This window comes from Thunnus albacares, chromosome 5, assembly GCF_914725855.1.
Source record: "Thunnus albacares chromosome 5, fThuAlb1.1, whole genome shotgun sequence".
In the NCBI taxonomy this organism is placed as follows: Eukaryota; Metazoa; Chordata; class Actinopteri; order Scombriformes; family Scombridae; genus Thunnus; species Thunnus albacares.
This window is the reverse complement of record NC_058110.1, coordinates 27,537,406-27,681,584: the sequence shown is the minus strand read 5'-3', so window position 1 is coordinate 27,681,584 and position 144,179 is coordinate 27,537,406. Positions and strand designations below refer to the sequence as shown.

General features: G+C 40.5%; 5 protein-coding genes across 9 annotated transcripts; 2 read left to right on the top strand and 3 right to left on the bottom strand.

The window, feature by feature from the left end:
• The first annotated feature begins 34,407 nt into the window (after positions 1–34,407).
• Positions 34,408–37,426, top strand: LOC122981869 (transmembrane and death domain protein 1-like). Of its 2 annotated transcripts, XM_044350649.1 has the most exons (5): positions 34,410–34,563; positions 34,973–35,164; positions 35,445–35,564; positions 36,443–36,595; positions 37,064–37,426. In XM_044350649.1, exons 1-5 carry the CDS (start codon positions 34,461–34,463, stop codon positions 37,351–37,353), a joined length of 858 nt encoding a protein of 285 aa, XP_044206584.1. In that variant the 5' UTR covers positions 34,410–34,460; the 3' UTR covers positions 37,354–37,426. The 2 variants fall into 2 exon arrangements, with proteins under 2 accessions (XP_044206585.1, XP_044206584.1); XM_044350650.1 differs by lacking the exon at positions 35,445–35,564 and having other exon boundaries at positions 34,408–34,563.
• A 6,848-nt stretch (positions 37,427–44,274) lies between these two features.
• On the bottom strand, positions 44,275–56,221 carry LOC122982714 (solute carrier family 26 member 9-like). 2 transcript variants are annotated; one of them, XR_006403518.1, is made up of 23 exons: positions 56,073–56,221; positions 55,472–55,584; positions 54,928–55,054; positions 54,590–54,729; positions 54,318–54,428; positions 53,988–54,163; positions 53,712–53,876; positions 53,455–53,607; positions 53,249–53,331; positions 52,999–53,146; positions 52,802–52,915; positions 52,591–52,668; positions 52,378–52,473; positions 52,174–52,280; positions 51,983–52,052; positions 51,801–51,893; positions 51,552–51,692; positions 48,854–49,105; positions 47,850–47,904; positions 47,374–47,510; positions 45,464–45,523; positions 45,270–45,353; positions 44,275–45,140 (listed from the first exon to the last, which is right to left on the bottom strand). XR_006403518.1 is itself a non-coding variant. In XM_044352224.1 (22 exons), the coding sequence occupies exons 3-22, from the start codon at positions 55,050–55,052 to the stop codon at positions 45,342–45,344; spliced, it is 2,316 nt and encodes a 771-aa protein (XP_044208159.1). In that variant the 5' UTR covers positions 55,053–55,054; positions 55,472–55,584; positions 56,073–56,221; the 3' UTR covers positions 44,275–45,341. The 2 variants fall into 2 exon arrangements, 1 of the variants encoding a protein (XP_044208159.1); XM_044352224.1 differs by having other exon boundaries at positions 44,275–45,353.
• A 100-nt stretch (positions 56,222–56,321) lies between these two features.
• Positions 56,322–59,329, bottom strand: slc48a1a (solute carrier family 48 member 1a). Its single transcript, XM_044352225.1, has 3 exons — positions 58,654–59,329; positions 57,892–58,059; positions 56,322–57,776 (listed from the first exon to the last, which is right to left on the bottom strand). Exons 1-3 carry the CDS (start codon positions 58,781–58,783, stop codon positions 57,640–57,642), a joined length of 435 nt encoding a protein of 144 aa, XP_044208160.1. The 5' UTR covers positions 58,784–59,329; the 3' UTR covers positions 56,322–57,639.
• Positions 59,330–60,033: 704 nt separating this feature from the next.
• On the top strand, positions 60,034–82,868 carry rapgef3 (Rap guanine nucleotide exchange factor (GEF) 3). Of its 3 annotated transcripts, none has more exons than XM_044352223.1 (28): positions 60,034–60,261; positions 62,756–62,841; positions 67,282–67,326; positions 71,523–71,629; positions 71,729–71,850; positions 72,618–72,795; positions 73,086–73,170; positions 73,510–73,570; positions 74,019–74,095; positions 74,202–74,348; positions 74,481–74,587; positions 75,623–75,711; positions 75,830–75,908; positions 76,839–76,989; positions 77,117–77,199; positions 77,312–77,342; positions 77,485–77,560; positions 77,731–77,868; positions 78,067–78,164; positions 78,406–78,531; positions 79,312–79,493; positions 80,441–80,531; positions 80,655–80,705; positions 80,861–80,948; positions 81,094–81,158; positions 81,249–81,303; positions 81,487–81,558; positions 82,046–82,868. In XM_044352223.1, exons 2-28 carry the CDS (start codon positions 62,779–62,781, stop codon positions 82,162–82,164), a joined length of 2,586 nt encoding a protein of 861 aa, XP_044208158.1. In that variant the 5' UTR covers positions 60,034–60,261; positions 62,756–62,778; the 3' UTR covers positions 82,165–82,868. The 3 variants fall into 3 exon arrangements, with proteins under 3 accessions (XP_044208158.1, XP_044208156.1, XP_044208157.1); XM_044352221.1 differs by lacking the exon at positions 60,034–60,261 and adding an exon at positions 61,720–62,014; XM_044352222.1 differs by lacking the exons at positions 60,034–60,261; positions 62,756–62,841 and adding an exon at positions 63,759–64,223.
• Positions 82,869–85,457: 2,589 nt separating this feature from the next.
• On the bottom strand, positions 85,458–118,142 carry itga5 (integrin, alpha 5 (fibronectin receptor, alpha polypeptide)). The gene is made up of 30 exons (XM_044352220.1): positions 117,705–118,142; positions 108,725–108,855; positions 104,737–104,837; positions 104,059–104,182; positions 103,783–103,844; positions 103,644–103,689; positions 103,410–103,535; positions 103,279–103,323; positions 102,994–103,037; positions 102,709–102,765; positions 102,041–102,093; positions 99,536–99,744; positions 98,956–99,147; positions 98,826–98,871; positions 98,400–98,513; positions 97,013–97,068; positions 96,434–96,591; positions 96,114–96,251; positions 93,522–93,589; positions 91,882–92,032; positions 91,668–91,760; positions 91,131–91,210; positions 90,905–90,985; positions 90,699–90,804; positions 90,165–90,323; positions 89,426–89,533; positions 87,167–87,280; positions 86,375–86,476; positions 85,960–86,082; positions 85,458–85,833 (listed from the first exon to the last, which is right to left on the bottom strand). The coding sequence occupies exons 1-30, from the start codon at positions 117,911–117,913 to the stop codon at positions 85,750–85,752; spliced, it is 3,180 nt and encodes a 1,059-aa protein (XP_044208155.1). The 5' UTR covers positions 117,914–118,142; the 3' UTR covers positions 85,458–85,749.
• Positions 118,143–144,179: the final 26,037 nt, after the last annotated feature.

Genomic DNA, 144,179 nt, shown 5'->3' with positions numbered 1-144,179 from the left:
ATAATATTTCTTCTGATGGGGTCTTGCTGTCTCTTTGTGGCAAACCACCCACAGTGAGTAATACATGCTTAACAACCCCCCACATCGCTGATCTGGTGGTAGCGCTGAAGAAGGGCCCTCATTTGAATCGAGCTGAAGAATAATTTTAATTGGATTACTGAACAGTGGAATGATTTCACTTCTGTTGACAGAAAATTACCGACTTTGCAGATTCCTTGTGCTACATTCAAGGACATACAAATGGATTATGATCTCACCGTGGACAAAAACTATGCTAATACGGGGGCAGAAGTGGAGCTGGGATGTATGAGTTAAAAGGAAGGGAAGTAGATAAATCCCTCATTAGTCTGTTTGCATTTGGCTGGCCTGTGTTTGGAGAAGGCTTCCGCCCACAGGGGGATTGAGGCAATGAGGAGCAGACACAGGTGGTGTGATCTCCTCAGGGAGTAGCAAGTTCTAAAATAACACAATTTAAATATTTTGGCTGGAATAAGAGTACAAATAATTATCCCAAAGTCACCATTAGGCCGGTCTAACCAATCCCCAAGGACGTTGGGCCTATGCTCACAATAGAAGTTAAAGGCAGCTCTCTCTATTTTCACAGATAATACTAAGACTTCCACATCATATTGAGATGACAATATAAGTTACCTTCATGTATTAAGCTAATAAATAGGAGGTATGGAACAAAGGCTATTTGATGTAAGACTTTTGCTAACTGTTTTTTTGGTTTCTGTCAGCCGTTAGTGCATTTTATTTCTTCTTTGTCCTCCGTTCTCCACTTGACCAGGAGATCAATCTGATGCAGCATCATTAAGGACATCTCAATTCTCTTAATGCCATTCAGAGGAGCGAGAAAGAGATTCAAGCAAGGGTACAGAGGAGACAAATAAAATGAAATAAGATGCACCAGCTATTCCCGAGAGTAATAGGTATGTATGAGTTGAATGAAAATTTCTGACTGGTGAATTTCGATATTAAAAGATTAGCCTAATTGATGAATTTTAATCTGATTCCAGTGGTTTATGTTAATCACAGTCAACTGTAAAATACAGTGGAGTGAGTTTAGTTGTTGTCAAGAAGCATATACACAGAGAAACTGAATTTCCAAGTAGAAATAATAGAAAACTTAGACCAGTTCATCAAATACTTTCTCAATTTGAACAACTTAGATTTCCTTCCGGGGCCAATTTAGGGCCTGCTTCGTTTAGAGAGAGATATTGCACAGCATTATTCATATACAGTAATTATATTGGAGCACCTTAACATGACAGTAATATGGGGAGGAGTGATGGTGATGTGTCCCAGTCATATCATTCTCAACAAACATATTCCCAGTTGGTCTAGTTAGATGCAGGAAAATTGCCTTGAAATTGTTACCACATTGCAAATAACAGTAATAAGGTGGTGGAGATGAATAACTGTAGTGGCACTAAGGGTTCTAACTGTAAACAAAGCCATATATTACAGTAATGTTACTATGTGGGATTGCCACACAGGAGCACTGAGAATGCCCAGACTGAGGTTATTATAGGGTGAACACTGTGCCTCTGCAACTTGGTCATAAGTGGGGAAACAATTATTTGCAGCATGTGGTCTACATGTTGTACATTACATTTAAGTCTTTGTTTGTTATTGGTAACATCTCCTTTTAAGTGGATAAATGGCTGAGAAAACATAAATCAAATTGACTTTATTCACATTGTTTCATTTCAGCTTGAGTGTAAGTGTTTTTATTTGTTGAACAGTGTTTTTAACATTCACTGTAAAGAAAAGTGGCAAAAACAAACCACTGACTATTGAATTTCAAAGTAACAGTATGCAACCTTTCTCTTCATTCCTGTCAAACAGTTAACTCTGCTATCAAGGAGGCTATAATCTTGACACAGAGAGCTCCATGGTCATTTTGCTTGAATTCAGGCTTTCAGTGACTTTTACAATCACTTTTACTTCAACTGCCACATAGATCTCAAGTGCCAGCGGGAGCCGAGGAAGTGCAATTAACATACAGTAACTACCTCCACGATGTCAGACTATGCTATAGCTTCTTTCATGTGCTGCGTAACTCTTTCGGTTGCCTAGGAACTGCTGATATAGTGAGGCAAATTGCAGAAAGTAAAATGACCAAGCAATGCTATTAAACAGACAACATTAGCTATAAAATGAACATCCCCTCACATCCAGGGCACATATAATGTTACAACAATAGAAAACCTAGGCCATTTACATAGGGTATTATTGGAGATTGTGGAGTTACCAGAAAAGGAGAATATACCTTTCATTCATATTCAGGGAAGAATAATATAAGTTTAAGAATTAGATTTGATTTGTAACAAGGACATTTACTGATGGGTTCCCTTGCAGAAAGTCTATATATGACAGAATAATAAAGTAATCATGGAATCAAGGTTGACAGGAATGTAGACTTCAAGTCCAATACCCATACTTCTCATTCTCAAAAGCTTTTTTTTAAATCTCTTTTGCTGAAAAGAGAAAGTCAGGAGGGAAAGGCAGTGCTGCAGGTTTCTCCAGGAAACACAAGTATGGGTTTGAAAAAGTTGATTTCAAAGCTGGGGGGGGGGAGGAGGAATGCAAAGTACTATCTTTGTTCAGGCAAAATGATGCTGTGGGCTTTGAATAAACCCAAGAAAGAAGAAAATGAATTTCCTCATGTAGAAATGCATAAAAATGTCCATGTTTTTGTATATAATACTAAATTAAAAGATATATCTTATTTTACATGTGATCAGTTCTAGCCTATTTGAAGCCCAAATCATAAGCCTGACTCACTTTGTGCTTGAAATGCAATGCAAGATCATCTACTGTATGCATCTCTGTAATTGCTAATAGTGAAGAACATGAGCTATAAGCTAAAACTTTCACACACCGTTGATGCTCAGCCGGTTTTATCCCATTTGACACGATTGACGTGATAGTGTTACCATGTTTACTACTCCAACACTCGAGGTCAACATTTCTCTACAGACCGTGACAACCACAGGTCACGACAAACCTAACAAGGATCTGAGCAGCAAAAGGTTACTGAGGGATGCTACACTTCCTGCCTACATCTTTGAATAGATCACACCTCGCTCTCAGCCACATGACCTTTAAATATACGGGGAAGTTTCAGGCACACGACGGAGGTGCCTAAATCTCTTTTATGATCTTCAGAAATGTTTCACTTTTTTTCCAGCGGGTGTGCTGTTGAGGCTCTTGTGGGGGTGTTTCTCTAATTTGAATGCTGAACAGGAAACATCTGCCTGGAGTCAGGAAGATTCATCTCTCTGTCATTTTCAATCCCGCACAGCATCCAATCCAGCCCTCCTCCTCGCAAAGTGGGAGGGAGGTGGAGAGGAAAAAATTAAAAAACAACAAATATTAATGAGGTGTTACACTGAGAAATAACGATGTGTGCACTCCCTGATAGCATCTGTACTTCCTTAATGGCATGCGCAATTATGTGGGCTTCCATTAATATCAAGGCAGGAACTGTCACCGCTAAGGGCTTCACTTCAATCACTGTGCCTCTACTGTGTGCCTCTATAAGTACACAGAAAAGAAATAAATGAAAAAGAAATGTGAAATATAGTTACAGCGCCTGGCCATTAAGCCACATAAATAGCTGCTAGGGGGACCGTAGCCAACAGTGGCCCCGACAGATATTTGTAATGGTAAAAAATAAAAATTATTTAAATATACTGTAATGTTCTGGAATATCTTGGGGCATATCTTGTATTGGTAATTTCTGCAAAGCCAAAAACAAGGCATCTACAAAATACTAGCAGTAATGAGGACCAATGGGACCAGGCAGCTTTTAGGTTTTAAATATTATAATTGCATTTTTTTGGAGGAATTTAAAAAAAAAAAAGAAAATTGGAAAAGACAGAAGCAGAGATCTTTTACACTGAGAGTTATCAATTTCAAGGTAGGCTATACAGTTCATATAAACAATCTCATAGCACTAGAGGTCACATGTGACAGTAATCACATCTCAGTAGGTGGAAAATATATACATTGTTTTCTGAAATATGTTAATTCAAACGATATATTGGAATTAATTTCAACACATATACTGTTGCCTTGTATGCTTAAAGGAAAAAATGACAGCTCGTGCAGTAATCAAGCTAACAATATGCATTAATTTCAGTCAGGGTTATCAGATAATGGTGTCACATTGAATATATACGCTATATCCAGCATTAACATATCCATCCACATTGTTGAGACGGCTGCATGATTACACCTCTAATGGTGAATTTGTTGCATGTCAGTCATACAGTGAACTTTATTTTGTTGTAAAACCTCAGATTAATATTTGGCTCCATTTGTTGTCCATAAACCACATTTATACAGCATAAATGTCCAGTCTGTAAATCTTCAAAATAGAAGATTAAACTTTTATCTGTCACTTGTGCAGTAAGGAGTACTCCATGTTAATCAATATCTATTACTGTCTTTTACTTTTACTCATACTAAATGGCACATATGAGAAGGGACAGGCAGATAATAATTAAAATAATAATAATAATTTAAAAAAAAACATACTGATGGCTTTGTATGTCCGTCCATTTACTGCAAATGATGTGTTTATTACTACCTGCCATTTTTCATAGCAGAATGAGGTCTTAGACAGCATATATAGTTTTTTCCTGCTTGCCAGGCAGCCATTGGTTTGTACAATGTGAAAATCATTTTTCAGATACTCACTCACTGGGGTAATCACAGTGAACATCATGTTGCCTTTATGAGTTGTCATATTTACTATAAATATCATTGCATGGTAATGGAGTAGACAGCAGGACTGCTTTGAAAGATTTTTACTCGCTGTTGCATTCAAATGCTTGTGGGAAACCTTCGATATTTGACAGTCTGCTTAAAGTGTTGCATTCACACTCTGTCATAGAAACTCGGCACACAAACTGGAAAAAAGAAAAACAAAACATGAATAATGTAAAAAGTGTAACATGAGTTAAAGATTTAAAAGGTTGCTGTTGACTCACTGACTGCCTGGAAGAGACAGTAATATGTATACGTTAGTCATTTGTCAGCAGTGATGTAACGTGTGCACAATCTTTAATGGGGAAAAACGTGCAGAAATGGTATGGTTGCGTTTTGAAAAAGTGATGCTTGTATGTGCATTTTTACAGTGAAAATCTTACTACTTAATCTCTCTAATATAACTACCTGTACCGAAATAGCAGTGTATTTTCTGTTCTATGCAATAAAAGTTAGGTAATAAATAGTTCTATAATGTTTGAAATTGGGAAATTTCTGTCTGAAACTGTCGAAGTCCTCTTATCAAATAGAACAAATATTGCAGAATTCAATGTAAATATTAGCAGGAGGTATTTTTCTTCAGTTCCCCCCAAATGTTTTGGTATTATCTTTTCAAATAACTCCTTTAATTTACCAAAGGCATTGGTAAATGAATCATCAGATGCAATTAACTTGTGTAGGGGGATGAATAATTTGAAAATCCTGAATACAGCACATTTCCAACAGTTTCATTCTCAGTAAAAAAAAAACTGGTTTGAGATGATAAGTGATAATTGAAAAATTGTTTGTCCACTGACAGATCAGATATAACCCAAAGATATGAAACTAGAAAATTAACTCCGATATGGTGAAGGCTTATAAACACTGGTATGCGTTGATTTTCATAGTCTTACATTAACTCAGACTATTTTGCTGTGATATGCATTTGGCGATGATGAATTCAATTATTTCAATCAGATTACAATTATCTTCAAAAAGGGAGAAAATTCTTCTGATTAAAAAAAAAAGTGTATTGTGTACACTGCAGTCAGCCCAAGGACTGCTACTCCACTCAAGCACAATATCTTTATGAGTAGCTAGAACCACATCCCTCACGATGATCTTAATTAACTTCTACTCTCCTGTGAGGACACCAGCTGAATAAATCTCAAGGACAATAGACGGGATTAATTCATTTATTTACCGAGCAAGTGCCGCTCATCAAATTCTGATATGGGCACGTCTCCTTCATGCAAATGGCTCTTTACTGGAAGAGTACCTCACTTCACCCCCGACACCATGATCCCTCTTTGGTTCTATGTTTATTTAAAAGAACTAATCAATCTGGGTGAGTATGGAGGAGATTTACTATTGTTTTCAACCTTATATCCCAAAACTACATTGGCGGAGCAGATATGAAGAAAAGTTGGTGAAGAAAACAGAAACAGGTCTCATAAAATCCATTCTTTATTGAAGTAGATGCCCAGGATACATATTGCACTTTAACTCAATAAAAAGCATAAATCTTTTTCTTAATATGTAAGCATTATCTGTGCTGTGTGGGTACATTTTTATATAAATGTTGCTTGCTTCTTTTTTTTATTTCGAAGAGACCAGAATCTTAAACCTGCCTGAGAAAAATAAGATATTAATGTCTTCAATACTTCTTCTGCTTCCACAGTGCTGCTTATCCGTGTGTACAGTATATGCCACTCTGTTGTAATCAAACAACCAGTTAAAAATGCTTATCAAGGACAACCACAAAGTTTTATGTGAACAAATAACTCAGGATATATGAATATGCTAATAAGCCAATCCAAGGATTTGCTGTGGCTATGATTACATACCCCAGGGGTGTAAACCAAATAAAGAGTTTTAAAAAATGTCAGCCTCCTGAGTAATTTAATACTCCCCCAATCTGTTCTACCCTCTCTGTAAGCTTCAGCAGAAGTAGAGTCACTGCTGCTCTGTGTGCAGGAACATCAGAGAAATGTGTTATTTTCCTCTACATAGGAAATAGACATGGGCATGATGGAAATTGCCTCCTTCACAGACCCCTGTGAAGAGCATTTTCATATTTTCATGCCTTCATCATTTCCTTTGAAAACCGTGAAAAGAGGGGGGTATGGATCCTGCATGGCACGCGGCGTTTGATGCGTTCACCACCGCGTGTTAAAATGGATCAATGGAACAAGACAAGAAAGCTGTTGGCAGTGGCTGTGCTGTACCCCCAGAGTGAGATGACAGTTGGGTAGGCCAATGGGACAGGAGGTAGGTGGGGGTTAACAGCAAGAAAGAGTCTGTGGTGGTCCCCTTTATCTCCTCCCTTCTCTTCTTCCTCTTTCTCTTTGATTTCTGTTGACCAAAATCGACTTGGGGACATTTGCTCATTGATGGATCTTTTTATTCCCACTTTGCTCTAAAGTAAGATATGAGAAGTTGCCTCACAGCTATGGATTAGCTTTGATTATGTGACAGAAGTTATCAGTACACACAGCTGTCTCGGGGGCCAACCTTTAGGGTCCAGACTATATATAATTACAGTTATTGTTATTATATAGGGGAACTGGATGAAATACTAATGTTATCAGCACTGTAGTCACTGGTGATGCAAAAGAAAAAAAAAAACATACAATTAAAAGATCAAGTCATGAGTTGAAATTTGTCAAGTCGCTGAACCCAAACAATTGCGTTCGCACAACTACTATGAAACTGCACCAAAAGCAAAGAATAAAACAATAAACAAAGTAGGTGACAAAATCTTTGAATGGAGAAAAAAAACAACACTTGTTACTGGCATCGCCAAAAGGAGCCAACTGACCATGCTGCCTCAGCCCTCAGTCAGAGGGAGTGAGGTAAGCAGAGGGACACCGAGCCTAGAAAGTCTCTGAGGGTGTGAATGTGATTTAGAGATGGTGTGCGCTGTTTACACGGCCTGCCTAGAGGGATGCGCTTCTGTTGGCAGGAGAACATTGTTAGTATGGACGGCACGTCGCTCCGACCCCACTTCCCTCTCTGTGTCTCACTCACCCTCTTTCTCCAGCTGCTCAGGGGCATGCGATGGTCTGGGAAAGATTAATGCATCTTCAACGGCATGCCGTGAAATCAAATTAGTGTACTCTGATCCAGAGACGTGGAGGGCTTAGGCCAGGGCTGCAGCAGGGACAATTCCTCAATAACCTACAGCTTTTCATCACCCCATGAAAGCTACAGTCCGTTGATTATTCAAATAGACAAACATGCATTTGTTTTTTACTTTGTGTTTTTAACGTTACACAGTGTGTAACTGATTTACACGTTTATTATTATGACCTGTTAGGGTGTTTTTTTCTTAATCACATTGATTTCTAACCCAGCTATGGGTCATTAAATTATATCAGGAGAGAAATGTGGAAAACAAAGCTACTCGTGGCAATGTCACTTTGCATTATCTAAGGCATGCCCACATGTTGTTATTGCAGGTTTCCATCAAATTCAGTCAAGGATGAACACCTATCTTTCCACAATATGCTGTTAAAATTGGATTTGCTGGGGGAAATAAGTGGATTATTACTACTTCAGTGTTGTGTTTCTGTATACTGCTTTTTGTCACTCTTGTATTTGAACATGTAATCAGGCAAGGAAAGATGGAGTCATTCACAGAGCTTACAGAGTAATAACCTGAAGAGCTTTCCATTGCTGTGGTGTATGAGTGGAGAAAGTCTGTCCTTGAATATGGAAATTCACAATTATCCCATGTGAGCCGCTAAACACAGCTAGGTCACGTCGTCCACCTTTCCACCTGTACGCTCTGCACTGAATACTTTGCATAGCTCCACTCTTACTGGCTCATCTGTATTGATCATTGCCATTCTGTGTAGCTCCTGCTTACAACTGTATCCAACATTATTAGCCTTGTGATTAGTGTTACGTGACCTGTAGGCTCCCACTAAGAAACAGGTGAAGCGATGCCATTATTTAGTAAATTAGATTTATTCCCAAGGTACTCAGAAAATGTAATAATATCTGCCTCTCTTAGGAAGGGAAGGCATATATAAGAGAGTTGAATTTATAAGAAGGTTGAGATTGTACAGTGAATCATCATAAAGGATGAACTTTTGACCTACAGAATGGGATTGGATTATGCCTAATTGATTTTACAGCTCAGAGGATAATCAAGACAAGATAAGCAATAATGACTATTGACATCCTGATAAAGTTAACAACCAGTCAATATAGAGGCGCTTTATGTTTAAACAATGAGGGGCAACTGGCGAATAATTTATCCAGATCTAATTGTTTCATTCAGTCTTTCAGAACTATAAATAACAGAGCCTCATATAGCTATTGCTATGTGAAAGCTTTCAACTCCAGTTCTCATGTGTTTTAATTCAAAATTGCGTTTTAAATCATTTTGGTTTAAACAGAAACATCTGTCTTAATGCATGAACTAAAAATAAAGTTGTCCTTGGGTCCTCAAAGTTGGTATTTTGAAAGGCCAACAGTAAAACAGTAGGGATTACACACAAAGACTATGATTTTAAAAACGTCTCACTATTTGATTAGTGTTGTAAAAAATACTCAGAAAATCCTTCTTCAGTACAACAATGGAAAGTTACTCTATTACAAATGAAGGTGTTACAAATAGTAAGCCAATAAAAATCTACATTCAGATTATACTTCATTCAAATTAACTTTATTCATGTATTTAGGTAAACAAATGCAAGTACCACAAGTGTTAAAATAGTAACATAACATGTAAATAGTATGTGGTTCTGCACTGTAAGTGGTTGAGGTGGCACAACATGTACTGTTCTTTATGTACTTTTGTGCCACACTGTCTGAGCTTATCCATTATTTTGTTATTATTACATTATAAAATGTTATTCTGCAAAGTAGCAGTACACCTACAGCTAAATAATGCTCTGTTAAATAAAGTGGGTGGAAATAGACATTTCCCACAGAAGATATTTTGGAAAAGCACAGATGTAAATACTAAAATTTATGATGGCTGAATGTTATTTATCTCCAGTTTCAGGATGTTGGTATTGTTCATGCTGGCTTACTGTCATGGCTTACTGGGGCACGTCAATAGAATCTGAAGCCATTGTTACTGTGTCTACTGTGAAAGAGGCCTATCTAATGTAGTAAAATATAAAGTCTAACAAAGCTGAAATAGTCGATACCAGTTGTATAGTTGCACTTATGTACAGTACCTGAGTAAATGAACATCATAAATCTACCTACAAATATGAATTGCAGTGTATTTTGTGAAGGTGGAGGTTGCCACTATACACAAGAGACAGAGTTAAAGTGCCACTTGTGACGATTACAAAGTGCATGCGAATTGTTATATTAGCTGCAGCTGCACAGGCTGGTGAAGATGGTGGTAATCAGTCTTAGGCAAGGCAGGTGCGATAGGCCACGCAGCAGGCCTAACAAAGACAGATTGGGACCTGCAGGGCACATGGCTATAACCAGCAGATCCTCTCACACACTCAGCTTAAAGCTCTGAAATGTGACTGTGCATGGATCACCGCTGACAGGATAGAGATACCACACACATAAAAACACAGGGGACATGCACAAGGGAGTATATATATTTCTAAAAGTTCAGAAAGCCTGGCAAGGCATGGCAAGGAGTTGGTTGCAGTGGACAAAGATGAAGTTATTGTTAGATTGTTCGAGTGAATGTTAATTTAAAAGCATCTTTTTAAAGCTTCCTCCAGGCGGCCTCTTTCAAAGTCTGAGATTCGAGGAGATGAAATTCTATAGAATTGAAAAAAAAAAAAAATCAAAGTAGGTCCTTACTTACAAAACATATGTCAATCCCTCCTTCAATACCCTTCATTTGAGGTGAGCTCCAGTTTAAGATTCGGAGCATGTGCACTCGAACCAGCCTTTGGACACACATCCCTAGCACAAGCTTCTCTTTACCCTATTGACTGAGGATGAGTCTGTCACTGGATCCGGATTAAAGTCTTAAGACTATCTATAAAAAGGGGCCGGGCAATGAGGGGGACTTGTCAGAGATTTGTTTGCTGTCAGGGGCTTGTTAGTGCCAGGAGAAGGTATGGCTGCAGAATAGCAAAAGGCTCAGTTTCTTTTCCTGCTCCAAAGTCACTTCAAGATCAAACCTTTCTCTTGCCACAGTAATAATGAAAATCAAGTTCATAATTAATCATTAGCATCCTGTCATTATATTAACAAGCCAGGAACCTGGTGCCACCAGAGGCTTTATCAAATCTATAAAACCCATGAGTTCTAATTTAGCTGTCCCCCAGATGCTCCGTGTGCTGTTCTGCTCCTATGCAATTCGCCACTTTTCAACACTGAGGCCAGACAACGTTTGAAAATTATAAGCAAATGGGACAGGTATATTGTCTGGTAAACAGAGGGTTACCATACAAACTCTGCTGCATAAACCTACTGTGTATATACATCCCGCTGATAAGACAGACTCACTGTTTGTCTCCTATTTAAACTCAAATAGGTCTAAAACTTATGTGGGTGCAGTTTTGCTGAGAGATGACAAACTATAATAAATGTATAACAAAGTCTAGTCAAAAATCAAAGAAGCTGAGAAGTCATAGAATGTATTTGCCAGCCAAAGGTCTAATCTCCTTTAAAAGCAATTAGAAATTACATCTATTCTGTTTACCTTGATAAGAGATCAAACGTTACCTGCGTCTCTGTGCAAACAAAATGCTAATGGAAGGCCACCCAAATGGCTGCACACTGGGCAAGTATGCCTCTGGAACCCACATGCAGATTACCTGCCCGTCGACCTGTTCCTAATTATTATTCATGTTTACAAACTTTCATCTCTTGGGACGGGCCGCACAACCGGCTGCATACAAGATGAGCAAACAGAGGCTGCACCAGCGCACAGGAGTGGACATGAATTTATTCATGGTTAAAAGAGCCCATCCGAGCAAGGGCCCCCTCTCCTTCCCCAGAGAGCAGACATTTATGAAGACATTCCCTCAAAATCATTATAATAGCATTACTATTCCAAGCAGTCGCTACCTGCGTCATGATTGCATTTGTTGCTCTGCCAACCCTCCACCCAACCACCCACTCCACCACCACCACTCCAGCACCACCCCCCATCTCCTATATCCTATGTATGTAACCAAGCAAGGTAAGGAAGAGTGCAGTGTCTGCTTTTCCCTTGGGATGTGTGGAGAGGCGCTTAGCAGCAGCACGTTTTACACCCCTTCTCCACAGTCAGAGTGCCTCCATCCGCCACCCACGAAGGTGGGGAGCAGCCAGCTGACTTGCAGCAATGGCACAGCAATCTGTACGGGGAAAAGGATGAATTGTTAAAAAGAAGGGAAGAAAAACGTCTAGTCTAGGTGGACCTCTCTCTTATTCACACATACACACATGAAGTACATACTCAAAGGTACAAAGACGCATGGACACATATTCACAAAGACGCATAAATGTGGAGTACACATACAAAAGGCCAATGGTACTCACACACAGTAGTGCTCTTTGTGTGAACCTGAGCTTTGAAATGACAATAAATTAAAAAATCTATATTCAAGCTACTGTATGTGTATTTACTGTATGTAGTTTCCGGTTTTCATATACCTTTCTATGTGGTGTGACATCTTCTAAGCAACTATGGTAAAGGATGGCTTGTTTTATGTGATTTTGTTTGATACACTTCAGGTGTCTTTGAATCTGTTCAGCCCGATGAACATGTAGACAATGTCGGTGGCTTCATAACTGACGGCAGCTGTATGTGCTGTCAGCTTTGCGTCAGTCAGCTCTATCAAAACATGAAGCTCGGTCCAAAATTACAGCGTGCTGTCACTGCTTGATGAGGCATTAAGACAACAGAACAAGATGTCAGATTGAAGCTTACGCTGCTCTGATATTGTCTACATGACATGAAATATATAACGCCTGCCTTTGCTTCCCTCATAAAGTACCGCACAGACCGCACATCTTGATGTGGAAAAAATAAGAAAAGAAGTGAACATTTTGTGTGACAAATTGATCAACAATTATGTCGCTCCATATTAAATAGAAGCTGTTGTTATACTAAAGTTGTGAGGTGGTCTCATTGCTGAATTGTCCAACACAGACTGGAAAAGCCTTACACACCAGGGGAAAATGATTTTGTTTGCAGCTTCTATTAAAACAGAGAGGGTTATTCCCATTAGCTAAATGGGTGATTAATGCACTAATGAATCATTAGAGGAGATCACTCTGGGTTAGAGTATGCCATCTCATCGAAGTAATTGAGCTCAATTAAGCCAATCTTTGTGGGGCTTGCCTTGTTCTTCCAATGTCTGGCCACTGTCTGTCTGACCTCCAGCAAGCAGCTGAAATCATTGAGATGGGGCAACACCAGAGGGCCTGTAAGAGCAGATGAAAACCCCAAGAGAGAGAGGAGGGAAATGAAGGGATGAAGGGGAGTGTACGTCTCCAAAATAATCCTATGCTCCCAAAACAAATTGGCACTCGTCTCCAGTCTAAGTGCTACAAGGATGTACCACGGGGGAAAAGAATCAATTCCACCTGACCTTCCAACTTAATCACCACTCGCTCCACTGCCGCTCTGTTGAGACCTCCAGCGCTGTGAGATGATGCGGAGGGCAACGCCTGCGGTGGGCCAAAAGTCACTGGAGAAAGCTACAGTAAGCATTTTTGATTCATGTAAGAGTAACGTTCCCTAACAGATTTCCAGTCACTTTTATAGTGTTTAAAACACCAACTTTTAGGCAAAGTAACTAATAAACTATCAAAAACACATATTGATGAATAAATATTAATAAAGGATAGATATAGAAATGTCACAACATGGCCAGATTATGGTGTTTACTCAGGATCCTCATACAGTAGGTTTGAGGCAGCTGATGTAATAAGAAACACAACAGAGTGAGAAGTCTTTGTGGGCTGCATCGGACTAGAACAGTAGACTGGTTTGACACTGTAACTGTAGTGTGCTGATATTTTTACACATACAAATGCTCCTGTTTGCACCTGAACAGCTGAGTGCAGGAGAACGCCAGCCCTCGAGGATGGGGAGGAGAAAATTGGAGACAACAACGTGAGAGCTGGCACTTCATCTGGCTCTGTATAACACGCGTGTTCGGCTGATGATTAAAGCAAATTAATCCTTAAACATACCTTGGAACATGTTTCAGTGTTGAGTTTGTTAAAAACAGCATTTTGTTTTGGCAGACTAATTTCATTATTAGGTGTGAAAAAAAAATGTGATAAATGATTCTGTTTTGTTTCTCGATCCTTTTGCATATTAATTTAATTTCTTCTCTCTGCCTGTAAAGCTACATGTACTTAAGAGTTAAAGTCCTACCTGTGCTGAAGGCTCTCCAGGTGCCCTTCATTGAAGGATAGGGGAAAATAGCTTCTCTCTTCTGCTTGCTGATAAGCACACCCAGGCGCAGGCAGGCCTCCTGAGACCACACAGCTTTTCTCCACAACACAGAGCAGCAGTCTGCCCTGCAGAAGGTCAGAGAGAGAGAGAAATCTGCCTCTGCCTGCCTGGGGACCAGGATGTAGGGAAGAGTCAATGACCTGACACCACAGACCACTAGGCTGCACTGGTCCAATGAGTTAAGGAAGTAAATTATGTATGATCTAGTTTGCAGACAGCAAATTCATCCTTGTTTGGCTTCATACAGGTGTATAATGAAAGGACAGTGGACTTGTTAAGTCAAACATATGGCAAAAGAAATTGAAGAAATGCTGCGGATTGCCTCAGGAGCTTGCAGGCACTATGGCTTCCCAGAACATTTCACATGTCAATATTTGCTGGATGTATTGGCTTCAGTAAATACTGCAGTCCACACATACACACACACACACACACACACACACACACACACACACACAGTACTCATTCCAGCAGATTCTGGGAATAGAGTTCTCAACCAGCTGTACAGTATGAAATTTGTTGTGTCCCAGTAATGACACAACACAAAGCCAGGCAGGTGGTTATAAAGATTCTCTTTCTGCAGTAGATGCCTCATACTCTCCCTCACCCTTAATTTATTCCCTGAGGTGCTATGAGTGATTTTGTCTGTTCTTTCCCTTATATTAAACATCGCACACTATTAGCTCTCAATAATCATTTGCTGCAGCCCAGGACACAATGATTTCCCATGACACATAAAACTGCAATAACGTCAACTCGGTTTCAGAAATAATATTGCCAACATTCTTTTTTTTATGTGTCTCCCCCGGCTGGAGAAAATGCCTCCGCATGACTCGCCCACTCTCATATGGAGAAAAGAGATTGCACAAACCATTTGTTACTTTCAGAAGTTACAAAAATCTAGTTTCTGCTCATTTCTCCAAAAATCCATATCTGAGTTTCAAAAGAAAAAAAAAAAGAAGAAATATTTCAGGAGTGAAAAAAGGCTACATGCTGAAAAAGACATTCAGTATACTGAAATAATTTCATCCATCAAAAAATGTGTGAATGTATCTACAGTATTCTAACGGTTCGCTGGCCCAAAATAATTACTACAAACATACTTAAATAAAGGATCTTTTATGACTTATTGTGCAGCATTGTGGTGTCTCTATGTATTAAAGTTTACATTGAAAATATAGCAGATGATATTTCAAGTCTTTATTGTTTATTCATCTCACTTTCTCTGAATGAAGACTTGAAAGCTGTAATCTTTTCTGTTTGATGACAATAATAAGGAACCTCTGTCTGCCGCTGGTGGGAAATCACAGGGCTGGTTCACACTGTGTTCACACTCTGTGTCAAGTGTGTATTAGGATGAGTTAAAGAGCAAAATTAAATTAGATGTCAAAAAAAGGAAGAAATACTTGGAACCTATTAAACTGGGGCAGGGTAGGCTGCTCATTTCACATTTCTCCAGGCACGTATGACTGTGGACACACTATGAATTTCTATGGTAATCAAATAAGAGTTCTAGTGAGGCCACAGACAGTCTGGGTATGAAAGGTCCAGGAGAGTTTCTCACATTAAATCAGACAGAGTAGAAAGACAAATTTCAGAGAATGTCAGGTTTCAAAAAAAAAAGCTGTTGGCCCATCACAGTTTGATATCAACCGACTGTCTAGATTGAAAAAAGAAGGGAGAGTTATGGTTATACTCTCTTGTATAAGATACTTTATCAAACATATGAGCAGCTCTGTAGGGAAGATGGAAGACACACAATGAGTTTCTGGTGGTCGGTTATTCCAGAATTGGTATAAAATTTCATCTTGAGAACACAATATTTGTTTTAAAAAAAAAAAAAAAGCTTAAAATGGGGATGTTGTATATCTTTTTCACAAGAGATCTGCAAACAACATTAACTAGGGATGATTATGCAAGGCTTGTCCATGTTCCCCTTTTAATTTTTTCCACCATATTTTTCCATTTTCACAACATGAAATGAAGTAGGAGAATACAAGATGGCACAAGATTGCAAATAAAAACTGAAGACTCACTACTGATATTGTCATATTAGATATATTAGACTAAACATCATTAGAAACTGTGGCATAGATTGTAATAATAACAACACCAAGAGCAACATCATGTTAACAGTAAAGTAGTTTCTTTTTTCAACTTGATTTTGTTTGAATTGCTTGTAGCAGTTTGCAAAAAATATATCTTACAAATGTTGTTACAGGATTAAAAACAAAAACAAGAAAAAACAGAAAAAAGGAAAAGGAAACAATGGAAAATATAATAATTTAAATAATCATAATAATAGTAATAATAATAATAATTAATTAATTAATTAATACATTGGGAAATAAAAGGTGATTAAAATAATATAAATTAGATGGATTCATAATAGAAACAGAAATTACTTGTAATAAATGTAATAAGTAATAAGTGTGATTTTTTTAGTGTAAGAAATCTACATGCATCTACATCTACATCATGCAGTCTTGCCATTAATTGGCAAGAAAATCTCCCAAACATAATTTATAAAAGAAAAACAACAACAAACGTTTATCCCCCTGGGACATGACCAAAATACATATAAAAAGTTTGATGTTTGTTCTCCACATTTCCTTCAGCGTGCTCCTGTTTGAGGTTAGAAAATATCTGTTGATAATTTTTCCTTTGTGTTCTTTCGAGGTATTTGTATTTGAGTAACGGTGTTGACATTCTTATGTGCCGTTCTCCGAGCTCAGACTCTTGATTTATTTTTAATTTTTCATAAAGCAGCTTTAAAAAAAAGTTACAGTATTCTTGCATTTCACCTCTATTGGAGTTCTGTCAATTGTGTGAAAACACTGTGACCTCTGGTGAATCTTATACTTCCCCCTCTGCTTCAGTAGATGGCGCACAAGTGTATTTTCAGTCTCCCAGTTTTCCAGGAAATACAAATACCTGATGATCTTCCTGCAGGTCATCAGTGTAGCTCTGCTGCTGGAGGGTGTTGTTGTCCATTTGCAACTCGCCTAGTTTCTTTTTTGCGGTTGATAAATTACATAACTTCAAGACCAAGTATTTTTCTCATTAAAGGACATTGCGGTCATGTTTGGCTAATTCAAGGATCTCTCCTTATCTTCAGCATCAAGGCAGATAATGGTCAAGTGTTGCTGGTGTTAAAGCTTATCTATCCCGCCAAAATGAGGTTTCAAACTGTACACCATTATCAGGGACACCAATCCCACTAAGATGTATTGCACTGATGCATTTTGATGGAACTCACCACATAAAAGAGAGAGTCAAGAACCGCCTAACTGTTATCTACGCTCGAGGCAGGCGAACTGTATTACCTTTCCATTTCAAAGAAAATCTCACAACTGGATCACGTTTCACAGGCAGACAGGTCCAGTGACTTAACCAGAGCTGATCACAGAGGACGTGAAGCTTTACAAAGCTGCAGCTCATGTTGCCCTGTGTCAGCATCGTTCAGGAGAAAATAAAGGCATCCTCCACTCAGTCAAATCCCTGCAGTAACCTCAGTAGGATATTTCAGCGTTTGAGGAATGAGGGTAGAGGAGTGGCAGAAGTTTCATTTGTGAGTCAGCCTATAGTACATGTAGGGCTTTGTCTCAAGTCTTTGGTAAAACCTAAGTCTGCAAATTCTTTCTCCTCTCATCACAGCGGCATGCCATGAGTAATGTCTGTCATTTGTACTCAGAGATATGATATGAAACACTTGAGGAAACCAATCAGCACAGCAGCATGATGGTGTTGCATGTGAAGTTTCAGTAGAAAATGTTGAAATTCCTAGCACTCTTCCTCCCTTTCTCTAGATTTATGCATCTGCCTTGCTTATATAGTTATTACAACATGTCCCAATGTGTGATTTACTATGACTTGTCATAACCAGGGGCTATATTCAAATAATGCACTTATGAATGACACTTAAAAATTTCAAAAGCATTGACTTCAGCCTACAATCCCTGACACTTCAATGTTTAATAATATGGAACTAATATACAACGTGTTCACTCGGTGGAAAGTGAACTTTAGTCAAGTTGTCTTTCCCTGAGCTAGTTCGCACAGGACATATTCTGCAGAGAGCGTGAGAACCACCGACATGCTCTGTCCTGTCAGCATTCCACAGATCTGCAGAAACACTTCTGGAAAATTCCTACCTGAGATATGGCAGAAGAAGAGAGGGGGGGGGGGGAGGGATGGAGAATTTAAAAGAACAGTAAGAAAGACAAAATGCATCTTTCAAATGCTTTGACTCACTGTGAAATACAACTTTTATTGATGGCTAATTATTTAGAAGCAAGCTTTACAAAATCTTCGTAGGTTTGACTTGCTGCGGGTCACAATAGAATGCAAAACCTTCACTGACTGCAAAAGCTTCCCCACACAAGAGAAATCCAAATCTCATGAATCTACAGCGCGTCTTGGGGCTGACCAGATAAATTCCCATTAATTCTGGGCTCCACAACAATTGAATAAAAAAGGCCACGGGATGAATATTTATCACAGATTAGATTGCCCCGCTTTCAATCAAATTCCAAACCCAGTACACTATTCTTATCCACATGTAAAATAGGAAGTATTTATTCTAGCTCTGCATACTTCAGCAGGATAAATAGGCACTTGCAGAGCTATACATCTGCCATCCTTGTTGCCCTCTCCTCATCTAGAGAGCTTGGCCTATGAAGAGGAATCAGCATTAGATGTTGATACATAATTTAGTTTCCCAGCTGCGTTATCCAACCTTTGCTACCAAATAAATATGTAAAGCCGGCGGCTGTGGCTCTTATTTTCAAAAGTCAGAAACTCATTCTGCTCCTCATGTTCTATTCAGATAAGCAGAGGCTGGAAAATAACCAATGCCAGATTACAAACTCTCAATTTAGTGCCAATGACTTCTAGAAATAGAACGATGTAGGAATCATCTCTGGGCTAAATATCAACCACCTTCTGTCCATGTTTGACATTCAGAACAGTGTTGATGTCACTAGCAACCTTTTTTTTTCTTTAGTTTTTGGGATAATTCAATATCCTTACAGTAGTCTGAAAACTCTTTATTATCGTTAAAACATTTCAAACTTATCTTTCCTGCTGTGTACTTGTCAAACTTGATGGATTTACAACTGTACTGTGTAAAATATATAGATATTTATATTCGGTTATATGATAGCCATGAGGCATCCACTGCAGATATCCAAACCCCTGAAATGATTACCAAGTTAAACAAAAGAAGGGAAACACATACCAGCATGCACACACACACAGAAATACACACCACACATGCACGTCCCCCTCTCCCACACATCTCCTCCTTTTACAATACTTTTCCCTCCAACAGGAACCAAATATTCCCAGCATAATATTCTGAATGAAAGCACTTCTGTCACACCATCACGACAATTCACTCCTGTCCCCCCTGGGAACTGTTAGTTATGGGGACAAACACATTATTATCACCTGATCAGTTCTGGTAGCTTTGGTGTATAAATAAGTCTGCTTAAGCCTTTATGTCATTCTGTGGTAGCGCAACAATGAGCAAAGTGAGAGGATGTGAAAGAGGCATTTGATCTCATTTTGGATCATGGCCCTGATGAGGACGAGAATATCAAACCTGAAAAAGTGCTGTAAGAGGAAGCATCTGAAATGGGAGCCAAGTAATTCAGACGAACAGCGATGAAGGAAACCTTGCTGATAGCCCACTGATCTTAAACTTGCATTAATAGGCCTTTTTCACAGCAGACGTTTTGACTTGTTATAGCAGGAAAAGCACAGGTGTTACTAATAACATTAATGATGACTCCATTCTTTTCAAGGGTGCAAATGGAATTCAGTCACACATGTGAAAAGGGTCTGTTGCTTTCTTGACTTGGGTGCATCGCAGAAATCTGTAATCACAACATTGACTTGTTATCACCATATAAACTAACATTGATATGGCGAATGTGTCAGCAAACAGTGCTTTATTTGGACATCAAGCATTCATTGGCTCTTTCTCTCAAATGAGAGTCGATATTTACTTTCCTTTTAGCTCTGTCTTGGTCTTCATCAACTCCAGAGGGGAACGTCTGGCTCTTTAGCTGCTAAATGTTCCACTATCTTCACCAGGTAGTGAACTAACTTTGTCTGTCTGCTGTTTGGTGCTGGGCAGTAGTGCACAATGGGTCCCTGATGAGAGTAGTGATAGTGAACAAAAACAGTAAAGTTGGCTGTAAAAACAAAACATTGAGCTGAAAGAGGCTAAAATGCTCTGCAGAGCTGAGGGGAACTGCAGAGTTGGGTGATAATTCTCTGTGGGTTTGTCACTACATGTGACCCCTTTTACATTGCATTACATTCAGTCAATCCATTGTTAATATAAAAATATTGATTAAAGCAGCCTTAAAGTAATAATCTCAAAGATTTTCATTTAAATAACTGTCTGTTAAGTCACTATCTATCTATTGTTATCACTATCTATTGTTGAATGAAGTAAAACAATGGTGATTAAGCCTACGGCCCACTGTTGAAAGCCCTTGCATTTGCAGTATTACGAAGGGGGTGTAGGCGGCGACGTTCCCGGGAAAAATCTCAAGCGGTGCACAGTTAGTGACACATTTTCGGCACCCAGCAGTGGTTGGTCCGCCAGGGAGGGTAGGTGGAGTTAACGCAACAGACTTGCTCTTCAACTCGCATACTGTTTATTCCCCATCTCTGCTAGCGTTGCCAACCGCTAGGCGACAATGTGGATCCCTGAGAAGTGAGGTCCAAAAACACACTTGCAATTACCGCTTATTGCCTTCGATGCCAGCAAAGACAACGAAACAGAGATCTTCAAGATTGTTATGTTAAAATTGTAGTTTGTTACAGGCACAAATGAATAAAAGCCCATGGCCTGTGGTGTTAGTCTGTGACAAAGATGTGTTGGCCCAGAAACCCTTTGCAGTGTGAAGAGAAATGAGCCTGGCTTTAACTATGCTCAACATGAAGATATTTCTACTGACTCCTTGTCTTCAGTGATGACAGCACCTTCCCACTCACACCAGCCTGGTGAGCGAAGCACACACCCTGGGATAAGGCTCTGCAGCTGCAACAGCCCTACCCGTCAAAAGAAAAGAAAAAACATAAAAAGGTTACAATAAGAAAAACAACATCATGTGCCACAAAAATAACAAGTTCATTTTCAAGGTGCATGCCGACATCACATTCAGCAACTCCTAATCCACACACACAAATTTGCAGTGATAGCTGTTGGGGCACAACATGAACTTGAAACACACGCCGCTGTTTAGTTGTTACTGTGCAGATGATTAAATTAAACTAAAAACAAAATGATCACAATAAAGAAATGTTCCCATTTCTCTGAGTTATTAAGAATAGCAGTCCACCTCCACATGTTATTTCTGACTGATGTGGGATCATCTCGTCCTCACTGGCTTGACACTAAAAATTTGGTGTCAGTGTGTCACCACTAATGTGCTTTTGCTGACTTAGCCTGGATAATCCTGTAACTCTATATAGAGCTGAAATTTGGAGACTTTGAGGATAACAGCTCCATAAGGGCTGTTTTCAGCTCCGACATCCTAAAAGGTGTCCAGGTCCACCAATCCTTTAGAGATTATGAACAACAGAGTGACAGCAGGGATATTTTTTGTGTTCCAAGTTTACAGCTACTGCTGACCTTGGCCAAAAAATCTTTCTCAGGTTGTCAACATTTTTTCGTAACTAAAGTATTTGAAGTCAGTTTTACTGTAATTGAACGTTCTCTAAATGTGGCCCCTGAACAGCAATTGTCCAATCATAGCTTAGCAACCACCACTAAGCACAGCAAGCCTGTCAAAGCTTTGGATTTGTCCACATGCCTAAACTATGTGTGTAGGGCTTTAATAAGAGAGTAAGAGATTTGGAGGGTGGTGTACTTTTTTTTAGCCTTTAAAAAGCCAAAAACACAGGAGTGTTTAGGAAGTGTAAGGAATGGATTAAATCATGTGTTTTAATACTCTAAGAAAGCTGTCAACTGCAAACGTTAACATGCCCAGGTAACTGCTTACTACCTACATTAAGGCAAAGGGCTAGCCGTTAGGCCGTTAGCTAACTTGTTACAATCAAAATAAATAAAAATGTCTGTGTAGCCATCATGTGCTTATTTAAGACCCTTTTACCAGTCTTGTTTAAAACAATAAAAGGTCCGCTGTTGAGAGTTTTAGGAATAACATTCGCTTTCGCTAGCTAGCTACAGCTGATTAAACCTGCTAGCGACAGTCATCATTTCAGCCAAAAAAATCCATAGTCTCTGGCTAGAGATGAGAGGCCTGCTTTTGTTTAGTTCTGTGTTAAATGGAAGATCAGTTGTTTCAAAAATTACTGTGAATTTTGAGGGGTAAATCTGTCACCATTATCATTGTGAACTGTAGAATGGAAATCAGAAGTAACAAGGAGGGTGGTGCTTAGCGAAGGTCAGTTGTGCTAACTGCACTGTAGAACATACATACTCAATAGGCGGACTCCGGTCCAGATCCGGACAGAATAACTATCAAATCCAGATCGGAAACAAAATTTCACCACAACTGACTCTAAGCCGTCACCTCAGCTGTTATCATTCAGCTACCTGTTAGTCAGTAACCGCAGTTAGCAAGGTTGATGCTCCGGTTGATTAAGTAAAAGGGCTTTATAAAATAAAACTTACAAAAAACCAAACATTTAAGGATGAGTGGACTGGTATATGTATTCATTTGAAGAGTAATGTAAAATGCCACTATGACTCCAAAAATGCCTGTTTTGAACAAAACTATCCCAAAACTACAGAGGTAAAAACCACGAAACTGAACCAGCTGGAACTGACATATTAAACTTCCAGCAGAATCAAACATTTTCAGTGATACAGTGAAGAACTCATACCCCATAACACACCAGTGTCTCCGCCTGGCCATCACACCTTTTGACACTTAAGATTAAGGACTTGAGCAATTCCTGTACAGAGTTCTGGAGTTTGTGCACTTAAATATCATTATTTATTGTACTCTTAGGCTACTGGACCTTTGATCTGGTGGAAATTTAGTAACTTGACCTCTAAGATTTCAGTATCCCTTCTGTAGAACATTCAATTATCTGAGAAGGCAACTGACCTCTGTCTCTTGACAATTAAACCATCAACTTTCTCTTGCAAGAAGTACGATACTTTGATTTATTAGTACATTAAGGGTATACAGAAACCAGTTGTTGGCAAGGAGGATTACATATCAAGCATATTAGAGTGCTACAAGAGTTTTGTGTGATTTTTTCATTTTTAAACATAGGTCTGTAAAATCAGCCGACAACAGGTTAACAGTTTCTCACACTATATTTTCCTGCTGTTATATGAGAAAGCTTCAAGTATTTTGAGGTGAGATTGTGCTACAGTGTTTGAGAATAATCTGTTACTGTGTACTGTCTCTGCTTCTGTTCTGTGATGCCAGTTATGAAAAAAAATATCTCGCTGACGAGTTGTTTTGTGTGGTTTCACAATCACACCTCCCACACATTTCACAGAAACAGTCATGATTCAATTAAGAAAAATAATAGCCACCACAACTGTACAGTATCTATTGCTCATAATTAGCTCTCTTCTTTTCAACACAAATGAGTGTTTAAGTCTGTATAACTACAATTCTGCACATCAATATCTGGCAAGATGATAGAGTTAATGAGTGAAAATTTGATCAACATTGCACAGTTTTTTGTCAGCAGGGCGATTGCCATTTTCTGTCAAATAGGATTGTCCTTATTGGCTGGCCATCCATGACAAACTTTGGCAAAAAGTTGAGTGATAAGGATTGTTTTTATTTTTATTATTATTATTACCAGCCAGAAATGGTGTTTGACAGTTCTGATAGTTTGACAGCTTGTGAAATATCTTATTCACTTTGGGGAGTTAAATGCAAACATTGATACGTCTCTCATATCTGTGGGATAAATATGAAGCTACAACCAGTTTAGCTTAGTATGAAGACTGGAAACATGGGGAAACAGCTAGCCCAGCTCCCTCTGATGGTGAAAGTTAGCCCAAAGTTTCCCATTTCTAACCGCAAGAGTCATATTTCCAACCGCGAGTCAGGACAGCGTTTTAAAAATCTTTGTATCCTTGCTAAAACCTAGCCCAACTATGGTTATTCTTTACGTCATCAGCAAAATTCGTAGCTTAGCAGTTTGACATAAACTTAAACATATATCAGCTTTCCAATCCAGTATTTTAAAAAGCTTAACTACAGTCGTCCCCAAACCATAACCCTGTGGTTATTATTGTAGCCATGACAACAATGGACAAAGTGGTCATTTTAACCCACACCAAATGTTTCTCTAACCATAACAAATAAATCATTTTAACTCAAACCATGATCTTTCCATAAATCTAACATAGTGGTTTTTGTGCCTAACCAGACCTGAACCATAGCGTTGTCACATCAGAAAACAATTACTGTTTAACAGTGATTTGGAAAGCACAGACAAATTATGTTGTCCTGCCAATTACTTGATAGGGGTGCCAGATTAGAAAACGCTCTTATAAGTGTTGTTCTGGAGTGCACATGGTCAAACAATGTATTTGGTTGTTTAATTTGGATGACTTGTTTATACAGTGTGTTAATTAATGAGCTGTAGAGGTACTGGTTGAAAGATTTGCTGCCTTCAAATAGAGCCAGGCTATAGAGCATATATTTAACAGACAGATATGAAAGTGGTATCAGTTTTTTCATTTAACTCTCGGCAAGAAAGTAAATAAGCCCTAAATTTTAAGCACGTTTCAATTAACCACCTGCCAATCGCCATTATTTTAAATCTCACACTTTTATGCCTTACAACAAATTTAGAACCAGGGCTTTGTTGAAAGAGCAGTTTGCTTTTAGATGCAGTTCAGACACATTGTTCATCAAGAACACCTCTATTCTTGGTGTAGTTTGTTGTCTGCTGCCTTCAGAATTTGACCAAATAACCTTTATAAAGAGACAACCAGTGCAGTGTGTACCCAATCACACCTTGCTCACTTTTTCTGATGGTTGTTTTGTCTCTGGATTAACTTTTGACTGTAGAGGCTGAAGAATCTAAATTGGCTCTCAGTGACCCCTTTCAGTCCCATAAGACAATGTATTGACTTTCTGCGTCAAGGTACCCAAACCCTGCGCTCTAAGGTTAGAAGGAAAAGAAAAAATCAATACATCTGTGAATCTGTGTATTTGAAAACAAGAATACAGGAAATACACCTTGAATAAACTTTGTTTTATTATATGAGTTGGGAATTCATGTCTTGAGTTACAGCTCAATTGAAGAGTGAAGCTGCAGATTAATATTAGACATAAATTATTTCCATATTAGTCAGACAACACATTTAAGTTCTATAGAAAACAGTGCACAACACACACACACTGGTGTGCACACTCACAAATTCACAGAAGCCTGAATACTCGCAATTATCACTATCAGACCTTTTTAGAAGACGTAATTCCAGCAGTGTGATATTTGACCCAGGTGCTCCATGTCTGTCCTGTTATTTGACCAGGTTAACTAATGGACTAGCTAATCAAAGGGTGTTGGTCGTGTCTGTCTCACCTTTGTCAATAGATGAGTGTTGACCTCTCAACTACGCCTGCCCTCCGTCCCCTCCCACAACACAGACACAGAAGCCCATACACTCTCATTCAAAACAAACCAGGACTAATCAGCACTTCCAGCCAGCTGGAATGTCCCCAGTTTCTATAGAAGAAGAGGCTTAGTGAAAAACCAGACAGGTATTCTGAACAAAAACAAGCCCAGACTCATTCACTGAGGCTGCTGTACACCATTATAAAATGTGGGAGTGTTGGGAGCTTTTGTATTTGTGGTCTCACTTAGAGAAAACACATTTGGCATAGAAAATCCTGCAAAATGTGACTACGAATGCAGTCAAACATAATGAAACAATGGCTCCTATTGCGACTTAATGTGTTAAATCCCCTTGGCAACAGGAGTGATGGGTTTTCTTGATGGTTCGGACACAAGCAAAGAACTGATCCAGTGTCTGTGGGGCCACGCACTGCAATAATGGCACTGACTAGCCATTCACGCTCCACTAATATTCAGATAATGCACAATGTTGCAGCAAAAGGGAGCATTTTCAATGATTCCCGCTGTGTTCCATCCCTCCACTGTTATTACTGCACGTTCCATTACACCATGTCAGTGAGAGAAGTACATAAACACAGGGTACTGACAGACCCCCTGTTTCTCACATGAATGGGAGAATTATCCAGCACCCTCCTGCCCCAACGCATTCATTTTAGGAAGCTACATTTGACATGTTGCACACAATGCTCCGTTTAAGAACTGTTTTAAAGCATTTAAGAGGTCTATGATGTGCAGTCACTCAGTAGTGGCGACTAATGTCACCAGAGAGCCCTGCAGCCTACACCCTAAATTTATGTTTAAGGACCCTAACCCTAACCCTTTTACTTAAAGTGACTATAATCAATATTTTTATAACAATGGATCAATGTGTAATGTGAAAGGGGTCACTGATAGTGATAAATCCACAGTTACTGCTCTACAGAGATTCACTTCCTTCAGCTCATTGTTTTGGTTTTGTAGCTAACACCATTAATGTTTTAATTCACTTTCCCTGCTCTCATATGTTGTGTTTTCAGCCCCTCTAAAAGCCCACTGTATGCCTGCCCAGCACCAAACAGCAGACAAAATTAGCTAATGTTTTCTGTCTGCCATTTGTCTGCAAGCTATTAGTTAACCCCTACTAGCTACTCACTACCAGCTGGTAAACATAGTGGAGTATTTATCAGCTATAGGAGCCAGATATTTCCAGAAGTAGAGGAGACTAAAAACAGAGCTAAAAGGAGAGTGTAACAGGACTTAAAATGATTGCCAGTGTCGCTCCGTATTTCCTGAATGTGTAAATAAGTAACCGTGCTAAGTTCACCATAACAACTTAAAGCATGATGTTAGTGTTCTGTTTACAAATCTTGTGTAGTGGCCAAAAAAATCAGTTATTGCAGGTTGACCTAAAGTAGCAAAACCATATTATAAAATACTCCAGTTAAAGTAAAAGTCATAACTCTACTTAACTAATTAGCAAAATGTACATAAAGTATCAAAAGTAATTAAGTACTCATTAGGACTGATTTGTTATTATTGATTCATTATTGTGTAAGCAGCATTTTTAATGTTTTATTTGGTTGAAATGAAGCTAATTTTAACTAATTTGTGTACTGTTGGGAGTCCCAGTCTATGACAATGCATATTTTTTAAGTTAATCATGGGATTTGTGTAAGATCTTAGTCTTCAAAATAACTAGTAACTATAGCTGTCAAATAAATATAGTAGAGTACAAAGTATATTATGTCCCTCTGGAATCTAGTGAAGTATAAGTATAAAGTAGCATAAAACATAAAAGTACTCCAGTAAAGTACAAATACCTCAAAATAGTTACTTAGCTTTAGTACGGTATTTTAGCGAATTTACTTTCCACTTCTGTTCAACAGAATGTGTCTCATTGTAATCTGCAACAGTCAGTCAGTGCAATCTGATAGACTGCATATTGAAATTACCCATTCATTCACAATAAGGGTATTTGTTAGACACACCATGACCAAGTGTCACTGAATACTGCACGACAGTCCAAATGTTGACAAAAGACTTGCTGAAGAATTCTCTGAGTTTATCTTTGCAGATGTAAAAAGTTTACTGAAACAGCCTCAAGTGTTTGCTTTCAAGTTCTCTTCTCACTTGGCCTTGTTTTATCAATTTTAATGAAGGCTAAAGTGAAAAGAATTACATTTAAAATGTGATTTCTGAAAAATTGCAAAAATGTTGGGCATTCAGGTAATTGCATCTCCTGGCTGCTGCCAATAGGTGAAATCCTGGAATTTGATTATGATTCAGACTTAATTATTTATTTTTTTTTACAGTGACAGTGATTTTCAATAAGACCTAATCATATTGCACTATATCTGTCTAGAGTTCACACAAATCATATTCACACAGGGTCTCCGTTATTTTTCCACGGGAGAGACATCCCATTTGTATTCTTGATGTGACATCTCGAATCTGCATCCAAATGGGGAATGAAATATTTATGCTGCAAAATGATGGCACTCTTCATTGTCAATTTGCTTGAACATAAAAGCGCATTAGAAGGTAGGTGCATTCCTGCCCAGGCAAGTCAGAACAGAATCAGCCAATGAGGCGTCATAGAAGGAGAGAAAGAGATGAGGGGAGTATCAAGGTAGAGAGACAACCTCTGGGCGGCCTCGGGCTATAGAGCCTGCAGACAAGGCCGACACCCAGGAATCTCACACAAAAACATTCAAATCACCATAAATGTCAAAAGCCTGTGAAGCAAATACCATCATTTAAAAATGAAAAGCGCCTTTGTTTCATTATTCAAAGGCAGGTTTACTGTGTACATCGGTCTGAGGTACATTTAGTTTTGAAGGACGTAGAAGATTCAGAACATAAATATGAAGCCTGGACGATATAGGTTCATAATGCAGTATGTTCCATGAGACATATGTGAATAAACAATTGGCATCTGTGATATGTTTATGTAACATTTACGTTTGTCATTTGTGAACAAATTACGGAATTAAGTGTTTTAGTCCGACATAATTTGCATTTTAATGTTAATGCTGATGTACATTTCTCTAGTGATGTTACACTCCTACATCATACAGCAGTTTGTCTATAACATTTTTTCATATCTTTTTTTATCAATAAGGCTGAATGGCTCAAGTACAAAGTAGTGGAGACTATTAGGGTTATGACATAACACCCTAATCCTTACCCCATATTAGTCATTTTGTTTGAAATTCAGTTTGGGACCTCGTTAACCACATAATTGAGAAATGAATCTGTTTTACTGATTATTGTTTAGGTATGAATTTGAAAGAAAAGATGTCATATAATAATACAGTGTTTCAGCCGTCGGTGGAAGAGCACAAGACACTTTCTACTCTGAATGTTGTGTTGAAGCTCGCATTCCTCACAGTGACGTGTCCCAACGAAGCCTTCACTCCGCGTGCTGCCTTCAGGGAGTGTAGTGCTGAAATACAGCACCTCTTCATTCAACAAATCTCTCTGTCTAAGGTTCAGCGCTTACCCCAAAACATCTCTCAATGACTGTGTTTCTTACTAGTTACGTTGCCTGTTCAGTCCAGCAAAACATGGAGGTGCAGCTTTTTAGAGACCTCAGGACTGAACACTCTGTTGACCAACCTGTTGACTTTTGAGTTATGTCACCCACTGGGACAAAAATACAAGTTTAAGCCCATAACAACAAAATTCTTAGTTATATTATTCTGAACAATGGAACCCTTTGGGTGAACCTTGCTTTGAAAAATTAAGCAATTAAGAAACACTGATGGCCATCAAGTGTATAAAATAAGAAATTAAGTGTATGAACCTGATCTGATCTAAAGCATAAACCTGCAGAAATCAAATTGATACATTTTGTTGTTGTTCTGTATTTGATGTTTGTATTTTTGCAATTTTGTTGTAGTAATATCAATAAAAATGTTGTAAACACAATGTTTTTTTGTCGATCAAAGCTGCTGTGTAATACCAGGGCTTCTGATCTAATCTTAGGCAGCTCCCCAAAAACAGCACACACATTTCTCAGGGACTTAGAGGTGACATAAACTAATGCGTTTGATACTCACTGATACATGCTGCCACTATTAAGTCAAGCTGTGAGAAGAAAAACAGGTTTTATTATGTATTTATTTGCATAAATTTTTTAAAGTATACAAGACTATTAGTTCAGACGGTCTACAGTGTGAGGCAACACAGCCAGTAGAGCTAACAAATTCTCCTGCAAAGTCTTTCTCAGTGTGGTTAGTAAGCCAGACGCAGTGCTGCCTTCGAGCGGAGTGTTTTTAGAGGCTCGTTTTTCAGCCTGTCACCTTCCAGTGGTCCAAAAGATTACCCTGAACAAGTCACACTGTCCAGAGCTATCTGGCCCACACAGAACACAGAAGTAAAGCACAGTCTGTCTCTAGAAATCAACAGCTCATAACTCAAAGATATTGGTGTCCTTGTCAATAAAATCACATATAAAGAAGATTGGGCTCAAATGAATGTGCTCTCCAGAGAAATATCTTGTCAGGTGAGGCTTGGTGCAGGTCTCTTCCTCAGGAATGCGTCCGCGCTTTTCCTCCTCACCCATCCCCCCCCCCCAACCCTGCCATTGTGAGGGGGAAGGAATGCTTTTCAAAAAGTTGGTCCTTTCACAGTGAGTGATGTCGGGTGTCGCCCTGTTTTTCATTTAAGGCTGAGAGGGGGATACGTACTTGTAGATAGAGAGCAGAGCTGCAAAGTTTCTGGCTAAGAAATATATGGGTGTATGTATGTGTTGTGTGCTTTTTCTGACAGAAAACAAAGTGCACTTGCTGTAATATGGCCTACATGAAAAATCAGTTAATTGCATGTTGAATTTGATAATATTTTACCATGTGGATTAAAGTGGTTTTAGGGATGAATGATACTCAGGAGGTGGAATATGCAGCAAGATATTTAAATGCAAAGGCTAATTTTTTTTTTTCTTGTCACAGTTGCAAATTATCTTTCAAATATTTTTTTATGGAAATGGGTTTGAAGGGTCTCTGAAACGCTTCAGAGATGCTCTAGTCTAATGAAGAATGTGGTTTACTCTAGAGAGTGAGACAAAGATGAGCAAATTACAGCAGAGACTCATCAAATAATGAACACCAGGCCCTTATTAGATGAGTATTACATGAAACTCCCTTTATTTCATTTGTACATTTCTGCCTTCCTTGGAGTCTTCTTTCAAACCCTTTGAAGTGGATGAGATGTTGTGTCTGTTATGTTAATAAGAGATGTAACATTTGATGATTTTACTAATATTTATGTATGGTCACAGTAGTTTAGGGAATATTACCTTTGCTTTGATTCTCATATCCGTGTTTATTAGTTCTTTTTCTTCTTGGCAATAAACCCACGCCACATGGCAGGGTGTGGCAGCATTTTATGAAGTGGGTGGTCCTTCTCAGGTGCTTGTATCTTATTGGTCGGTGCAGTCCTCTAAAACACCAATACCTGAATCAGGTAGAGAAAAAAGTCAGAGACAAGACAGATCACACCTTGTCAGTTGTACCGTCAGTCCCTCGTGAAGACCGCTTTGAGCATTTCTGTTGTTTGATTTACATCACATTCGTAGAGTCACTGGGGAACTAAAGGAGCAAATAAGGTGAGTAATGCATTTTAAGAAAGGTAAGTCATTCATTTATTCACAGAAACATCCAAAAATTTAAATGCAAATACTTTAGACAGTAGATTTTTCTAGAGCTACAGCTATCATAACCAACAGTCTGCACTAAAAGTACTTGTAGTGAACTTATTAAAATGATAAGATCACCTGGAGAAATCATGTGCTTGGAAGCAGCATTTGCTTTTAAGATTCAGCAGAGATATTTCGTGTGTAGCAGTTGTGTGAAAGTGCATAAAAGATGGGTTAGTATGGCTATCAGAAAGCTTCAGGTGTGGGGGAATAAGCAAAGTGTTGAGCTGGTGTTGTGTTTCCCCAGGAGCGGGACTCTGAGGAGGGCAGATAGCAAGGCTGGCCGTGGTGTCTGGTGGCAGTGGTGGGTTCAGGGAGGGCTGTGGTGGGGTTGCATCACTGATGACTAAACAGTCTTTTAGCTCAGGCCTGTGATAACGTGCCAGAGCCCAGGATTTCAACAGCAGCCTGAAACCCTGGAGCCACAGAGCAGGGCAGGCCTGGTCTCGCTCAGGCTCAGGCTCAAGCTCAAACTTAAACTCAAGAAAAGGGAGAGGCCAACATCCAGTTCCCGCTGCACTCACTGCCACCCCCTCAACCTCGGAGGCTTCTACATAAATCATACAGTCCCAATCCCTGGCTCTGCACCATCTTGAAAGTTATATTGAAAGTAAAGCTTGAGGCTTTGCTTAATGTAACTTAGTACACTCAGTCGTCCTGAAAAAAAAAAAAAAATACACACTTATTGTGGTGTATCACTTTGGGAAAACTGTGATGAATCAGAATGAAATTCAGAGATTGGAGATGAACAAGACTGTGTTATTTTTGACATTCACATTTGATGTTCGTTTGTTTTTCTATTTCAGACACTTTCTGCAAGAATATTCCATGTGTTCTATCCTTCATTCCACCGGAGTCTGTATCTGTATTTAACCAGATTTCAGTGGTGTGAAGTGTAAGAGACATGGGGATACGGCTTCACAAGCTAACAGTCACAATACAAGGACTCATCCAAGTCACAAGTCGAAGAAGTAACTCGATTTGTTCCGACTATTCTATAGTTTTGAATACATTTTCAACGTCTGCAGCCATATGAAGTAATTGTTGACCTAATTTTGAACACTGTTTCTCAAAAGATCCTGTTGTTTTGTATTGTATGTATTTTTCTTCTTATGTGTAGCACATTATATGTTATGCATGTTTTTTCATCAATAATATACTGTACTGAGCAACGCAGTAATATGGATACATTTCCTGACCTTGTGCCCGGTATTGTTTTTTTTTTTCAACAAGTTCAACATCTCAAATCATTACAGAGCCATTATACCACCCACTCCCAAGTTTCTGTGGTTCTCAGCCCCAAAGCATGATTTTTTTCATTAGCCAACACCGAGACTTTGAGACTCAGCCCACACAAACAACCTTTACTGTTTGGCAAATGAAACTTATTAACAATTTAAAACATGCCCTCACTGTAGCCCACACAATAATGTCATTAAACATGTTTCTCCCTGCAAGAGAGATGCATCTCAGCTATTCCCAGCACACTTCTCTCCAGTAGTGCACATCAAAGGGAAAGACAAACATAATAGTCTTGGCTGTTTTACCTTAACATACCTCGATGTTGCTACAATTTCATTTTCAACCCCACAATATATGCATTACCCACTCTGCAATTCAAGTGATACAGATTCCATATGCAGGATAGCTTTGTAGTTTTTTATGAAGCTCAAAGTCTGCAAAGTCTGCAGGGTTTTTCAACCAGACCTGGTCTGGATAAAGCTTTTAAGTTCAATAGAATTTTGAATAAAACAGCATTGCATCTGGAGGTTTGTGAGCATGCCCCTTTACCGTCTGTGTCTGTTTTGTTTTTGGTTCCCTCACCATATTTGAAGACTGTTTTAAATGTGAAATAATAAAACTACAGAGCAAACCAACATATTTTTGGCCCATGGTTATGTATGTGGATACTCTCATGCACCTTCTTAGTCTCGTTGGTTAGAATGGATTTATTCCCCAAATGGTCTCTAACTATATTTCTATCTTAACAACGTTAGGCTTTTAAGTGCATTAATGCATTGCTACAAGCAATGTTAGTCTCTCAGACAAAACAAAAACACAGTTGGGAGGTAGACACCGTGTGAAAACTGAGATACAAAGAAGCTATCCCTATCTGTTTGGTCTAGTTAACCTGCAACCGGCATGCACATCACAGCATGAGCTCGGCTGTATTACCCAAAGCTGCCGTCGCACACACACTGATATAATAATTCTGTTCAATAAATAACACTTGATATTTTGCAGTCTATTTCATAAATATTCACATTACCACATTAATGAAAGTTTTATGATGCCTCGGCTCTTCTAACTTCTGGTTTCAAGAAGCAAATAAAACGACTGCTGGAAATCAATGAAAATTTTGATAATCAGTGTTTAATTCATTTAACAAATAAAATTCCAAACAGCCAATTGATTGCAAATAAAAATCACTCATAAGCCTTTTTTCCTAAATGGAATTCAGGGAAAGTATACCTGTTTCTGTAACTTGTGAGCCAATATCCTGGATACAAAGAACTTTAACACCTTCAACCTCCATCTCAACACCAGGGCACCTCCCAACAGTGTCTGGTCTTTGAACATTTTCAGCACAGACTTCCTTAAATTCCAAACATAATCTCGCTACAGGTTCTTCAATTTGAGCGTTTGTTGTTTTTAACCCTTTCATATTATAAATTCAACAGTATTCAGGTTTTTAGACTAAATGAGTTGTTTGTGATGAGAATTGGTTATGATTTTGGACATTTTGTTAATTAATTATTTCATTAATTAAACAATCAATTGACTAGTTAGTAAGGAGAATAATTGTTGCAGTAAATTCCATTCCAATGCTTCTCCTATCAGTCACAAATTGGAAAAAGTTGCTTGCATAAAACATATTTCTTGAATTTCATGAATGTTTTTTGCATGGTGACCCCACTATTCCAAAAGAAAACAAACAAAACAAGCTGTTTCAAAATTCAATAAATTCTAGATCATTTGTCAGTTTTGAAAATAAGCTTAATTTAAGCTTAATTGATTGCTAGCGGCATGTATTCAGTCTACACCACTTCCACTAACATGAAAGTCTGGAAATTCTCTCCCTTCCTGCTCTTTCTTCTTCTTCTGAGTTCAACACTTGGAGAGGACACAGGTGAGAGCACATGTTCCCGTAGCAGGTGCAGTTACATCAGCAGTGAGCGTGCTAATAAGAATTAACCTGAAAAAAACATACTGTATGTATGAATTTGCTGGTTGCTCTGTTGATGATAGAAGTGTTGATTATGCAGTTTCTATTCTCTGCGGCTGAGGAGGGTAATATGACAGTTTCATGTCATCCAAGCTTGCACTTGCTAATTGAAAGAGCACAACCATGCTGCAGACATGTTGCGTAGTGTCAGCACCTTGCTTCATTAACTGGAATTGACATTGTACAGTCATGCCTTCATGATGTGACGGTTGTATACAAGCTATGGTCTTACTATCGGATCCTCTGGATAAATTGTTGCTCTTCCTGTAGTTTTGTACATCACCTTTAATTTGGATGTGATCTGACTGTTCAGTGGCAGAAGACATCGGCGTCCATCAGTTGGAGCGTTTGGTGGAGCTGCTGACATCTAAGGAGTGCGAGGACCTTCTGTTTGCCCTCTCTCACCCAGAGGAGAACATCTTCCAGCATCTTGAACGCCTCTCACCAGAAAGAAATCAACTTGATCTCAAGCCTCGAGCCAAGAGAGACACCACTTCTGCTGCTGGTTAGCGCTCACCGTCATCTGGCACACATCCTACCTGAGACCTTTTGCACTTTAGAGCACAAAAATAATAGATGTCTAATGTATGCATTAAGGTTAAAAGCTAAATTTTGATGACTATACGACGACAAGCCTGTTATGAGCTGTAATAAGGAAATGAACTCAAGCCCACCCTGAGACCTGTCTGTTTCTCACACGTCCAGCTCAGCTTGGGGAGTTTCTGGCAGCAAGCTGACTGTCAGAGACCTGTCTGTCTGAGGACCATATGTTTTATGTTTACTAGATAGCGAGGCTCAGTGCCGGACGGCCCTGACAGACTGGCTGCTGAGGTACGGCGAGGAGACCTACTACGACAGGCTCTCTCGCGCCTTGCAGCACATCGGCAGAACAGACATTGCTATTGGTGAGAAAAAAAACGCAGGCAGAGAGAATACATGACGTGATCCTGCCTGCAGTATCATTAAATTGTTTCTTTTTAAATAGAATACGTGTGGTGCGACTAATGTAATGGGTTTCAAATTAAAACGGTTAACTTTTTATGTACAGTACAGCGTGTTGTTCTCACGAGCAGACATCACAGCATGTCCCTTGACAAAAGGAAATTGGAACAAAGCCTCATTTGGGTACATGGCAGTGTATTTTCAAAATTGGTTTATTTCGGTCAAGAAGTCCTCCACAAGACTTTAACAACAGTGCCTAATTGCTTCATTACTTTGAGATACGTTTTAATTGGAACTTCAAAAGTGGCATATTTTGCACACTGCCAGTCTCTGGCATGTGTTGCAGTCCAGTGTGCACACAACTCCACAGCCGAGTGGCGTTGGATAGAAGGAGGTGTAAATGATCTGACAGAGGACTCAGTGGAGCTGACACCAGCCACAGAACAAACCATCTGCTCCTTTCATCAGCAGCTTTGGAGTAAAGAAAAAAAAAAAAAAAGACAAGGAGAGGATGGGAAGAGATGAGTTATAAGACATGAAGGGGGGGGCAGTGTTGGCTTTGATGAAAAAGACTGTGTGGATGCAGAATGCAGCAATTATCGTACACTTGATTGCAGTTCTGAAGAGATCTACTCGTGTAGAAACTTGAGTGTTTCATTTTGTTTTATTCTGAACTGAAGGACAGCAGTTGCTCTCCTGCCAGAACTCATTATGTTCAGGGCAAGAAAACAACAATTAAATTCATATTTACAGCCTTTTGTTGGATGCCATACACACACTTTTGGTACTTGAGTTGACAGAGAAATACTTTTGATTGGCCTCATGCTCGTTTTTTCCACAGAAGTGGGGAAGAACATCAACCAGGATAAAGTCTTGAGCCTGAAACGCTACGTTGAAGACTATCACAAATATGTCAGCTCTTTAAACTTCCCACCGGTCCAACCAGATGCAAAAGACCACCAGCATTCAGAACACAGGGTCAGAAAAAGAAAAGGTATGATCACTTGTCCTAAAGCAGAGAGTCACTTTGTTTTGGTACATTAAACAGAACAGAATTAATGATGGAGAACTTCATGTGTGTTGTCATATCGAAGCCCAAATATGTTGGGATATTGATGTTAAGAGGAGATTTTTGGGTTATCCCTGTGGAGACTGTCTGAATGACAAACGATATAATGTTTCACTGAACCCCAAATCTATTAAGTGTTTAGATGAGATGCCGGATTAGATTTGGTGGCCGTGGGCATGCTTCCAACTCATTACTTTTCAACATCAACACTCTCACTATACGAGCAGTATTTCCCAGGACACCTAGAAATTCAAAAATGTAATTATCACCTGTCCATTTTTGTAATTCTCCCAAGAGCTTCATTCAAGTTAAAACTTGACTAAAATGGTCCCACAGTCCTTTGAGATGGTAAATGTTTCTGTCCTGTTCTGTGTGTGTGTGTGTGTGTGTTAGTGAGGGACCTGACATGGCGTGACCTGGATCTTATTGTGGAGCGGGCTCCTGTTCCACTGTACCAGAAGGGGCCTTTAGATGTAGCTCTGCCCCTGTTGTATGGCATCCTGCTGGGCTTCGGAGGTTCCTTGCTTGCAGGCGTCTCTATACTCCTCTTCATCATTCACATCTCCCGTAGAAACCAGAAGAGCAGTCACCCCACGGTCACCAGCAGTTCTAGCCATAAGCTCACGGTTGGAAATGTGATGTTGGAAGATGCGGTTCCTGGGGGGTCGGAGGCTGATAAATAGGCAGTTTATGGGTTTATACTGTCTAGGAAGGCATAAAAATAAAGTACATACATACATAGATAAAGGCAAAATAGATCATTTTGTCCTATTTCTGTTTGTTTTTTTTGGATAAGTATTTTTTAGAAGATTTATGATGCCACAATTTTTTGCCCACGTTGATTGGCAGAACAAATAATGCAGCTCAATATCGATTCCACTGCACCACAACTAATTATGACAAATATGACAAGAATAATGCCATTTCAGATAAAGTAATTATCCATGCTGTGTATTGCTAGACTGGTAAGCATTATTGTCTTGCCAGTGGGTAGATGACTAGTGGTGTGACAGATGCGCTGGAACCCAGCCCTCACACCAAAGGTTGTTCCGGTGTTACTGTGATAGTGATGCCACTTTCCATTTCCCTTCCAAGTGACGGCAATGTGCCCGTCTGGCATCGAAGAACAACTAATTATCCAGCCTGGCGCCTGCTTCCCCGGAGCCTGCCGATACCTCCACAGGCAATCCAAAAGACTAATAACAATGACAATGCTAGCAGACAATGGAGCACTCTTGGTTGTGATGGCGGCTTCTGGCATATGACAGAAGCCAAATAGAAAACACAGCGCTATTTTTTTTTTTTTTTTTGAAGGTGTGAGGATTGTTAGCAAGCTGAAATAACTTGATATATGAGATGCTGCGGCAAGGTAAGTCCAGAAACTGGCCTTCCGAAACCACACGGAATAAAAATGTCCACATTAAAAGATTTGAAAAAGAATTTGCTCACAACAAGGCAATTTTCACATATTCTGCTGAAACAAACAGTTTCGTGATAACAAGACAGAAAACTCGCTTGTGGCACTCGAGTGCTTTCTAGCTTCATGTTCACAGTTTCTTATGCCATCCCTACTTTCTTCTTCGTAATTGAACTAATTACTTCATTATACAAATCTGGCCTAATGTGCTTCAGGAGGCAGACAGCTTGGATTAACAGTGGCACTAAGCAGCAATTACAGACAATTAGTTCATAAATCAACATTTAAACAAATTATAGTGCCAAGCAGAACTGTATGAGCAATGCACTAAAAGGCCAAGAGGGCAAGGATTTGAGTTTTGACTTACACCTAAATAATGACCTAAATAATCTGACACACACTGCATATTCTTCTTCAATATTACATTGAATGCATTTTTGTCCTCTCTTCTCTCTGAATCTTTTAAAATAAAGTTTAAAAAAAGTGAAGTGTCGAAAAACTAAAATCCTTAGTTATGATGGATTGTGTTTCTCACTATGTGTCTTATCGAGAACATTATGTTTCACCTTCATGACTAAGCTTCCCAGGCGGCACAGCAGCACTCTTCACGACAAAACTTCCTCTGTCCTTCAGTTTTCCCCTGCTAGCTGTTCAGATCCTGCAGGTGCTGACTATGACAGGTTCACCTGCTGTGGGCTCACCTGTATTTCTGTAACCAGTGGAGAGGAAAGCCAGAGTAGCTTATGCCTGAATGACTCCCAGAAACAACATGCCACATGGGGCCTGCATCATGGTTGTGACACTCCTTAGTATAGCCAACCGCCAGGAAGGTGCTCTTAGTGGATCAAGAAAACTATAGAAACACCTTGAGCCTGTTGAGGCATGCTGCATAACTTTAGAAATATACAGCGCGGTGCACAGTTTCATATTCTATAAAGCCGAGACTCATCATGTGATTGTCTGCGACCCGCTCCTTCAAGATGCATTTCATTCACAGAAGTCTGAGCTGCAGAATAGGCCAACGTTCATTTCAAGCCATTCTCATGCAAAGGGATGAAGCAATCACCAACGTCATGGATGAATAGAGAAAGAATCTGACATGAAATTGACATTTACAGGCAAGGCGCAGCCAACGTGTGTGGGTACGGTTTTCAGGCATATCCATTCTCATGTAAAATAGGGCTTTTTCTTTTTTTTTTTTTTTCTTCATTCCTGTGATTTCTTTGGGTTATTTAATAGTTTGTGGAGCAGCAGCTTATCAAACTGGATTCTCTGAGGAGGGCACATCTGTCTCTTGTCATTGGCTCAGCTCGACACAAGTAGTCAAGTGTTTGTCTGGATGAAAATGTAGATGGACGGGATGTGATGCATGTCAAGGGGACGTTCAGAAAGGCTGTGTCCTTGATGCGCTGAGGCTGAGCGTTCTGCACCACGGCCTCTGGGGTGTGCTTAGTGTCACTAAAGGCTTTAACTTCCTCCTCCCTCCATTTGCATCTTCATTCATCTGCTGGGCCGCTGAGGTGCTGCAGTCCCCACTCTACCATCACTCTCCATTTGCTCAATATATATGGATCACAGAAAACAAGATCACAACACCAGCTCTTTTAAAGTCATACTTTCTTTTTAATCGCCTCAGCTCCAGCTTTCACAACTTCGTCTTTCATGGTTTCCTCGGGGGAATCTGAGACTTCTTCAAAGTTTTCAGTGCTGATCAGACAAATGCGGCTCTGTGGGTTTACAGATGAAGCCACAGTGCCACCTTGTGGTTATGACAGTTCATTACAGCAAACAATCAACATAATAGTGAGCAGTTTAGAAAATTTGATGTTTAATACAAAATATACTTGGTGAGTAACATTTTTACTTTTGCAAATAACTTCAAAATCTCCATTATCCAGTATTGATATACAATACTGTATGTTTTGTTTATTGCTTTACTGCAAAAAGCAGCTGTGGAGAAGTAGTTACACCATGAAGATTTGCAGTTGAAGTCAATTAAAATGCAAGAGAGAGGTGAGTAGATGGTCATAATGTGGTGCAGTTAGACAGCTGTTTTTAGAGAGCAGACACACTAAATCACTGAGCAGTGCTGTTGTCACAATAATGGGAAATGCTTCATATGCTTAAACATGCTAAACGGCCAAAGCTGTATGTGTAATGTCCTGGGTACTTGCATGCATGTGAATGTGTGACAAAAAGAAACTTCCAGGGCAAATCACCGTCTTATTGTTGATGATTTTGTTACAGTTCACTTATGAAAAGTGACATACGTCTGACAGGGTTGTTCTACTGTATGGTTATATAGCACATTGTATTGAAATGTGTGTTTATGACTTCAAAATAGAAACAAGTAATCAAAGACTGATCAATATCATGTTTTATAATAACTGCGGATCTAAGTCCAATATCATGACACACAGTTTAAAGTTAAGCCTCTCGTTGATCTGCATGCATCTAATGGATGAATTTAATGTACTTCTCATCTAAAAGAGTTAATAAATCACCACCGATGTTAATTGATGAAGGTGAGTCATGACAGAGAGGTAAACAAAAACAGTAAAGGCTTTTGGATAATGGCTGCCTAGCTTGTCTGTTTATTGAGATAAAAGCAGGACATTTCTCCTCTGAGCTTCAGACAGGTGTGTTTCCTCTGCACCACAGATAGTAACAGGCTCCCATGGGACGCCAAACAATAAGAGAGAATAAACTAAACAGGTCTGAACACAACCACGTTTTCGGTAAGAAATTCAAACCCACTGTGATGTGTTTCCCGTCTCTTTTTTTTCTTCCTTATTTTCAGTTTGTAAGCATTGTGTTTTGAGGTTAATGAGTACAATACGGAAAACTGTATGGAGCGCCTCCACGTAGAGCTCACTTGAAAGCTAATTTGCAAATGTTTGTGTTAATGATTCTGACATCTTGTATTATGCAGTTAAAGCGGGGCACGATTTCACTAATGCATGTGTGTTTATTGGTCTCCTTCTGCTCTGTCTGACAGACATTTGTAGACACTCAGACATGACTGTTCCTTGTTTCTAAACTCAAGTGTCAGGCTGAGCCACACTCATGTCGATTCGATTCTTCAAGCCTGACTTTAATACAGATTGTCACCATGTAAAGATGTAACTGCAGTGCAACCGATGGCTCTTGTAGACATTTGAAGTGGTCTGGTATGGTGTTTGCTGTGGATATGTACTTGTATATTCACAGCTATATGGACACCTTGTCAATATAGAGTCATTAATTAAATTAAATACTGACGCAAAGAAGAAAAAACCTGAGCAAAATGAAATGGCACCCCCCCCCCACCCGATATGTTAATTCAAAACACAAATAACCTTTTCTTGGCCTGTGAGTTTATCATGCAAGATTCTCAAATTTAATGAAGTAATTGTGCACAAGCTATCAAATTATGATTGCATAATAACACCTACAACACCCCCGGTGACATGTTGCAAAGCATCATGGGGCTTCTCCCCATGCTTTAGCGTTCTAATGAGTTCCCCTAGCGTTGCACCACACTGCGTTGTTTTGCATTGTCTTGTCTAATTTCCCCGCTGATACTGAACGGCTCAGTAAGGAACTAGTATCTGTAGTTATCGCACTGTGGTTTTTATCTAATAAGAAGACACGAGAGCAAATAGTACCTGCCGCTCCGTTTAATGAGTTGATGGGATGATAAAACCCTGCACTGATGGCACTCACTCGCGTATCCGTCCAACGTGATAGCTGCAAATCTGTCTTTGTCTTGATGGCATATTTTGTGGGAAGGTCAAATTTGTTTATCTTATTAACACTTTATCTTCTTGCTTCAGCTTCGGTTTGTGATACTGTTTATGAATTTTAAATTAATTCCTTCCTTCCTTTCCTACAAAAATCTATTAAGAAAAAAAAAAAAAACAACACAGATATCTCGAACACTTTCAGGGTTTTCCGCAGCCTCAATTTCAGACTCTGGTGTTTGTATCTTTCCATAAAGGTCAATGTCTTTTGGAATAATTAACGTAGTGATTACTTTTAATGCAATAATGGTACCGTGAAATGAAAGAACTTATTACTTGTACAGGTTGCTAGAGAGAAAAACAAAAATGGTAAGCAGGTTGAGCAGTATTTTCCATCAGACATGGGGTTGTGGCTTAATTTAACTATAAGTAATTAACCACCCCTCCCCGTAAGAGATGCAGACTCAATAATTTTATGCCATAATTAATCACCAGAGAACGTTCCATTGTTGGTGCATTTAATTGTGTTGAACTACTGGAATGAAACAATATACAACATTAATTAATACTAGCTATCAGTGGTCAGATTTGCCCTCAGTAACTCTGTAAACAAACCCTGTCCAAAGACAATTTGCTTACATTGCACAATCAAGATTTATGAATCTCTGGCTGCAAAGTGGTTTGTTAATGAAGCGGAATGGTCCCCCAAACATAGGTCTATAAAATGCATATGCAAAGCACCAACTGCTGTCTCTTGATCAATGTCAAACACCTATTATTTACATTTCCAATTATTTGGTTGCTCTGTTATTCCCTCAAACAATGACAAACCCTCAGCCTATTTGAGCAACTGCCCTTTTAATAAAATTTGGCTTCCTGCGTCTTTATTAAAGCGCTCCAAATTTAAATCTTTATTCCGAAAGGTCAGAGCTGAATATTTTCTCAGGGAAGGCTCTTCATAAAAGCAAGCGAGCGCTAAATGACAAGGTCCCATGACTCAACGAGGAGATACCCTCTGACACCATGCAATTAGTCTCAATAGTATGAAACCACTGGGCGTGTAAACAAATTTAATACATAAATCTCTCCGTCTCAAATTTCTAAAAGGGACCTTGTTAATTAAACCATCATGGTCAATGAATGTGCAAGGGGTGTAAAATTAATTTTTATGTGAACTTGTAATTACAGGGATTGAGAAGCTAGTCCATTATAAAAGTATCTCATTTGAAAAAGGATTTAGTTAGAAGCATTTCATAGTTCATAGTAATCATCATTTGACCTCCAGAAAGGTTAGCGATTTTTCTACCTATAGCATCACCAATAAGGGGTAATTACACAGCACAGTATCAAGAAGGTCAAAAAAATAAAAAAATAAAAATTTTAAAAGAAGGTCAAAATATAAAGTAAAATAGGTCAAAGCCTATAATACATTTTGATAAATGAAAAGAGTGAAAGCAGCACCATAACTTTAAATGTATTGAGTGCAGGGAGAGGTAAAGAGGCAGGGCAAGTAGCAAATAGTTGCCCAGCACTGATGGGTGGGTGTATGCCAGATGTGAGCTGGCAACTAAAGGCTGGTCTCTGTGAAGTGCCTTTGAGCAAGGCAACCACACAATTTCAAAAGTGCTTCACCCTGCTGTTCTTGCACAGAGACAGTAACATGTGTCCCTGTGTAAAATTTATGGACGTAGCCAGCATTTTGAAGCCTTGAGTTTGGCATTTTGACTGTCGCCATCTTGGATTTTTGGAGCCAAAAGCATGGATATATTATAAGAGCTCTTATTATACATGTATGGCCAGAAGTGACCATATTTGGACGACAGTGTGGAGCTGACCATAGCGCTAGCTGTTAGCCGGGTTAGCACGGTGCATTTACAGTGTATGGTTAACAGTGATAATGAAAATTCTACTGCTAATTTCCACTAACGGGTTTAAAACCATTAAAACAAAATGTACTTACCAGAAAAGCTGAATATCCGACTCCTTAGAGGGTCTTTTAGTACAACCAAACGCTGAACAAGACTTTTTTAGGCAAACAAAATGTTACGACTAACTTTCATGAACTGAAAGTACACTGAAATAGCGACGCCTATGCCTATACTCTGTGAATCTGGTTACACCATGGTTACACTATGTAACCAACGTTGTCGCCGTGGCCAAAGATTTACTCATTTTTCTTCTTCCCAAAGTCTTTTCTGTGGCTTACACATCCAAAAATATATATTTTTTAGTATGCACACAGACTATTTTGAATATACTTTTTGTCACTTTTTCATTGTGAACACCACATATTTAAAACCTAAGCTAAGAAGTTTTACATAGATGCATTTAGGACACAGACATAATATGTGAAAAAAAAAACAGTCAGTTCATTTTTCTTATACGTTCAAACAATTAAAGACAAGAAAAGCAGGACAGAATGATGTAATGCCTTACAACCATGTGACAAACGATGTTCAAACTAATTATTTTTCAATCAGAAAATTTCCCTGATTAGAATTTATTTAATTTAGGAACAAGCAAATGGCTGCTACAATCAGCCTGAAAACAATGAGGGACAAAAGAAAGATAAGAGATGCAGGTAATGAAATTAAACACAAACACACAGGTACACACAAACACAAACAAACACACACACATTACGTGATGAGAGACTCTCCCAGAGCTCCAAATTAAAGCTGATGGCCATAGAAACCTTGTAATCACTTGTGGTGCCAAATTGCTGCAGAGAGGAAGGAGAGCAGAGGAGCAGATGTGTGCCAGAATACCTTAGGATGATTTCTTAATAGCTTCATAAATCCATTCATGCATCACAGGCATACCAGCACCACTGTCAGCCTGCTGCTAGGCTAGACACCACAGGCCTCTAAGCACCTGCTACACTTCACACAAGTTAGTTGGCCCACATATTTCCCTTTGTTACAGTTACCCTACCGTCGCAACTGGCAACAATTAGAATTGTTATTTTGGTTGTTGTAGCTTTATTCTGCCTTATGGAAAATGATTGAAACTCTGGCCCTCAATAAAGTTTGTGAGACAACAAAGCGATGAAACTGCTGATGCTGCGTATTTCTCCTTTCATTTGTGTTTGGCCTATCTCAGTGTCTTGCCTCCACGGGGACTTAGCCAGACTGCTCAGCTGGCTGTACCTCACAGCTGTGGCCATGCACACTCTCAGTTAATTACAGGACCACTTCTGTATGACTGCGCAGTCAGCAGGTTCACTCCACAGTTATTGTGAGGGGTGGGCGAACGGCCGCTGAGTTTCCCTCATTATCTGCTCAGTTCTGACTTCTTGTCGGTGGTCTTTTGTGCTGGTATTTACCACCCCCTGTCAGTGGAGTCAAGTACTGATTACTGTACTCAACCACAAAGTTAAACATTTATTTGGATAATTGATAGTCAGCAAAGAGATACAATATCAAGCAATATTTGACAACAATAAATTTCCATAAATTACAGTGACATTGAAGATTATCGTTTGTATCTTCGTTATGTTTCTTCCGCACATCTTCACTTCGACAGCTGCTGTTCAAAACATTTCCTGTAAAAGTAAAAACGACTCTTAGATATGGAATAATGGCTTCGTGATGAATACAGGTGAGTAAGAAAAGTTGTCATTTTGTATCAGCTTGTACAGGCAAACTTGTGTACCTGCTCCAGATCCTTCTCCTCATTAATGTTAAAGGCGAGTTCCTGCCTTGCTATCTCTGCCTGTAGCCAACAAAGTGAATACACAATACATGAAGTCAAACATGCATGTACACAATGTGATGTTATTAACACTGACATGATTTTGCTCCCTATGCGATAAAGATAGTGGTAGTAGAGTACTTTCTGCTTTATCTGCTCGTTGCCAGGTATTAGAGGCATTTTATAGGTAAAGCAACTCTAAAGTGATCTTTAAAATAATCATGCTCTTGAGGATAAAGTATCCACCAAAAAAGTGTGACTTTATTTCCCATTTCATATCGGCAACACACACATAACATGCATTAAAGGATAGATTCATGTTCTATCAAGTCTATCTTAAAACAATAGTCAGGTGTCCATTTGTGCCTTTAAAGGGATAGTTTGGATTTTTTGAAGTGGGGTTGCATGAAGTACTCATCCATAGTCAGTGTATTACCTGCAGTAGATTTGGGTTGGCATCCCACCAGTTTGGAGAAGTAGACAGGAGTACCAGCACTGAATCTAATCAATGTACTGCTGTGGACAGGGCCAGCAGCAAAATGTATTTTAGCCACCTCAAAATATCAACATCAGTTTAAGTGTACGCTATATTTAGAATATTTTCACCACTTTACCTTGCTGTCAGACAGCCCTTTACTTTGGCACAACAGTTTCCCAACCGTAGAACTTCCATATCCCGACACGTGCCATACACTGTATTACGCCGCAGCAGCACTTTCTGACCCAAACAGCTGCCTGCTTCTCCAAACCGCGGGGGTGCCGACCCAAATCAACTGCAGGTAGTACACTGACTATGGATAACAACCTCAACAATCCCTCTTCAAAAACTCTAAACTATCCCTTTTAACAGTTTTTGCTTGCTGTAATAATTCCTCCTGTTCATACCGGCCATAAAAGATCCCTTCCTAACATGTTTTTATTTATTGAAGCTGAAGTTTTGAAGTTTATTTATTGAAGCTGTCATATAGCTTGAAGCTAAGCTATATGAAGCTTCAGCAGTCTGAGTTTATTAAATGAAGTGGGGATCTTCCAAAAGTAACAGCCTACTTAGTACAAAATCCCCTCTTGATTTTTACACAGACAGTGTGTCTGCGCTGAGTTGCTGTGGAGGGATAGTAACACAAAGAGGGAATGTCTAAAAATACTAAAAAGACTTTAACTTTGGAAGACACTCGCTTGATTTGTCTAACTCAGACTGCTGAAGCCTCATAAACTCCCTCAACTAAAGTTTGTTTTTACACAGAACGAAGAGTATGAATTTAATTCCCCATCACTTACATTGCAAATGTATTTAAAGGGATCTTGTAATAGTCAGTATGAACAGGAGAAATGATTACAGCAAGTACAACCTATTCCATTGTTCATATAGACACCTGCCTGTTGTTTTAAAACAGTCTTGTAAAAATGTGAATCTATCCTTTAATTAATATTATAGATTAAAGATGGTCTGTTTTGCAACCATGTTACGCATATTAACTGTTAAAAAATCCTATTGAAGACATTGTCTGTCCTCTCAGATAACTGAAAAAGTTGCCAATGCCCATTAGGCAGTGAATAGGCAGAATAAAAAAAGACAAAGTCAGACACACAGCATACAATACGCAATATGACCTTGGTGTTGGTTGTTTATTGTGGCACTTACTGTGTCACAAAAACCTGTGTGATATCTCTGTTTACCTTTGTTGAACCAGATAAGGTGACAAAAGCTGTGTTAAAAAGAGGAACTTATTACTCAGAAAATAAATCTTGCTTTTCTACTCCTCTTAATCTCTCCCTATATCCCTGACCTTAAAACCTTTAAACAGCAGGTTTGTATGTGATGTTATGAAAAGGATTTGTATGATAACGTTATTTTAAACAGTGGGGCCTACCTTTGCGGACACTCCCCTCTCTCCAGAGGTCTGCTGAGCAAACAGAACGGCATCGTGGACAGAAAGGAAGAGATTACTGCGGGCAATATTACCGTTATCGAAAGCTCCTCCAACCTCCAGTTCCTCATACACCTGGGCTGCAGGCGGCAAGACAACAAATATCACACAAGAGCATGTACACAATTATTTTACCAGTTTCCCATGTGGCATTTAAAAAGAAATACAATGATCATACTATATGCCAATAGAAGAACACTGATTTTTTGAGGCTGAAAGAAAATCAATCACAATAAATTACAAGTACACTGGAAAATGAAAAACACATGCACCCTATGACTCTCTGTGTACGTTCTTTCTCCCAGCATCCTTCATAGACATTATGGACTCAATGTTGTGTGAATGACTAAGTCTCTGTTGCCATGCCAACTTTTCAGGAGAACCAACAAATGTGAAATGCACTTTAGTCAATATTTTACCTTGAACATTGGCCAAGTATAGTTTAATGCCCAGCATCTCATAGCTTGAGTTCATCTGTGTGTGAAATAAAGGAAAGAGGGCCATTAATGGACATGTTAGAAAAACTATGAATGTATCCCCAATTCTTTCATTAAAAGGGTCAATAATGGTCCCCCGGATTCAAACTCCTAAATCAAATAAACCTTTGTCACAAAAAGTTTCAATATAAGATTTGTCAGTTAAATGTTAAAGCTAACCATTAGCTAGCTCATTCTGACATTTAACATCAACTGAAAATTTCGAGCTAATATTACATAAACTAGGTTTACTAAGTAGCATATGGTAAGTATCCTATAGTAATGAAGAAATGACTCCACAAGTATGCCTTCTGTCAGTTTAAATAAAATGTGTTTTAGTTCAAGATGGTAGGCTAACGTTAATGCCGGTTAACGTTAGCCGTTTGGATAAGTCAATGAAGCTGGTACGTGAGCATTCCCTCATTTTACTATTACACACATTATTCAAAGTTATTGAGATGAGGAGAATGAAACATGAAAACATAGCCTAGCCTAAATTATAGCCTATAAAATATGTAGCGTTAAACAAAGGCATGGCTACATAACGTTAGGTATTAGTCAGAATCCGAAATCTTTAAGTTTTCAGTTCATGTGGCTCAGTTTTAGCCTAGCCATTTTATTTTAGTTTCTCTGTCTTTGTTCCTGAATGCTGCTCTTCTTCTTCTTGCTAACATTACCCCTCTTGTGGTCTTGAGAAGACAATGTTCCTGTACTGTGTGTTATTAATCATAATTATTATTATTAATATCTAATTCAGTGTTAACTTTTTCTGTTATCTAAAAGAAGAAAAGAAAGTTTTCATGCTTATAAAGAACCCTGTAAAATGGTTCTATATTGATCCTTTTATGAGTGCCATGTATGTACCAAAAAATAGAGCCTAACAAAGTTCACTATAGAATCATTGGTTTTAAGAGCAAATCTAGAAGTGCTGCAAATAAGATTATAACCTTTATCAATACTTTGATGCTCATTAGGTCTATGAAGCAAACCCCTGCCAAGTCCAGGATGAGGGTGTGGAAGGGCATGGGCTGGGACTCCAGTGTGACAGCAGTGGGACTGGGTGGCTCTTCGTCAGGTGCCTGCTTGCCCAACTCAGTGTCACTACATTGGAAGTTGACATAGCTGGTGGGAGGTTCAGTTTTGTTGGCACTGCCATCGTTCATATCAAAGTCATTTTGCAGGTCAAGCTGTGATATGGTCTAGATTTAGAGGACATACAGAAGGTTTACAGAAAAGGTCACAAGTTGTATTTTCAGGAAATGTTTGTAGTGTAAAAATTAATAGGAAATATTGACAGTAGAATTACGAGTGACCTTTTTATTTACAGGCTGTTAACTATCGATCAATCAATCAATTTTTATTTATATAGTGCCAAATCACAACAAAAGTCATCTCAAGGCACTTTTCACATAGAGCAGGTCAAGACTGTACTCTTTAATTTACAGAGACCCAACAATTCCCCCATGAGCAAGCACTTGGTGACAGCAGTAAGGAAAAACTCCCCTTTAACGGGTAGAAACCTGAAGCAGAACCCGGCTCTCGGTGGGCGGCCATCTGCTGTGACCAGTTGGGTTGAGAGAAAGAAAGAAGTAACTTTTGTAACTACAATATTGTAATATGAAGAAATTACTTGGAAAAAACCAAGTGAAATTGATGGAACAGCAAGTTGTTGTAATGGCATGACTGAAAATTACTGTAAAGTATCTGGTAATTATTGAGTAAAATTAAAGCAGAGTTTTATTTGGCTGGTAGTTTTATGGTAATTAATAGTTATAATAAGTGGTACATAGCCCTAACAGTTACAGGGTAAGACATGCCGGTTGTTTATTGAATAAAGACTACTGGAGGACCTAAAATAATTATTGGTAATTGCTGAGTATTAAGTATTTGCACCACTTGTTGGACAAGTTGTTAGCAGGTAATCCCATTAGTTGTGTGGCTTCATTTTTAATATTCACCATGTCATTGTCGTTGTTGCCCAATATATATGTAGCAGTTGCAGTTCCTGTGATATAGCCAGGTAGCCCACTTTCAGTGTGATAAACCAACATCTTTGTAATTTCCACATTCCTTACCTTTCAATAAACCAAGAGGTGTGTTAGTCACCACAATAGATATTTCCCAAAAACAAATGGTAGCTGTGGCAACTGCTAGAAATGTCACCATAGTTAATCAATAGTTACCTTTCCACTACCTGTAAAGTGTAGTCAGCATCATTTCTTTGAAATAGATAGGTAGTTTCAACATAAATAGGGACATGGTGAATAAGTAATAAGAACTTTCACTGTATTCCTTTCCCATGGCCTGTTAAATGTAGCGTGCCACATTTCTTTGAAATAAGCAATTATTATCCAAATATTAAATGAAGACAAAGTAAGTTCCTCAAAATGTCATCATAATTACTGGTTTTATTATTGATAGTGATGTTTCACTGTGGTTATGATTTGTGTAACGCACAAATAAGTCATTGTTTTAGACTTAAAAACACAGGTTATAAGTGTCCAAGTGCTATTGCCATCACTTAGTCATTTCATTATGTTTCACCTGTTTATGATTTTAAAGTTAAAATGTTGGCAGGGAAAATATTAAAATGGTAAAAAAAAAAAAAAAAAAACAATCAAAAAAACAGTTGAGCCATACAGTAGCTGTATGATTTTTGACATAATTTACTAGTTAATAAAGATGCAGGCTATAGGAAGGTAATACAGTGAGGTTTCTTGGTATTTCCCATGTTTATTGGTTATGAGGAAACTATTTAACAGAAACACAGTTTATTACACTTGACATTCAATGGTGAAGGTAATTATCGTCCTACCTGCCATGTTGTCCTTTATCATATCATATCATATGGAAATTACCTGTATGTTTATAAGACAGGGTGCAAACTACACTTTACAGGCAGTGGAGAGGTAATTATGATGACTTGTTGTCGGACCTGCATTGTTTTCATGTTGTATTTGGAAACTATATACTTATTTCAAAGACATCGGCACACTACACTTAACAGGCCATGGGAAAGTAATACAGTGAAAAGTCTTACTACTTATTCACCATGTCCTTATTTATGTTGAAAGTACCCATCTGTTTCAAAGAAATAATGCACACTACACTTTATAGGCAGTGGAAAGGTAACTATGGGTTAACTATGGTGACATTTCTAACAGTTGCCACAGCTACCATTTGTTTTTGGGAAACATCTATTGCTGTGACTATCACACCTTTTGGTTTATTGTAAGATAAGAAATTACAAAGATGTTGGTTTATTACACTGAAAGTAGACTAGATGACTATATCACAGGAACCGTGGCTGCTACATTTATATTGGGCAACAATGACGATGACATGCTGAACATTAACATGAAGCCAGAAAACACACAGGATTACCTGCTAACAACTTATAAGTGGTGCAAATGCTAAATATTCAGTAACTACCAATTATTGTTAGCTCCTCCAGTAGCCTATACACAATAAACAACCTGATTGTCTTATCTTGTACCTGTTTGGGCTATAAACACCACTTATTATAACTATTAATGACCAAACAATTACCCGTCAAACCTCTTCATTCTGTATTAATTTTAAGTCATTTCTTCACATTACTACATAGTTAACAGCCTGTAAATAAAAGCTTACCCCTGATCCCACCTGAGCTTTCATGTTAAACAAAGAGCTGGGTTTCCTCCTCCTTGTCTCCTTGTCCTTCTTCTCCTCTTTCGCTTTTTCCTTCTGTTCTTTCTCTAAGAACTTCCGCCTGGCCACGATAAGTTTGCCAGGGTCCAGCCCGGTCTAGACACAAACACGCCTATGTAAACGCTCACATGCCACAGGAAAAAACATTCATTCAAACCTGGATAATCTTGAGTGGCAATAGAAGAGGTCATTTGTTCACTGTACCTTTTTGATGACCTTCTGGCGAAATATTTCAACATTTGCGAAATAAAGTGGTGAGCAGTAGTTCACAATTTTTATACCCTTTACTGATATGACCTGTGGAGTTATTACAAAATAATGAGATGCAGTTCCCTTTACATTAGGTGTAATAAGAAAAATACAAACAAAATATTTCATTTTCATACCTTACTGTACACCTTGGGGTTTTTGTAGATATCTGTGTCCATGATCTGAGCCATTGCCGAACCATTACGACTATGTGGGACAAATTATTATAATATAGAGTAAAATGTTTATATATACTTTACAACTCTGCTGGATTGTCTTTTTTTTTTATTTGTTCCCAATAGAGAAGTTCTACATGAAGTTTACTTACAATTGTGTCTTGAATATCACAACCAGGATGGAAAAGCCCACTCCGATAGCAACTCCATAAGGCAAGCTAAGAAAGAACGTGGCCAAGAATGACACAACCCACACACACTGGAAGAGAAAGTATAATAGAATAAGGAAATAAAATATGGACAAAAGACATTTTAATGGGCTGTAATATTACATCCAAGGCACGGCTTTGACTTACACAGTCCAGTTTGCTCTTCTTCCATAAGTAATAGGGATCAGTGAGCTGTAGGAGAGTGTTCTTCAGGTTGACTGCAATCAGGGCTCCAAGCACTGACTAGAGAAAAAAAGATATCATATATTATTGATCATACCTATATTTTTCTCTTGCATCTACTTACATGTTTTGTATAATTTTTCAAAGTGTTAGTAACATACTCGTGTGTCCACCTACTTTGGGAAGTGGATTCAGGAAGGCTCCCAATGCAAGCATGGTAACCATGACAACCAGCATCACACATAGACTTGCAAACTATGAGAGGGCAGCAACAGAGGTGCAGTAGTTAGCGGTTTGAGGTATTATTTTCTTTTTCTTCATGACATTACATGTTAGATTGGATCCCAGTTACAGTTGCAGTAACTTGGCGAGGCGACACAGCACTCACCTGTGAGGTTCCCCCAGCATTGTCAACAGCCAGGGTTACAGACAGGGCACAGCAGATCACATGGATCTTAAAGAAAGACCCGAGGAAATTGCTGCAGCCAAGAGCCAACATTTCCTGTACAAGAACATGCACACAATGTTTACAAAAGGGAGTAAAATACATATTTCTAACTTTCAAAAGAGATGTAGTTTTTCTACCTGGTTGGGATCCACATCGTAGCCATGCTTGGCTGCCAGTGTCCTGCCCATGGCCAAGTTGATAACATACCCCACTATTGCCAAGGAGAAAGCTGTGCTCAACATGTCATCCCACTGACTAACTGTTGGTATGATTGGTGTTGGGAATCTGTAAAACAGAGACTAAATTAAATACTAAAAAATGCATTACATGAGTAATTTCAGTTAATAAAGCAGCCACTGATTCTCGGTTCACTGATGTATGCTTTACCCCAAAGGGATTTCTCCTACTATGTCCATATGATAGATCTTAGGAAGATCCAGAGGGCCTGATATGGCTGTGGCCACCACCACCTGTTTAGAACAGAGATCAATCGCTTGTGTTGACCTTATACTGTGCATGTTGACAAGAATAATCGACAAAATTAACAGCTACATCAAACAAGAAAAATAAAAGAATTGCCTTTTGTCACTTACAATGACGATCTCCATAGGAATAGGGAAGGGCAGCTTGTGGCGGTAGCGGGCACTCAGCTCCTTCACGACAATCAGAGCCACACTGCTGACCAGAGCAAATACTAACGAGGCTATGTTGGTATCAGGAAGGCCACATAAAATATCTACAAGAGTCTGTGACAAAGGATCAAAATTACACATTTTATTGGCAATTAATATTATCATAGTCTTTTGATGTTGTTTATTTTCTTTGATCACAATATGAAAGAGTCACTTACATATATAATGGCCAGCGGACCACTATAAGGTGGCACTTTAATGCCAAAGATGTACTTGAGCACTGAGATGAGGATCTGCAATCCTGCAGCAGTCATGAAGCCTCTGACGAAAGACTCCGACAGATAGATAGCTACAAACCCAAACTGCATGAAGCCAAGCCCAATCTGCACATATGTAAGTGTTGGCAAGAAAGCAAAAAGATGTCATAAACTAATTAAACTCACTTTTTCTTTCAAATTTAACTTTAAAAGACCAAAATTTAGTGCTATAAGAACCTGTATGATAGCAGTGAGGCAGGCCAGGGTTCCAGATATGCCCAGGCGAACCTCATTCATCTTGGCTGTGTCCACTTGTGTAGCATTAATAGTGTCATTGAAATGACTGAAGTCCGACTCCGGGGCCAGCCTAAGACACACGATTCCCACCATAATGCTGATGACAGCAAAAGTACCTGCGCATAGAAAGTAGTGCATCACATCTATTTTCCTCGCCATATTGCAAACTGGGCAGAGTCAGACTCGGTGCTGCTGATCTGCACTGTGTAGCTCTGGCAACTTATCACTGTCATCATACAAAACTGCTGTAGATAAATCACTCTGATTTACCTGGAACCATCTGGTGAGCAGTGCCCATGAGAAAATACGGAATGAGGGGGAAGAAAGACGAATAGAGACCGTTGACAGGAGGGAGGTTTGCCAGGAGGGCAAATGCCATGCCTGAAAAGAATAGAAACCTTTTTTTAACTGTCAAATAAATCATATAAACATTTGGAAAAATGCAGACTATAAAAAACCATGTTGGAGCCAACGCTGCAGGAACTACTATCAGTCGGAGGGTATTCCAGAAAAGCATCAGAGAGAAGAGAGGATTGGCTGACCTTGGGGAACCTGAATGGTGCCGGCGCTGACCCCGCTGATGACATCACACAGCAGGTTTTCTTTCACTTTGTACTTAGGAAGCCAGCTCAGTACAGGCAGATGTCTGAATAACAAGCCCTTCAGTCTCGGTGCAGAGCACCTGACAGAAACAAACAAGAGAAAGCCTTTGAAGAGCTCAGGTTTTCTGGTAGTTACTTTGAGAAAGTCCATAACACATGCCCAAACTTTGTATTGAGTCATAGCTACAAGGCTCTCCACTGTTTGATCACAACACAGAGCTTGTCAAAGGAAGAAGTGTAGTTCATGTTGACTGTGTGGCGAGATTGTAATTCTTTACCTGAAGAGTTTCTTTACTTTCTCTCCAACAGGGAACTGTCGACTTTTTTTGTCAAACTCCTTGTTGAAGTCAGGGAGGTTATATGCCGGCCTGTCAATCACATAACGTGGGCGATCCTGGTGCATGGCTACAACATATTGAAACGTATTAAGCCCATTAAAAAAAAAATCTCTCTGTATGTACATAAAATGACAAATAATTCACCTTTACACAGTAGTCTGTAAAAGCTGTCCATCAGTTTAAGTCATTAAATCTTGTATTAAGTCTCTGATAATACAGTCAAGGCAGAATCAATGTCATGTTACTTCAACAGCATACTTGAAACAAGTCCGCAAATTTGATGTTTCACCTTTAAACACAACAAGATTTTATCAAATCTGGGCCCATTAATTGATGGAAACAAGAAGATCTTAAAGATTGTAATTATTGTTTCACATTTACCAGAAGTACCAGTCATAAGTTTTGACACACTCGCTCATTTATGGGAAAGGGAAGGCGTGTCCAAACTTTTGACCGGTACTGTACTTCAAGGTCCTAATCTAACCTTGGAGGATGAAGGATCAGCCAACAGGTAGGTGGACTTCAAAAATATTTGAACAGCACCAGATAAACAACAGAACATGCACAAGTTCACTTTGTCCTCCGTAGTCTTGAAGTCTGCATGCAGTGAAAAAGAAATAGACAATTTTTTCATGTAAATCTACTACATTCCATGTTTTAGATTAAAATCTATATTAATAACCTTGTAATACTAGTGGCTAAAAGCATAGACATTTTACTATTAAGAGTGAACACATGGTCAAACTAGTACTTGGATGTAACACAGGGTGTCTAGCAACTAAAGCAAAAAGCATAATTGTTTCATAATTGTTTGTTACATTTTTAAGACTTAAGGCAGGACACAAGAACAAATAACTGGATATAAAGCTGGAATAACAAAAGATTTAACTTCAGTAACAAAAGAACACCTGCTGAGAAAACATCACATATTATTTTCAGTGAGTCAACAATGTGCAAGAGTTCTGAACTGATGTTGAGAATTTAACACATCAATTCCAATGTCAGCATGATTTGTTTAAAAGCACCAATTCTGTATTAGTTAACATTATCACAGCAACAACACAGTACAAGTCACAGCACTTTACCTTCTTGTTGAAGCACGTCTGCAGGCCTTTGGCTTAGATATGTGCATTGCCTACTTGTTTGATTACTTATCAAGCAACTCTCTACAGAGAGACCCTCTACACCTTCTGGGTGGAGCTTAAAAAACTGAAACACTTTAAAACTTTGGTACATGCAGCCTTGCTGGGAGACACAGCGGAAGCACTTAAATGATTGATTTGTGAGATTTTCTGCCATGTTTGTGTGGTGTAGAGCAAGGAGACGACATGATGTAATTAACAATAAATGCATCTTTAATGGGATCATTTTCTATATACATGTAGCATCCTCACATTCATTCTCTCATCAACAAAAAATACATTTTAACATGTTTTATGGTAAAAGGTAGACATAAGCTACAGCTGGAACCAAACCACTTACAAAGCCTAGTCACTTACAAAGCCTAATTAAACTTGACTTACACAAATCATACTGGCTAAAATAAATGATACATATAAATAGTGTATTTCAACATTAGAAAGGGTGAGACAGAGATTACAATGTGTAGAACATGATTTTTTTTCTTCCCCACTGTATTGGGATTAGTGTGCAAAACAATGGCATCAATATCAAAGACTAAAGTGCAAATATTTATCAAATCCATTTGTGTTTTCTCTAGAGAGGAATGTAACAATTTTCAAACGGACTCTTGACAGACAAAGCAAGTCTCCATCTGGTGGAACAAAAGATGAAAAGCACAAAATTGCACAGGACTGCCTTTTCTTCAAGCATGATAGACAACCAATCACTTTTTTTTTTTACATAAAAAAAAGAGAGGGGAGAAATAGAAAACACTTTCATCCTTGGGATCTTCTCCAAGTACATTACATCTCTTAAAAAAAATGTTTAAATGAGAGTGCGTCTATTTAAATCTGTGATTTAATTTTTCAAACATTTCCTGAAACTGCTTCACTGATAATGACGGGAACTAAACGACTGACTACACGGACGATAAGACGGCGACTGTCTGTGATTCAGTACTGCGACTATGAAGAAGCTCATTTGGGAAAAAAAAACAATCAAGCATTCCAACGAACAACATCAGCTTCGTATTAGCGGAGTGGTTTCCAGTAAAAGGTTTTAGATTTGGTTCTGAGGATTATCAGCTCGGCAAGTATTTTCACTTTCATTTTAAAAACTAAGCATTGGATCAAAAGCCAGTTAAGGTGGGGGTTTCCAGTTACATATTAGTCGTTTTAAGATTAAACAATCCCAAGATAAAATCTGTCTGAAAAACCACCCGCACATTTCTTCATAAGTGTCTGTGAACAAACTTTTCAAAAGCAGTTCCAGTCTTCAGAGGTTTAGACTCATGACTACATACAGGAATATAATATGTGGGTCATTAAAAGTAGGAGAGCAGGTTACAATACAAATACAGAGCTTGTTAAGCAAGTGCAGCAAGTGCAACTCCATGTGTTAAAAGTCAGATGACTTTTTAATCTATACATGTCTGCTTTTCCTCCTCTTTGTTGCAAAAGCTCTTTGACCAGCTCCTGCTGGCAGCCTAAACCCCTCAAAGTCCATCGCAGTCTATAAAATCAGTGCTGACTAGAAATCGCTGAGGATGCTGATGTCTGCAAACTCCTGGCGGTATCTGTACGAGTACAAGGCCAAGAGGAAGGACCATTTGAGAGTCATGAAGCTCCACACACAGGAGAGGTAGAGGCTCCTTGGGTCAGTTGGAGCTGTGGGAAAGACAGGCAGGGTAATTAATACTTGCATTAACATTATATTTCATTGTGACACATTAAAAAAAACACTAGGAAGTAGTAGAAGAAGTAGGAGTGGAAGGAGGGTTACATTGCTTCTGTGTGATGGCGAGAGTGAGGAAGGTGATGAAGGCAGCCACAGCCAAAACTGAGAAGACCACACCGACAGTGATGAAGAACTTGAGGCCTTTGAGCCAGGTACGCCAGTAGTCCTGCAGGTACATGATGTGTGTAACAAGAGCCCAGAGCGCCATCACTCCTGTCAAAAGAGACACACACACACACACACGCCCTTATTTAGTGTATATAGGTAGACAGATACATAAATATACATATGTGTGTGTCTGTTCTATGCAAGGTTGCTAAATGAGCAGCAGTTTTTCCTTAAAAGATGCTGTATGTTGTACAAATTGTAAAGCCGCCTGAGGCAAATTTGTGATTTGTGATATTGAGCTATATAAATAAAGATTGACTTGACTTGAATATTAAAAGTAGGCCAACACAGAGAATACATACAGATTAATGGACCATCACATTTAAAAGTCTATTAAATATATACATGCTAAAAAAAACAGTGGTATTCACTAATGCCTAAATATGATGCTGATGAAGGGGATAAGCTACAAATCTGGTCATATGCACAAGTGTGACATTTATTAAGAGTATTTAGCTAGCTATCACAAAACATAAAATCATTCACACACACAAATGCTAACGATTTTCCTGTGCAGGCCTGTCTGGACTAGGATTAGGCAGCTTTAAATAAATGCTCCAGTCTCATGTGAAAAAGACAAAGCTGCACATCACAACAGTAATTAATATTCACAGTTAATGTTTAAGTGTGTTTACATACCTGACAGGCCTCCCATGGCCGCCGTCCATGGCTGTTTATAAGCTATATTCCAGACCAAGAAAGCCGAAAGTCCCACCAGTGTGCCAAAGGTAGCATATCCTATGCTAATGAAAATCCTGCTGATTCCCATTATAAAATATAACTACTGCTACTCAAACGTTAGTAATGGGCGTTAAGAGATAAAGGGCGTGTTTTTAAAATAAAACGGGCTAAGCTATATCACCAGCTTAGCGCCACATTATGCAATATCCTTGAACTAACGGCAGAAAAAACGAAAACATGCACTTCCCCTCGACTGTACAACCAGTCGCCTGTCGCTGTTAGCAAAAACTAGCTTTCGAAACAGCACAATAATAGACAGGTGATGTGCCTGATAAAACTAACAAACACCGACGACACAATTTAACGTCAGATTTCTAGCTAAAAAAGCAGCAACAAAAATATCGACTGTTTATCTGGTAAGCACCGCAAAGATGATATGCTATCACCAAGAAAACACAACCATGGCTGTAGGAGTCTTCAGCCGATGACGAAACATATCGGAGAGGTCCAAATTTCTCCGGTGTTATTATCCTCTACATGTGCTTCACTGTTTCACCACACCAGAAATACCAAAATGTTGGTGTTTTCTGTGAATAAAAAACTAATATTTTGGGTGTGTGTCTAACAACTTGCCACAAAGTCATCTATCACTTGTACTTAAAATATCTTTGCACAGAAGAAACCTCGCACTCACCGACTTACCGCCCCTAGTGGTGCAAAGAGGGACAGCAAATAATAGACCTTGGAGCCTCTGCTAAAGCCATTATGATAATATAATAACTTGATCTGTAAGATGAAGATAAGATAAGAGCATACATTGTTTGTTAAATAAAGGCTATTGATATCTCAGTGTGACATAATTTGTTATTGTTGGGGTTTTTTTTGTTTAACCTATTAAATCTATAAACAAAGATGCTGCATGAGTCTACACGGTCATGAGGTCAGGCACACATGTTAAAGCATTCCCTGACCACATAATCATGTGATCAGTCTTATTGCAAACTGTCAGCTAGAAAGAAAGTAATGGTTAACAAATATTAAACAAAATACAGTATTTACCAAGCAAAAATAAAATAAAGTTGCATATACAAAGAAGATATTAACATGAAAAGTGACTTTCCCTTCAGGAAACATTAAATCAAATGTTGTGGTTTATTTTGTGTAATACCTTTTATATCTGTTTACTTGTCTGACTGTAAGTCATACAGTTAATGCAAAGCAATGAAATCTGCACCAAAGATGAGCTTTGAAGCTTTCCTGTGGTTTTACGCATGCAGACAAGTATGTCATCTATAAAACCACATGTAGATGCGTATATACTTCTTCACACTCTCACACAGCCATGTCTCACTGCTCTAGCCCATGCCCTAGAGAACTCTCTTCATGACCAATCAGAGAGATATAGGAAACTGTGTCCAGCAACGCTTCCCACAGTTCGCATAACGACACAGACAGAGGAATCATCCTCGGACATATGAAAGGAGTACAGGCTGAAAAAGGAAGCACAGCAAACTCAAAATCTGTGAAAGCCATCGGACTGAAAAATCTCACAAGAGCCTGCCTTTGGTAAGTTATTGATCACTTATCAAAATTATATTTTGACTAACAGATTGTTTGATTTATTATGTTATTTTATAATTATGGGACGTCCTCAGATGAAAAACTGCTTTATTCTTAAATAGTTTGCCATGGAAATGTATGATTATCTAATAAATTATTATTATATGTCTAACGAGCAGTTCTTGACGTATAATTTTACATCGCAGTTATTCCAAATTTCAAGACAAAGCAAGTTATTGAATCTCTAAATAATATGTCAAAGTTATTTGTTGCTTTTCTGTATTTATAACTTAAAACCTGTGATAAATTCCACCGTATGATTGACAGCAGGGGGTAGATATGTGAGAACGCTGTTGACAAACTTGAGGTGTTGTGAGGTTTAGAATTATTGCCACCATCTGTTTTAATGCCTTCGCTCATGAATTACTGTCTGCCTCAGTTTCTGCTTCAGTCCTTATTTGATCTCGGGGTCAAACGAATAATATATGTCTCTCCCTGTCACTGCTAACTGGCCAGGGGTGAGGAAGGAAAGGTTTCTGTGTGTGTGTGTGTGTGTGTGTGTGTGTATGTACCACCAAGCAGGCACAACAAAGACAGTTGGCAAAGTACACATTCCATGGGCGTAGATTTGTTGCAGGAAATCCCACTCCCATTCCCAAGGGATCTAAATAGAAACAGGGCACATAACACATGAACACATAAATAAATACAGAAAAAGAAGGAGAGAGAGAGAGAAAGAAGGAGAGAAAGAAAGATGGACTTTCGCCTAAAAACACAGAAAACAACATTATTTTTCTAGTGTAATCAGATATAAAGGCATAAATATCCTGCCTAAGAACTCACAGTTATATAATTTTTGGATATTTATACAGATTCTTTCATCAGTTTATCACTTAATGAGTTTCTAAAAATCTCTGGGTCTAAAACCTACTCTAATTGCTTCATTTTATGGTAGCTTTGTATTCCAGATGTATGTGAATTTGACTGAGGCTTGCTTTACACTCGATGCAGGTTGCAGGGCATCAGAGTTCTCAATAGAGGGTAGCATTTATTTTCAAAATGCCAGACACGGAAAGTTAACTGAGACCTGTGTAGCTGAGGAGTTCAAGGTCACAGCAGCCTAAATTTAATCTCTCCTGTGAGATGAATTTTTATGTTCGTTTTAACTGTGCTCTGAACCTAACAAGGTCATCCAACACTATAGTCCCAGGGTCACAAAGCAATTACCGTCTTTGAATTTTTTTTTTCTGTCTTTACTTTTCAGAAAGTAGTGTAGCTTAGACATTCAGAAAGCAGTTTGTTCCTTTCTCTGTGGGTGAAGCCCTTTTAAAGTCTGTACAAAACTACCATAAATCTTTCAAAACAGCAACAGTGCTCTATGCATACCTACCCTATGATGTGCTGCTGTACTGTGCACACAAGACAATCACAGTCACTTTGTCAGATACTATCAAACAGACTGTAGCAATGTGCTCTTCCTTATCAGCTAAACTATCCTGTCCCTCAGGAGGTCATAAGAAGCACAACTGGATTCTTTCATTGTGAGCATTCTTAATTTGGCATCTTCGAGTCCCTTAAAGGCATTTGGAAGAGACTGAGTCAGAGAACTTTAAGCAAGAGCACAGACAACTTTAGCGAGAGCACAGACAACTTAAAGCAGCACTTTCTGTGCGGTTTTAATCGCTTGTTTACTTTAATTCTTTCTTTTGGGACGGCTGTGATTGGAGCATCCTCATGACTCCACGGGAATCTATACTTGGTAAGAAGCGAGTTACTGTTTTTGATTTGTTACTGTTCTTGTTTCTGAGAGACTGTGGGAGATTCGCCTCACAGTAGCTTCATGGAAAAGGGACTGTTGTACAGTTGAACTGGGAGAGGTTGTGACTCATTGTGAGTTCTGTAGAATTTGTGATACATCACTCATTCACCGCACACGCTGATAAAGTAGGGCTCCAAGGAAGAGGCAGTAATGTCTAAACAGAGATAGCACGCAGGAGCAACAGGTGCTGGAGTTTTAATAATAATTCTTACAAGAGATTGTTCTAATACATTGCCGTCTTACAGCTTTCCAGCTAGAGGAAAAAACCCAGCAAAGCATGGAAAGCAGGGCAGTGTAGACGTTCTTGTGGGTGTATTATCTTGTGGGGAGCTTGTGGAAAGCCATGGCAAACTGATTCAGGCATTGAGGTCAGTACAGGAAGGGCAGCCCAGCACTGAAACAATAGCTGGGATTTAAACAAGTCTTACATAACGTGTCCAGCCTGCAGGATACAGTTGACCACGATCCAGTTATTACTGGAGGTGCATGGAAAATCAAGTTAAATAGAGGGTTCCCTTGTCCTTGTTTGACAGTCTGCAGATTTACATCACTTATCTTTGCTTTGCTTCAACTAATTGCTGATGATGGGACAGGCTTGACTATGCATTCTCATGTTTGTTTGTTTTTTTCCTGGCTGTTAAAGAAACTAATTCTTACCCTGTTTCTCCATGTTTCACATAGGTAGTATCCAAGCCATCTTCTCCATGGAGAACTTGGTCAAATCGATCTGTTCTCCACCTAGACGTCGTACACCAGACATAGGAGAAGTAAGTCATCTGCTTCTGTTCAACAACACAAATGAAGTCAATAAAATAACTTTGAACCACACACACTGGATCTAAACCAGAGGCACAGAGAATAATGTGACTATCTAGCAAAGTGTATTCACAGCTGAAAACTACAGTAGACCTGTTGGTACAACATAAAGCAGTATGATTTGAGTTTTATGAATCCATAAACCATAGGTATGTAACAGTTTAACACCTGTGCAAAGGGCAAACACCTGTAAGCTAGAACTGGACAAAACTACTACTAATGTGAGACATCGAGTATTGTTCTCCAACATAAACTGCTTTCTGCCCTTGAAACAGTTTATCTGCGCGTCCATGCGCTTACAGACCCAGTTGAGCCAGACAGCTGGACAACCTGATAAGTGTGTATGCGGTGCTCTGCAGCTCATGTGGGCTGTTCTGAACGACTACACTGAACAAACTAGACCATGCAGCGCCCGCCTGGAACATTATGCCTCCTTTAATTTACCCTTGACTCAGTCTCCTGAACCTACAGTATCAGTTGAACAGCAAAACAAGTAGTTCACAAGTGTTTGTGTGCGGTTTCTTTTTATATTTTCACCACAGGGATGTGGTTTAAGTTGAAATGAAGTAAAGGATGTAAATTAATAACGTCATGATATGAGTTTTTTTTTTGCAAATCATGTTTTTGTTTGTTTGATATGTTTGCAAATTTTGTCTTTTTTTAAAAAAACCATATATACATCTGTGCATCTGCATCTGTGCCACCTCTGTATTTATAGTATGAGCCTGGTAAAAACAGACACATTTCATTTTCTATTTTAAGACGTGTTAAAAAAAAAAAAACGGACAAAATGCAACGTCTGCACCTGCCCACATGTGCACGGAGTACGTCGACGTCAGGCCTAATAAATCAAAGGCCATTAATTAGATGGTGAAATGCCAGAGGAGGCCGTCTCTCTGTGATGTTGACTTCCAGCCAGAGAGCATACACACACACACACGCAACTCAGCAGCAGCAAAGTGCGCCTGTGCTACGAGGGATGGCTGAATATTACACAGCCCGACCTCTCTGAGAGGCAAACACGTCTAGCAGAAGTATCCAGCGTGGGTTTGAATGCAAGACCGACATACAGGATCCTGCCTGGATTCGGGGGACATAATGCGGGCTCCTGAAGCGGCAGTGTCGTTGTGCTGCGTGTACAGTAACGAGCAGCTGATCGACTGTGCTGTGAATAATGTCTGAAGGTGCTGACTCCGTGTTCAGATCTGACTGGGAAAGTTGTTTTTCGGTTGTTTTGGTCTGAGTCAAGATGCATCTATTTCGGAGTTACAATTACCAAGTGTTCCCGGACCGCTACTCAGTGGAAAGAACGACCATAAGGGGCATCAGCTGGGTATGCTGCTTTTAATGATTTCTCCAGAGAAATAACTGTGGATTAGTTTATGTAACACAGACAAGAATTAGTATATGGTGTCACACAATGATGATGATGAGGAGAGATGATAGTGATGCGCCATTGTTTTGATTATTCACACTGTCTTCTTGAATTGTTGTGTGTCTTTTAAAAGTAATTAGATAGATTATGTTGTGTATGTGCTTGTGACTTTGCAAATCTTGAGCTGTAACACTAAATACCAGCCCCTTTTTTTCTAGAAATATCTGGAATTAGACAAGATAGCAGTGACTTGGTACAGAAAGACCAAGAACAGACTGAAAGACTGGTACAGTCATAATTTGTTGCAAAAATGGTAGTTGTTATTGTGTTTAGAGCTTAATAGCCTTAAAAAAACCTAGTTTTTCTTCAAGTGGCACACCACCCAGCGATCAAAATGCGGCTAATTTTGTGCTGAAACTGAGGAAAAAAGTTGGAGGAGATGTGGATAAAGCGATAGCAACACTATTCATAGAGCTCCACTATGACACAGTTAGAGGGTCCCCAAAACAGAGGTTTAGCAGATATTTCAAGAATGCTTCCAGTAGACTGAAGCAGTTTTCTCTATTGTGTTAGCAGTTCGGGTGTGGGGACACAGGAAGGTAACAAAGCACAAAGTTTTTATTAAACTGGGGTTATAAATAGTGTATTGTTTATTGTCCAAGTCCACCATAACACCCCTGCTCGGTTTACAAAAGAGATTTAGAAGATTGCACAAAGGGGAAGTTTTTGTTTCCAGGTCACAGGAAGACACAGAACAGTGGTGAGGCTCTTAGGTTCTAAATTTACTTGACTTTTAAGCATCAATAGGTCAAAGACAACTGTAAATCTCTCCAGACTGTATCCTGGACTTCCTGCTCTTCCCAGCCAAATATGAAAGTCATATTTTATGTAAAGTAACACAAAAGATTCATATCTGACAATTATGTTTGGGTCTGTGACGTACAAGTATGACACCGGACACACTAAATTTAATAGTCTCTTGATCTAACATGCTACACATATTCTCAAATGTCACAGGAGTCGTTCAAGTGGTTGTCAGGGGAGTTTGTGTTTATTTAGGTTATCTTACATGTAATAAATTACACATGAACACTTTCACAGAGATGTCCTCGCCAGGCCAATACTTTAAAAAAGATTTACACACCCAAGTGTAAAGGTCAGGTTGACAACATACTAAATGTACCCGAATCATTAATATATATAAACTTGACATTAAACACATGATTATCTTTTCAATGGGAACATTGTTTGTACTATACTGGCACAAAGGCAGTGAGATCCGCCTTATGAACAATATTCATTTTATAACCGATATCAGCAGTGTTCATTTTTTTCCCCCAAAATGATATCCAACTCCTTTTGTTTCTCATCAATGTATGATATGAACAATGAGCTCAATTAAAATAGCGCTGAGGCATTAGCTAATTCCTTTTCTTAACACATCACCTTTAACAGGGGGAAAAATTGAGCTCATTTTGCTGTCATCATTAGGAGATGCCAGGGCATAGTCCCTCCTGTCTTTCCTGCTCCTGCATACCGGTGCTGATACATGGGGACAAAAGAGAACAAAATGCCTCACATTCACAAAGGTTCCTAATAGTATCTGCCTGTCTACAGACCTGGGAGAACACTGGTTTATCCACATTTTTTGTTTACTCAAGGGGCACATGTGTCACTCTGACCTGGTTATAACTGACAAAACAATGCCACACATATGATTTTATAAAGACATACACAGTGAAAAATTCTTTAATGATCAGTGAAAAAAGGTATTCTTTTTTTTTTCAAGCTTTTCTGCCACAGTGGGGGCTAATGAGCTAATGAGTTTTTCAAGTATGCAGTGTGCCATTCAGACAATCATGTGACGTACCGTAGCTGGCTGCACAGCACACCAGACAAAACATGCCACAAAGTCTGCACAAGGAGTGGAGACATTTAACAGATTTATATCAGTGATTTAAAGAGTTGATCTCAACAATTAGGTCAGCTATACCTCATGCGTCAATTTCAGTCATGCCGTGTGGTTACTTCGCCTGTGTTAAACTTCTTTTTTGCAATCTGTTCATACGATGCATCAGCAAAGTGCAAAGAAACAAACGTACATGTTATAAAAATTCATCCATATTCTATTCGGCTAATATTTTATACTTGTAAACCTTACAACCCTATACTGAGACTAAGTGAAATGTGCTGCCTATAAATCAGTTTTCCCTCATTCTGTGTGCGTGCAGACATAGCTCCCACATAGCAACCCACAAGTTATCAGATCTGGAAGGAAAATGGGATCCTTATAATAGCCTTCATACGGCTCTGACACTCGAATTAAGAGCAAAAGCAAGTGCCTCGGGAATACAGGTACACCACAAGGCTGTCATAAAAACATAAAAACCAAGAAGCATAGAGGAAGTAAAACTTAGGCCGAAGTACGGACATAGCAATGCTGAATAATTGTACAAGGTAACAGGTTTAGGTTAGGGTTAATCTGACTCTCATAAGACCATGTTCTGGTAAAGGGAGTCACCAGAAATAGTATGTGATTAAACGTATATATCTGTGGCAACTGCTGCAGTACATTTAATCTTTAAACACTTTCAAAAACCTTTTCATAAGAAAGGATAGTCAGTAGCTAAAAGCAACCTTTTCACTCAACAAAATGCGTGGCAACAGGCTGTGTACTTTCCTTCAGCTCATGTCTGTGTACTTTTTCCTCCCACTTCATTACACACACTTGATACCCACCCACACCACGGTGGAGACAATAGTAACTCAGCGCAGGTTGAGTTAATGTATTTATGTTGACCTTCATCTCAATGAAAAGAAAATAATTATTCTTTCTATCTGGACAGTCCAGCTTGGTTATATTTGTTTATTTGGTGCAACCACAGTGAGATTATCATCAACGACCAGCTAGTTCCTGTGGAATGCCGTTCCAGAGCAAGTTATCTGCTTTATTTCAGAGGTTTTAGATATGGAGAAATGGCTCAGTGGTGATAATGTCTCTCCCTCTTTCCTTTAGACTCCGCTGCCAGAGGCCCTGAATTCAAAGGACACTATGAAGCAGGTGTGTATACCTCAGATGGTGAACTATGCTTTGGTACATCACCTCCTCACAGCTGAGGAGTAATTTAATGTTCTCACAAGGAACACAAGGAGAGACACAGTGACAGAGGAGAAGCGTGATTTCATCGTGTTTTTGCTCTTAAGCAAACTAAATGGAAAATCTCAATGAGCTTGACTGTTAAAAATTAGATTTTTTTTTACATTAGTCATCAAGGTTAATTATTATTTAGCATCTTTTATGTCATATCCTCTCATTCAAGTGCTCCCAAACAGTTACATAATCAGGTTTGTAAGTGCATACGAGGCTTCTATCTTTCACTTTACTAATTAGCTGATAACAGTTATTGACTTTGGTTGGCATAGCACTTGAATGTGAGTCTTGAAATTATCAGCAGCCTGTATTGCTCTCTCTCTCTCTCTCCTGGTGACTTTAAGCTGCACTGACCTCTGCTATCATCTAGACTTGCAGCGCTTGCATCCTCTTAAAATGCTGAACTTGTTCTTTTGTTGTTATAATATCCTGCATTACTACTCAAGCGAGTCTTAAAAAACACATTCCTAACGTGGCAAGTAGTCACAAGGAGTCTAAAGGGCACTCCAGGGCCCACAGTTAATTGACCCTCCCCACCCTTCTGAGCCCTGCTTCACCCAGTCCAGGCCCCTCACACCGCTTTATCTCAGCTTCTTCAACAGCATGCCAACCAGAGAACCTTTTAAACACTGATAACAGGGTTTGACATGGAAAGGGAATTCTTTTGGTCTCCCCCAGAAAGAAGAAGTTGTCAGTGAGAGACAGTGTGAGAGAAAAAGCATCTTTCAACACCCAAAGAATCAATGCCTGTGAATTTTGTTTTGTGTTGGAAAGAGAAGATAAAGAGGTAATCTACAGAGAGTCTGCAGGAAGCACGTGTTGCTAACCTCTTGCAGCTTTGTTTGGTTGCTTAGCAAGTGCTGGCTCCTGATCCTTGAAGTCACAAATGAGCATCATACATTCTGATAGCACTGTACAAGATGGATTGTTTTTAATAAGCTGTGTTTGATTGTGCTCCAACTTTCTTTATCTGCAACATGTGTAGTTTTCCTCTTTAGACATACTGAACTAGAATTCACCATATTTGATCACAAGTTTAGTAGCTACTAATCTTTGGTCACATTTTAAAAATAAAATTTTCATCTGTGAAACCAGAAGGCTACAGCCATGCTAGCGGAGCTATTAGACTGTAAGATAGGTAACCCTGTTAGACAGATAAACCAAAGTTTTGGACAAACTGAAATGTTGGCCTGATGATAAATTGCATAGCAATCTATCCAGTATTTGGGACATTTGGGTAAAAAACAAAAATGTTAACCTCACGCTAGCGCTACAGGAAAAGTTGCCACAGTCAGTAGGCTTCATCTTCTGGTGACCGTGAATGTCTGTACACATTTTCATGGCAATCCATCCTACAGTTGTTGAGATATTTCAGTTTAGACCAAAGTAATGGAACAACAGATCAACATTGCAATCCCCAGAGCCCCGCCATCAGAATGGCTAAAATGTTTGACATGTTCCAAGCAGCTAATGGAAAGTGTGTAATATTTGTTTGCAAAACTTTTCACACTTTCCACTTGCCTTTTGTTGAGGTGTTTCTGTTCTGCAGGTAGAGGACTTTGTAGGTTGGACAATGTGTTTGTGCAACACATATAGTGTAGGTGAGAAGTGACATCAACTGCAGATACAACTTGATAGATCTAAAAATTGATGCTGAATGACTTTGTCAGAGGTCGTGAAAATCATTTTACCCATCTTCTGGGGGGATTTTTCAGGATGGAAATGTTTCTGGTAGGTGTGTGGTCTTGTGTTTTTCTGATGTAGAGAGAGACGGGGGGGAAAGTCAGGTATCTGTAGAGACCACACAGCGACATTAAGGCTCCTTTCCAACTCACAGTGTTGCAGTGCTGCAGCTGCTTCTCAAACAACTCTGCCCACCAAGGTCACAGTAAGAAACAGAGAAATGTCTCGCCTACAGATGAAACACACAGAGAATAACTGTACTGGTCATCATTCCACCCAACAAGACAAATGCATGCAACCAAATCACACACTACACACTTCTAGAGCAGATGACTAACAGCCACAAGCCACAAACAGATTTAAATGAATAAAGTTAATGCACAGAAGTTATATGAATATGTAGTGATAAAGACAATTACAACCTGTGTCTGAGTAAACTGTACAAGCTGTAGAGCAGCCTTTCTGTAGGCGTGGTAATTTAGGATCATAAGTAGAGATAATATAACCTCGACAACTTAAGTCTATAACAATATGAAGTTATTTATATACTGTGGATCAGTGGTTTTAAGATACTTTTTGTATATATGTTCTTGACTGTAAAATGACCTCAACAGCAATATGGACCCAAGTCATAAAGTGGGTTATAGCTGCCTTTCCAAACCTAACAGCTGGCCCATACATTACTACACACCAATACACAGTGTGCATTGTACTTTGAGTCATTGACTGGTGCACCTGCGGGAAAGGTGTTTACTCTGTAATTCGACTCAGTTGGAACAATTACCTACGTAACACATGGCTTATAGTTCCTAGACAAGATGATCAGATGACCTACATACAGACAATAAACAACGCGCAATCGGACACAGACAATTGAACTGCAGCAATAGAAAACATCGCACGGAAGAAATGATTAACTTTTCTGCGTGTTTACATGATTGTCAGGTTCAGTAGCGAGAGCCAGGCTCCCTCAGTGAAATATGGCTTTTGATATTGTTTTTGTAAAGGCTGGCTTAGGTAATGGAAAATTGCCTCATCAAGAAAATAAGTTTTGGAGTTGACATGCCTGAGAATGTGACTTTGGCATTCCCATGGGGAAAAAATAGCCCCTGGGAATACTGGTGACCTCTAGACAACATAACTTCTATGGGGCACAGCAGATGCCTCAGGGCGTATTTACTCTGAAGATGTCAGGTCTGGGAACAGGCCGATGTGGGCATGATTGGTTGAAGTGTGTAACTGTACAGCATTACCCACAGTAGTCCGTTATAGTTGTGCATCATAATTAGCAGGCCTGCGTGAACTTGGATCTAACAAATATGTGTTGTGGCCTCGAGTTCAGGTGAAAGAGCAAAGGTTGTGTCGGTGTCATCGAGGCATGGGGTCAGTGGGGTCGTTTCTGTCCCCGGCTTCCTCGTTTTGCTGCAACTCCGCTCAACAAAAAAAAATACTAATATAGGAAATGGTCATTGTTGGGTTCTGTGTGCATCTCAAGACCACCACCTTGGGCTAACAGCAGTGCCCAAAGAAGAATCTGCAGAACAAACAAATAACTGTCTGAGTCACTTGTTGAATCACAAGACTGGGAGCAGGAGAAGCAAGAGAGGAAGTCAAACAGGGAGAAGCAAATAACAAAGTCTACCTCTGTCAATCATTTAGATTGTAAATATTGTTGGGTGGTAGTTTGATCCAATTTGTTTACGAAAGAGAAGCAGTGCAGAAAGCATGAAAAAACCTGAATTAGGGCATCCGCATTACAGCACATTCTTGTTATATAAGCCTTGCTTCTGCATCAGTGGCTGACAGGTTTTGCACCCTGTCTGCAACCTCTCTGGTTTTTAGACCTGACCCAAGTGAGCCGTGTTTATGTGAGGGGGAAGTGAGGAGGAAATAAATCGAGACTTAAAAGGAAAAGCAGCACATTGAAGGAGGTGAGAGAGGGGAAAGTTTGTTGTCGCTGCGTGCCAGAGTGTGTGAGTTGTAGATACTCAGAACTCAGCGAGATGTAGGAAAGCTGAACAAAACATAGCCATTTATAAAACATTCCCACCTCCCTGCAACCCACCCACACACACACACCACATTTCACTCCGATGCCCACAGAAATCTCCACTCACGTTGTTAGAAATACCTGCCATCGCACATGATCTCAACGCTGAGGGGAAATGCAAAGAAACTTGTCTCTCTTTCTTTCACTCTCTCTCTCTCACACACTCATAAATAAGCACAGTGTTTCAGTTAACAAGACCGACTGTGTTGCATATCCTGGCTCCTTATGTACACAGAACTCTCTCACTTGTTCTCACCCTATTTCATCACATCATAAAAGGGAGCATGACTTAGTCTTGGCAGATTTATCTCTATAATAGAAAGATGCTAATAGATTAGCTGCTTGATAATATTTTTTTTCATTGTCTATCAAGTTTCTCTCAGATCGTGTTGTGAAGGCAGCGAGGTCAGTGTACAGCGTTATGATCGAGAGGAACCCCGGTCTGATCCGAGATAGAAAGTATCACCTCAAATCATACAGGTACCCACACTGTACATTTCTTCTGTGTTAAAAAAAAAAAAAAAAAGTGACAAACTCTGCAAATTACATGCAAATTGACATGTGAAATTACTCTTACAGACAATGTTGTTCTGGTAAGGAGCTTGTTGATTGGCTGATGAAACAAAATGAATGCCTCCAATCAAGAAGCCAGGCTGTTGGAATGTGGCAGGTCTTGGTGGATGAAGGAATCCTTGTTCATGGTAAGAAATGAGGAAATACAGTATGTCTCGAGTAAAATGTACTAATTCCTCTTGTCTGTATGCATGTGACACCAGCAACATTTGGCTGACAACCAAAGTAAAGAGTAATAAAACAATATTTATCAGGTGTTGCATGAGGTCACACCTCGGCACGGACTGTAGAAGATTATATAAGTATTTGACAGGAAATGCTGTCGTTTTCTGGCATTTTTTAAAAATATATTCTGATAATGATGTCTCAATGTCTCAAGCAGCACTCAAGAATTTCCCCTTAGCATTTGAGTAGCTTGAGATCTGGTGACTGAGTCTGCCAGGGAACATGTTTAACAATGAGTTCTCACTCAGTCAAGTCTTCACTAACCACTTATGTTCTCTGGACGGGATATTGTCTTTCTGGAAGAGACCACTCCAATCAGAATAGAAATGCTTCATCATCAAATGAAGGGGATCGCTCAGAATAGATTTGCACTTATTTCCATTTATCTTGTCATTCTGCTGTGTTGTAAAGTTACTATGTGACAACAAAATTCTCTTCTAAGGTCAAAATGTACTTATTTGTTTCTTTTTGTTGACTTTTTTTGAACTAATCTGAGTATGAAAGAGTTGTGTTTTACTTAAAGTATTTTTATTCATCAACAAAACATTTCTGGAGAGGATGTTTAAATGATAAATTTTATGTAATCACCACATCTCAAAAGGTCGTCACCCTTAGTTACATTAAGATCTCATGAATATTTTTCCTTTTCCTGTGTTCTGTCTCAATCAAGTGAAACATGAGGTGAACTTTCATGACAAGGACACCCAGTTCTACCGCTTCCAGGACTCCGAGTTTGGCCTGAACCACATGACAAACGAGAAGGACTCGGAGGATGAGCTGCAGGAAGCTCTGTCTCTGCTGTCTCAGCTGGGTCCTGACGCTTTGCTCACTATGATTCTGCGGAAATGGTTAGTATGTTAAGCCAATAAAACAACTGCACACATGAAAACACTATCAGACTACATGATGATGATGTTGTTTTAGAGACATTGGACTTATTATCTCAACTATGCCCGATGCTTCTGTAGCTGCTGTATATGAAGCATTACCTCGTTAGTGAAGTCATTTATTTACAGTATGTCATGTATGACAGTCATATAAGGTTCATAAAACCACTCAAAGGAACCGGTACTGTTGGATTATGTCTTTATCAGCTGTTTTTATGGCTGATCACACCTGTTGCCCTCTCTGCGTCTAGCCCCAGTCAGAGGAGTGCTGAGGACCTGGAGGTCATCTATGAGGAGCTGCTCCATGTCAAGGCTGCTGCTCATCTCTCCGCCTCTGTAAGTCACTATTACTGCCTGCTCTTGACATCAGTGTCCTTAAAACCACTATGTGTAAAATTTTTACATGACTATACAGTCTTTCAAATTATTCTGATGGCCCATGTTTTTGCTTGTAGAAATTGAGAGTCTTGCTATTAAACTTCACTTTGATGGTGATAGTATACCTTAAATTTAATCTTTAAAAACGTTAATCTGTGTTCCAGGCTAGTATTTTTCTTGCACATACAGAATCAATTTTTTTCATAATGTACTTTGACCAAAAAAATATTGGAATATAACACAGTGGAAACAGGAGTTATCAATGGAGTCTCATTTCTTGCTCTTTTGTGCCTGTAGGTACGGAAGGAACTAGCAGCTGTGTTGGTCTTTGAATCACATGCCAAGGCCGGAACAGTCTGTGAGTGTGACAGCTTTGCTGACGTTTGAGCTTGGGTGGTAGAGAGCCGTGCTACATACACACGTGGACACACATAGACACACACACGGTCTCATTGTAGAGCTGAACCTCACTATACTGTTGTTCTAACGTGCACAAATGTCCTCTTCTGCCCAACATACCCTTCAGATATATTATCTCCACTAAACCACGTAAACCATCAGCAATATTTGAAAGTCCTCACGTCATGATTGATTCATCACTTAAATGAAGGCAGTCATGTGTCCTTTATACTCTTCTCATCTCTCTTTCCATTTAGTCTTGAATATGAAAGTCATACATACATAATAATGCCCATTGCATGAAAGTACCCTGTAAACATGATCTTCATGCAATTATGATGGTTATTCACACAGAGACACGTGTGAATAACCAGTGTTGTTGTCGACTGTCTTTTTTTGTTATGTAGTGTTCAGCCAGGGGGACAAAGGCACTTCCTGGTACATCATCTGGAAAGGCTCTGTAAATGTGATCACACATGGAAAGGTAAATCTATTTACTGGTTGCAAATAAAACCCTCAGAATTGTTATTAGTAAATGCTTTCTTGCTTTTACGCTAGTATATAATGATGAAACTACTGTGTGCAAACAGGGCCTGGTAACAACACTACATGAGGGTGAGGACTTTGGGCAGCTAGCGCTGCTGAACGATGCACCTCGTGCTGCCACCATCATCTTGAGAGAAGACAACTGCCATTTCCTCCGTGTTGATAAACAGGACTTCATACGCATTCTCAAGGTGTGTCTGATCACCTACTTACTATATGTGCATCTCCATGGCTTCTTTGTCAGATGTCAAAAATGTTGCCATGCATTTAAGGCCATATGCGACGGTATAATAGCTGCAGATCTCCATCTCTGTACCCTTTAGGACGTGGAGGCAAATACGGTGCGACTGGAGGAGCATGGGAAAGCTGTGCTGGTGCTGGAGAAGAGTGCTGACTCAGCAGAACAGGGAGGAGCAGGGAACAACAGCAAGTGAGAAACTCTGACACACCCACCTCTCAGACAAAACAGTCACTTTACAAGCAGCTTTATAATCATTAAAATTCTTCACAGATACTTAACCTGGGTGTGTGCAGATACTGTATCATAAAAATTACACAAGCATTGCCATTGATCATCATCACATAATGTGGGACAAGTATACAGATCTTTTTGTCAAACGTCGTTGAGATCTTACTAATGTATTTTTATCTAATACCCAGAAAAGAAATGGACTTCAACCCTGCCTTGTTGAATGACTTGTTATCAATCTTGAAGTGTTTTAGCAAACATAAAAGTGAATTAACTCAATGATGACCTCCCTTTTAGTTTTTCACTTGTTTCCCTCTTTACTTCCACACCTACACACACTATATCCATCTTCTCTTGTTCTCTCCACTTTACTTCACAAGCTTTATTATCTGAAGAACCCAACAAGTATTGAATTTTTGGGCCTGATACCATTCAGCAAAGATCCCTCTAAATTTGGTTATGAAAGAGTTATGACGTAGACACAGTATATGGCTTTTTTAATTAAACAGCAAACTTTTGATCTGTAACTGACCCGACCGACACTGCTTTCCACTCAGGTGTGATATGTTTCTGACAAGTATTATAAACACTGGAGTATTCTGGACAAACTATGTGATGATTACGTCATGGGCTTTTTTCTGCTTCTGCTTTTGTGGAGGGGTTATCAATCAATATATGCACGCAAACGGACATACAGTAAACCTGATAAAACAATTCTAATTATATAATTATTCATGTAATGTGTTAGAGTTAGCCAAGAGACTATTTTCATCTAAAGTCCCTGGACAGTTATGTTGTCACTCTTAATAAGACTTTAAATTAGCAGTTATTAAAATAGGACATAAGCATGGAGAACAATTATAATAAAAGGCTTTAATTAAACACACACAAACACATAAGCTCAGTGCATGCATGCAGAACAATACACATCAGATATTAATGTTAGTATAAATGATCTGTTCCTCTTCTTTTTCTCTTCTGCAATGCTCTGTGCAGGTACACAGTAATGTCAGGAACACCTGAGAAAATACTGGAACACCTACTGGACACAGTGAAGTTGGACTCTAATGGAAATGATGCTATTGGTGAGAGCCTGCGGGCATCTTCTTGCCTTTTCCCCGTTTTACTGATGGTGATTACCAGGAATGACTTAGTCAACTAGTTAATCAACTGTGTGTTGTTGTGATGTTTGTCTCCCTGCAGATCCCTGTGTGGGTGACTTTCTGCTCACCCATAAAGTCTTCATGCCCTCCAGTCAACTGTGTCCTGCACTACAGCACCAATATCCTGAATAGTAATGGCGCTTTAGCGAAAGTTCAGTCAGGAAGACTATCTTTTGCATGTATATGCCTGTAGTTATATTTCTCATTTCATAATGCCATTCACATCTCTCACACATGCTCAGTCATAATTTCCCTTGCTGTCATTGCCAGCTGTAATCAGCTGTCCAAATCTATCCAATAGCACAGCGACACACCTCCGTTGTTAGCCTATCATCCTGCTGTTGTCATTTAATAAGTTTCTGCCTTTAGTGCGTTCAAGCTGCTGTTAGACACACCCCCTCCACCTCCCCATCACCGCCTAGTGTTTGCAGATTCATCAGTTTTATCACTACATCAACTTCATCAGCCTTATCAATCTCAGCAGAAGTCATCAGTCACCACCAGTGACTGTCTTGACCAAGACTTAATTACCACTACATCATCTGCAATAATAAACAATTATCTTAACTTCACTCACTATGTCTCTCCTGATTGAACTAAGATCAGAGTCGATGATGCTGATGATGATAAGGATAGTGTGTGTACTAAGTGGAAAAGAGTAAAACCCACACATTTATTCTAACATGAGGACACAACAACATTTTGACCAACTTGGAATGAAACATTAGTGTACAGGCTTTACTCTTTTCCTATTGGAGCTGTTTTTAATGGCCTTAAAACCCACATGATGTGCGTATAATTGCACCCCTTCAGTTAAAAAGGATAGTGTGTAACTGCCTCTGCTACTGCTTCTGCTGCTTATGATAATGATGGCCGCAGTTCAAATGAGCAATGTTAATGTAATGTGATGTATTCTTTTTCTCATCTCATCTCTTCTGATAGCCACAAGTACATAACTGTAATATTTAATTGTAATTTTGTCTTATAATAGTCCCAGATTCTTTGTTTGTAAAGCTTGTTGAGCCGTTATTCCTTAACGATCATTGCACCTACCAGGCAGAGCTCTCTGAGGGCTCAGATCAGGAGAAACTCTCCTACGTTCTCAACACCAAGCAGAAGGTAGTGAAGCTGATTGGCCAGTGGGTGGCTCTGTACGGCCTTCTGCTGAAAGAAGACCCCATTGCTTCAGACTTCCTGGAGGTGAGGTTGCAGGCTCAAGTTAATCACATTCATGCCCATTTCTCTTTGTACACTGTGTATTGGAATATTTGTCATTGAAGAGAATCAATAATTATGTTCTTGTTTTTTCATGTTTGGGCTGAAACAGAGGCTGAAGAAGGAGGTAGCAGCTGATTTCCGTCTGTGCAGCATGCTGAAAGAACAACTTAGGGACAGGAGGAGAACAAAAGTGTAAATTGTCTTTGTTATCTTATTACATCTGCTATTTCTATTAAAAGTCATAAGTCATAACTATGGCAGCATAGTATATGACACTATTTCTCATCTTTTAATATCTCAACAGGTTGGAGAACGGATATCAGTCACTGAGCAGGGTAAGCGTCTCCACATAGATCACAGCAGGGCACAGAATATTAATATCAGAGATACATTTTAATGAGAAAACAGTTTGAATGTCATGTTGTTGTCATTTGTCCGTTTAATGTCACTGCTGAGTCACTCTGATGTTATTGACAGAACCAGCAGTTTGACTGGTTTTCTAACTGTGAGGAGCCGGTGGGGAGGTTACAGCCAATCAGAGCTCAAGATAAAGGTGTGTGAGACTTCATTACAATATTACTGCATTTACCTCACATTAACTCATGTACAGCATCTGTGGGTGTTGCTTATGAGTAATAGATATTAACACACATCATTACTCATGACATCAATTATCAAATTAGCATATCTTGACATTTTGGCTTCTTTCCCTTCATGATGCAGTGTTGTACGAGATCTACAGGCCAGACAACAAACCTCTCACTTTGATGCTCCCAGTGAACACGTCTGTACAGGATGTGATGTCAGCAATAGTCAAACCTGGAGGAGATCACGTCCTGGTCAAAATGAACTCTGCGGGAGGTGATTGATCATTCTGTCTTTTGAAGTGTGCACAGATATTTTTCATTTAAATTTGCAGTTCCTGTAAAATTGCCCATCTAAAGCTGCTTATTAATTCAGTTTCTGATCTAGTGCTAGTCTTGTTCATAGATTTTCTCTACTGTTCTTTGTCAGTTCATTAGGCTGAAAATTAGTTTTTGATGTATTAAATGTTCACAGAAAGAGCTCAGTTAAAGCTTGATGCGACTGCAGTTTACACCGCCATGGGACTCAACGAAAGACTGTTCATCTGCACAAGCAGCCAAGTGGAACAACTGGTGAGGAATAGGTGTTCTCCATACTCCATACTCGCAAAAGAAAAGATGAAATCTCATCACGTTAGACATATGTTCATTAGGTTTATTATTTATTATGGTGCATACAGTTAAATTTCACATGCTGGATTTGTTCAGAGCAGCTTATCAGCCCAGAAAGCCATCAAACATACACTCCACCGCCTTCTCTCTGCTAATTTTCTTCCTCTCTCTCTGTTTGCCCCTCTCTTTGTCTTTATCCTAGACACCCCTGGCGGAGCAGCAGGGTCCAGAGCGAGGAACAACTGACATCCTCGAACAGATGAGCTCTAAAGACATCGCCAGTGAACTCGCCAACTATGATTGGGAATTGTTCACTGCCATGCATGAGGTGCAGATATGACATTAAAGGCAAAAATCAGAAAAAAGATCCACACATTGTACTTGTAGCTCCCAGCAATTTTAATTGAGCAACGTTTCGATCTACCAGAGATCTTCATCAGGCGTTGTCAAATCACCGTCACAGAGCAAGACAATCAATATGTAGACACAAACACATTCAGCACTCAGGTGATTGTGATCTGCATGATTGAGAGTGCAATCTGCTCCCAAGCTGAACCAATCAGGGCAGAGCTGAAGCAATGCCTCATGCCTCTATGAAAAGGGCAAAAACAATTTGAAACAACAACATCAATATTATACAGGCACATATGAAATAGAACACTTCAAAAGTTGAATCAAATATAGATCATGAATCACATAAGTCATCCAAAAAGTTACCATAAAAACTATTGTACAGAAAAACTACTATAGAGAAAAATACATAGGAAAACCAAAGAATAAATAATAAACCTAATGATACAGAGGAAAGAGGATATTCAGTTCTAAGGTACATAATGCTCTATTATGCAAAAAGAAAAACAAAGCTGAAACCAGCACTCAGAGATTTCCTCATTTCAACAAAAAGCTGGTTATCTCTTTGTTGAAACTGTATCTGAGTCACACTGCTCTCCACCATTTATCTGACAGCAGCAGTCTGCTGATACAGTTCTTCCTTCATGCTTCACATGTTTCTGAAGCAAGTCACATTCATTAAGTCACCTGTAAAAACAGGCTTCTCATTGATTTTTACATTTCAGTGGTTTGTGACTCGTTGTGCTCATCTCTCCAGGCGGAGCTTATCTACTACATATTTGGCCGTCACAAATTTCCAGGTGCCATCACAGCTAACCTGGAGCGGTTTATGCGTCGCTTCAATGAGGTGCAGTACTGGGTGGTGACTGAGCTTTGTCTCTGTGAAGACCTGGTGAAACGAGCCATTCTGCTCAAGAAGTTCATCAAGATCGCTGCAGTGTAAGAGTTAATTATATAACACCTCAACCATGTTTTGATGGCAAGGTCAATCGGTCAGTCCACCACTTGGTCCAGACTTAAATATCTGAAATTTTGTGGAGACATTCATGGTCCCCAGAGGATGCCCCCCTACTGATTTTGGCTTACCTTTTCTCTATCATCACCATGAGGATTGCATTTCTGGTTTTTAGTGATATGTCTCAAAAACTATTGGATGGATTGCCATAAAATTTGGTTCAAACTTTGATGTTCCACACAGAATGTACTTTGGTGGTTATCTGACTTTTCCGCACCTGCATGTCAAAGTTTTAATTTAGCCAGTGAAATATCTTAACATCTGCTTGATGGATTACCATAAAATTTGGTACAGAAATCCATGGTGCTCAGACCATACATCATAATGACTTTGGTGATCTCCTGACCATTCCTCTGGCGCCACCATGAGGTTCACATTTGTGGTTCTGATGAAATGTCTCAAATGCTATTAGTTGGATTGCCATGACATTTGGTACAAACATCCATATTCCACACAGCATGAATTGTAATTACTTTGATGATCCCCTGACTTTTCCACCATCATCAGGTCAAATTTCACTTTGTCCAGTACTTTGGACTAATGGCATTACCAACAGCCTCAGCTGTACTTTGTCTTTTGTGCAAATTAGCAAATGTTAGCATGTTATATGCTAACTAAAACGGTAAACATGGTCAACATTAAATCTTGCTAAACATCACCATGTTAGCATTGTTATGGTAAGCATATTAGCGTGCTGATGTTAGCATTAAGCTGAATGCACTGCTGCACCTAACCACAACCCACACAGGCTGTAGACTTTCGTTTCCATATAAACCATCTTTTAAACCTGCACTCTAAACTCATTTTAAGGACAGCATTTTGCCACTTTGAGACATATTTGTTTATTTCCATTTTTTCCTCTCTGCCACAGATTAAAGGAGCAGAAGAATCTCAATTCATTCTTTGCCGTGATGTTTGGTTTGAGCAACAGTGCAGTACAGAGGCTCTACAAGACCTGGGAGGTGAGAAACCCCTGAATGCAACAACCACAGTCATGATAATGATAAATGTTGTGGCACCATTTACTGAACAATAACTTTGGAAATGACTCATACAACATTTTTGCTTGTCATTGTCTGTTACAGAGAATACCCAGCAAGACAAAAAGAGTTTACTGTGCATACGAGAGGTTGATGGTAAGTTACAGTGTAAATTTCATAAATGTTCCAACATTATTACTGTACTATTCTCTATAGTTTTCTACTTCTTCACATTCAAAGGCAGCTTATAGTATGTCCTGTTAATTATGTGTACTAACATAAAGTGTTACTCTATTCTCTGCTTCTGGTAGGATCCTTCACGCAACCACAGGGCCTACAGATTGGCTGTGGCCAAACTCAGTCCTCCTTACATCCCCTTCATGCCTCTGCTGCTCAAAGGTAACAATAACCAGCAGTGTTGCCCATACAGCATTAGCCTACACATGAATACGATGTAAATTAAGTCACTTTTAGATAATCAATGACATAATTGACTAAAATCACCAGGATACTAATCACTTTTTCTGTTCCTATCTATGCTCAGACATGACATTCATCCATGAGGGAAATCCAAACTGTATAGACAAATTGATCAATTTTGAGAAGATGGTAAGATAGTTACTCAATTATTCTCCTCGCACATCTTATCTTTAGTATGAGATTGATCTGTAATTCCTCCTTTTTCTCTCATTGTCACAGCGCATGATTGCCAAGACAGTGAAAATTGTAAGAGAATGCAGAAGCCAGCCTTACGGTAAGTGATCCAGATGAGCTTTTCATACAACTAGCAGACTTATAGCATTGGCAAAGATATACACTTTATACCATGGCTATGGATATGTATTCACACAAGGTCAAACAAATGCATATGCATGAAGTAAATGAATGATGCATGCAGTATATATCCTGTAGGTAATCTCCTGTATCTTCTCTACAGTGCCTTCATCTCCACAGAGGGGCCTGGCAGATCGGATGTTTCTGGAAGGGCCTGCTACTCGCATATCTACATGTAAGCTACATTTACCATATCATTAATTGTTGTGACCAGTTGTATTATCTGAAAGATGAAGAGTTTAATTTATGATAATCAGAGTTTTTTTTAATCAATATCTTTAACAATATGATCTCCGCAGCCTGATTACTGTTTCACCACTTCACTTGTTTTCACACTTGTCCTTTTTAAATTTCACATTCTGAAAAAATTTCTGATTAAAAATTAATGGTAAGAGCAGAGCGGCCTGGTAGCCAAATGGTACCTGTGCATGCAACATAACTGCAACGTCCCTGGCTCGATTCCAGCCAGTATCCTTTGTTGTATGTCTTTCCCATCTCTCTCCCCTTGTTTCCTGTCTTCTACCTCACTATCCTCTATCTTATAAAGGCAAAAAATGCCAGAAAAAAATAATTTTAAGAAAAATAATGGGAAGATTTGCCAGTACAAACACTTAAATGTCTGCTGAGTCAAACATGATTTATCCCTCTCCATCCTCATCCAGACTCAGACCACGCCCTGCCTCTGCGTAGTCCCAGCAACATCCGACACTACATTCAGAACCTAAAGGTGATCGACAACCAGCGCAAGCTAACACAGCTATCGAGAACAGCAGAATGCTAGGACACCAACCTGCAAATGTACAAAGACTGTATAACTGTAGCCTAAATCTGAACCAGAGAACAGATTGTAGCTGGATGAACAAAACTTCCACACTTGTCTAAAAAAAAGATGGACCTCTGGAGGTGTTGCTCGAGTGACTGAGTGCCACAGATATTCAATCTAATTGAAGGGGCTTGGACATTCATGGAGAAGCTTTCTGCACAGCGATGAGAGAGAAAATAAGCAGTTTCCACAGTAATCACATCAAATACCAAACCAGAGAGTCCAATTCTGTGTCCATGAGTCTTCAGGGGACGCTTTTTATCCAAAAAGCCTTATAGCGCACTGGTATACATACATTTTGTTGTGTGTGTATCGCAGTGGGAACTGATCCAGTGGTGATGCCACTCAAATACATAAACTACACAATGTTACAACATGTACAGTTAAGCAAAGTATGCCTGTGTCTTGTGTCAAAAGTCATTTATGTGACATTTTATATACTGCTGTCTGTGAGATTGAATAATGCTGATGGTTTCACAAAAGGGTCATAAGAACACACACACAGATCTTTGCTATAGCTAATCACTTTAGGTCAGTTGTTGTTGTGCACTTGTATTTTAAAACTAATATATTGCAGATCATTTTTGGCAGCCAGGCCACTGACTGACATGCATATAATTTCATACAATGTTTGTTTTCTAAATAAATTATTTTCTCAGTAATGTGTATTCAATGAAAGCACCAGAGTTTGTAAAAAGGGAAATATTTTATTTAAAGTACAAACCATAACAGGTAAAAATTGACCTCCAAATAGCCCCCCCCCCCCCTTTTTTCTTCCCTGTTAACAAAAATGTTCTCCCCAATATGGGGTGAGAAAAATTCACAACAAATCAGTTATCATTTGAATTCCAAAATACTCTCCTTGTCATAAATATATACAACTTCTTTTTGAAAGTCCTGGAGAGTGAAAATGGGCTAAGACATGTAAAAAATGGGGACGGGTGGGGGGTGCCTTCTCCTGATGTAACCACGGAGGATGTAGTAAAATGATCCCCTGTCATAAATTATGCATTGACATGTTCAGTAAAGAATTTTCATGTAAGCAATGTTAAAAGATTTAAATCAATTACCAGTGGGGATTTTGTAGACCATTTAACAAATAGTAAATCACTATCCATTGAGAGGGGGCACATGTAATGAAGCAAACAAATGTAACACATATGGTTAAGTGTAATGGTGGTGTTTAGACAGGTGCAACCATAACAGCACATAATTCATCAAACTATGTCAACATACTCAAGTTCAACTCAACGGATATGTTCTTGTGGTTTGTGTTTCTGTGTCAGTATGTGGCGTAAAAATCAGTACAATCAGAAAAGTGGTCCAGCAATGAAGTGGTGAATACATCTGAAGTAGAAACACACTTGAAGAATGCTTAGTGAGAAAGCAGGTGAAGGTGAAAAGCCAGAACACAACAAAAGATTTAGTCTATGTGCTCATCACATACTTTGACACGCATCACTACATGTTACAAAGTTCTGGGTTATCACAACGCAGTCACAAATAAAACATAAAACAAAAGAAAGCACTGTAATATATAAAAAAAAAAAAAGAGTGAATATAAATATTGCACTTCCAAACATTTAGTTCCCAGTGCCTAGTTTGTTATCCCTTTGTTAGAGGTACAAGACATCCTGTAGGACGCCAACATCTGGACGGTAGACTTACACTCTTTGGGGGGAGATTTTCCACTGAGGTTGTAAGTATTTTAACTGCTGCTGTGCTGTTAAAAAAAAAAAAGTCATCCTGGCCAGTGGCTGTATTTATGCGATCATGATCAATATTATTGCAGAATGGCTTAACCTCAATGATCTTAAGCTACAGAGGTGATAGGGATAACCAGGACTAAGCAGTGGGAAAGGTAATAACCAATTCATACACAAAACAAACATTCATAAATATACCATTCACACAAATGCATGTATGCATGAAGTCACACATGTATACATGCAAGCACACACAACTCCAACTCAGACATTGAGTATTTACATTTAAGGCACATAAAATCTATGTACATGACAAATAAAAGAAACCAACACTAAGCATTTTAATGTTCTGTCCCTGTAGCCTTTTGGTAGTGGGATGACTTCAGCCACTTCTCCTTCAAAACATGGGCCTTTTTTTTTTTTACTCAAAAGACAATCAAAAATACAGTATATCACAGTAATACACACTGTAAGCTGAAAATGGATCCTTCACACTCACACAGAGTGATGACCCTGCCTGCTCTCAGAGTAAAAGTCTCTGTCAAGGCTACAACATTGCTGATTGTCATGTCTTTGGTTCAAGACATCATTACGCTATGGCCATTACTTCTGTGGTTTCCATTAAGCGTCATTTGCTTGCACATGGTCTCAATGCAAAATGAGCCCAACACAAACCGAGCAGGAGTAAAGACAGTAAAATGCTCTCTAGGAGAACACCACTTTTTTTTTTCTTTTTGTTTTTTTTTTTTTTTTAAACAGAGACACCACACTGCTTCAAGCCCAATGTGAGGTTTCAGGTCTGTGGTGCTTCCAGTCCCATCCCAGTCGACTACAATAACAATGACGATGCCAGCATTGGTAACTCTGCACACAAACAAACAGGATTTAAACAAAGTGATCAGTAGGAGTCAAAATCAGAACTCAAAGGAAGGTCAGTCAGTCTTTGGCGTCTTTGGAATTAAAATCAGTAGATTTCCTTTGAGTGCAAAAACAACTCAACCCAGCACTGTCCACCAACCTGAGGCAGAGAGAGATCATTTTCATGAACAGTTTACAAACATCCATCCATGCATTATCTATACCCGCTTATCCTGTTCAGGGTGGCGGGGTGCCGGTGCCTATCCCAGCATGCATTTGGCAAGAATCAGGGGAACACCCCGGACAGGTCAGGGCTCAAATTATATAAAATACTTAACTTCTGTAATAAAAATTGAGCTATTGAGAAGATTTAGTTTGCCCACGCTATAGTCAGGTTAATGTTTTCACCTGAAACCTGTTAACTGATCTACTGTCAATAAAAATATGTGTTCAGGAGATATCAGATGAATACTCTCCCTGACAGGCAGCATGATTCATACCTCCTGGCTGCCACAAGTAACATATGACCATATCCTGTTAGAGGCAATGAACACAAAAGATAATTAGCACCAAAATAAGGCAGTAAAAGGGGTATTACACAACTCTCATCCCAAGAATCCACAAAAGGGAACCCAACAGGCATCTTGCTGCATCCACAGGCTGGAGGCCGGCGCTTTTTGCAGTCACTTTCTTTTAGTTCAATCTGATGTTAGCCTTGAGGCATTGAGAAAAGTTCTATTTGGTAACAATCCCAACCTGCCGACAAACAATACATAAATTAAAGAAGAAAAAATAACATTCATTTGGCGTGGAGATCTTTGGATTTTTGTCTTCCTCTAGTGCAGCACAGTGGAGTTCCAGTGGTCTCTCTTTCGCCTAACTCTTCAACTGCTTTCTGATCCACTCTACATGTTCCTTCGGGTTTCTCAGTTGCAATCATATGGCCAGGTACTGTGGTTCTGGTAGCTCTGGTTGACATTTAGGCCTCAGAAGCAGCCTGTGGTTTGAGTTGTGCTTTCTCCATGGCAGTGCCGTAAGGTAAAGATCGTTTAAAGAAGCCAAACTGCAAGAAAATAATAAAAAGCAGAAATTAGAAATGACCATGCACCTAATCAGTTTAAACACATGTTCTTAACCCATCACCAGTATACTAGTGTTTTAAAATGCTTTGTTTAACGGCAGCACTGACCTTGTACAGGACGTAGATGAGTAGAGCCAGAAGCAGCAAACCAGCCAGAATGGCCAAGATGATAATCCACAGAGGAACTGAGTTCTCAATATCTGGCTTGTTCCACACCACTGGGGTCACCACCTGAGGATGAGGGCACAGTTTGTCTTTAGGGTTGCAACTAACAATCATTTGGTGTCTTGTATTGTCTGACAAACAGTCCAAAACCACCCCAAAATATTACAATTACAGTAATTTAAGACAAAGAAGAGCAACAAATTCTCCAATTTGAGAAAAATCATCTAATCCATTAATTGTTGCAGTTCTATTTGTCTTCATCTCAGTTTAATTCAACAAAGAAAATTGAGATGATACTCTGCATACAGTGGGCCTGCTGAAATGAATAGACCAATGAACGAATAAAGATCTTGAATACCTTTTTGTGTCCACTGGGAGACTGTTTGGGTAGGATGGCATAAGGCATTTTCTTCACACTGAATCTGGCCAGGCACTCCAGCACATATTGCTTGTAAGCTCTCTGAAGGGAGAAACACCAGAAGTTACTTAGTCTACATCAGATACAAAATGCATGCAATCCACAAGTTATACACTAGATGGCGACATAGACCATGTGTCGCTTCCAAAGAAAATCCTTTTTGCATACCTATCCTATGAGAAGTTGTGACTACCAGATAATGAATTTTCAATACATTCACATATATGCCTTGGGTTACAGCATGCAGGGGGTGATAAATAGTCTGTGTGTAGCTCTGACATGGCAAGTAGAGAGAAAAAGCTAGTACACTGGTAGAAATTGCAACCAGTCTGGAGCAATCTACATACTGAGCTAACAACTGTTGTCCCATTTGTTGAGGCAAATATGTGAGACTGCACATACTGACAGCCTTAAGAGTCGATCCAGAACCAAAGCTGATGCATAGTCAACACAAACAAATATGAGACTGACTACTGCAGCTATTCATCTTTGCCAGCCGCACATTTGAGGTTTTGACGTTCAATGTTTGCCTTTTTGATGCTTTAATGAGTAATGACTATGTACTTCCTGCCAAAGCCTGACATGAGAAAATACACAGGCACCGGTGGGAAAAGATTAATCTATAGTGCACAGCCTTTTCCTCTGCCATGCCTTTGTCATCTGGTGGAGACATGTGTTCATCAACAGTACATGTCTAGTGATTTTGTAAGGCAATGTTCATCTCCCACAAACCTCAATGAAGGTCTCAGCCCAGACGCGGGAGTACACTTTGAGGACAGCAGTAGTCCCCTTCTCCAGAAGACCCACATTGCACTGGAGCGTCCAGCACTCCACATTAGAGCAGGACTACGGAGGCAGAAAGAAAGGAGTTAGAAAGATGTTGATTCAGTGCTAAATAAGTGTTGTTCTCGTGTATAGATAGCATCTACAAAAATGTTTTTCTCCCAAATTATAGTTAAATTAAATGCAGGTGAAGGTCATACAGGCAAATGTGAAAACTGGTAGAACAGATATGAGAGACAAATATCATCCACATTAATGCTGCAGGTCCAATAAATATAACAAAGAGTCCAATGTTATGATCCCTATTCCACGTCTGCTTCGAATTAGATTGAAGGAATGTCATGAGACTGTAAAAATGCTGCATGCACCACTCTCCAAATTATTGCCCAACCACTAAAACCAGCCCATTTTTCTCAAGACTGTAGAATACACTATCTTAATTACATCCCCATAATGCAGCATAGTACATTTAACATTTTAAAACATGCACACACACTAGTGTTTTAGAGCTGATCCTGTAGCCAGACCACCCCCAGACTGAGAGGTTTCGGCGGTTTCCTGCGGGAGCGCATTAGTTTACTTATTACACCGAGTAGGGCAAACACAGGAGGAGAAGAGAGTACCCGCCTAGTTCCTTCAGGCTCAATCTTAGCCAGACTTAATGAGGGTATTCAGACAGACAGGGAGCATATCAGTCCACTTCCTCTTGGTAGACCTCCTTGATGCCCCAGGGCAGCGGGGCCACGAGGGTTTGTGGAAATGACATGAGCATGGTCCAGTGCCAAAGATGCCTCAGACCCAAGTCCCACATATCCTCCCCGGTGGGATTATGTGGTCAAGATCTGGAGCTTGGGGCATAGAGGCTGTTCCCACAACTTCATAAAATAACAGTCTGGGCTGACTACACAGCTGCTGTATGCACGGGCCCTGCATAGCTTGACATAGCTGGATGATTAGTCCATTAATCAGTTTGTTGATCAACAGAAAATGCATCTGCAGAAAATCTGATAAATTGAACATATCAAGCAAAAATGCCAAACAGTTGCTGGACCCAGACTCTAAAATCTGTGGATATTAATGTTCTATGTAATTTCAAATACTTACTACTCACAAATACTGGCAAGATTTTGTATGTGTCGAGCCCAAACTAACTGTTCATCAGGCACGCAATAATTGCAAAACAACTGCCATGATATATGTATTTCAAATTAACTAAAGCACTACAACACAATGAAAATACTGAAGAAGTAATTAGGAAATGCCTTTTATTTTTCGATTATTAGTGCAAATACAGCCAATCCTTTGTTCTTAATGCATAGCTCAGCTCTTCAAAGACGAAGCAGGTCATCTTAAATTCTCACACTGTGACCTAGGCTGACAGCTTCAATCAAGCATTGCTAAACACTAACACACTTTCATCAAGAGACACTTTGAGACAGAGATGTCTGTCCTCTCGAGCGTAAAAAACAAAAGTGCCGACACAGGGGAAATGGGAGAATGGGTTCCTTCATACTAACGTGTCATTGGACATGCTTGATAAACGAGCACAGTTAGGAGCGACAGGCACAGACAAAGACCTCTTTGGTTTAGGCAGGTATCCACAGACGGAGGCAGAGAGAGCAGCTACCTGCAGCTGGGTGGATTAATGGGGCCAGTGTGGGGGGTTCAGGGGGCCTCACGACACCCAGAGCCGAAAATTACAGAGCAGTCTGTGAAGTAACCAGTGCATCACTGACAAAAAGTCTCCCATGTCCCGTGTCTTCTCGGCCTCTCCACCCCTCCACCACTACTAAAGGCTCTTTAATGTTAATCACCACAATGAGACAAGCCTGTGCCCTCTGACCCCTCCCTTTTAACGACATCATAACCTAATTACCCATTCCCAGGAGCCTTGTGTAAGAGCACGACCGGTGTCAACAAAATAGATCCAGACCCGCACGCTTTACAATGCTGCTAAATATATTGTGTCAACTGTTTGACTGAGTCTTAATTTTTAGTCGTGACCTGCCGTGTAAGTGACACAAAAAGGTTTAACTACGTAACCACATTTACTCTAAACTGTGAACTCAAGCTCCTCATTCTCTCACTTTCAAGTCACCAATCAGTCACCTTTTACATTAGAGTTCACCTTTTGGCCTGACGATGTTCACTCATACATGCAATGTGTTGTATTTATAGAAAGTGACAATTCTGATCTAAGCTTCTTACCAGGTTAGTCAAATGAGCGAGTTGATTCCTGTGGACGTCCCTCCTCTCGACTCGGTGCTCATGGGCCTTCAGTGCCAGATGAGGTGGTTCTGTAGATGTCTGTTGCAGCTAAGGGAAAAGAGAACACAAGTACAAACACCAACCATTAGCACAACACACACACTGACCTCACCATGCAGAAGAGCACACCATCAATATAAAACCTAATGTTAGCGTGACCCCAAGGCTTTATGTCATTAATCAGAAGCATGTGAGCTCTACTCCACATGGATTCCCGTGGAAATACACCCTACTTAGCAATTCACCAGGGGGAAAAAAAACATTCGATCACAGCTAAGACAGATGACCACTTAAAGCCTTGCTAAACATCTGTCAAGCTTCGAATGTCAACACAAACAACTGCAGTGAAATTTTTTGCCCACAAAATCCAAAAGCTATAACTTGGTCTAAGGGGGGCGTGTCACTAGATGTCAAAGATGAGTGAGTGTAATGCTGGGTTGAGGTGGTTCATCAAGCTGTGCTGAGCATAGGGAAGAGCTAGAACTTCAAAGCAGTGGTAGGGTAAGTGTCCTGGGTGGGGCTGAGAAGCTGGGAGGAGAAGGTGGGTGTGGGCCAGCTAGCAGGACGACCTAACTGTTAATCATACATCTGACTGGGAATCGGTGGGAGATCTTCACAGTGTGATTTCGCCTCATTTGACCCTGAGAGGTATGTGTCTGTGTGCATTAGAGTCACTCACTTTTAGGTGCAGGTGGTTCATGTTTTTGTCTGAGGTGCAGTTGATAAGGCCTTCTGTGGAGAACTTCAGAGGATAAAGGAGATTTTGACCTTGAATACGGAGGGGGCAGCGCAGCTCAAGCACGGTTTGGCTGATCCGACTGGGCCCGTTGTTCACCAGCTGGAGAGAGGAAATGAAATAGGAAACTTTAGTATGTGAAGTATTAGAAAACTTCAAGTGCAGCTTGATCGTGTCATATTTTAGTTGTAGCAGCAGTGTAGCTGTGAGGTTGAAACAGATTTTTTCCCATGCTGAGTCTGACATATTTTTTAATCTACAAATAGGCCACTGAAAGTGGAGCACTGTTGAATCTCACCCACGTGAAAGTGGATCTGCACAGCCTGAGAATAAATCACACTGTGTAATCTGGGGTATGTTTCTTTGTTTTTCCCTCATTGCTGCCCTGGGGATTCGCCTCGCTTTATGAACAGTAAGATCTGCTTTCCAACCCAATCTGCTCAGCTCCAGTGAGTCTGCACAGCTATGGCCGGTTACCTCATAGATGTGTTCCACGGCAGGCCCAACGTCCTGCTCCACCCCGGGGCTTTTGGTAGCCTTCCAGTTGACTGGCGGGAAGAAGACCTTATCTGGTCGAGACACACTAAACAGAGAATGGAAGAGTGAGAATATGCGTGGGGACTCAGAAGAAACTTAATGAAGCTCCAAAAGTTCAAATGAGGGAATCGTAACACTGAACTCACCCTTGTAGAATGACATCAGCCTGAACAACCACCTCCAGCTTGTAGGGCACAACCTCACTGTGGGAATTATTCTCATTTTTACTGCGGACACGAAACGAAGAAGAAATAGATTTTGATTAGCTGATGTCATTTGAGAGCTGTGGAGAGCAGCGCTGCTAAATCAGAATCAGAACATTTTCCATAAACGGTAACTGTCTCAGTTGTGTGTGTTCACATCAAGTTGTACCTGCGAATCTGCAGCTCAAACTGAACAGTTTTGTGTGTGTCCTTCAGTCTTGGCACTGTGAAGCGCAAACCTGCCCAAAGCTGCAAAGAAAAAAAATTCATTCATCATCATCATTGTCATTTAGAGCAATAGTTTCCAAAACAGAACATTTTCCATTAAAAATGAGTGGATTCTATAAGAATCTTTTTTTTTTTTTAATGGAGAAGTCAGCCAATCTCTCACAATCTCTTCCACAGACTTATTAAAACATGCCAGCCTATGACTCAGTCATTAAAAAGGGAAACTCTGCCCAGCAAGGACCTGAGGGCACAGATGGAGTCTGTACTTCCTGTCACAAGATTTCCACATACTGACTTTTCCTGTGCTGTTCACACCCAACTTGGGGATGACATATAACCCTTTCCTGCAAAGAGCAGGAAACCATGATGCTATGTCAACTGTTTACCACTATTAAACAAGCATCTACCATATCCTACAACCCTTAAATTCATCATGAAGGAAAAAAAAAGAACAGCCAAAAGACAGAGGTGTCCTTACACTGGTACCAGACTTCATCGGGTTTCCCAAATCACAGCTGAGGTATCTGGTCTGGTTCTCCGTCTCATAGCTACAGGTCAGCTGGGTTAGGCTCTGGGGACAAATGAGGACAAATTGGTCAAACCACAGCAAAGGACAACTGTAATCATGTCTTAAGGGACATATTAGCTCCTGGAAGTTGTTGGTTTTCACTGTGTTTTCAATCCCCTCTCACCTCATTATTGCGGGCAATACCACTGTAATCAGCTTCAGGGGGCAGCACCACGTACAGCTCTGACTCGTATGCCCCTCCCTCACCCTCATTCCTGGCGTTGAAAGTCAGGGTCAGCGAGTTGTCATCACCCAGGTAGACTTCCTTCCTGTCCCTGAGGACCCAACCAAAGAAAAAAATGTGATTACTAATAAGGTCAACAGTTAGGTTAACTAGTGTCAGAACTCCTCAGACAAATAAATGAAGGGTAAAGTTGTGTTAGGATGTTGTAAGTAAAGAATGACTTGTGGTTGCTGGCAAAACAGAGTGGACAACATATTGTTGTTGCTTTAATGTAGCTAAGAAATATTACGGATTTGTATTTGGTATATATATTTTGTATTTTTGGTATATATTGGGCAGCAAAAAACAATCAAATTAATCTAACGAAGCCCCCCACCCATTGAATAAACACTTTTCCGATGTGGTAATAAAGTCATACATGCTGTACAACAGAGCACAGGCCTATAAAACACCTCCCCCTTAGCTGCTCTCTCTCTCCACATGCTGCTCCACAGCGAAGAACAATGAGAAATTCCATATGGAGGGCCACACAGACGCTTTTAATTACAAGCCACTCTCATAAAGCAAGGCAGGAGAGCAAGAGAGAGAAGATTTCTGAAGCTGATCCTCTGTCGGCCTGCAAGTCAACTATAGTCTGATTCTAACTGGCATCGCACTTTTTAAACCAAACAAAGGCTCAAAATTAGAAAACACCACAAAACCTAAAAGCTACCCTGAGGGACTCTCGGTCTAACAGGTTATGTGCTTTTGGCAGTGGAATAGAAGAAACAACACTGCAGGAATGATGGATACTTTTTTTTCTAAAATTCCACCAAATCATGGCCATCCCGTTAACCCTTCCAACTACTATTAGGCTTCCATAATTTACTATAGAGCAGACAAAAACATCAAGCTATTATTTTAATTGCACTAATCACACTTTATACAGCTCAATTTCTGGGGGTTGCACTTGGATGGAGCGCAGCACTAACACGCACTCACAGCAGGTTATTCCATATGTGATGGATCAGCCATACGTTGAAAAAAAATGGAGGCAGATGGTAGATAAATATAGGAATGTGAAATCAAAATGACAGAGCGGAGTAGGGAGTATCGGGGCGGCTGTTATTTTTGAGAAAAATGCTAACAGATTTCTCGAATCAAAGTGTAGAAGGCAGGGTGCTCCTGACAGCTTCAGAAGCAGGCGAGGTTGGGACTCTGGTGCACAGCTCTCATACTTTCTAAACAAATCCCTTTCATCTCCCCTGTCTTCTCCCCTTAACTGCTTGTCATAGCACCTATAGAGCAGAGCTGCTTCCTGTTTTCAGAGGACGGTGTACCCGGACTCTCCTGCAACACTGTGGCTATTAACAGCCCCTCTCTGGTATGCTAAACCAAACAAAGTAGCGGAGCAACAAAAACAGCTGTATTTATGCTTTAGTACTCAAATCCAAGGTCGCATTTGCATAGTGGAGGTGAAGAGTTCAGCGTCTATGACCCTGCTCATAGTTTACCATGTATTCTCCACCACATTTTAGTATATTTCCTGAAATCCACATGCTCTGGGATTTTTAGAAATATAAGGAAATGAAGAGACTCACCCATGGACTGCCAGCTTCAAGTCAGGAACGCAGATGTTGTCCTCTCCGCAGTCCAACAGAATCTGAGCCTAAAAGATGCACAATGGGGGTGATAAAAGTTTTAATAGGGGCTGTAGTCCCATGGTGACCATACAATAGGTTCCGACTAAAAACACACATCTTTTACATGTGAAGTGAATTAGGCACACGAGATAAATCAAATATCTTTTTAAGGGAGACAACAGGATGAGTGTAGCAAGATGCGACATGTGGTATGACTAATACATTCCACTTCTGTCTCCCGACCACCATCCAACACCTAACACACACACCTGGACCGCAATCGTCCTTATTTACAAGGCATCATCACCGCACATCAGACAGTTAAAAACAATGTTGTGGCTCAGGGGGACAATGGCTGACTCAGTGAGCTCATGACAGGCACAGACACAGTCCCCTGAACCAGCTGTCCTGGCAAACACATGCTTTCTGTTTGCGACGTAAGAGGAGGAAATGATGAACGGAGGGGAAGAGGCCAGCCCAGAGAGACCGAGCCAGAGGAGATACTCCTGTGGAGCTGAGGACAACGCTGCCAGCTCCCAGCTCTCACCAGCGTCCCACATCACAGCGCCATGTGGCAAACCGCGCTTTCACCACATGCTATGCCACCCAGCAAACCACAGCAGTATAGGCTATATGATCATATGGAGAGGGAGGAGCCTAAGACCTAGAGGAACTTACTGAGACATAGGATATCTCTGTTGACCTGAAAACCAGAAGTGGGGGGGGGTTCAGAGATTACAGTGGAGGGAGAGACAAGAAAGGAACAGAAACACAGCATCTGACCGCTGAACGTGTGGCAGGGCAGCGGCAGGGAAAGCCTTGCGGATTGCTAAATTGCATCCCGCTGTGACCGTGACAGTGTGATGATGCTCATGACGATGAGGATAATAAATAGAAATGGAGGAGGAGATTAGAGAGAGCCAAGCGCCTCCCTTGTCATTACACCATCCAGGGGCTCTAATTATGGACACCATGGTAACCGCCATGCTAACTTAGCCACATGTGCTCCTGGGCCTGTACGTCTGTGTAGGTCGGGAAAACGACATTTGCAGTTTAACAACAACAACACTGACATCAGCATGTGACATAATGAGGGCAGGCAGGCGTCATGCAGTAAAATCAAAACTTGGCAAAATGAGTGGAATCCATTTATCAAAGTCATAATCATTTGATTTAAATGTTATTATTTTAAGAACAATGAGGGCATGGATGCACAATTGCAGCCCTTTTCTAGTTCTTAAAAGGTGACAACAACTGATCTTTCCTGATTTTGCATAAATGTATGCCTTCGTTCACGATCTAAGAATGATACCAATTAACAGATCCATCATAATACCATAAATCTTCGCAGAGACATGTGGAATATGTTAAGATGAGAGCGAGAGTGAGGCTCAACCATTTCTCATTCTCACTCCAGTTTGAGGAGAGCAAGTACTTGGCAGAGTTGATGAAATGTTACATAGCCTGCCACACATTCTCAAAGCATATGTGGAAATAAATAGGGCATCATGTGTCTGATCAAGGCCAAGGCTGCAGTATAATAGTCACCCTTCACTGTTTATACACTGTTATATTCAAAGTCTAAAGCAAGATTAATGAAATATGTTGGCAGTTTGACATTACTCCCACTCCCATTTTACACATACGTATACATATCAGGTTTGCCCTCTTTGGATGTTTGGCAAAAAGGGGATTTTTTAGGTTTAAGGTTGATTTTTTTTTAGCTCAGGCTTGTCTCAAGGTCTCGGTTCAGCAATAGACCACATCTGTTGGAGGCCCAAACCGCTTTGATATCTAGTAAGGACATCAATGATAGGGTTCAGTCCTGATCCACCAGGAAAAAGATCCACACCAGGATAGAGAGAGATATTGAGAAAGAGGGGATAAAACTACGCTCATTGCCGTTCCCTGAATGCTCCAATCCGGTGGCTATTGCTGAACTCACATATGGTGCACGCTGTGCCACGGCTGAAATGATGCCCAAGTGTTAACATGTTGAGCCAGCTCTACATGCTGCCAGAGGAAAACTGGCAAGACGAAGAGAGATTTCAACCAGATGGGCAAATAGCCCGGCACTGCCCCACCCTGAAATATCTACTAACCCTCTGTGCCTGTGCAGCTCTGGAACGAGTCACCTATGTACCTTAACGCAACCGAGCAGGCCAAGAGTTATTCCTGTGGGGACAGCTAAACACTCCACTCTACATGTGCCTCACATTTTCATTTTGAAAACAGCTTTCCAGACACGCTGGACTTCTTCCCAGCAGAGCACTTTAGAATTTACATTAAAAAGAACAGACTCACTCTTTCATCAGGGACAGGAGAGAGTCTGAGTAGCTGGCCCGTGAAAAGGAGAATAATTACTCAATGTGGCGGATATTCTTATCATCAGCTCAGAGAGAATGAGTCTAAGTAGTCTTAGAACCAGATGTACATTATTAGTGAACATTGCCCCACTATATGTTGATGCTAGAAGCCCTGTAGATCACTCCAGGATTAGTTAACTGAGCAGGATAAGAAATCAGGGAAGTGTAGTGCATGTCAAAGTACCTTCTGCTCAATTACGTTGGTGGCCTGATAGTTGAGGATGGGCCGCAGGCCGTGGGAGTCAGCTGCAGCTTTGGGATCCAAAGTGAAGTTCAAGGCCACATAAATGGAGGAGAGTTTATCTCTGAACTCTTTCTCATCCTGCAAAGAAACATATACCAGGGTTTTTTCTAGATGAAATCTGTACAAAAAGTAAGAATTTGTTGTTAAAAAATGTCCAATGGCTTAAGTTTGCATCATAATCACAGTTATCGCTTCATATTATTCTTTTCTTCTTTCTACTTTTTTTTTTTTTTTTTTTATTAGTGAGAAAGGGGGCGTACTCTTAGGTAGATCTTTGTGTTGTTGCAGATGCGCTCGCCATGGCGCACCCTAACACTCCGCTGGAGCAAGGGCTGCTGGGAATCCAAGAACAGAGCTCTCTTCACTGCACCTTTCTGCTTGTGCTTATGACTATCGAGCTGCACCTCCACCTGGAAATCTGGAACACATAACACATATACGCACAAATGAGCATTCATAGCATGATGAATGTTCTTGAGTCACGTAATGACAGGTTTAAAAAAAGACCTCCATAAATACTCTGAAGCACACACAATGTAGTCAATGTAACTTAAACATAATGGCAGGGAGAACACTTGTATATAGAGGAAGGACTCATTAAAGGTAATAACTAGGGGTTGATAGGGAAAGGCACTGAGTACAGAAGAAGTTTGATCATTAAAGTTGGATCACAGAAAATATTTGGCACACTGCATTTCCTTTTTTGTCATAACAAAATCTAAAAAGCTACATCACCTGACAAAACCTACAGGCTGTTATGGATTTAAAACATTACCATTGGTGACTATCTGACAATTTCCTCACTTGTAATAAAGTGCAGATGTGGAAAATTGGCTCACCTAGGATGCCTGGTAGGTGCTTCCCATCAGCGGATATGCAGAAACTCAGGTTGACACTGTTTTGGACAGAAGGGACAAGGACATGATGAGGGAAGCATATTCTTTTATGGCAGAGATTCAGTATAAATATACTGTACACAGAAGATTCACCCTCACTTGTTCTCTCACTTTCTCTCATGGCCCACTTTTCTTGTGTCAGCTCCTTACATGGTTCACGTTACGAGGCAAGAGCCGTAATGGGAATACAATGAATAATATGAAAAAAATGCCAAATGTTTAGAGACATTCTGGCATCTGACTGCTTTCACCAGCCAGGCTGATAAATCGGTGTGTCTCTGTTTCCACCCTTAGCCCCCCACACACAAAGGAATAGCAGAGTTAAGAAGGGTGAAATTGGGCAACGACTCAGGTTTCAATGCTGACCAGTCAATGGCTGTCTATATAAGCCTGTAGCTCTCTCTCATGACATCAGCTGCACAACACGGTGCTGCTGTCCAAAAGTCTGCAACCCCAAAACCCCCAATCCTTTTACTAGTAAACCCACACTAGAGGGACAGAGCAGAAACTGTAAGAAGTGAGAAAGGAAAAAGGGAGAGTCTTTTGCAAAAAAAAAAAACACAGGAAAGGGAAGAGAAGTGAAAAATGAGACAGAAAAAGACAGAGAATACAAGGATTTCTTTGGAGGTGTAGTAATAACTTCATGTATACGCTCCTGTGTCTGCCTGTTTCTGCAAGACTGTGTGCGCACGCTCACGGGAGTCTACGTGTCCTGATGTTTCCCAGCTGTGTTCCACCACCAAACAATATCTCATTCAAAGCAACTGCAAAAACCTTCCAGCCCCTCCCCTCCCACCCTCCTTCCCATTATCCCCTCTGTGCTCCCTTCACCCCCACAAAAAACTCCTCATCACCAGGCAACGTAGCGTAATCAAGACACATGTGTATACAAGAGTTTCCTTTATGGATCAGGATCTGGAGAGGGGGGGAAAGCAGACACATGAGTGCAGTGTCAACCATGTCGAGCAGCGATCAACCGTCGTCTGTTTCCTCTCCCCTTTTCTGGAACTGAATACTGTGCACATTTGGAGGAGGCCAAAAAAGGCTAACAATGCTGCTATTCAGCACATTATTTTTCTGTTCCTCAGCTGAAGCAGTGTGATATGAAGACATTTTGAATATGGGTCAGAGAACAGCAGCGCTCGGTACAAATGAATACCGTGACTGCTGATAGAGAGGATATTCCTTATCAGAGCTTCCTGTCAGGATAGGAGTGTTTATGCACGCAGGAGAATGGGGAAACCCATCTTTTTTGCAGTTGGGTCAAACAAATACCAATAGAACAGTCACAGGAAGCTGAGTGTTGGTAGTGGACCAGCTGAACACTCACCAGGAAACAGGAATGCTGGTGTTTCCATTAGTGACGATGCAGTTTTTCTCTTCAGGGTTGATCATGGTAGGGTAAACTGTCAAGGAGGCACTGGTGTTAACTATTGGCCGGGATCTGTGAGTGAGAAAAAGAAAGTAATTTCAAGACTCAATAAATTTCCATTTTTACCACATTTTGGGAAATACACGTATTCACTTCTCCAGAGCCAGGCTAACTGTTTCCGCCTGTTTATATTTTTCATGCTAAGCTAAGCTAACCGTCTCATGGCTCCAGCTTCATATTTATTCTACACACAAGCGGTATCATTCTTCTCATCTAACTCTTGGAAAAAGAAAGTGAATAAGGATATTTCCCAAAATGTCATACTATGCCTTTAAACAAATAGACTGCATGATTACATACAGTATATGATTCAAAAGAACATACCTATAGAGGACTGCCTTATTAACACCAAAGGCACCAACAATGAGATCTGAGAAAATAAAGGAAGAGAATTAGAAAACATACTAAAAAAAGATATTTATGCTAATGATTACATACTTTTAACCTCACTCACCTGGGTATCCATTCATGTCCAGGTCCTTAGCACCTCTGAGGGCAAATCCAAAGCTAGCAGGTATAGTCCCAGCAGCCCACTGGCCAGTGATCACCTGAGATGGCTTTTCCCTGAGTCCTTCTGAGTATCCATTATAGATGTAAACCAGTCCCTGCTTCTCATCCCCTCCAAATGGACAGCTGATAGCCACATCTGCCAAGGAGCAAAATGTCAGGAAAAGCATTAGATCAAAGAGATCCTTGGTGAGATATATTTGGCAGACTGTGGCTAAATTATTTTATACAATAATATCGTCTAGTGTCTGGCAAAAAACAGGTTAGGCTGTTGCCATGGTAGCCCAGAAAAACACATAGGGTAACAAAACTCATCATCTTGGCCTGTGCTGTAGCTGTCTAGTAGAATGAAATGGAAAAAAGAACTCATTGGAGAGTTGTTTTCAGAGTTCCTTCTTTGCCTTTGTTTGTTAGTTTGTTTCCTAGTTTGCACACATGATGTTTCATGTTCATGCAGTTAAGAAGAAGCGGAAGCAAAAATGAGTCATAATGTTCCGAATTCCCCCCTCCGCAATCACAATATTTACCATTGAAACCATCCTGGTTCAGATCTCCCAATGGTGCAATGGTGCTGCCAAATCTCCCAAACACCTGAGTGCCTGTAAGGTGAGGTAGGCTGAGCTCCAGGTTTAGGGGGCTTCGCTGCAGGTAAACATAGACCCGACCCATCTCTTCCAGACGGCCATCAGAGCCCCGGACCATGAACATGGGAGCTCCCACCAGCAGGTCAGTCATCCTGCAGACAAGAAAGGAAGATCACACAAACTCATTTAAGCTCAGACACATTGTCGCCTGAGGTTCCAGCTGTAATGGGTTGCTGGTGGCATCCAATCTAGATTCTGCCCAGTTATTAGGGGTCATAGCCTGGACCTGTTTCTTACGCTTTGTTTAAATATTGATTCTATTTGCTCTGAGGAGCTGCATGTTACTGACCATGAATGTGCTTTGTTCAACCTGTCTTTTAATTTTTGATTCTCTGCCCAGTAAACATTAAATCACCTCTCAGCTGAGAGGTTTTCTACAGCTTTTGACCCAAGCGCAGTGTTGTCTTCTCACGATCATCATCCATGTGCACCGTCTCCATTACAAAGACCTTTTAACTGAGTTTAACAACATTGTTAAAGATGTGAGGGCTTCCTACTGTGACAACCTAATTTCCTCCAGTGAACGCAATCCTAAAGTCCTGTTTGATACCATCAACAACATTGTCTCTCCTGCACCTCCTGATGTGCCTGTATTTTGAAATAAGGATTACGGCAACTTTTTTCTTTGTGAATAAGATTAGAGATGCCAGGGCTAGCATCATCCCCTCCTCTACCCCCTTTTATGCCTATCCAACTCGGCCGTCAATTTTGGACTGCTTCTCTCCTATTTCCCTGCAAGACCTCACTGATCTGGTGGGCTGAATTAACACTCCCTCAAGCCCTGTAGATGTTTTACCAAATTCCATGCTTAAAAATGTACTTGGGTCTATTGGTCCATGCCTGGTCTCTATTATAAATAGCTCCCTGCAATCTGGTTGTGTCCCAGCCTATTTTAAACATGCAGTTGTTAAGCCTCTTCTGAAAAAAAAAAACTAACCTTGACCATTCCTTTCCAAAAACTACAGGCCTTCAAAAGTCCTAGAGAAAGTTGTTGCCAAACAGCTCACTGCTGTCTTGACTGCTTGACTGCACACAACATCTTAGATGAATTCCAATCTGGTTTCAGTCAGAAGCATTCCACTGAAACAGTTCTTCTCAGAGTCTCCAATGACATAATGATGTGGGTGAATGCTCTGTTTTGGTGCTGCTGGATCTTAGTGCAGCTTTTGATACTGTAGAACACAGCATCCTGACTAAAGGGCTTAGGCAGTGGGCGGGTGTCTTCGGGAGCACCCTGGACTGGTTCTCCTCCTATCTCTTGGTCCCTACATGTCTGAAACTGCTGCTCTTTCCTGTGATGTGCCTCAGGGCTCTTACTTGGGTCCTATGCTATTTGCTCTGTATATGCTTCCCTTAAGTCATATTATTAGCAAATTGAAAGGTATCTCTCACTGATGATATTCAGCTGTATGTCTCTTTTAAACTTGATGATACTGATAAACAAGCTGTTTAACACAATCGTCTGACTTCCATTAAAGACTGGATGGCTAACAATGTCCTCATCATTGCTTCAGATAGCATAGATTCCAAGGTTGCTCAGTGTATTGGGTCCCTTTCTTCAGTTGTACAGTCTAATCTTAGAAATCTTGGTGTTATTTTTGATCAGGCTATGTACTTTGATCAACATGTCAAGTCACTAAGCCGTACATGTTTCTTCAATTTAAGAAATATTGCCAAACTGAGGTCTGTTGTATCACAACATGAGCTAGAGATGATGATTCATGCTTTTATATCATCCTGGCTGGACAACTGCAATTCCCTTTCCTCCTGCCTCAGCAAATCGTCCTTGGACCATCTACAAATGGTCCAGAGCGCTGCTGCAAGGATGTTGACCAGGTCCAGCAGGATGACTCACATCACAGCCATCTTATCATCTTTACATTGGCTTCCCATCAAGTTTAGGATTCATTTTAAGGTTCTTGTTTTCACATATAAAGCCCTGCATGGTCAGGCACCTGTCTACATCTCTGACCATCCTTATATCACCAGTAGGTCACCTAGGTCTTCTGACCAGGGTTCACTGGTTGTCCCTCATGCTCAACTGAAAACAAAAGGTGATCATGCCTTTAAAGTGGTGGCTCCACGAACTGTGAAACGCTTCTCCTATGGACATACACATACAGCTGAAGACTCATTTGTTCAAACTGGCCTGTGTCTCACCTCATAGTGTCTAGTGTCTGTATTTTGTGCGTTTGTTGTACTATTTTTCTGTCTTTCTGTCTTATTTATTTAACAATTTTACTCCTGTGAAGCACTTTGTGACCTGCCCTGTGAAAAGTGCTACAGTAAAAAAAAACTTTACTTACTTACTATTACTTAGCAAGAAAGAGAAACAGAGGACGACGGAGAGGTTGAGAAAAACAGACAGGGGAAAAAGCTACCACTCACCCATCACTGTTGATGTCAGTTGTCGCCACTGCATAGCCAAAATATGATCCCATCTGTAAACAAAAGTGTGTCCATGAGTTTGGCCACTGAAAATCTCATTGTCAAAAGCCATTAACATCATAAAGATTTAGTTGGTTCTTACTTAATACCAAACAGTCATGCTATTGCAAACTTCAAACTAGCTTTCAGCATTGATAGAATAAAGGGAGGCCTGAAGGAAACATGAAGGCTTGATGGGTTTTACAGGTTTGTTGCATGATAGGCCCAGTTTAGTTCCATTTCTGTTCCAGTTCTGTTTCATTTTCTAAATTTTCTGTCATGAAGCTCAGTCTGAAGACACGGTCTAAATTGCCAGAATGTAAGCAAATTCAATTGTGATTTTATTTATTCAGCTGAGTCAATCATCACTTTAAACGAGCTCAGTGCTTTTCTATTCCCAGAACCATTTGCACAAATTGCCACTGCACTTTCCCCTCAATAATTGAGCTTTACAGCAAACCACGAAAGAGACCAAAATCTAGTAAAGAGAACATTGGAAAGGAAATTATTTTTGCTTACACTGACTCAACAAATTAAGAGCTCACATAAGAGGCCAAGCCATGAACACACAGAGGAAGCATGAAGGATCTTTCTGTATAGAGGGCGGACATAGGACCTCTCTGACTCACCTGCTCGCCAGTGTAGTTAATCAAGGCCTTCAGATCTGTACCATTCAGAATGGACACCTGCAACACAGCAGCCACATATGGTGAACATCTTTTTATAAGGTCTAATATAAGCATAGTCTCTGGTATGGAATTCACTGAAAAAACAATCCCCGTTGTGACAATATCGCTAAGGCTATTTTTTTTCCTTTATTTTCCTGTGTTAGTCCCAAGTCTAAAGCCCAGGTCTCTCATTCTCAAAGCAACAAAATGAGAGCCAAAATGAAAGTGATGATTAAGCTTTCTTACCAAACCGTAAAGCATGAGTCCTTTTGGAACACCAGCCACAAAATCTGAGAGGTGCATAGAGAAATGAAGCAAAGATTTAGGGAGGGTAAAATATGCAGGTCAAGCACAGCAGGAGGATTCTATTGACAAGGTTTCCAGCTCAGTAATCATGTAAAATATATTAGCTGACTTGAGTTTATGTTCATTTCAGCTGTAGCCTTTGCATTTCTATGTGTCTGCCCTTATGTGTTTTACTTTACGCCTCACCTAACATTGGCCACATGGGTATATATTTGATGGACTTACCTTCCACCTGATCACCACTGAATTCCCCGACAGCAACAGAGTAGCCTGAAAGCAACACAAGAGTACAGACATTAGTCTAAGCTTGCATGGCTAACAAACTAAGAGTTTACATTTTAGTCAGCCTCCCTTACCCTGATAGCTGTCATCATGTTTAGCCTGGACCTGTTTGGTCTGGATCTGGCCACCCACAGACTGCATAAAATAGCCTGGGTAGTACGCTTTGATAATGTCCTCCTTAGCTGCAGAGATCACCTGACCTAAAATAAAAACAAAGAGAAAAACGGTAATGCGAATTAACTTGGAAGAACATTTTGAGGCTTGTTTTTTAGGATTTTTAACATGCTTGATTGGTATGTCCTAAATACCTTGCCAAAAGTAGCTGCCTGGCCCTCCCAACACCACTTTGCCATCCTGAAAGATAAAACCTGCGAATTACTACAATGAAAAAAGAAAAAATTAGCCCATAAATCTCTGGTTGTTCACTGACAGGAACATAGTTATTACCGTTGTGAAGTCAGCACTAAATCCTCCCTGGCAGTAGCCTTGTCCTGCCTCTTCACTGATCTCTGAAACAGAAGACAGAAGTGGAGTGGTGCATCATGAATGATTTAAGTTATAACTATTAATATTCAACTAATAATATTTGATGAAAATCATGGAAAAAGAAAATTTAACACTTATCTAACTCCCACATAGAGCTCAGCTGTCATATTAAGATAAGTCTATATAAAATAGATCAATGTTAACGTCACTGGAGATTTGAAGAGAGGTGACAGTTACCTGTGCGGCAGGGAGCATACTCCACGAATTTGGTGAAATTATGAACTGAGAGGTAGCAGGTTCCTGTAGCGTCAGAATGGGGAGTGTCCTTTTCAGTCCGCCAGGAATAGAGGGGAGCGCAAGCCTGGGGTAGAGAGGAGGTGGAGAAAGATGGGGATTGGTAGGGGGGCGGGGTGGGAGGGAGGAGATGTGTTGATGAATGGGGTGAGCTTTTAGGTTGGGAGATGTTTTTCCAGTTGCAACAACACCCGGGTGAACTCAGGAGGAGACCTGGGCTGAGGTCAGTGGTACATCTGGAGCAGGGTAACCACGTAACTCAACCCAGGTCACAACCCATACTATCAGACCAAACAACAGGCGGCTCAACTTTGATGTCACAGGAAGGGCACAAAACATTTCTTTACGGTGTGTCGAGACTGGAAGTACAAAATTGGAACTGAATGACAACAACTTAATGGACAGTAATCTGGGAGACAAATTTCTGACAAAGAACATACACATTCCCCCTGAGTGAGACATCATTTGAAGAAGAAAGTTTCTCACAGTCATGTGGCCAGAACAGACTTCAGTGAAAGCCCTAATCATAACAGTGGAGAACACCAATGGAGAAAGGTAGGGCTGAAACTCTAGTCCTTCCCTGCCCAGCCCCCAAAATCATCTTTGAGTGGGTCACCTTACCAGAATTGTGTCACCGTGGGAACGCACGGTGGCGCCGAACCATTGGTGGGACTTGAAATCAACCTGATGTTCTGTGTTGTTGAGAATGGCAGTGCGATCCCCTGGGGAAAAGACACAAGAAAATGAAACTAAGTGATAGCATTATAAAAACATAACGAAACATTCATTCCTTCAGCTGGACCTCAAGTAGCCTTCCCCTCCCAGGCCTTTGGAAACATCTGGACAGCTGGCGGACAGCAGGCTTTAAGACTCCAGTTACACTATTTTTCATGCAAAGACGATCAGGGTGAGAATTTGAAAAGAATGGTATGTGCTACACGGCCACTGTTTAGGAGATCAGGAGATAGTAGTTCTCTTAGCCTGGCCGGGTATGGACTAGCCTGGCCTAACTTAACCTCATTGACCCTTGGCTCTGTTTGACCACCTGGCCATTGACGCTGATCTCCCACTTCAACACTTCACACTTGACAGCAGCAGGTGACGTGACAGATGGTCCGGGGAGTCAGATTTAAACACAACTTTATTGGAAGACAGATGTTACATCTGTGCTGCGATGGAGAATGAAATGCAAACAAATTGATTAGGCAAGGAAGTCATATCACCATCCTATAGCTCATAAACTGAACACTGACATTCCAGTGTATGAGTTGACATCTGTAACGGAAGTGCAAATGTGAGTTGAAGAACCACTCCGCCCTAATCCTTTACAGCCTTGGACTCATTTCCCCTCTATACTTCGTCAAACCACGGGCGTGTTGCAAAAGTGCAAAGCAGCATCTCTCCAGGAACTGGAGGACTGATAGATACTGCAAGAGATCATGACCTATGCGGATGTGAAGAAAGCAGGCTGTGTGTCAGGCCTCTCTATCCCATGCCTGTCCGCCCCTACTCTTTCTTCCCAGCCAACTAGGCAGCCTGGAGCTGGGGGTGAAGGCCTGCTCTGTGTCTTTGTGGAAACAGCGAAGGGGCCAGGGTCCAAGGAAAACATACACACTGTAGCCCGGCTTCCTCATAGCAACCTCCCAGTCATCTCTGTTTAGGCACACACTTCTCTCTCAGTTACTCTGTTTTCATTTTCAATATTATCTCCATCTTCCTATTCATTTTTCTTTACACTATCTCGTCCAAGTCTCCATGTCTATACCGCCCTTTCTCTCCTTTGCTTACAGGGAGTGCTGCCTCCCCTCACCCAAGACTGGAAGCAGAGAGATTAGAGTTTTTTAATAACCCAACTGTATTTCTGCTTAATCTCGATCACTGGGCTTTCCTGCTAACATAATTCATCATGGGCTGACAGAAGTCAACCCTGCCCCCACTGTGTTAAGTGTCCAGGAGTCTATGTGTGAAAAGAAGTGCTTTAGCCATACAGGCAATAACATGACCCACACTTCAAACAGCTCCTTATAAGCTTGTTACTTTAACTAATCTGCCTTAGCTGCATGTTCTTAAAGCATACACCTTCTTAATATTTTCATAACTCAGGGGTCTCTGTTTGGATAAGGCAAACGCAAAACCACGAGAGGACTGTAGAAGCTGAGCAGGATTGTGTATGTTTGAATCATGTTACCAAGGCAACGAGGAGTAAGAGCGAAAAAGTTTGCTTGTGCTTCATAGCGCATAATTGTGATCAGTTATCTGGGCATGTGAAAGAGAGAACGCACATCAACGTCACCGCTTTAAGAAGCCAAGTAAAGTTCTCACATGGCAGCATTCGTTCCACCATTAGTTCTGTGTCACTATAATGAGTGATGAAAAGTTCTGTTTGTTGTCTGTGAGGCGACTGAGGGCAGCCAGCTGGAGTCACGTGAAATGCTCTCAGATGAAAATAGGGGAGATTTAGAAGGGAGATAAGAGTGAAACCCGGAGACGGGCCACCACAACATGTCATCTGACCGAAGTCCCCCTGGGAGGCCGGTTAGTGCTGTGTGCCCGGCCCAGTCTCTCCTGGGACCAGCAGAGGAGCGTGGAGGTCTGGAGTGCATCCATAGACTCGATTTTGCCTTTGAACTGTGTGTGAGAGGACAGCCATTAGTGGGGTTACAGCCTCTCACTGTGAGTGTGTCTGTGTGTATTTTTGTGTGTGTCAATGGGGCAGAAGACAAATGGCCAAATTCACTCATCACATCAGCTGTCCCTGTGGGAGTACAGACAGCAGGAGAACAGAGGGGGACAGAATGGAGGAACAGGGCTCTGGTTTCTCCCTCTTTCCTCCGTCGCCTCCCTCCCTTTGGCCTTCTCACCTCCCCTCCCTTCCTCCCATCCTGCATGCGCCCCTATCACACCCTCCCTGCTGCCCTTGCTCCCTTCTCCTTCTCACTGATCCATAGACAGGCTCTTATCTCAATGGAAGAGGAAGTGGATGGGAGGGTGCCTATGGCCACTTTGACCCAATTAGTTAGGCTTAATTAAGAGGGTCTGTGGCCTGTGGGTCAGGGCTCAAACACACCGAGAAACAGGGGAGACCTCTGACACCACTTTGTTATAGGAATACACTAGGTACCAATTATCTAGTGGAAGATAAAATATAATGTAGTAGCGCTCTTTTATTCAAGCATTCCCAGTGAAGAAAGTTATTAAAAAGAAAGGTTCCGACTGGCAGCATCACCACTGACTGCTTTTTTTTTTTATTGCTCTAGTTTTTAGTATCAGAAGTGGCCAAGAAAACAGTCACAACTACAATAAATTAATTGCACCAGTAAATGTCATCAATGTAACAGCTGTTTGGCACAGACACATTTGCATACAGATGTCTATGTATCGGGTATTCCTCCACTGTACGACGACTCCGCTGTGATCCAGATGTCGGAACCGGCTCTGGCACTCCTTCAAAGCCCCCTTCAAAATATGAAGGACACTCTCTGCTCAGGGGACTAACCTTCACGGTGAGGCCTCGCTGCTTGCACATGACATCACTCGCCGTGGCCTCCAGCCAGCACCCAGGGATGTGCAACACATTTTATGTTGCAAGAAAAACAGTGCAAAAATAGTGGAGAAAAGGGTACCAAGCAGCAGGGTCCAATAAAAGAATGTTGTTAAAACAGGCTTGTGAAACACTCAGTGGAATATTTCTCCCTATTGTGCATTATGGACGGTAAATTTAAGTTGGCTCACAGTGCTGAGCTTTGATTTCTCAGGAAAGAAGCCAAAGTGTTGTGGTAACTGTCCCTCTACATGTGTGATTCATCCTGTTTGTGTGTGTTTTCAGGTTTAATCTAAAAGCTAGTAACTACACATTCTTTTTACTCTGATTGTACCTTTCCTCACTTTGCTATGTCTCCATTGTGCAAAAAAAGGCTGGTGGGTCCTCTGTCAACACACCGAAAGTTGAATCCATTCATTAGACAACCTCATGGACTTCCTCGTGTTCTCCCAAACCACTTTACCTAATAACTGGAGTCCTTTTGTCACAACTGGTGGTGTCTGCTTTACCTGTCATACAAACAGGAGATTTCTTTGTCTGACTTATTTGTTTATTGGTTTCTTATCTCCCTATAACTCCTGGGGCAGGGCAACACAAACACGACTTAGAGGAAGGAAGGAGTATCCTTCAAAAACCTGTTCAACACCCCATTATTCTTTTCATCCCCAAAGAAAGGACACAAACAGGAAAAAGAGATCATCCTGTGTCCAGGAACCAATGTAGCCGACAACAGTTCAGTGGAGTGGAACACTGACGCCTGATCCAGACCTGCTGCTGACAACAGGAGCAAAAAGGAAATGCTCTGCTGGCTTGAGAAGTGTACTGAGAAGCTTAAACATCATCTGCAGTCTCTCAACTTCTCAAACAACCACGCAGTAAGACAAAGGGCAGTATTGGTTAATCTGCACAGTTAAAATGAAAAAACAGAGCTTTTTTTTTTTAGCATTTCTCCTCAAGCAAAATTATAAGTGAACACATTATTCTTTGGCAGCTAACTAAAAGTCCCAGATTTCAAGCCTTCCAAACAGCATGTGAACACACTGCTTGTATGCCAGTCATAAGGCTTACCTTCGGTATCAAACTCAATGGGGTGACAATCTGATTGGCCGAGGCTCCATGGACAGTAGAAGACAGATCCTCCCTGTTTAACATTGTTCTGCGTTGTGTTGGCCTTGGGAGCTCCTATCACCACACTCGCACTGCAAAGGAGAGACAGAAAGAGAGACAACTTGCTGTAAATCAAATATTACAAGTTTACCAAACCACAGAATCCTTATGAACCTGAATCTCTTTACCAAACCATTGTAAAAGGTTCGCAATCGTTAGCTCTTAGCCTGGCCTCAATTAAAATTAGCATTCTAGACCTCCCACTCGGCAGCTTTAATCATGATGCAGTGCGCACATTTTACCGCTTAGCAAGCTGTATTCTGACTCAGGAGCAAAACATTTTAACAGGTTGCAGCACCGTTACATAATCCCATACAACCGGGGGAAATTGCTGCTACGACGTGTACACGTGATGTTCACAGACACGCTCACTGGGCTTGTGTGCAGTCAGACTCACAAGGAGAAACACTTGCACAGTCACACATGCACCCCTGTGGGGCATATTCAATAGGAAAACAAGAAAGCAGACAGGCTAAGTGGAGTCACACTCTTGTTTCCACAGCTGTGACACCAAACATCCATGTCCTTGGAGCTACACTGTACAGCTACAGGAAGGGCAGCCGACCACTTCAATAAACATAAAGAATCGGTGAGTTTACAGGTGACTCCGACTAAGAACAGACCTCAGAGATGAAAGAGAGGAAGAAAAGGCGGAAACGATGATACATCAATGAGGAAAACCAGGAGTTAGGCAAGTTGGGAAAAAAATGAGTAGATAATGTGTCTTAAGTGGGCGGCTAAGCCATTACCTCATTCTGGACCCACTTGACCCGACAAGCATCACATCACAGTGTGCCGACATTGATGTGGGTAAAGGAGGCATGACACCACTGAGAGCTGATGGTGTCTAGGGGGTTCCAAATCAGGAAGAGCACACCCTTTCCTGCCCCAGATCTTCCAATAGTACATGAACGTTTACATTTTGGTTAAACTTAGCATCCAGCCCCCAAGGATAACTACTCAGCAGGGTCCAGTGGAAGACAGGAGATCCAGTATGAGTCAAAAAGCAGTTTAGCCGTGCAATATTCCAAGGCCTTGTTATCCATGCTAATTAATCCCACTGAACCTATCTATTACCTCAGATGACAAAACGCAAAAAGTTATGGGATGGCTTATGGAAAAACTCAGAAGTGGGCCAGCAGGGCGTGTTGGTGGTCAGAACAAAGCTATGGTTTTGAAAACACACAACTGTGGGAGAAGAAAAGGAAGGTCAGAGAGCAGACGTTTTGAGTTTAATATCTCAGCATTACTGGGTCTTAATACCTCAGAGGAGATACAGTACATCGCCAATTCCAAATGTGGAGCAGAAATTCCCAGTTTGTGTTGGAAGAGAGAAAAAGAAACAAACCAGTTCAACTTGGAGAGAAAGAAACCGTGCCCCCCTTTATTTCTGACCACATATGCAGACACAGGAATATCCCAGTAGAGCAGCAGAGCTCCACCTGTACAATAATCTAAATCACAGAGCCTTCCTGGTTACAGATTTTCACAATGAGACAGCTGAAGATCTCCCTGTCTTTATACTCACGCACAAAAATATGCAAGCAGTCAGTAAATATTTAACACAAGCTGACGACACTTCAGCGCACATCAACGAGTCAGTACGCCTGTCAGCTGCAAGCCCTCTAAATCTAATTGAGAAACATACATTTCAAAAGATAAACTTATGTTTCAGACAAATTCCCCAGAGGAACAAGGCTGAAAGTTTCTTTCAGAGCAAAGTTCAACTGATGTTCCTATGAAAAAAAAAAAAACCTTTTAGAAATAATGTGAATGCAAGCACATGTACGCAATAAACGACACCACTGGAGGAGCATGTACACAATAAAAAGGGCAGGGAAATTGGAAGCAGCAGCATCTTTTGTTGAATCAGATCTGAACACAGTCCAGCCATCATTGGTGGTGGCAGCTTTTCAAAGGGGAAAAAAAATACAGGAAATAACAAAACAGGCAGATCATGCTTTAATCAGCATTTTGGCAATTGAGGCGAGTTTTCACTACCTTGCACAGATACACCCAAATGTGCAGACATGCATTTTAACACAAACACAGGTTGATAGTGATCTGAAAGTGCTGTAAATGAGGAGGAATTAGCATTTAATAGGTCTTTATCTGGCAAGGATCAGTATTGTACTAACTGGCATTTACCCACCCCTACACTTTATCTGCTATGTGCTCTAAGGGTAGAGATTTTGTATCATTAGCATTTAATGTAGCTCTATCTGCAGCCGGCTGGGTGCTGCATTACAAATTCTTTTGTAAAGGTAGGAGAGTGTATTACCGGCTCTTGGGATGGGTATGCAAATATATGTAATTGGTTGGGGGCGAGCGACCGTCAGCTGTTCAGCAGACATGGACAAGGACAGACATGCTCATGTTGTTTTTGAGCCACAGTGACTAAGGTGAGTCCAGAGAAAAAACACTGTTCATTGTGGGATTGAAAGCAGCACCATCACAGGTTTGGTGGGGATCACAGCATGCTGACAAATGTAGCTCAGCATGCATTTAAAAAGCCGTGACCAGTCTTTAGTGATGCTCACTGAAGTGTTTTGGCTACTGGAGAATTAAACCAATATTCACTTGCTCATTTGTCAGCTTCAAGTTGCACTGGACAAATAGCAAACCCATTTCATAATAGTGAGAGCTGACATATTTCCTTGTGGTGGAGTAGGTGGATGAAAAGAATTAGCACCTTCACCATGTCTAGCATAGCCAACCCCACTAGCTGCCATACAGCAGCCACTAATGACCTCCACCTCCCAGCTGACAATTAAGCGTTAATTAAACTACTGTAAGGGAGTCGGGTTGCATGTGAGGAATGCATAAACAACAGCTTCACTTTAACCAAGGACAGGGTTTTGTCTCATTTGAAGCCCAAGCAATCAGAGGACATTCTACAAAAATATCTCACCATACCATAATTGCCAGACTGTAACCACTATTTTATGTGGGGTTGAAAAATTAGGGGCGATGCAGAGTGCTGGAACTTGCTGATGTGACACTATCATGCGTAGCCATGGCTAATGCAGTTTATGGTGAGGTTACAGAAGGAGGTTGTCAGAGGGTAAATTCCTCCATTGCTCCCTCCTCTTCAACCCAAACATTTTTCCCCGATTCCACATTTAATTGTCTTCTAGCCAGCTGCAAAGCTGATGTCACTTCAACACTATTATAACCGCTTTAAGCTAGAAAGAAGGGGGGGGGGGGGGGGGATCACAGTCGCATTTGTTAAGCCCGCCAGTGCCAGATGCAGTCACCATCTGCTGTCATAAACACGTCTCAACGAACACTATGGCAAAGACGCCCGGGGAGCGGGTGGAGAGAGAAAAAGGAGCTGGTCTTCACAAGCCTCAGCAACACCTCAGAAAAACATGTACAGTGACCCGTGGAGTTTACACTGAGCTATCAACACATGCTTAAGCACTGGAGTGGTTCCATATCAGTAAAGGAACTCAAGCAGTGACCTGATTTGAGCCGGTGGCAACTCTTGACCTTCACTGCTCTCATTCCTGCAGTGGACAAATGGAGCATGCCAAAATACAAAAAAACTCTGAAGAATCACCTCACCAACATTAAATTACATCTGGATCGATAGGAACAGAAATATGGAGGTGGACAGTTCATGATCAGCAAATGAAATATGTAATTGTATGATGTCATCCCACAGCAATATTTACTTTTCAAAACGTGCATAGGCACTTAAGAGTGAGATCAGCTGAATGACAAAAAAAGGAGAAGCACAAGTAGTGTGTGATGACTTATTCTAGACCACATGGAGCCATACAAATAGTCTCACGTCCTAGCCAAGGCCAGACAGTAGCTGTTTGAATCCTTACGGCTGCCATATGGACGATCGTCTATTCATTCACACACACACACACACACACACACACAACATACACACGTGTTCTCAGCGCTGCTGTCCAGGAGCTTGCAGATGATGAGAGTAGCAGTGCCTGCTGGGATGGTGTGTGTGCTGAGTACAGAGAGTCTACTGTGCTTTGCTGAAGCCACATTTTTTTGTTAACGGTCAGATGGTACCGTAAGTCACAGATAAAGGATTTGTATCTTGCTCTACAAGCCTGGAGAAAGTCATGTCTTTTATAGCAATTTATAGACATTTCCACATCCCAGGATAAACTTGAAACAGAGCCACTAAGATCTGAACCCGCACCAACCAATGTTGATCAGATAAACAGTCCGGTCTGTCAAGGATCTGATCTCACCATCACCACAAAACCACTTCCTCACTATTCTCAAAAGGATAATAGTGAGGGGCAACAGGTGGCCTACAAATTACAAGTGCTGCTAGCCAAAGTAGCCAAACAATGTTGTTTATTGTCACGCAAAAAATTGTGTGGACATCCTAAGGCAACTTAAAATTACAGTTTATGATTTTACTTTGCAGATAGGTAGGAGTTACTAGTCTGGTAACTGAATCAGCAAGTCGACACCAAGCTGATTTAGCGATCATTGTTTTTAACTTCTGACCTCTCAGCAAGCAGCAGTCATTCTGAAACCATATTCTATCATCGTTATGGGGGTTTTTACACTTAATGTGTTAAAACCACCAGCTGTTTTGTCAAAACCGCAGACCATGTCAACTCACAAGAGTTATGTGAGAATTTTGAAACATCCTGCCACTTAAAAAAAACATCAAAATGACTAATGGTCTAATCTATGCATTCTCTGATAGCAAACTGTTGTCCAACCCCACCCCCCCCAAATACACCCCACCTCTTACCACCTTCATAGCCCAACTGCCCTAAAATCCCCCTGCAGAGAGTTTAACTGCCGGTGTTTCACACCTCTCCACAATGCCTACGCCAGGGGGTCCAGTCCTCTCACCTCAGGATAGAGAGGCTGTTGTATTAAACGTGGGGATGGGGGGTGAAGCAGCTGTTGAAACACTTTGTCTGTACACCCCCAACCCAGCCGCACCCACACATGCATATACACACACAGAGAGATCCATACAGAGTAATGGCTGAAGATTACGTCTCATTTCCATCTCAAATATGAGAACTGAGGTTAATTTGAATTTCATCTAGTAGATTGTCATAAGATGGCGTCATGTGCTTATTGCTATATAAAGGATAGTCTTTATCAAGTTACCATAGATGTGAGTCATTTCGTGACCTGAGGGTTAAAACAAACCAGGCCTACTGGCAGTCAGAGATTAAATCTAGTAAAGTATGAGTCAGGATGACCCTGACCAATGGCCAACTCAACTCTAGAGTAGACATGACGTCGCGGGGGCATTCCCAACCTTACACAGCAGACGTGACAGGTCCATGGGCCCCCTGAACACATCACAGGAATTAAAGCAAGAAAAGATTTGTGAGCCTGAAAAATTGTCCCGGAGGAAATATGTACAGTGTATTGAATTAAGTATTATATGAATTTAAAACTGCTCCATGCCTGAAATCAGGCATTGTGCCTGAGAACGACATCTTTTTCCAGTGAAACACACACACAGGCTCATTATATGAATCCCCTTTTACCAACAGACCAGTAAAACCTAGACAGGCAGTTTATGTTTGAGACAGACTGCTGTGTAGCCAGGCTAAGTATATCCCAATTGACCTTTATAGCAACAGACAATGATGTTCCCAACCTACTGGCCTGATTGTTGTAGGTGTATACAAAGTTTGACAACAGAAAATTAAAGCAGCTATTCTGAAGGCCAATAATTTAAGAAAGAAATGAGTCATACTGAGACTTCCTCCAATGGAAAACAGTAAACAATTTCTGCTGTCAGACAAAGAGCCCCATTGTCTGCACATGATGAAGAGAACCTGGATGAAGAAAAGTTTGGCAGCCCAAATATACAAGCTGTGCTCCTGCAAATCAAACACTGGTTTGATTTAGCAACAGGTCCATAGAAAGGGACACCAGTGAAAACATTAACAGAAATGAGAGTGATCATATATGGAGAGGGACGTCTGCGTAGACGCAGAGAAAACATTGCTGCTTTAGTGGCCACAAGAGAACTGCAGTCCAATGTCAATATTAGTTCAACTCTAACCCTGTTTGAGGTAAACTCCAGGAGAGTGACCTACATGGACCGGCTGACCTCTGCATGTGTTCGTCATGGCCAAACCATCTGTGAGCTAATGCACATCACCGACACATCACTGAAGCTCATGCATGGACTGGAACACATTACTGTCTCCATCAGAGGGTCTTCCGTCATCGAACACTGACACTCAAGTCCAACTTGAGATACTTTTTTTTTTTTTACAAACAGTCACTGACTTCACTTGTGGACATGCACCAGAAGCTGCTTTCATACACTCCAGGCTAGGTCTGTTATTATTTACAGCCCCTGACCTTTGACTCTTTCTATCTCTGTATGATCCACTCCCTTATCTCCGCCTGGCACCAGAAAAAGTCAACGAGGAGTCAGTTTCTGTTTGATTATTAAGTGTTGGAGGAAAGACTCATCCCTAAGAGGTCCTTCCCATGATGTATGCATGGGGTATGACATACACACACACTGCAGCCAGACTGAAGAGTTAATCTTCACTCAACATGGAATAACATACACACACACTCACAACAGGGGACCATATATCCTCTTGCCCTTCCTGTGTGTATCTACAAGAGCTGTCACACACAGTTCACAGACACTATCCTCAGGCGTTCTTCCATGGTGGGCCGCCTGCATGTGTCCAAACTTAATTTTATTACACCAGGCTGAAGGGCACGACAGACCCGCATATATTAACTCTGCGTCAAACTGGGAGAAAGTAAGCCTTTGTGTCTGTTTGTAGGCCTGACAGCATCTTCTTCCCTCGTCTCTGCATGTACATCTACCATCATTTTCTACCGATGCACCGCTGTAGTCCTTGCACTGATGAACACCATTTGGCCAAAGTTCTTCAAAAGCAGCAATAATTTTACTCATAAGTTCCAAGCTGAGCTTTGTACAAGTCGTCCTGACAAGAAGAAACTCCCCGTGCAACCCTCGACTGACCTCACCTCGAGATTCCAGCTACTCCCCCGCTCCCCATGTCTCCAAAGCGTTGGCAAAGATGATGTGATGGCAAAACACAAGAGATAAGAGAAACTCATTTCACGACTCCACTCATATGTTTTGATGTGTCGGCTTCTAAGAAACTGGTGGCGTATACATGTGGTCTGCAGATAAATGCGAGGTCTTAAATCAGCTCTCTCATACTTTGTTTTCTTTGACATTTGACTTGTGAACACATATCCACAGGGAAATTACAGGGCAGTGAGGTTGTAAGAAGCTACACTTAAATATTATTCCTGCTCTGCACATACAAACTATTGTCTCGTCTCCTCCTCCATAAGCATGGTGTCTCAACTGGAGAAAGGTTCAGATTAAGTCATCAGTAAGATGACGTTTATTCTGTCTCATACTCAATGAAACAAGGAGGGATGATGAGGAGAGAGGCTAGACAGTGGGGGAAGGTCTAGGGAATGGATGAATTAAAAAACCCTGCAGAATGACATCAGCATTGGAGGAAGTAAGGAGGGGGATGTTGAAGAGAAACGAGGGGTCCATGCATACAAGCTTCACGTCCTAAATCATACCGCTCTCCTGAAGCCCCTGTTTCCCATGCAAGCAGAGAAATAAAGACCAATAGCAGTAGGCTTTTAAAGAGAGGGACGGGGGAAGAGGGGGGAAATCTCCCCATGTCTGACTGTCTGCCGTCCAGGGAAGTGGGGAGGAGAAACAGGGAAACTAGAGCTGCTGCTGGCGGCCCACTCGGCACAAAGCCCTTTCTCAAATCCCAGCATGCTGGCTGGTTGAACATTCGGCTGAGACACTGCTGGTGCTCAGCAGACACAGACTCAGCCAGGAAGTCTGATTATGTCTGAGTGAAACCTTGACTGCGGCTGCACAACCTTTTGTTAATGATTATTACGATTACAGGGTTGGGTACTAGGCTCACCAAAATGTACTGAATGGGTAGCAACTCAAATGCAGATCTGTCAGCAACTAAATTAACCCGTGCCTTGCTTTTCGATGCACCCCAGTTGATACAAAGACTCCATGCTCCTAGGACAGTCAGGATGGCCCACATTATTATATTGTCCACAGACTACTGGGGTAGACTCGACCACAGGTATGTCATGCATGAGTTTAAGTCCCTCAAAATGACTGATGCCAAAAGCTCATCTGGAAGAATGCTGAGATAGTGGTAGCATGCCGAGTGTCACAGAGATCACGTCCCCACTGAGCCAAGAAGCATCACAATCAGCTGCAGCATTTCAGAGCAATATGATGTGATGGCTAAGCAGTTAACAGGCTTTTTCTGGCATTTAAAGGAGAGAGCAGATTAAAAGGTCAGAATTAAATGTCATTATGTAGGACAATGAGATTAGGATTTGTGGGTGATTCCAATAATTTTTTATGATGAAATCGTTACTCTTATATTGGCACCATTCCCGGTTTAATACATAACAGTCATTTAGAGCACAAATGCGATTCCCTGATCAAATTCAATTACAGTGACTTGTATGTGCACTGAGGGCGTGCGCGCCGTGCGTAAAGCATGTGTCTAGAGAGCACAGAATAGACATAAAACCTTGATTTAATGTCTGAGCCAAAACAACATCCCACAAACGAAATGCGTGTCTTTCTCCTATTGGAAACTTACTGTGTAACTTTAACAGGGGAGTTGTAAGTGTTCTCAAGTTTGGCAAAAAACCCCGATAAAGTGCAATGGAAAGTACACCCTGCGCGCAACATATTTGTGTACAACTGGGTTTTGTGAAGTGCCCAGATAAAATCATAAACAAATGTTTCAAACTTTGCACCGGAGCTTGTTGCTGAGAAGACAATCCTCTTTCTTTTCACTGTGAGAATTTCGGAAATTTGGATTATTTATCTGTTAAAGAAACTCACCTGGCAGAATCTGCCAAATAAAAGTCAACCGCATATCCGAAGTAGCTCCCTGTAGGTCCGCTGTAAACAGCTGGGTTCTCCACGTCCAAGTTAAACGCCTCGCAGACAGGCTGGGAAAAAGTGAGTAATAGCCCGAGAATACAAAGGAGTGAGCGGGCGAGAAGGGATACCGTCCCCGGCGTCTTTGCGCGAAATCGTTCCAAGCCCATGTTTTTTTTTTTACGAATAAATAAATCCACCAAAGTTTCTTTTAAATGGCGAAATCGTCCCAATTGTTCGTGATTTTCAAGTCCACAGAGCAAGCGTAAAGACAGTGGTGGAATATGGCTAAAACTGCATCCCTGTAACTCTAACCGGCCAGTATCTCATTAATGCTCCGTCAGCTCCTCTCTGCGTCCTCTCTCCTCTCTCTGCCTCTCTCCAGGCCCACGCCTTCTCTGCTCACCTAATCATGATACATGGAGCAGGGAGTTCCCACACCCGTGACAAAAGTTTTGGAAGAGGAGGAGCCTGTGATTCCCTAAAAGAAAAACTTTGGACAGGAGTCTTCTCATCTACTAACCTATCTCTCAGTATTTGTTTACCAATGCGGTAAAAACGCGATCACTTTTGCGCTTTTGAGCTCTGAGACTTTCTTATCAACGATACTAATTAACCAAAAGAACAAAGGATCAAAAACCCTCCTTTGGATTTTTATCTCACAGTTATCTTCACCTTTTGAGGTTGAAGTTGCTGTCAGAGAAGACGACCTGATAGGTGGTGGAAGGGTCAATGAAACTTCAAATGTCCAGCTAATATAAGGTCTGCTGGTGGCATGTGTCTGCTCTCTATTACATGATAATCTCATTGATCTTTATCTGTTGAGGTTTTCACAGATAAGCCAGCAATGCAAACTATTACAAAGCATTGTTTTCTCTCCGTTAAAGCCAAACTTTCTTTGGCAATAACCACAAACCTGTGTTCATAATTTTGACATTTCCCAAAAGTCTCTATAATTCTGTATTTTTCTTTTTGCAAAAACCAGAAATAAACACATCCACTGCTCCACTGGTCAAATAAACTTTCCCAAACATACAAGCAATAACTAACTTGCACAACCCCACACTAATTATACCTTTACCACACACCCTCGCAACTAAATGTGTGATCCATATGTATTTCTATCTTAATTACAGTGTTGATCTGATTTGGGCATATGATGTTTTCTAATGCTGTCTGGGGGGGTTGTGGGAAGATTTGGTATCACTGGTTCTGAGGAAAGTGGTTAGGCTGCGAGAAGCAACTACTCACTGCAATGAGACCTTTAATAAACCTATCCGGGCAGGCTGGAATTAGTGACTGTTGGTTTAGCTGATTCACTCGAAGCCTCAGGGATTGAACACAGGGGCCAAATTTGGCTGTGTGGCAGTAGCAACATGAACTCTCTGTCAAGTGCTGCTCATATTTATAACTACTCTGAAGCACCCCGACACGGGGGGGGGGGGGGCGAAGAGTAGACCATACAGACCGGTGAGGGTAATCCTGAGTGTCTGGTAGGGGGGCCCGTTCACAGCTGTTGGGGGCACTTGATGGTTCACAGCCCTAATCCTGGAGTGGTCTCATTCTCTCACTCTGTTTTTAGGTCTAAAAGATGAAGATGAAGGAGAAACGGGCTCCCAGGCGTGGTTGGGAGCCGTCAAAATGAGCCCAAACTTTCCCACCGGAATCGTGATTTGTTGTTTCGCAATAAACATGAGAAGATGTTTGTGCATCTGCCACAAACATACCAATAAAATTTAAAATAGTGCGTCAGCTCATGCCAATTTGATTTGTGTATCTGGATATTCCAAAGGTCTGAAGCCATAGGTGGCCGTCATAGTCATGTACACAGAGAGCCATGACCTCATGTATGAGGTCAGTCAGAGGGGACAAACACATACTTTGGAAATAGATAATACTGGTATCAGCTGTTAGTCATTCTCTCCTTTACTGTCTGCCTTGAACTGAACAGCTCTTGCGTTATCTACACACACAATTATCTATTTGATCCCTTAAAGGATCATGATTTGACAAGAGAAATATTCCTTTCAAGTGTTTTGCCCCCTCTGTGTGTGTGTGTGTGTGTGTGTGTGTGTGCGCGCATGTGTGTCATCCAGTAGCAACTTAACCTGCAAGCCAGCACATATAAAAGTGTATTCCAACCGTTTGCATATTTTGTGTGTGAAGCCAGAGCCTGATTCTGCTTTTGGTGATGCGTAATTGGGTCTGGCTAACTGAACAATATTTTCCATCTTGCTCTAACTGTGATTTCCGTTGAAAAAAGGGGGTGTGGTTTTATTCCAGTGCCTCAGCTTTGACATCATCACTTGGCCGCTATGGCAACAGATCTGAAGTGCAGCAAAACACTTATGGAACATTTCACAGGACTCTACACAGCTGGCCGACTATTTTAAATATAGACCTGACAGATTGGCACTTCTGCAAGGCCAGGCGCGTATATATTGTATGTACATGCACGTAGACACACACACAGTCCATGAACACACACATTCAGCGACTCCTATTCCTCCTCTCTGGTAACTGAGCATATGTTTTCCGATATATAGTGAGACAAATTATTAATAGAGTTACCGCAAGGCCTCTTAGTGCCGTCATCTTCACACAGTTATATCAAGATATGGGGGTGTGAACTTAGTGTGCTCACACTGCTTCTCAACTTTTTTTTTATATTACATATTTTTAACAGTTGACATGATAGGTGTTATAAGGTCTTCTTATCTAACTAACTAACAAGAAAAAATGAGGAACTATTCCTTTAAAAAGTGGCAGACTGGTGACAAGTGATGTTTCCTTTCATATTTAATTAAATCTGTGTAATTGCCATATAATGATTTGTAATGTGTCACTGAAAGGAGAAGCAGCTGCTTGAGAACAGAGTTCACACCTTCATATTTTGATGACTGTGTGAAGATAATGACACTAAGAGAGGCCTTTGGGTGGTGCCCAGATGTTGAATGATTACTTTAAGTGTAAATCTAACTTTTACAACTCCTTCGCCTTCAGCAAGCAGTCACTATTTTTATCTTCCTCTTTCAAATGATCTTTATACCCGGAGTCCACAGCCTACACCCCCGTCCTCATCTCATTTCTCTTTCTGGCACAAACGGTGAGCTGACGTTGATGGGCTGCATGGGGGCGGGGTGGAAAGACACCCTGATGGCTGCCATTAGGCAACTGTTAGCCTTTTAAGTCGCAGAATAAACACCATTTTACCACTCGGGAACAGACAGTAAATAAAGACCACAACAAGCGACTCAGTAGTTTGTACACACAAGCTACCAGTCACAACAATCAGGAGGATTTCACTTCTGTTTGTTCCTTTAAGCAGTTTGCCAGCTCCTTTTTGGGCTGTATTGGATTTGTGATTTAGTTGTGGATAAAAAGACTTGTTGAGTGAGGAAATTGGGGGGTAATGATGGAAAATGTGGTTGGTGAACAGAGGGCTATACTGTTGTGAGAAACAGAGGTCAGCTCTGAATCATATAAATCTTTGATTCAGACCTGCTCTTCATCTAAACCTTGAGCCAGAAACCTGTATTGAAATGCCTTTCAAACACACAGTGAACATTTCGCTTCCTCCTCCTCCTTCCTCTCTCTCTCTCTCTCTCCGTCTCTCCTCAACTGTAGAAACGCTGTGATACACATCTTAAAGGCAGGAAATTCCTCCAATGTAAAAGCCTGCCTGGGCTTCCTGTTTCAACGAGTTCCTTCTCTTTTGCGTCTCTGTTCAACTCGCACACAAACACACACACACGCTTAAATACACTTACAATTCCTATCCTCTTTTCTTTCCCCCCCTGTTACATTCCCCATATACAAGGAGGAAGGGTGGTGAGGTGCTGCTGATTGCTCCAGCCAGTCTGAGACATTGCATACTGGATGACAGATTTGTCATGAAGAGGTGGAAGTCTTGAGCTGGCCAATGTTGCTGAGTGGACCGTCCATTGTTTTCAATACAAGCTCTTAGCAACGTAGTGGCTGAGTGAATCATATGATTGTTTTAGATGGAGAAATCATCCCGGAGGCTCCTTACAAGGCAAAGATCACCCGCCCTCCTGCATTATGGTTTCCTCTTGTGAGCTTTTACTGTCAATCCAGACAAATTGAGACAACGTGTGTGGGGAGCAAGATGATCCAAACAGTGTCCATTGTTTAGTTACCTTGTTAAAACAGCCACAAAAACGCTTGAAAATGAGCAGTTGTGTTTTTTTTATGTACATCTGCTAATCAGTCTGAGGGAACAGAGCAGTAAAGCAGCAGCATACAAGCTGCGGGGGGGGGGGGGGGGGGGGGGGGGGAATACTGTGTTCCCAGCGCCTGCAGCCTCATCCTACACCCAATAACATACACAAGTATCCCGAAACAGTCAACATTTACTGCCAGCAATGCGCTTCATGCAGTGTTTAGTCTCTGTCCTACCTCACTGAACTTGTTTGCTTAAAAAACGCAACTTTTTAAGAGACTGCATAAAATGCTTGACATCATTTAATGAGGGGTCACTGAGGCAGAGTGGCAAACCAAGACTAGATGCGAGCACTCGACTGCAAAACATGTTACAAGGTGGGCTTATGAGAAAATCCTTTTTAAATACCAGAATCAACAGTGAAACATAAAACTGGATCACAGCAGGCGATATTTGCAGGTTAGCATAATGAAACAATGAGAAATAAACCACAGGAGGATCCCGAAACCAGGTCAAACCCCCGTTATAGTGAACAGGAATGTTTGAACTGGAAGATAGCTTCGAACAAGACGTGCGTGCACAACCTGCGGTCCAGTTTCGTGTTCAGGTCCCGTGTTCAGGGTGTCATGTTTTATTTGGATGGCCTATTTGTCTCTCAGAGTAATGGTGTGCCCCCTGACCCCCCTCCTGTGTTTTCCTATTGGGGCGGCCGTGCTGCAGGGCCGCCGACAGGCCTCGGAGTGAAGGAATGCGGCTGTAAAATGTGTGTATCTGGGGGTACAGCGGGAGAGGGCAGTGAATCAGTGTGATCACTGGAGAGCCTCGGGGTATTGTTTCACACACAAATATACTCACACACACACACAAACACACACACACACACACACATATATAACCATTCACACATTCCCTCCAATTTGCTGCTGTTGCTTTCCCACACCCACACCGCTGGCAAAACATGTCTGACACAATACATATGGAAACAGTCGCACCCGGCTTCCCATGACAAAAACAAACTGCACTTAATGTGAAAATAGATAAGTATAGCTACTGCTTCTTCTTATATTCACAGACGTAAACATAAACATGTTCTTTTTTTATTTTTATAGCCTCGGGATAAAGAAAACCAGAATCAAGCGCATACATGTTTGTAGATGAAGATGAAAGATTGAAGAGGGCACAACGCTCATAAAAAGGCCTTTGTATTCTGACTTGATGACAATCGTGCTATTTACAAATCAGGAATAGTTGAACCAATACTCCAAAAAAAACAGTTGTCCACACCACTTATCCACACCCTCGTTTCCTCTCGCCCAGACTACTCTAATTCTTCATTTACTTATCTGAGCAATGCAGCAGTTGCCCGACTACAGTTGGTACAAACACTAGACATAGAGAACATATCTCTGCAGTCCTGGCCAAAATACGTTGGCTCACATTTGGCTTACATTTGGCTTACATTTGTTTCAGAATTCAACTGAAGACTTCTCTATGTTTGACCACTCCTTGAAACTTCTTCTATATTCTATGATATTGTATTTTTCTGTGCACTTGTGAAGCACCTTTAAACTCTGGCGCTATCGAAATAAAGTTCACCCACATACTTACTTACTTGAGAAATCTCACGGTAAAGAATTGTTGATGGCACCAGTAGACACAACACCGCGGTGGTGCCTTTCAACATTTCATCAGCCGAATGGCGACATGTTTTTCCTGCACTGATGGAGACATTTCTGGATGAGACTGATGGAACAACAATGACGGCAGAAACAAAGGCTCCCTATGTCTCCGCCACATGTTTGCAATAAGACAGATGGACAATAGAGCATGTTATTTTTTCCTGCATGTATCATCTACATTATAACAGATTAGACTTGAGTTTCCTCAATCTTTCTGTTTAATACGTTCAAGTTGTCTCCTCCCTCTTATAGTGGAAGTCCACATTTATCACTTTGATTTTTTTCCATACACTCATGCAGCAACAAAGTACTCAACACAGCCTGCCAAATGCTTATATACAGTACTTTGATTGTTTCCTTTTTGATTCATGCAGTAAAAACAGAATCCAAAACCTTTAACATGATGTGTTCTGGGGACTCATACTTTAAGAACTGCAATTATTTTTGCTTTATCTGTCATCTGACTCTACTTCCTGATGTATTGTGTGGTGCGTCCTGTCCAGACTACGCTCGAAAGAATGCACCCTACTTCAGCTGTGTCACATTCTGTAAACATTAAAAACAATGTTTGGGATGGTGAGTCACAATGTCCGTTAAAATGTTACACCTACCCCCCTGACTCCCCTTAATCTGTCTTGCTCCTCCTTATAAGTCAATGTTGATGTTAATGCTGTCCAGACCACCGAGGTGTCACACACGCTCGCACAGCCTTATATAGAAGCCATCAGGGGTTTATGATCAGTGCATTAGTCGTATCAGCTGGTGTGAACCAACATGCATGAGGGTATTCTGTCATGTTACTAATGTACAAGTCAGAGCGAGGTCACACAGTGGTGGTCTGGTGAAGCTGTTTAGTAAAAGCTCATACCCTTCCCTTATACAAGTCCTTCCCCCCCTGCTCAGCACAAGCGTTGGACGAGGGGTCCTGGGATTTGATTGGCATGGTAATATCAGTTTTTTGTGGCGGGTTCAGATGAATTAGGGAGTCAGAGGAGACTTGGCACGTATAGCGTGTCTTCTTACCTAGATAGGGTTACATCCCAAACAAACCAAAGCATGCACACAAGCAAACAGCACAGAGGGGAAGTGAAGTGTCCTCTCTAATGAAAGAGTGCGAGGTCAGCAGCGTTATTATGGTTCAACTGCAGGTTTTTACCTCCACTTGTGATCTGACTCACCCTTCAGGTCCATGTGTTAAATACCAATAAATCTCCACCTGTTTTCTGAGTCCACCGTTCGGTTTAATCCTAAGAATTTATTTGTTCAACAATATGATATATATTGTGAAAAGGTTGCTCCTCTCCTAATATTACTAGTGCTTGTGTTTGTGTGTGTGTCCAATATTTATATCTATTTATCATATATCTTATATTTATCAGTCATGCTGCACAAATAACAGAATGCAAGGTTCAGTTGAGTAATTTATGTTTCACAAATTTAAGTTATATTTGTAGAATTTCTCTGGGTTCATTTTTGCCCGTCCCATTAATATTTTTGTTAAACATCAGCACTTTTCTGCTTCGTCAACATACCTTTTTTTATATATATATATAGTTTTCCAGTTCCAGACAACATCATCTGCCCTTTTATACACAGACACACACACACACACACACACACATATACATATATCATACATACATACAGACATGAAGTAAAGAGGAGTTGATATGAACATAAATTCATTGTTGAAATTCTTAAAACAATCGCCAATAGAGTGAACAGGCAGGTATTTTTATTGTTGCTGAATCGAGCTCTGGCACATCTCCATGGAAAATCTTTTTAGTAGGCCGTTTGCTTTTGGGACAGTCGTTAATTCTGAATCTGCTACAGCTTGTACGACTGCTCTCCTGGCTATAAGGCATCCATAATTCAAACAGCCTGCTCTTGACTAAAAATAGCTTCTCCATCTTGCTTTTTATTTTGCTCAGTATAGGTATCCAAACTCACATCCCAAGCACAGAGCGAAGTCCTGTTCACCTCTGTGTAACGCTGAATTGTGGAAATCGTATCGATTGGCCACTCTTTGGTATGCTTTTATCAGGGAACACATGCTGCATCATTAGGAGGTTGCCATGTTGCCACAGCTCAGGACTGCAGTCAAACAATCCTAGATTTCCTGCGTTTGTGTTCAGGAATGTTGTGTTTTGGTCCTGCTGATGAATCGCCAGCTCTTCAAAGGGAAAAGAGACTCATTTCACAGCTTATTTAACGTCACATGTTGTTCGGGGCAAAAATGTTGACATCTCTATGTGTGACTACTTTATCTGAGGCCATAACGAATGCTGCATTAATGCGGTCATTGGAAAAACATGACAGTCTCACCCACTTTTCTTTAATCCACCATTTGCGTAACGCTGCTATAATTATATTAAATGCATTATGGTTATTATGGGTATAGCATTGACAAAATGCATTTTCCTGACCACAAACCATATAACAGGCATAACTGGTAATGTAATATAAAATAGCCTAGGGCTCAGTGAAGGACCACCTACACACTGGAGCTACAGTAGTGTCTTCCCTGTGGGGAAAAGGACAAAATATACATTTTTAACAACAAAGCTTCCTCTTATTTCACTAAAAACAAATTTCAGGAGTGGAACACCCAGGTGGAAAACAACAGGAAGACATTATCTTGCTAGTAGATAACTTCCCATAAAACTACTACAGGAGACAGAAGGTTTATATCACATATTTCTTATTAGGGTCAGATGCAACCAATAAAACATTCAGTAAGTTAGAGGCTCTTCATTTAAACTTTTTGGATATATATAGAAATTCAGGTTCAGGTTCATTCCTATTTTTGACATATCATGGTTTTTTATGATTTTCTGTTATTTTTATACAGATACACATATGATGTTGGATGTCTATGTTAAACATGGTCAAAGTTCCAAAACTTGTGGAACTTTGAACGTGAACGTAAGTAAAAATGCTGCCTGAAGGTCAAAAGCCAGGGCTTCAGCCTGTGCTGAACACTTCGTCTGCAAAGTTACCTCCACTTCCTCCTCATGATGACATCAGATTTTCCATAAGCGGCCATGCATTCGATAGCATTTGTTGCTAAGGTTGTTCCATAGGTTGTTCACGTTGTCCACTTGCATATTTCAGATCAGATTTGGGTTGGAACATACACAGATGTATTTGAGAAGTTTATACTTCGAGTAAAGAACAATAGAAAGAGAAAGAGCTGTTGTTTGTTAACGTAGTCTCCAGAACTGCTGCAGAGAGCTGAAGAGACAGGCGCTTAAACTGCCTGTTTCAAGCAGAGGCTGATCTGAGGAGCTGCATAAAGAGCCAGTAAAAAGTAAATAAGGAGATTTTGCTAATCTTCCAAAGTCATACTAGTACAGCCTCGAGATATAAATATAGACCTGGAAATGAGTCACTTTGCAAGGCAGCTGGATGCGCGAACTCAGAACATCCCAATATCAAGAATCCATCTTGTCAGGTTTCAAGTTATGCGCTTGTTATGACCAATCAGCATCCTATGAGGATATCTCATGAGATTACAAGATCACGCAAACCCAGCTGCCTTGCAAGGTAATACAGCAATAGACACACAGCGATACACAGATGGTTCATCCAATCATTTGCCAGATATTTTTTGAAAGTGCCTGCTCTCTTTTCCAAACAGTTTCCATGGACGACTTCTCAGATGGTTCTGTGAAACAAACCATCTAACGCGTCAGATTAAGAAATGAGCATGACACGTCACCTTTAATGAGTTTCATGGACACAATAAAGCATTTATGAGCAACTTGCAGCTTTTTCCATATAATCATTTCATTGCAGATTTTTTAAAAATGAAAATGAAATAATATATAACGATCATTTTACCAGTTTTTAAGACTTATTTGGGAAGTGATGGCCCCTGCTCTGAATGCTGATTCATCTCTTCCAACTGGAGACTAAATGCCTCACTCCTAGCAGGAATTGACCATTCATGGTCATACCTATCTCATGTAAAGTCTGCAAAGCATAAATACCAACACCTAATGTTTGTACTAAAATGCTGATTCATTCTCCCTAACGAATTCCCTCGGGAGAGATTATGCTGCCGATGCCTTGTGACTCAAACCGCCATCCAAATGTGATTCTAAATAAGGCAGTGTACTTCTCGGTACCGTTTATCAGCGTGTTCCCCACTCACTAGCACTCACTGTCCCTGCTTATGACCTGACTAACAGTACAAGCAGGCAGAAAAAGACTGAAGTGGAGCCACTGTTCTTACACAGCGGATGCCTCACACATGACCAGCATGGAGCTTCTCCAGGAGGCAAAGGGAGAGGGCTAAGATTGTAGAAAATATGAAACGGAAGTCTGCTTTATACAGTAAAAAAGAGGAGAGGAGGAGAGGAGAGGAGAGGAGAGGAGAGGAGAGGGGAAAGGCAGCTGTAAGGAGGGTAAAAGGTCTGGTGGTCTTGAGAAAACATCTGATTCACAAAATTACAATGATGAGTCATCTGATCTGATGTCCCAGTGTCCCAAATTACACAAGTACTTAAATTCTTCCCCCTCTATTCCCATATCACACATAGTTTGTCTCATAAGAAAGCATGATTACACCATATTCAACTTTTCACATGTGCAGTGGTTATCTTCTACAATACTGATGGCTATGTTTCAATATGCCAGTAAGTTCAAAGTTGAAGCTGGGTGGTTACTTTGTGTGTGTGTGTGTGCATGTGGTTGTAGTTAGGAGCTTTATCCGTTAAGCCAATCAAAAAGATGTCAAGTGGTGGAGTATTTTCTCACATATACAGTAGACTGAGTTTTAAAGAATTATCTCAGTTAAGTGCTTTGCTGGCTTCCTCCTTATCAGTCAGCAGTACTCATCTTGTGAGTGGATGGAGAAATCTCAGATACAAAAAAAAAGGGAGTTAACGCTCCCGTCTCAGCCAGTCTCCGGGGGGTAAATGATAGTTGAAAGTTTGTTATCTGGTTCGGTTTCTTTCTTTCTTTCTTTCTTTGCCTCCTTGACTTACCCTTCCCACCTCCTCCTCCTCCTCCTCCTCCTCCTCCTGTTCTCTTCCGTCACTCCTCCAGTGGTTCCCTCTGGAGCTGTGCAGTGAAAGCCTCACTCCTCATGCGCCATGCGTCTGGTTTCTATTAGTGATTTGGCGCAGGCCTCTGCGTGCGTTCTGCCTAGGTACGGGAGCTGTTAAGGCAGAAATTTCCCTTTTACAACACAGCCCCCATCCCTCGGTCTGTCTCTCTTAGTTTGTTTCACGCACATATGCACATACAGTATATATATACGATGCATAAATCCACATCTGCCCCCCCCCACTGTCCCACCCCTGCGACCAGTGGACAGGAACGACATGGAACATCTGAGTCTCCAAGTAAACTTGTGTCCATTGGTTTCCACTGGTAACAAGGAGGGGTGGACTCCCCGAGGAGCTGCTGTCATGGGCGCGCCCGGCTTTTTTGGACGGACCCTCTTCAACTTGTCATGATCTGGCCGAAACACGGCAACTGAGGAGTTGGGTTAGTCTTGGAAGAGGTACCTTGTTTTTTTGTTATACCCCATGTGATGTGAACGATAATGACCTCTGCCTGAAGGAAAAAAATAGTACTGATATGATGGGAGGATCTGAGAAAATGCTGGATAAGCCTGTGAGAAGTAAGTGGTGAAGAAAAATTATCGTCTGGATTCGGAAATGATTACATGGACTTTATGAGAATCAAAGTCGTTGGTGTGAATCCAAGAAACAAATAGTGATTTCAAGGACCATATCATTGGTCTTGCATTTTTTTAGCCCATTAAGAACAAATTGCGTATACTTGACATTACTGCTAACCATTTTCAAAGCGTACCATAAATTCCTAGATTGAAATGCTTTCCTCAAGTCGTTACATTATGAGTGGGACTTGGGGATTCAATCATTCATCATCATCATCATTCAGCTGCTTTAATTTGTCAAAGTTAAAATATTGTTTCATGGCACTGCGAACTTAAGAAGGGACAGCTTTTAAAAAGTCTTTGTTGGCTGCTCTGACATCTCTGTCAGCAGCTTAAGACCATTGCACATGTTGCATTGGGAAATCAATCCAAGGAGAGATAAACAATGATGAAAACCTGTGAAAAAGATCGTATTACTTTGGTCATTTCTTCCATTAAATTTTGGACATTGGACTATCCTTGAATTCAGTTTTTTAAAAATACTTCAGTATCAAATTTAAATTCTCTGTTGGCTGATGTTCATACTGTACTAGAATGAATAGAAGTCAATCAAAAAATGCATGAAGTGCTTTGGAAAAGCATTGAAGGTGATGTAAAGTATAGATAGTTTGTAGTTAATGGGATAAAACATGCAAAAAGTGGGGTACTCCAGAAATGTATTGCTCCTTACTGTTTAGGGAAACATTTAACTTTACAAAAGATTCATTTAAATCAATGCAGCAGACACAGACTCCATTAGACAAAAGCGGGAAAGAGACTTAAGTAACGAGGAGTCTTTTTATGTTTAAAAACTCCCGACTGTTTCTATAATTTAAGGTAAAGTATGAACTCTCTCAAATCGAAACTGTACATAGAGGATATTACACAACAGAAAAAAGCTCCATAGAACACTTTTATGTGTTGGCACTTTAAAAAGCAGAAGCAAATTTTTCCTTCAAATGTTGTAGCCCTGCAGTGTGTTACAACATTTCTTTATGTCGACATTTTGATATTCAAAAGTCACTTCGCCTTTGTCTATACTCGGCACAAGCAAGTCAGACCCTCGGGATAAGAGTTTAAAAGAAATATATTGATCTTTCGCTTTTAGCTGCAAGAAAATGTATAACAATTAACTGGAAATCTGAATACCTAACTACAATTTCACATTGGCTAAATGAAGTTTCAAGTCACACCCCCCCCTTGACAAAATTTATTATAACATTCATTGTAAAAACCTTTTTGAAAAACTGGCTCTCACATACAGAGTTAATGGCTAACAGAGCTGCGGGTATGAAAAGGTTCTGATTTGTGCTTTTCTGCTGGTTTATATTGCTATGCATATATACATGTAGGTATACTTTTTATTATTATTTATTCATTTTTCTGTCTTTCTACTGTGTTGTTTGTGTCTGTCATAAGTCTTTGTATGGCATTTCTCCAGGGGTTGGGTCAAGTTTGAGGATGGGGAAAGAAGGACGGTGTCTATATTTGTTAGGCTTTTTTGAAAAACTTAAAAATAGGAAAGAAAAATCAGTGCAGCAGAGGCTGAGATATCACTGACTTGTACTCTGTAAACTACACTTACTCTCTAAACTACACTTACCCAAAATGTAACTTGATAGCATCTTTCATTATACCTCCCTGTCTGGTAAATGCCCATGTCTTTTAAACTCCACGCCCCGGTTGGTAATGTAATTTTCCTTTCAAAATTGAAAGTCTCCAAGCCCAAGTTGAGATCACTTTGATTTCATCATCAGGGTTATTTTTATCACTATAACTTCTCAAAGCTTCTGCAGAGCCACAGAAAACTATACAAGTTTTCACAGGCTGAGTATTTCCTCTGATAAATGACCTGATCCTCTTGAGTAAAATAGCTGCCCCGTTAACTAACATACGCTCAAATCCCTTTGTTTTCTTGGTACAAGACATTAACAAAAAGTAAGTTTTCCTTCTCCTAACACCACTTTTCCTGATAATTTTTCTTAGGTTTGCTCAGATTTGACTTCACCCTGCCTATACTGTATGTTCCTGTGCCTGCTGCTATAATTGCTTCCATGTCTCTCAGTTGTGGTGCAGGCCATGCTGATGATGTTAGTGAGAGGTGGAGAGGGGAGGTTTTGGATGAGCACAGCAGAGCCCAGCTGGGTGGGGTCATTTACTGGCTGTGGAGAGCTTATTCTCTCAGCTGAGAGTCCTGCACGCTGATGACACAGCTATGGAGACCTCTCTGTGTGTGCTGTATGAGTAAGGCTTTCCTTTGCTCATAACGTGCTATTTCCATGGCAGTCATGTCGGGCGTCCTTACGTCTTGAACCGCAACCTCCTACAGCCAATTAAAGTCACCACACGCTTAGCCAAAGTGGAATGAAGTAAATTCAGCACATGAAAACCTCTTATAGTTTTTTTTTTTTTTTTTTGTTGAAAGATCCTCAGATGTGAAGTGGAGATAGTTAGATTTGAAACACATTGAAAAGAATTTCTTTAGTATCATGCTTCCAGTTAAAGAACTCTTTTTGATCCGTGGAAATCTGCAGAAGCTTCTGAAGATTTTTTTTTTTTTTCACTTATCAACACATGTCAGACTGATAAACCCGCAGACAGACAGACCGTCAAAGTCAGATATTTTTAGGGCAAACAGACTGAACTCAGTGTCCAGACTGTCTCCAGGTGTTTGGACGGACGCTCCACACCCCCTGACAGCAGGTGAGGAGGCTGAATTCCATCCACAGGTGAGATCTGGTCGTCCGTCTGCCAGGTGTTCCCATTTCTCAGAAGATGCCCTTTGATAAGAGCAGACTTTGCGGTGATACCAGGACAAACATGTGTGCCTTTCTTGAGAAGCAAAAAAGAAAAAGGCACTGACGATTGAAATGATTAACTGATACCAACCTAATTCTATTCCCACATCACAGAGAAACTCAAGCAAGTCAAGCTGTAACAGCAATTTCATGAGAACAACCAATTGTTCCCCACTCCTGGGATCTGTGTCTTTATCCACCACATTACCACCAATTTGAGGGTGGCCTGCACTTTCTTTTCCAATGTTTACCACATAAAAAAACACTCAGATCATCTGTTAATAACACAACTCAGTGCGTAGTTAAAGGGGTTTGGTCGCTGACAGAGTCTTACATATGAGAAAATGTTGCAGTACAGAGAAATAGGATCTCACCCGCGTCCTCAGTCTGTGACTCCGCACCTACTCACTTCCACCGTCTGGGGGTCTGCTGACTCTTCCCGTGGTTGCTTTTCAAACATACTTGACAGAATGAATAACAGGATAGCTGTAAAATTGTTTATTTGTTTGCTCACAGAGTAGTGTGAGAGAGAACAATTTCACAGTTGTTGAAATACGAACCAGACAGGAAAATAAATAATAAAATAAATAAATGAGATACATGAGAGAGACAGAGATCATCTGTGACCTGATTCGTGACTGTGATGGGCACAGATTACTTAGAAATCATTATAATGTGAAACCTTTAACAAAAAATGTTAAAGGAATAGTTCAAAATTTTGATTTTGTTTTGTTTTTTATCTGCACAAAAATGTAAAAATGACAAGTTGTGGTTTTACAGGGAGTTATCCTGTAACTATCTGCGGGGTACAGGAAAGTATGTATTAAACAAACAAGATATATTGTGTTATATATTCTACATTTTAGAGGTGCTGGTAGGTGGATTTTTAAACTTTAGACAGAACCAGGCTTACTTTTGTTCCCTGCTTCCAGTCTTTATGCTAAGCTAAGCTAACCGTCTCCTGACTCCAGCTTCATTTATAACGGACAGACATGAGAGCAGTATCGATCCTGTCATCTAACTCTCAACAAGAAAGTGATTAAGAGATTTTCCAAAATGTGAAACTATTCTTTTAAACCATGAGGGCAAAAAGAAAGGTTCCCTATTTTACAAAGAACATTACACTGTACAAAGATATTTTATGTATGGCAGTGCACAGCAATACAATTCAATCTGTACAGTAGGTGGATGAACATCAACAGAAAGACTAATAAAGTAATGTGCTGTAACACCATGACTGTTGTTTGACCACAAAAAGCAACACTATGCAGAAATTCAGGGTGTGTATCCTCCTGTATTTGACTAACACATCTATGAGAAAGAAAGCAGTTTGAGGTCGTCACATTTGACACAATGACTAATTTTACTGGGTAACTTGCAAAGGTTGTACAATTTGAACCGACCTTGAGGCGTCTTCGAGACAGTGCTGTCTTCACTGCGAGTCTGTGACTTTATTTTCCTTTCAAGGGATAAAAAAGACAGATTTAATGCACTACGCTAAAGGCTCTGTAAAGTGGGATGAAAAAGCAATAAAGCTTATCTTAAGAGTGCTATTCTAGGAACACAGACCAATGTATGACGCCAGTATTCCTCAGGCCTCCTATTTATGTAGATATGTACATAACAGTAGCTGAAGAAATCAAGGGTCAAAACAAAAACAGAGATTAATGTAAAGGAATAATGCAACATTTTGGGAAATATGCTTATACATTATCCTGCCATGATTAAGCTAAGAAGATCAATACCACACTCATGTCTGTTATATCAATCTAACGGTGGCAGCTGGTTATCTTAACTTAGCAAAAAGACTTGAAACAGGGGATACAGCTAGCCTGGTCGTTTCCTCTGGTTTACAGTCTTTGTATTAAGCTAACTAGCTGCTGGCTGTACCTTCATATTCATAGCAGCGAAGCGTATTAAGTGTATTTCCCGAAATGTTGAACTATTCCTTTAAAAAATCAAGTTTTTAATGTCCATACACGCTGTTATACAAACAGCTCAAAGTGTCCTTATGCTGACTTTCTATAAGACTGTGGAACATTTTTTTCTCAGTGCTTCTGGTAAAGAAATGATCCCTGCCCTGATCTTGTACACTTCCTCACACTACAGCTCAATTTTCCCGCAACCTCCTCCGCATGCAAGAGCACCCATGCTGAGTTAAGGCACCGGGTACCTTCATTAACACAGCATGGGGCTCCAGCTTCCTTATTCTCAAATAGGGGACACACCCTGCTCCAGCAGTGATTTAAAGCCAAGCGTTAACGACATGGGTTCCTAAACTTTCCACATTCATATATCACTTCTATTTCTTCTAACCTCTCATCACTCTTCACCCTCCCGCTTCCCCTCCATCACCATTCTCCCTTTATCCCTCTCCTCTATGTAATCTGACTCATTATTTTCTAATCTGCTCTAACTTTTGTTCCATTCATCACTTTTTTTTTGAGGCATAAATTAAAGATGATACAGACAGAGAGAAACTGGAGCATTGCTTGGTCTGATTCTAAGCACGCAAGCATAGATGACCACAATAAATACAAGAACATGCCTCAGAAGAGTCCTCCCTTATGACAAAGAAAGAAAGGAAACATTAATGTAATGAATGAGCTGCAGCTGTTAGTTCAAACTCAACAAAGGTACTCTGACTCACCGGCTCTTACCCCATAATCAGCCAAAAAAAAAAAAAAAAACAGTCAGGGAGAAAACAGACATTCAGGTGATTCGACAAAGAGTGCGTTGATTCACCTGCCAGCTGCTGGTGAGGGGGGGTCTGGCTGCTCAGGAGGGGAGGCTGTGATTAGTTAAAGGCTGGGAGATGACCTCTCCTCCCTGGGTGAGTGGCCACACTCTGCAGGGGCCTAATGAAGGGGCCTGAATGCAAAGAATGGCCTGCAGGGTCAAAGTCTGATGTCAGTGAGAAACTACAGAACCCTCTAATCTAGTGACACCAAACACAGGGCGCAGAGGAACGGACACGTGTGTGTGTGTGTGTCTGTGTGTGTGTGTGTGTGTGTGTTTGTATGAACATATGATGTACCTGAAGGGTTCTTTAAACTGTTAGCTCACCCACAATGCAAAAAAAATATTTTTCTCTCTCACTGCAATTATTTTTACTAATTTATGTGTCTTGTAATTAATACTCAAAATGTAAAAACAACAACAAGTAATTTTGCGGTGGGTTACAGTACGAGTTTGAACAATTTCTTTGCCAGGAAAAACACGCCAACAACACATAAAACCATAGCAACAACATTGGCAACCGAGGCTACAGATCAGAGGGCTGTTTATGGGCATGTGTGAGCCAACATCAGCTCGTTTGCAAGGTAGAAAAAATCGTCACAAACGAAGTGTTCAGAGCATGAAGCTCTGGCTTTCGACTTGCAGGGAGCATTTCTACATACATTAACCTCAAGTTTTGTAACTTTGACCTTGTTTAACATAAGCATCTGACATCATAACAGCATATAAATAACAGAAAACCAGAAACGGCATAATATGCCTCCTTTAACGGTTTTTATTAGGTCTTTTTACTTCAGGAGAGAGCAGTTCCCATTAAAATTGGCTGATGGGGACACTGTTTAAGGAGGGAAACGTTGCTTTGGTCATTTTTCAACATTATGAAAACCAAAAATAGAATTTCACTCACCTCACTTGTGTTGGAGGGGAGACAGAAATCTCTTGACAAAAATCTCTGGACAAATAAAACCAAAATTGTTTGTTGGCAGAAACAATTTCACCTCTTGGTCCATTTAACCCAATTATATTATATGATCTTCATCAGCAGAGTTTGCTAAATTGTCATGGAATTGTAGAATAACTACTCGTAGAAATCTTTCTGCACGTGTACAGCGCCGGAGGTAAGTGAAAAAATATGTTTTCGTAATTTGAGTGGACCAACCCTTTAAAGGGCACGAAAGGTTTCACATGGAAACCAGACCCTTTAAAGAGGAAATGTATTTTAATAGTGACTCAGTGGGAAAAAGTAATTCGGCTAAAGATGTGAAATACGGGGATTACCCATCACTCACTGGGATGTAAGCCACAGTGTCTGCTCAGAAAAGGATCAGTATAAAATAAGTGTATCCGCTAACACAGTCAAAACATCCCTAAGAAGTCTGTGCCCACCCCTTAAAGATCCACATTCCCCCAGGTCTTCCAACACCAAATATAAACAAATTTTTCACTTTAGTGTTTCATCAGTCCAGGGGGAAAACGCTAATGGCACCTATTTTTAAGCCTTTGCGCCACACCAAACAACGTCTTTTCAGCACTCGAGCTACAACATGATGGAAAAAAGTGGTGGCCTGTGGGAACCAACACCAGAGGGTGAAATGAGGCGTATCAGGACATATTCTAATCATTAACCATCTAGCTGCTCTCCAGTTCACGTTACTTCTCCGAGAATTTATGGCAGTTTGAACTCCTCATCTCTCTCTCTCTCTCTCCATCGGTATCTCCGCTGGAGTTTAATCTCGGGGAGGTCGTTTTGGGTTTCTATTGAAATATTTTATCAGCTCCCAGGATGCTGTCTGACACGGGAGTCAAGTAAATCTGTACCAAGATCACAGCGGAGCCTTCTGATGTTTTTCAGGAACGCCTCGTCAGTCTCTGTTAACTCTTAAAACCCAGACAAATGAAGATCCCCCGGTAACCAGATTTCTTTTGCGATTCCCTTTGAGGCCTGGTGGGAAAACCATGAACCATGACGTTTTTTTCTGGGAGCAGCTGGGAGTGTCTGGTCAAGAAGAAGAAGGAGATCAAATTGACATTCAGCAGTGTCGTGACCCTCTCGCTTTGCCCTCTTGCTGCCACATAATCTCCCCTCTTTACCACTTTACACAGCTCAGGTGACTCTGCGTGCCAGTACTGGTATCTTTCGAATCCTGCTGACATGGATACTTGCAACATCTTCTAGAGTGGGTGTTTTTTTTTCAAGCAAAGCACATTGTAAAGCAGGGAAATAGGATTTTTCTGTTCTGCCGTCTTTATTTTGCACCTGGTTTAGTTTTCACTGATTTATTCTGAACATAAACTTTAAAAATGATCCAGAACAGAGGAGCAGCGTAAACAGAAACCAACTCGCCATTCCAGAGCATTTAAGAGCTTAACCCCGTGTTCATTTGGTTGAACTGATCTGTTATCTGTTACTGATTGCTAACACTTAAAAATTGACATCAGCTCACAGATGCGGAGCAGATCTTTAAACAGCCCAACTCCGAATGACCTCACATTACTTTGTTAAGCCCACAAGTCGAAGGGATGTCACTCAGTGTCCGGATGAGCGGTTTATTCCTCATAGAGAGGCCTCCGATACTTCCATTCTCTCAGAGGGGATCTGCTTTCCACTAAAACCCTAGAGAGAGGCTATAAATAATCGTCTGAAGTCATCCCTGATGTGTAATTAATTTTCAGTAGTAGTCCCCTACTGACGAAGCGCTGCAGTGTTATGACAAGCCCCTCCATCAAGCCCATCACCTGTTGGACTCACGCTACGCCTGTTTTTCCAGCAGTAATCTGAGAGCAGGCCCTGATTCCCACTCAGCACAACTTGGCACCAATGAGGCAGCAGGTAAAAAATAGCATTTGTGCATTTCCTGACATTAAGGACACAAAAATATATTTTTAGATATTGTTATATACCAGTTAGGATCTAATATGTAAAATTAGAATTACTAGCGTTTTTGCTGGTGAATTTGAACCCGCTGCAAACTTTTACCACAAAAACCTAAAGTTTCCAAAGCAGGAGCCATGTGGGAGTACTTTATAAACAAACCAGTGTGTAACACGGATGTGCAATTAGAATCCGTTCAGTAAACTTAAAGGGTTTACCAGAAATCTGTGATTAAAGTTTAAATTTTATCACATCACTTTAATCACCATTATCACCGCTTTTACGGGGAATAAGAAGCAGTCAGCCAAAATACAAGATTTCTTATCAGCATCAAACTAAACTGCACCTGTAAGCTTAAGCGGCACGTTTCCTGAGTAAACTCTACCCTTTCAGGTTATTCCACGAATGGAAAGCACCCTCCACCCTCCAACATCCCACACACACATAAACATACACATACACACACCTCTGCCTGCTCCTGTATACATGTTTCCATGACACCACAGGCAACGAGAGGGGAAAAAAAAGTGTTAGCCCAGGGCGCACAGTATGGAAACTCTTACCCACAGAGACGACAGAGCAAAGCATTGTTTTTACAGGTATATCAGCGAACCCCTCTGTAACAGGAAATGAGGTCATTTGGATAAAACAATCAATATATAAGACCGCTACTGAAAACTGAGCTACCATAAATGCCAGCACAGTCTGACTCCTGCTGGGAGTGACTATGACTGACCAGTTTTATACCATGAGAGAACCAAAAAGTACTGCAGGAATATGGCATTAATTAAGGAGTGATTTGCCTGCCGTGATGGGGGGTTAGATATTTGCCACAAGCAGGGACTTTTACATGATTCACTTAATTGTCCATTAGGGAATAGGGCACATGGACAGGAAGTGATTCTGCTTCCTTTCCCAGATTTTCGCAAACACATATCCCACTTATTCCCACAACTTCTCCAACACAAAGTCTGACCCCCACAAACATGCCATTGATCATGTGAGCCTGAGGCGACAGCAGCGGGACAGAGTTACAACAGCACTGTTAGAAAATGTAAGTGCATTTAGACAAAGGCTCATCTGTTGTAACACAGTGTAAACACATTGTTTCCCCTTCTTTCTTTTTCATTCTCAGGCTTCAATGTTTTGAAGGAATTACTGTAAAAACAAGAGTACACAGCCACACTAACAGCTCTATGAGGGTGCTCTTAGGCACAACGTGGCCTCAGTTTGGGCCTCTCATTTATTACGTTACAACCACGTCACAGAGCTTAGCATCCATTTCTCTTAAAAATAAAGATTTTTCAAACATCACTGGTTATTTAGAGGAACAGATGCTTAGCTCTGTAATTTGTATATAACACTACATGGGAGGCACAAACCGGAGCTAAACACAGCGGTGCTTTCAGCTAAATGCTACCATCTGCGTACTAATATCACCAAATATTTACCAGCTTAGTTTAGCATGTTAGCAAGTTAACATTTGCTAATTAGTACCAAACACAAAGTACAGCTGTGGCTGATGTATTTGGTCATTAACCAAAGTATTGGACAAATAATAATTAACATAACCAAAGTTATTACAATTCATCTTGAGGGCAACTTGAATTTGATGGTAATCCATGCAATAGCTGTCAAAACATTTCACACAAAACCACAAATGTCAGCCTAATGGTTGCACTAGAGGAACAGTCAGGGGATCACCAACTAAATCATGATATACTAACTTTTGTGGCACTCCAACCAGTAGATGTGGAGATATTTCACTGAAAAAGTTTAAACTTCGGTTGACTGACTGACATACCGACAGTTCCATCTCTACAGCCTCACTGCTAGTGTGGCTAAAATGTGGTTTGGAGTGTAAGAGCATGAATTACATTCTTATGTAATTTGCAACATCATGACATAACAATACCATACTGGGAGGATGATATCACACACCACCTATGAGTCCCTGAACCTTGAGGTCTTTTGTCACATTACCGTCATTCGCTGTGACTGTTCACGTGCCATCTGACACCTTAAAAAACAAATAAAAGTAACCATGAACAAATCCTCAAGCAGGGATACAGTCAACAACCAAAATTACACACCGCTTTCATCAAATTCAAAAGAGACAATTTGTAAAGACTGTCTTTGTGTTTACACTGATTAAAAGCATCCTCAAGGCTTCACGGGTCAGACAAGACATGCGGATTCCTCTTTCTCCAGATACCTCTGATATGAAGTCATTTCTTTTCTGTCCTCGGGTAAGAAAGAAAACATTCAGATGAGGTTACCCACTGGTTGTTGTTAAGAGGCTATGTAAGCATATAGATATTTAAACTTCCACCTCGAGGAAAGCTGGGCACACAGCCAGTTGCTTAGCTAATGGGATGGTTTTTATTACAGGACTGAAAGGAAGCAAGAACATGTAACATTAAAAAAAAAAAAAAACCCACACACAAGGAAACATGCATAGAACAGAAACTACATGCTGATTTTTTTTTACAGTCACCTCCATAGTGTATGCTGTTTTACAGTCGTTGTCGTTTATACTTTATTTTTTTCAAAACTAAACTCAAAACTATATTCATGACAAAGTAAATGTGTAATCAAATGTGTTAAAGTAAGCAAACAAAACGAAAACAAAAAAGAGGGAGATATGACCAACAGGTTTAACTTTTTGTAGGCTGTGTTAAATACATTCACATATAGGCTACATATATATATGCGTTTCCCATACATATACGTCTGTGTATGCACACCTGAGGATACACGCTAATTGTAGAAAGTGGTCAGATATTCAGTAACATAGTCGTCCATAGTAGAGAAGAGTTGTTGCTGTTGTTAGGGAACTTGGATGTAGCATGACGGACATGTCCTTGGGGACCAGCAGGCAGAGCAAGACACGCCATATTTCAAACAGCTGTGGACACACAGCTGTTTTTCTGGTTCGGCTGGGAGTCACTCGCCTGTGCTGCCGTGTTTTGTTTTCATTTTTTACTTGTTCTGGCAGTGCCATCTTATAGAGGCTGATGACATACAAGAAATCATCTGGTTTTAGCTTTAATTTTTCTCGCATATTGAAATCCTTATTTAAAAACAGAACCTGGACTGCATTCATAGATACGGTGTCAGCTATCACAAATGAATCGTATACAATGTTTTGTTCTGTTACATGCACGTAAAACATATTTTCACTGGTGTTAATGATGATTCAGCATCTTTTGTACAGAATATTTTCTAGTTATACCTTATAAGTTTTTCATTATGACCACCTTCTCCCCTGTGATATGGAAGACCACAGGTGTCATGGGACAGTTTTAAAGCATTGCTTTAATTTATATCTATTTGAACAATAAAAACAAATTAATATTTCGATAAATTGATTGAATTGTTTGATTCAATTGAATCAAACTCTCTGCATGTAGTCAGTTGATCAGTGTACTTTATCTTCTGTTCCTCGCTATCTCTAATCTGACGCACCAGATGTTTTGTTTCACAGAACCATCTGAGGAGTCGTCCATGGAAACTGTTTGGAAAAGGGAAGGCACTTTCAAAAAGTACTTGGCAGGTGATTGAATGAAGCATCTGTTTATCACTGGATTTGCAATGCTGATTGGTCCGAACCACTGGTGGTTTTGGACAATTTGGAGAAGCTCATAACTTCAAGCCGGCCAAAATGGATTCTCGTGTGTTGTTGTAATGTCGTGATCTTGCAAATCCATTGGCCTTGTAAGGTATGACTACAACATCCTGTTGTTCTATTAGTACAAGGTAGCAGATAAATATACAGTATGTGTCTATATGAGTGATGTAGCTATATTTCTATATGTATATGAGGATAAATGTAATGTCAAATGTACTTATATGTTTTTTTTTTATTCAACTTGTTTAACATGCTTTCTTTTAATTTATTTTTGCTTTGCCCTTTCTGTTATGAATACTTCTACTCCATGAGTTGTTGAAATTGGAAACAGCATGTATAACAACAACAAACAAATCAAAAAAACACATAAAACTATCTTCATGTCTAAAGCAACCCTTTAAGGCAATGGTTTCCAACATGGGGGGCTGTACCCTCTCAAGGGGCTGCAGGACAAATCTCACAAGTCATTAGATGACTAAGAGGATGTAAAAAAAAGAGAGAGAAAAAAAAACATTCATGTTCCACAAAATTGATTATCTTTCTCCAATTTTTTGTTTTTACTTTGTGAAATACTGGCTCATTTCACCTCTTCAGGCCTAAAAACGCCTAAAATGAAACAATCCGAGAGAAAAAAAATCTAATCTCTAATGTCAACATGAAGATTATAACCTGTGACGAGGTATCATTCTCTTTTTATGGGGTCACAAGGTCAAAAGGTTGGAACCACTGCTTTAAAGTTCCTTATAATATACAGTACATATTCAATAGGTACAATATGTACAGTACCAGTCAAACATCTGGATATGCTTCCTCATTCAAGTGAATGACTAGTACTGTATTAGAGAAACTGTGAAAGCATATATTTAGGGAAAGTTTAGGGATATATATATATTGCCAAAGAGAAAGTTTAAGTAGCTACAGGTATTGTTGACATTTACTGCCCTCATTGTTTCCTTCTTCCTGGTTTCAGGAGAATATTTAGATCCTCCCTCCTGAGCACACAGAGTGAACTTTTGTGCTGGAGGGTCTGGATTTCCCTCCTCAGTTCAGCCAGCATGTGAAGAGCAGTGCAGACTAGTGAAAATACCACGGACCAGTTTTATGAATAGTGCCATTTAAAAGGGATTGGTTTCGGTGAAGGCCTAATGATGCCATAGTGCTGGCGTCACAGAGAGAGAGGGGGGAAAGAGAGAGCATTCTTTCCAGGCGCTGGAGCAGCACTTTCAGACTGGTAGACTGGAGTGAGGTGGTCTGGCAACTTTCCATTTCACATACGTCACTCCTAATGCCCAGTTGCTCTCTATGTCTCTGTCCAGTCACAACAGTAAAATTGAAGCCCAGATAAAGCTGGTGATTTTGCACATCTGTCAACACCGGAATTTCTGGTGAGCCTTGAGATGACTGTGGGAGCCATTCTGTCCCCTGATTATGATGTTTTTTTAATGTCCTCACAGAATCTTTCCACAGTCTTGTGATGGGCTCTATCACCAGCCCTGAAACTATCAGACCCGCCTAAGTTCTTCCGGCCATTGGTAAGGTACAACAATAGAAAACCAGAGGCCGGAAAGGTTAAACAGATGATGCATAGTTCTCAGAGCTGTGGACCGCTGCCACAATTGTTCCATGGGGTTCCAGAGGTAATTTGTTTCTGCGTGTTTGTGGTGTTTGTGTGAGCCTATTCCCAGTCCACTGGCTAACTAGATAATGATGTACACGCAAACACAAACATACGGTTACTGGCAAAGAAAGAAAGAGACGGGAAATTTTTACTTCAAGTATAGAGACCCTTAAAGAGTTACTTCGGCAATTTAGTGTTTCACTTCCACAAAACTTCCAGGAAACTTGCAAGAGGCATGTTGATAACAGAAAGGTCAAAATTAAAGCAGCACAGTCTGAGATATGCTGACCTGGTCCTATATTTCCCATAATGCAACTCAATAGCATCTTTTGTTAGACCTTGATAAATACCCACATCTTTCAAACTCCACAATCTCAGCTTGTAATATAGGTTTCTCTTATAAATTAAATAAGTATACCAACCTAAGATAACCCTAACAATGTCATCGGGTTTTTGGGGGGGGGGGGGGCGCGGGGGGGATTTGGTTATTTTTTGTTTATTTAGAAACCTCTTCTAGAGCCACAGAAGACATTATACAACAGGGATTTTACAGGGTGAGTAATACTTCTCAGGGTAAACACACTGAACTTCATGAGTAAAATTAGTGCAATTCCCTTTAATATGACAATATGATCTTCCTCTTTACGATAATAGCTGTCTCTGAGGAAGTCTCACAGTCACTGATGTTAATGTTATCTGTTCTAGGGTTATCAGTATTTATTTTGGAAAGCTAGTTTAAGGGAAGTAAATGAGTCACCCTGCGTACATCCTGCATCCCAGAGCAGAGACCTCACAGTTGTGTGGCACATTGGCAAAAGGCAGCGCATAGGAAGCCACTTCTGGCTCATGAGCATGGGTAATAAAGGGGAGACATTGTGTCACTTTACCCAGCTAGCAACTTCCTGCTATTGAGGAGAAAAAAAGAGCAGATATTTTGGCTTCTGCAATCAGTTGTTATACCCAGTGTATAAGCGAGAGGCTCCCCTATAAGCCATCAAATAATGTGTGATCTGCTTGTACAGATACTGAAAAAGGTGTTTACTTACAGACACTGATCATTTAGAAGAATTAAAGTCAGGCTAGTGAGAGTGGAAACTGGTTTGTAAAAGAGGCCGTCCTACCTTTACAAAGTTTGCATCACATAGATAAAGGACACACTTTAAAGATGGACTATAACTTGATATGTTTATATCTCCATTGGTACTATAATTCAGTGGCATGGATAAGATGTAGAGCCTCAGATTT

Excerpts from the sequence above, each read along its gene's own strand:
- slc48a1a (XM_044352225.1), bottom strand. The coding sequence starts at position 58,783 with ATGGGAATCAGCAGGATTTTCATTAGCATAGGATATGCTACCTTTGGC. Across the intron at positions 58,060-58,653 it reads GGCCATGGGAGGCCTGTCAG|GAGTGATGGCGCTCTGGGCT; the intron begins GTATGTAAACAC and ends CTCTTTTGACAG. Across the intron at positions 57,777-57,891 it reads CGCCATCACACAGAAGCAAT|CTCCAACTGACCCAAGGAGC; the intron begins GTAACCCTCCTT and ends TCTTTCCCACAG.
- LOC122982714 (XM_044352224.1), bottom strand. The coding sequence starts at position 55,052 with ATGCACCAGGATCGCCCACGTTATGTGATTGACAGGCCGGCATATAAC. Across the intron at positions 54,730-54,927 it reads AAAGTAAAGAAACTCTTCAG|GTGCTCTGCACCGAGACTGA; the intron begins GTAAAGAATTAC and ends TGTTTCTGTCAG. Across the intron at positions 52,669-52,801 it reads ATGCTGGGGGAACCTCACAG|TTTGCAAGTCTATGTGTGAT; the intron begins GTGAGTGCTGTG and ends GCCCTCTCATAG.
- LOC122981869 (XM_044350649.1), top strand. The coding sequence starts at position 34,461 with ATGTATTCAGTCTACACCACTTCCACTAACATGAAAGTCTGGAAATTC. Across the intron at positions 34,564-34,972 it reads AACACTTGGAGAGGACACAG|TGGCAGAAGACATCGGCGTC; the intron begins GTGAGAGCACAT and ends CTGACTGTTCAG. Across the intron at positions 35,165-35,444 it reads AGACACCACTTCTGCTGCTG|ATAGCGAGGCTCAGTGCCGG; the intron begins GTTAGCGCTCAC and ends TATGTTTACTAG.
- itga5 (XM_044352220.1), bottom strand. The coding sequence starts at position 117,913 with ATGGGCTTGGAACGATTTCGCGCAAAGACGCCGGGGACGGTATCCCTT. Across the intron at positions 98,514-98,825 it reads AATAAGGCAGTCCTCTATAG|ATCCCGGCCAATAGTTAACA; the intron begins GTATGTTCTTTT and ends TCTCACTCACAG. Across the intron at positions 90,324-90,698 it reads CCGTGGAACACATCTATGAG|CTGGTGAACAACGGGCCCAG; the intron begins GTAACCGGCCAT and ends TCCTCTCTCCAG.
- rapgef3 (XM_044352221.1), top strand. The coding sequence starts at position 61,990 with ATGACTCCACGGGAATCTATACTTG. Across the intron at positions 72,796-73,085 it reads ACTATGATTCTGCGGAAATG|CCCCAGTCAGAGGAGTGCTG; the intron begins GTTAGTATGTTA and ends CTCTGCGTCTAG. Across the intron at positions 81,159-81,248 it reads TGATCAATTTTGAGAAGATG|CGCATGATTGCCAAGACAGT; the intron begins GTAAGATAGTTA and ends TCATTGTCACAG.